Consider the following 144,179-nt stretch of genomic DNA (forward strand, 5'->3'; position numbering starts at 1 on the left):
CTAGACCCGTTTTCGCCCCGAATCCGCAACCAAAAGATTCCAAATTGTAAGTCCGCTTACCCTAGCCTATTCTAAACATATTGATTCATGTTTATAACTTAGAAATCGAACCTAGAAGCTGTTGAAAAGGAGTTTACGGCCTAAGCTCCTCCTTAGGCCGTAAACACCTAAAATGAGGCCAAAATGACCCCCAAAAGTCCCTAAAAGCTTGGAAATAAATAGGGGAATTAGCCTAGGAGTGTTTGCACATTTAAAACAATCATTTTGGGGCATAAAAGAGAGTTTACGGCCCAAGCACTTGCTTAGGCCGTAAACACCTCTAAACTATGTCAAAATGCCTCCAAAACACTCCCAAACCACCCTAGGGCTTAACACATAAATTAGGGGCTTATCCTCTTGGGTTTAGATCACTTAAACATTAAGAATTGGAGGACTAAAAGGAGTTTACAGCCCAAACATGTGTCAAGGCCGTAAACTCCCCAAACCAAGACAAAATGTTGCTTTTTGTCCCCCAAATGGCCTTAGACATTTACCATAAAATACTAGGATTGAAACAAGGGCTTAAACTCAAAGAATGGAGGGTGTATGAGAGTTCACAGCCAAGCCATAGAGCTTACGACCGTAAACTCTCAAAGGTTGGTCATTTCGACCATAAACTCTAAAGGAGACCCCTTTTGGAACCCCAAACACCCCTATAGCCTTGAATAAACTACTAGATATGATATAAGGGCTTGAAACTTCACAAAACTTAAGGGATGAGAGTTTACGGCCGTAAACTCCCTTAGGAGTTGTCCCTAGGCCGTAAACTCCATTGTAGTGCCCTTAAAAGACCCTAAACCCACTCATGCCTTTTGGAATTGGACCTAGAATAATTCCATGAACAAGTAGAAGCCTTAAAACACACTAGATACCCTCACCATGAGTTTACGGCCGTAAACTCATGGTGAGTAGTCCCTGGGCCGTAAACTAAGTCTTAAGGGTTTACTCTCGGAGAGTAAACTCCATTCCTAGGTCATACACACCCTTAAACGCTACTCGGGACACCCAAACACGTATCCAAAGTGTTTTCCGCTCCTTTGAGCGCGTATATCTGTTTAATTAGTATTAAATATACTAATTGTATGTGAACATATGTTATCATATGTTAAATAGGTCATTGTGTGTGTTCGAGTCCTTGCGTGACACGGAACGCCCAAACGACACCTTCGTCGGACCTACTTACACCAGGTGAGTTCATACCCCTGCATGAACCTTTTAAATGTTTTTACATGTTTTATAGGGGGGAATACAAGTTAAACATGCCTGTTATCATATCAATCACATGTGATTGATAACCCGCATGCACCAGATTTTACCACACTGTACACTGTTTTATCGAGTAGGACACTATAAAGGGCTTTCTAAAAGGTTTTCACTTGTTCAAGTTCTTACTTTTACTGCTTTATCAAAGTTCCATTTTCAAACTGATTTATGAAAGGTTCCAAAGATTTCTAAAGGTTTTCACACTTATTTTACCAAAGAATACAAAATGCGATTTTCCTGAGTATAAAGGTTTTTCCAAGGTTTTCGTATATACTTTTACTTGTTAGTTACTGCTGCTTCACTTTTACTTATTTTAAACTCCTACTCGATAACGCTTTCACTTCGCGATACGCTTATACCGGATTTTGTCTCTATATCGCTTATACTTGTAGCCTCTTATACTTGATAGACGCTCTTACTTCACTTATTGTCGTCTCTACTTCGTGATACACTTATACTTGGTACACTTATACTTCAGGATTCGATTATCCCACTCTGTACGCTTATACTTCACAAGTCGGTTATTCCACACTGTACACTTATACTTCACTGTATGATTCCACTTGATACACACTCAAGCGTAGTTAGATGTATGTCTGTGCTTGTATAGATGCATATAAATAATGATTGAAGGACTTAGGAAGGTTTGTCCGCCCTATTTCCTTTACTTTGTTGAGATGTGGTCTGGTGGGATCGGATGTCCATCCAAAGGTCGTTTGATTCATTAGTTATATATTATGTACACAAGCATAGACATATGGGTTACTTCAGTCAGTTCAGTTATGAGTCTCTACCTCTAGTTCAGCACTTACATTACAAACCCACTAGTTGGAAGTCTCTACCCACTATTTGGGATGCATATTTAGGACACGGCCTTCTCCGTCGTCTAGTTGGTAACCAGAGTCTCCTGTAGGGAGAGCGGACATTGTGTGTATAGATCTATACGGGATTGACAACCCCGCACCCAGACTGCTAGCTACAGTCCCGGCCTACCAAGCCAACGGGTGACAAATGTCACATTTTATAGACGCTTGTAGGGCGTCTAGAACTCTAGTCAGTATGGTTACGAGTATCCCGGGTTACCTTATAATTCATCGGCCTTAAGTTAACGGTATTTCGCCGGCAATTTACATTGTATGTTGGAAATTCACTTTCAGAGTCACACTGTTTTGACCTTACAAGACGTATCTTTCATTTGATACTGTCTGGGGTCTGTTATTCACTGTTTTAGACCTTACCAGTTGTACCTTTCATTTGGTACCTTCTGGGGTCTATGTCTCCACTTGTTGGACTGAACCAGGCGTGTCGTTCGTTCGATACTTTCCTGGAGTCTATGGTTCCTTGCCTTAGTCAGCAGTCCTCACTGCTGAGGCATATGATATTCCCTGATGTTGTTTGCTTTCCCCAATAATCAAATTCAGTATTTTGATAATGATAGCAACTTAGGGAAAACTACTTTTTACCACACAACACTGACCAGTCTTGGTAGAAGGCTGCTTTTATTAAAGAAAATATAGGATTTTCTGGAAAGGACTCTAATACACTGAAATCTCTTAAACTACTACTTTTATTAAATTTATTTGAATGAAAACGTCACTAAATGCTTATGAACTCACCAGCATTGTAAAATGTTGATACTCGCTTTTCAAATAACTTGTATTCTCAAGTTAGCATTAGACAGGTACACCTCGGAGCTGTTGATGAAGATAGCTTAGTGCCATGCTGTACTTACTTATATTTACTTGTATTACTTTGATACCTTGTAATGTAACCATGTAAAATTATTCTATTAATGCAATGTTTTGTTGTACTTTGATTACTATAATGCATGTGTTGTGATACTTGACATGACGTCATCCACCCCAGAACGTTTCCGCTGTTCCGATTTTGGGGTGTGACAGATTGGTATCAGAGCATTGTTTATAGTGAGCTAAGTATATCAATTCATAAAAGATATACAACCTATAAACACAAAGAGATAAAACACTCTGACCAAGAATTAAACTTTAAAATATAACCATATTTTACCAAAGTATAATAACATCCAGAATCTAAACACTCGAACAAAAGTATCACAAGAAGAACAACAATAAAAGTCTTCGGATGTTGAGCACTACAGTCAAACATGGGCAGTTATGTAATCGTAAGCTGGGATAAATGTAACCTGATCAACTACATTTATCCGAGATGCGATGAACGTGTGCTTGGGAGTGATAGTGGTGTACAACAGGTCTGAAACTTACCAACTCGGATTGCTAGAGCCAAACATAAAGTTAAAATACTATAGGAGTATTTTATAACGCTAAAAGATCCACACTAATCCCAGAATGAAACTCAGAAGATAAGAAACAAACAAGAATTAAAATACCATAGAAGTATTTTAGAAAACATAAACAACCGTGCGTGAATAACTAAAAAGATCCTTATTGATATACCTACAACTACAGAGGGTGTACTCCCAAGGTTATATATAATAATGATCCCATAGGCTAAGAATGTGTGGTTTCGCTCTACTTCCTTTTCCTTGTTGGGATGTGGATATAGAGTAGTATCACATATTCGAAGGCCTATCGGATCTAAGTTATATATGATTTGTATACCCTGTGTAATTGTAGCAAGACTCGATATGGATCATCCAGTGAAATGTTAATAATCCCTTAGGATTCTTTAGACATTTCCCTTCTCGCACGAACCCTATAGAAAACCCTACCCACTTCAGTGCTTGACAGAAGAGTTGATTCCGACCCCAAGGAAGTTCATTGAGAAGATTTCCAATTCGGAAATAAATGAACGGGGTTGAGACTATTGAATTCACCAAGTGCCTATATCTTTTTAGGGACAGTGGTGAGAGATTCGCCTAAACTTCCGAGATTCCAGTCATCCATCATGAAGTGGTGACACCCATAGTTGGAATTCAGAAGCAAGGCAGAGAAGAGATTCAATATGTCCATACGAGGAGAGAACCCTAGGTAACTACCAGAAGGAAACCAACGCCGATTCCAGTCAGAGATATGAGGCAGACCGAGGGAGCCAGTACATGGAACTCGGGAATTGTCTTTTCTCGTGTTCGTCACGCTAATACACCCTTAAAATAATACAATTTAGTGAGTTAGTGGTTACACTACTCACGCTATGTGTTAGGTAAATCGTCGTTTCCCGTTGCCAGATACACGATTAGGGCGGATCCCCGCATCGCTATTGAGAGAATTTTAGCCATCTGCCTTTGTGAGCCTCTCTCTCCGCAGTTTCGTTCCGAATTGTTCTCAAATCTCTCCAGTCCAGAGAGTGAAACCTTTTCCAGTATAAAGGTAACTTAGTAGGAACGACTCGCATCTTATGGCTTTTCCGATAATCATACACCCACTTCGATTACCAGGACTACATCATAAGGATGTAGGTCGACACTCAGACGACCAGTACCCAGGGCACGGGAAAAATTTATGCCTAATACGTTCAGGACAGAAATGTCCAGGGTTAACCATCGTCTCTCATTACCTTGTATTCCTTTCCGTGTAGGAAAACCATGCCACCGAAGAAGCGTAACCAATCCACAAGCAAGAAACCTGCTCTCCTATTCGATGAAGCTACGTTCCAAGTTGCAGTTTCAGCAGCCATAGCAGCTGTCATGGCTCACCTAAATGCTAACACCGCCAATGTTAGCAAGGGCCCAGTCGGGATTTCCAGTCCTGGCGATGGACAGCAGCAACCAACACTTCCATACTCAGCCACCCAAGAACCTCCACTGAACCCACTAAAGAGAAAACTCAAGATAGAGGAGGGAAGTACCTCGGCTCAAGGACCTTCCGAAGGGCAACGAGCGGAGGCAGTCTATACCCCTGTCAATCCTTCCCTCCCGACCTCAAGAAGACCATACCTAGGAGACCTTCCCCACTGCAGCAAGTGCAGCTACCATCATCACGGTGTCTGTCGAGAGCTCTATTGTGCTAGGTGCCACATGTTGGGGCATACTGCTCGCATTTGCAGAACCCTGGTTGAGTTCATTACATCAACCACCAATGTGGCGACCCGTATAGTTTGCCACCTATGTGGTAAAATGGGACACTTCAAGAAGGACTGCCCAACCGAAGAGAAAGACAAAGACACAGAAGGAGCCTGAAACTACTGCTTAGGGAGAAGCGGCAAGGAACTCGTTAGATTTTGGTACGTCTCTCGATCTCGGATAACTAAAATAAGAACAATAAAAGACTAATTCAAATGTAAATTCTTTCCAGTAAGGCGAAATTCGCAGCACTGTTATAAAGTTTAAAATTCATTAGGTAAAACTATAATGGCTAAACATATACGTTACGACCATGTATATTTAAGATGGATAGACCTAGAGTGAGCGAATGCCGCCTCATTTCCTGTTCCTCGTTTGGTTGTGGATTTAGGGCGGGGTCGCTCAGTCAACAGTCCTCCCCACCTTAAATATACATGACTAGTATATGTGAGGCGATTACAGAAATGCCTCGTGAGAATCCGTTCATGAAAAGGTACTCTATTCGGAAACACTTAGAACTCTCTATAGTTCCGCGTCGACTTTATCGATCCAAGTATCCGCGGTAGTGATACATAGGACGAAACCCGAGACGCCTAGAACTTGTGTGCTTGTTCGGCACATGACTCTATCGATCTTCACTTAATACCATGTCAGAGTGTGCCAACTTTGACGACTCTATTGATCATGGTTTGACTTTGTACAACCATGTGTATATCCTTAAGTGCTGTGTAAAAAGAACTTTCTCCATAGCCATGTCGGCAAATAAAGGTTCTCCCGAACCTAAACCTAACACAAATAATCAAACATAATGCGATCCGTCAATCGTCCCTCTTATCTCAAACCTTCCGAAGTACCCAAGAGAGGGTACCCCGCACTGTTGACCGACCCCTCGTAGTCAGATGGACACCGAAGTGAACGACACTACAGATACTCTAAGAAGCCGACCACCAACCGAAGCATACTCTGTAGATTCCCCCGGGAGACCCTTCGCACCTCGCACATCAGGTTCGTGAACCCAGAGAATAGAACTCATTAGGCTGACCACTATAACCAGGTATACTGCTGGCATACATCAAGTATTGGCGGTTAAGCCAAGCATGAGCTCTACCATGGACCTCTTCGCAAAACACTTCCACCCTATTCCATAACATAGGAGCCGGAGTCAAGAGAATCACCGCGGGTTGAGCCAGTAAAGAGTGATGAGACCCTATACTCACTAGAATTGACCTAGACCGAGGAAACTCGGAACCTTCGGAAGAGTAGTTGCAGTATATGCTCTTACTACTCAGGCACTTTGCCCACACTGTTATAGACAAGTAGTGCCTATCATCCTCCACCCTCTCGCATGGAGGAATTCGTCGTCGCCCGGTGAACGATAAAATACATTCTCCAAAGCGAACACTAGGATACCGAGAACCACAGGATAACCTTCGCAGCCAAGAATCCTTGATCAAAGTACAATAGTAGTTGCGTTGAGCCTCATGACCCAGATCCCGAAGAGATTATAGACTTGACACCAGCCCGGGTGTTAGTCTAAGGGTTATGCAGGAACATGCGCTTTCCGCACTAAAATAAACCAAAGTCTTAGAGGTTAATTGGACTATTAGGTGTTCCACGGATACTATCTCACGCAGAAATAGTAGAACCACCTCCTGAGATAGTCCAACACTCGTCTGGTGAAACCCTATCTCCCCGACCCTCAGGGTTTTCCGTGTCTCAAGATTTGTTGGTGTAGGTCCATTTTGCACAAGCTTGAGATAGACACTCTACAGCAAGCCGATAACCATAGTCACGCAACCCACTCAATGATCTAGAAAGTCTCCATCAGCCAGTTGACAGAAAACATGAAACCAAAGACCACTCGAGATTTCTAAGAACCAACCTGAAGGACTACACTACCAGTACGAGAGAGAACGTTAGGAACTTCGGAATGGCGATCACGCCAGTGATGATCTTGTCATAGAAGTACACTATGTTCTTAGTACTGAAAAGCTCTACCCATTCCGAGAGCTTAGGACCATTCGAGATCCTCATGGAGACATGGTCCAACCCTTTTTAGGCCGCTACTACCTTCGGATATACCATAGGATTCACACCCGATCGATCCACTTGTTAGACTTGATATGTGATCTCCCGACAACACTCTTCGTGCCTCACTCATCTTGATAGAATCCATTGAGAACCCTAACCTCGTAGATACACCAGTTGGAACCCACTAGCTACACTAGACGGAATCCACATCCTGTACGTGAAGGTCTGTTGGAATGACAAACACAGAACAGAGTTCACTTGGGAATGTGAGGACAACCATATAGAAAGTACTCTCTTACTCCTACTTGGCCATTCATACCTACTTCCTTGCCTAGACCTGAATTTCGGGACGAAATTCCCTCTAACGGAGGGATAATGTGACAACCCAAGTACTCTCTTACCCCTACTTGGCCATTCATACCTACTTCCTTTCCTAGACCTGAATTTCGGGACGAAATTCCCTCTAACGAGGGGATGATGTGACAACCCAAGTTGCTCCGTTACATTTCCCCGTTACCGTTAACGGAATATTCCAGTTATAAAAGTTCCGTTAATTAGAGGTCGTCAATTTAATAAACATCCCATTTGTTTACATTTAATATGCCTTTAAGTCGTGATAAAAGGAAATAAAAATGCAGGACACACATTTCCATTTATTTGGAAAATGTTAAGTTTTATTATTACGACCACTAAATCGGGTGCGACCAAAAGCCCCGTTTAACGGCAGTATTGGGTAGAATTCCACTGAGCCCCGACTCAAAACCCTATATAAGGGTAAGTGGACTCCATTTGGAGCTTTTCCACCCTCTCTCTCTATACTCTCTCTCTAGACCCGTTTTCGCCCCGAATCCGCAACCAAACTCTTCCAAATTGTAAGTCCGCTTACCCTAGCCTATTCTAAACATATTGATTCATGTTTATAGCTTAGAAATCAAACCTAGAAGCTCTTGAAAAGGAGTTTACGGCCTAAGCTCCTCCTTAGGCCGTAAACACCTAAAATGAGGCCAAAATGACCCCCAAAAGTCCCTAAAAGCTTGGAAATAAATAGGGGAATTAGCCTAGGAGTGTTTGCACATTTAAAACAATCATTTTGGGGCATAAAAGAGAGTTTACGGCCCAAGCACTTGCTTAGGCCGTAAACACCTCTAAACTATGTCAAAATGCCTCCAAAACACTCCCAAACCACCCTAGGGCTTAACACATAAATTAGGGGCTTATCCTCTTGGCTTTAGATCACTTAAACATTAAGAATTGGAGGATTAAAAGGAGTTTACGGCCCAGACATGTGTCAAGGCCGTAAACTCCCCAAACCAAGTCAAAATGTTGGTTTTTGTCCCCCAAATGGCCTTAGACATTTACCATAAAATACTAGTATTAAAACAAGGGCTTAAACTCAAAGAATGGAGGGTGTATGAGAGTTCACAGCCAAGCCATAGAGCTTACGGCCGTAAACTCTCTAAGGTTGGTCATTTCGACCATAAAGTCTAAAGGAGACCCCTTTTGGAACCCCAAACACCCCTATAGCCTTGAATAAATTACTAGAAGTGATATAAGGGCTTGAAACTTCACAAAACTTAAGGGATGAGAGTTAACGGTCGTAAACTCCCTTAGGAGTTGTCCCTAGGCCGTAAACTCCATTATAGTGCCCTTAAAAGACCCTAAACCCACTCATGCCTTTTGGAATTGGACCTAGAATAATTCCATGAACAAGTAGAAGCCTTAAAACACACTAGATACCCTCACCAAGAGTTTACGGCCGTAAACTCTTGGTGAGTAGTCCTTGGTCCGTAAACTAAGTGTTAAGGGTTTACTCTCGGAGAGTAAACTCCATTCCTAGGTCATACACACCCTTAAACGCTACCCGGGACACCCAAACACGTATCCAAAGTGTTTTCCACTCCTTTGAGCGCGTATATTTGTTTAATTAGTATTAAATATACTAATTGTATGTGAACATATGTTATCATATGTTAAATAGGTCATTGTGTGTGTTCGAGTCCTTGCGTGACACCGAACGCCCAAACGGCACCTTCGTCGGACCTACTTACACCAGGTGAGTTCATACCCCTGAATGAACCTTTTAATTGTTTTTACATGTTTTATAGGGGGGGGGGAATACAAGTTAAACATGCCAGTTATCATATCAATCACATGTGATTGATAACCCGCATGCACCAGATTTTACCACACTGTACACTGTTTTACCGAGTAGGACACTATAAATGGCTTTCTAAAAGGTTTTCACTTGTTCAAGTTCTTACTTTTACTGCTTTATCAAAGTTCCATTTTCAAACTGATTTATGAAAGGTTCCAAAGATTTCTAAAGGTTTTCACACTTATTTTACCAAAGAATACAAAATGCGATTTTCCTGAGTATAAAGGTTTTTCCAAGGTTTTCGTATATACTTTTACTTGTTAGTTACTGCTGCTTCACTTTTACTTATTTTAAACTCCTACTCGATAACGCTTTCACTTCGCGATACGCTTATACCGGATTTTGTCTCTATATCGCTTATACTTGTAGCCTCTTATACTTGATAGACGCTCTTACTTCACTTATTGTCGTCTCTACTTCGTGATACACTTATACTTGGTACACTTATACTTCAGGATTCGATTATCCCACTCTGTACGCTTATACTTCACAAGTCGGTTATTCCACACTGTACACTTTTACTTCACTGTATGATTCCACTTGATACACACTCAAGCGTAGTTAGATGTATGTATGTGCTTGTATAGATGCATATAAATAATGATTGAAGGACTTAGGAAGGTTTGTCCGCCCTATTTCCTTTACTTCGTTGAGATGTGGTCTGGTGGGATCGGATGTCCATCCGAAGGTCGTTTGATTCATTAGTTATATATTATGTACACAAGCATAGACATATGGGTTACTTCAGTCAGTTCAGTTATGAGTCTCTACCTCTAGTTCAGCACTTACATTACAAACCCACTAGTTGGAAGTCTCTACCCACTATTTGGGATGCATATTTAGGACATGGCCTTCTCCTTCGTCTAGTTGGTAACCAGAGTCTCCTGTAGGGAGAGCGGACATTGTGTGTATAGATCTATACGGGATTGACAACCCCGCACCCAGATTGCTAGCTACAGTCCCGGCCTACCAAGCCAACGGGTGACAAATGTCACATTTTATAGACGCTTATAGGGCGTCTAGAACTCTAGTCAGTATGGTTACGAGTATCCCGGGTTACCTTATAATTCATCGGCCTTAAGGTAACGGTATTTCGCCGGCAATTTACACTGTATGCTGGAAATTCACTTTCAGAGTCACACTGTTTTGACCTTACAAGACGTATCTTTCATTTGATACTGTCTGGGGTCTGTTATTCACTGTTTTAGACCATACCAGTTGTACCTTTCATTTGGTGCCGTTTGGGTCTATGTCTCCACTTGTTAGACTGAACCAGGCGTGTCGTTCGTTTGATACTTTCCTGGAGTCTATGGTTCCTTGCCTTAGTCAGCAATCCTCACTGCTGAGGCATATGATATTCCCTGATGTCATTTGCTTTCCCCAATAATCAAATTCAGTATTTTGATAATCATAGCAACTTAGGGAAAACTACTTTTTACCACACAACACTGACCAGTCTTGGTAGAAGGCTGCTTTTATTAAAGAAAATATAGGATTTTCTAGAAAGGACTCTAATACACTAAAATCTCTTAAACTACTACTTTTATTAAAGTTATTTGAATGAAAACGTCACTAAATGCTTATGAACTCACCAGCATTGTAAAATGCTGATACTCGCTTTTCAAATAACTTGTATTCTCAAGTTAGCATTAGACAGGTACACCTCGGAGCTGTTGATGAAGATAGCTTAGTGCCATGTCGTACTTACTTATATTTACTTGTATTACTTTGATACCTTGTAATGTAACCATGTAAAATTATTCTATTAATGCAATGTTTTGTCGTACTTTGATTACTATAATGCATGTGTTGTGATACTTGACATGACGTCATCCACCCCAGAACGTTTCCGCCGTTCCGGTTTTGGGGTGTGACAGTTTAGATCACTAAGGCTAAAAAGTAGTTTATCAAAAACTCACTTTTTACGACATTCAGCACCGTGCATGCCGGTTTTGTCGCGAAACTACGACAGGTCATAACTCCTCCGTTATAACTCGGATTTTGGTATTCTTTATATCCCCGAAATCCTTGTTTCGACCACTACAACTTTATGTAAAGATATAGGCTTATCTCACACTTTAATTTTGATGCCTATTTTTATTCTTAATTAATTAAACCCTAATAATTAAGCATAAAACACATAATTCACATAATATTCACATAATTCCTTTTCATTTCTTCAAAATGAGTTACAAAGGTTAACATACACTATCACCTCAATATAAATGCCTAGGCTAGAAACACGAGTGTTACAGTTGATGCAGCATTTGATGACTGAGGGCTGGTTTTGGGAAATCAGGGTGAGGAATCATTAGCAGGACTAGGGGATAGTCAGGATGTCCTCGATATAGTAGTTAGTAAAGTAGCCAGATGGTAGTAGAGTGATGTAAGTCTGCGGGGGTAGTCGTAGTATTCACTAGTAGCTAGATAGTAGTAGGGTGTTGTAAGTCTGCGGGGGTAGCCGTAGCATTCACTCGTAGCCAGATAGTAGTAGTTTCAGTGTTTCAGATAGTTTCAGTGTTATGGTCGGTATCAGTTTTTGAGTTGGGTTGCAAGTGCAGGCAGAATAGTTGGTTGATTGGGAAATGGAAAGTCTCTCACAGCAGGATCATATCATTTCAGTATAGGTGGACTATCAGGGAATCAGACTACCCCATGAAAGCAAGTTTCAGACGGAGTCAATGTGATCATGATGTAAGTTATTTGTTTCTTTTTCAAGTTTAGAAACCTATAGGGGCTGGTCTTCATGGTCATGAAAACGTTTGGTATGCTTTTGGAGGCGACCATATCGTTTAAGTGGGCAGGTGATGCTAAGTTGCTCACCGCAGAATCAGGTAATCTCAGAGCGGTTTCATAGTTCTAATTGAGTTTTGACCTTAGCAGAGAGGGATCGGTTTCTCGATTGGATTGTTTGAATTCTCGCACGGAGTGGAGATTTCAGTACTGGAGCATCACAGGTGGAATTATTTCGTGAGAAAGGGTTCGATGGTCGGCACTAGGAGTGGATGGAATTGCAGCTCAGTAGGGGATTGAATGATCTTGGAAAGGTTTGTTGCTTGTGGAAAGTTGCCTTGGAAAGGTTGGTGGTGATGCAGGGTAAAAGGGGTAAACCCCTTGTGTATCATCAGTAGGTGCACTATGAGTGCCGATGAGATTTTCCGGTTAGGTAAAAGTGGTGCACTGGAAGATGGTAATGATCAGGTTAGTTGGGATGAGACATTTTCAAGAATTTCAATCAGATAAGTTAAGTGCATAGCTAGTGGTAAGCAGTAAGTGGTTTGTGAAATAGTTAGCCATAGTGGACTTCGATCACGAAGTCTAGTTTAAGTGGGGGAGAGTTGTAACACCTAGAATCAGGAAGACCAAGAAAAGAAAGGTTAAGCTCTAAGTCAAGAGTCAACTCGTCGAGTCCAGGGAGGAACTCGACGAATCGGAGCGGGATCCGGGTCATTGAGTAAGTGACCGACACGGCGAGTCAGCGAGTGGACTCGGCGAGTCTGGTCTGGGCGAGAAAAACCCTAATCCCAGAGGTTGTGCCCTATATAAAGCACATTATAACCCACCCTCAGCCTCTTTACTCTCTTTTTGAGTTCTAGTGTGACATCCCCAAAATCTCGGCCAGAAAAGACCGATTTTCATTTATGCTTTTAAAATAAATTCAGAGTAAATCCTTTTGATTTGAAAGAGTTGCAAAATTCATTCCCAAAAACAAAACATGATAAAACAATGTTTACCAAAGCTTTTCATAAAAGAAATGTATTTTCATTATATAATCAAAACTCGGAGTGTCATGTTCCGATACAGACCAATAAGCATAAACGATAACATTACAAGTCATTCAACAAATATATACATATACAGACTTGTAAACAAAACAACTTGATGGTTCATCCATCTTATGCCCTCGCGCCACTTCCTGTAATACAAATAAAACTGAGTGGGTCATGCTTGGGAGCCTGGTGAGCATATAGGGTTTTCAACCCACAATAAATAATCATATTTAATTTTTCACCAACCAACAATAACCCAATTAACCATTCCCGTTATTCTCACTTTATGTCCCTAAGACAACTAACATAAGGGACCTATTCTAAGAATATTTCATCGGGGCGACAACACATGCTTCGGGGGTTCCTCAGCAATATAAGTCAAATAAGGCAACCATGAGGGGGATGGAGTACAGCGAATGAACACCCAAGTTCATTAACACCTACAGGTGGCGAACCTGCTAATGTTCCACAAGACTGTCTAGAAAAGTCTGTGGTCGTCATCTAAACTCCGCTCGATGACTGAATCAAACAACAACGAGGCCTCTCATCTGTTTATTACACACCAACTATCTACCCATGTTCTGCCCAACATATTAGTATATAAAAATATACATTTTTATACATGAATAAAAACTTGTATAGCATGCTTTGATCAATACATATTCCACATAACAGATGAGGCACACACACATAACACGTATTTCATAGAAAACAAATCAGATCTATGAGATAGAAGAGAGTGAATATACATTCACACATATAACACAAAATATACACATAACACATATTTCGTATAAAATACTTCATAATTATGCGTTAGAAGAATGTAACCGCACACTCACACCTATAAACAACAATATACTTAATACACTCGAACCATACTTGTATTATTATTGTGTTTATGAAAGGTAGTATACACTCACTTGATCAGAAGATGATCGGACAGCACTACGACTTGTAGAAGTAGTAATCCTCAGCAGATCTGGAAGATCTTCACAAAAATCGAACTTCTCGCGGGGAGAGCTTTGGCTCGGGAACCGCACTTCTCGGGATCTTCGGGATCTCAGGACTTGCTTTGGGGCTCGAGAATAACACCGGGGCTTCGAGGTATTTCTGGCACGCAAATCGATGCAAAACGGGAGAGAGAAGAGAGAAAAATAGCAAATGAGTCGGCTGCCTTCGGATCCTATTTATAGGAGGCTAGAGCCTCGGAGTATGCGGGGCGTACTGCAGTACGTGGGGCGTACTGGTCCGAAATCGTCACTGCTTACGTATCCGAAGTGCTCGAGTGCGAGTGTCGACATTCCTCGGTGTACGCGGGGCGTACTTCGGATGAGTCCGATGACTCCTCTTCGGATAATGCCGGATTTTCCAATTAAATTTAAATACAAATTATTTAATAAACTTCGGAAATTCATATCTTCTTCATACGAACTCCGTTTTTGACGTTCTTTATATCCACGCGAAGGTGAGACTACGCTCTACAACTTTCGTTTAGACTTCGTCGGCTAATTTTAACTTTATTTTTATTATTTATTTTTAATAGGCCGGGACAGAAAAACTTCGTTATAAATTCATAACTTCTTTGTTTGACGTCCGTTCTCGCCTAACTTTTTATCGCTTCGATACCAACAACGAGACCATCGATCCTCGTTTAGATTGCTTCGGCTAAAAACCCCTCGATCTCAAATGGAGTATAACAGGCTGCATACCGCTAAGCCGAAACTTCGATAAATCATAACTTCCTCATACGAAGTCAGATTTGGGTATTCTATATATATTCGGAAACCTCGTTTCAACTACTACAACATTAACCAAAGATATCAAGTTTATTTTACACTTAAATTTTGACGCTTATTTTTATTCTTAATTAATCAAACCACATAATTAAGCAATTAAGCACAAAACACATAATACTTAAATAATAAAAATCTTATTATTTCAAAACGGGTTACAAAGGTTAACTTAGACCATTACATTGCTAAAAATGGCAAGCCCGGAAACACAGGCGTTACAATTCTCTCCACCTTAGAATGATTCCGTCCCCGGAATCACACATCAACAAACAAATGCGGACAGTGACTCAACATGTCACTCTCCGTCTCCCAGGTGAGATTCGGCCCATTCGTGTGTTTCCATCGGACAAGCACTAACCCAACCATTTTGCGTCGCAACTTCTTAGTCTTTCGGTCAACAATTACCTCTGGTTCTTCAATCAACCTTTTGTTTTCATCAATTCTCAATTCAGAAATTGGAATTATATCGGAAACTTCTCCCGTGAACTTCCTCAAATAACACACATGAAAAGTGTTGTGAATTCCATTCAGTTCTTCGGGTAATTCGAGCTTGTAAGCTTGGTTCCCAACCCTCTGAAGAAGTTTAAACGGTCCAATAAACATTGGACTCAACTTTCCCCTTTTTCTAAATCTTATAAGTCCCTTCCACGGCGAGACTTTAAGCAAAACCGAATCTCCATCCTCAAAAGTCATCGGTCTTTGCTTTTTGTCAGCATAGCTCTTTTGACGATCCTGAGCTGCTAAAATTCTTTCCCTAATCATTTTCAACTTTTCAGCAGTTTGATGAACCATCTCCGGTCCCATAAATTGCTTTTCCCCAGCCTCAAGCCAACAAGACGGCGTACGACACTTATGTCCATACAAAGCTTGATAAGGTGCCATCTTAATGCTCGAGTGAAAACTATTATTATAGGAAAATTCTACCAAAGGTAAATGTTCATCCCAATTACCTAGGAATTCCAAGGTACATGCTCTCAGCATATCTTCAAGTGTTTGTATCGTTCTTTCACTCTGACCATCAGTCTGCGGATGGTAAGCTGTGCTTAAACATAACTTGGTACCCATTTCCTCTTGTAGACTTTTCCAAAACCTTGAGGTGAAACGGCTATCACGATCTGATACAATAGTTAGCAGAACACCATGAAGCCTCACAATTTCCTTTACATAAGAATTCGCAAGCTTTTCCATAGACCATTTCTCCTTGGCTGCTATGAAATGCGCACTCTTAGTGAATAATTCAACGACCACCCAAATCATGTCGTGACCATTCTTTGTTCTGGGCAGTTTAGTGACAAAATCCATAGCAATGTCTTTCCACTTACCCTTAGGCACAGGCAATGGTTCTAAACTCCCGTACGGTTTTTGATGTTATGTCTTGACTCTCGCACAAGTCACACACTCGGCCACATACTTTGCAACATCAAGCTTCATCGTCGGCCACCAGTAGTAGGGTTTTAGGTCCCTATACATTTTAGTGCTACCCGGATGAATCGAGTACATGGTCTTGTGAGCTTCTTCCATCAGAAGATGTCTGACTCCTCCTGTCTTAGGTATCCCAATCCAATCTTGGAACACCTTCAGTCCATGACTGTTTACGTCGAACACCAACGTTTTGCCCAAACGTTCCTCCTTTCAGTCATTCTTTTCAGAAGCTTCCTCTTAAGCTTTCTTTATACTTTCCACAATGGTCGAGACAACTTCAATTCTCAAAGCTTTTGGCATTTTCCTTTCAAGGTTGACTTTCCGACTGAGAGCATCAGCAACAACATTAGCTTTACCGGGGTGGTAAAGTATCTCGCAGTCGTAGTCTTTAAGTAATTCTAGCCAGCGTCGTTGCCTCATATTCAATTCCTTCAGGTTAAAGAGATATTGGAGACTCTTATGATCAGTGAAAAGTTTGCACTTCGTTCCATAGAGGTAATGCCTCCATATTTTCAGAGCGAAAACTACCGCCGCCAACTCCAAATCATGAGTTGGGTAATTCTTTTCATGCTCTTTCAGCTGTCGAGACGCATATGCTATCACCTTTTCTCTTTGGGTCAAAACACAACCCAATCCAACCCCAGACGCATCGCTATAAACAACGAAGTCTTCAACTCCATCGGGTAAAGAAAGTATCGGTGCCTCGCATAGCTTCTTCTTTAGCTTCTCGAATGCTTCTTTATGCTTATCACTCCAAGCATAAGTAGCTCCTTTGTGGGTCAAAGCTGTTAATGGAGTAGCGATCGAAGAAAAGCCTTGGATAAACCTGCGGTAATACCCGGCTAATCCTAAAAAGCTTCGAATCTCCGTGGGACTTTTCGGTTGTTCCCACTTCATCACAGCTTCAATCTTCGCTGGATCAACCATTATCCCTTCTTGGTTGACCACGTGACCCAAGAATTGGACTTCACGAATCCAAAAATCACATTTGGAAAACTTAGCATACAGCTTCTCCTTCTTCAAGATTTCTAACACTTCTCGCAAGTGTCTGCCATGCTCCTCCTGGCTTTTCGAGTAAATCAGAATGTCGTCTATGAACACTATCACAGATTTATCAAGGAACGGGTTACAAACCCTATTCATCAAATCCATGAACGCTGCTGGAGCATTGGCTAGTCTAAACGACATAACCAAGAACTCGTAGTGTCCATATCTAGTTCTGAATGCAGTCTTCTCGATATCTTGCTCTCTTACTTTTAGCTGATGATATCCTAACCTAAGATCGATCTTCGAGAAATAGCTCGAACCTTGCAATTGATCAAATAGGTCATCAATCCTCGGCAACGGATATCTATTCTTTATTGTTGCCTTGTTCAGCTCTCTGTAATCGATGCACATTCTCATACTTCCATCTTTCTTCTTCACAAATAACACCGGAGCTCCCCAGGGCGATGAACTAGGTGTAATGAAACCTTTGTCGAATAATTCCTGAAGTTGCATCATTAGCTCCTTCATCTCCGTCGGTGCTAATTGATAAGGTGCTTTTGCTATTGGCGTGGTTCCTGGTAACAAGTCAATTCTGAACTCTACTTGTCTATCAGGTGGTAATCCAGGAAGATCTTTGGGAAATACTTCTGGATACTCACACACCACTGAAATACTCTGCATCACCTTCTTTTCTTTCTTAGCATCAATCACGAATGCTAAATATGATGTACATCCCTTGGTCAAACACTTTCTGGCTTTCATTAGGGAAATGATTCCAGAATTCACTCTACGTTTGTCCCCATACACCATAAACGAATCTTTCCCAGGCGGGTTTACTTTAACTATCTTCTTCTTGCATAAAATTTCGGCATCATTGGCGCTAAGCCAATCCATTCCCAACACGATGTCGAAACCATTTAGTTCGATAGGCAATAATTCCTCGTGAAACTTATTCCCATTAAGGTCGATTAAGATGTTTTTCATACGATGGCTAACAGGTACAAACCTGCCACTAGCTACTTCGACTAATAAAGCATTATCTAGTCTATCAATAGGCAAAGGTAGCTTTCTACCAAACTCATGCGAAATAAAGGAGTAGTTGGCTCCAGAATCAAACAAAATTTGAGCAGGTAATTCGTTTACGAGAAAGGTACCTGAAGCGACATCAGCTTCATCTTTCGCAGCCTCAAGTGTCATCTGGAAGGCTCTCGCCTTCGGCTTTGGTAGAATGTTGGGCCTAGCTGCCTCCTTCTTCTTCAGACAGTCTTTCAAAATGTGCCCCTCTTCATTACAACCAAAACACATCCTTTTGTTGTTCGGACACTCATTGGCAAAATGTCCAACCTTTCCACACTTGTAGCAGGTTACAACCTCGCTACATTTCCCAAAGTGCTTTTTCTTACACTTATCACACCACTTCGCTTCGCCTCCCTTTCCTCCAAACTTTTTCGAATCAGATTTCGAAAATTTGCCTTTCTTACCGGAACCAGATGTTCCCTCAAACTTTCTTTTCTCACCAACCTCAACCTTGTCGGTGGTTCTCCCCTTAATCATGTTCTCAACAGACTTGGCAGCCCAGATAGCTACATCTAGAGTATGTGCCTGACGTACTGGCACCTTGTACTCCCATGGGAGTCCCTTCGCATACCGGTCCACCTTAGTCAGCTCGCCTGGGACGATACGTAAGGCAAACTCCATCTTATCGGTGAAGTTATTGGTGTATTCATCAACTGACATGCTGCCTTTCTTCAATGTCAGAAACTTGTTCTCTAGTTCCAACAGATTTTGAGCCGAGCAGAACTTGCGCTTGAACTGCGCCAAGAACTCTGCCCATGACAATTGCAGTGGCTCATTAGGGCTTAACGTCTTCCCTAGAGTGTTCCACCAACGAACGGCTCCACCTCGGAATTGACGCACTGCATAGATAGTCTGCAACTTGCCTCTATAGCCACAAGTCATGAAGGCTAACTCCATTTCGCAGATCCAATCCATAACTCCAATCGGATCCTCCTTTCCATTGAAGGTCGATGGTTTGCAAGTTAGAAAGTCCTTGTACTTGCATCCCATTCCATCATGGTTATCTTGCCTAACTATTGGTGGGTTGGCTTGACCAACAGACCCCTTGAAGTTTCCACCTTCCGAGTGCCCTTCATTTAATTCAGGCTCTTCCACACGAATCGACAGTTCTTCACGATTCTATTGAAGCAACCGTCTAGTTTCATCCATCTGACGATCCAACATTGTTTGAATCATCATTTGCACACCAGCCATGGTTATTGGCTCAGGTGCTGCTGCTACGACAGGTATTTGTTCAATCACTGGTGGTTGATTCCTGTTTTCGTCAGCATTTCCAACTCCACTTCTTGTTCTCACCATTTTGATCTACACACCGAATAAGGTGAAATTACATCCTCATTTACGATAGATATTCAAATCATCCTTATCACTCTGAAACGCTTACATGCTAGTTCTAATATCGTAGACGCACGGTTAGAATCCTACACACATAAGGTTTCGAGATCCGGTTGGCAACAGACCATAGATCCGACAAATAATATCATATATGGCAACATATAACATTTAGCACATAAAGCATTTTAGGCAACTTTCCTAAAATAAACTAGTGCTCGTGTCTAAAACATAACAGACACGCATCTCAAAATTTCACTTAGCATTCTAAGTTTAAGTCTAGAAATCCTACAAATTCCTAGTTTGCTTAAACTAATGCTCTGATACCAAGTGTGACATCCCCAAAATCTCGGCCAGAAAAGACAGATTTTCATTTATGCTTTTAAAATAATTTCAGAGTAAATCCTTTTGATTTGAAAGAGTTGCGGAATTCGTTCCCAAAAACAAAACATGATAAAACAATGTTTACCAGAGCATTTCATAAAAGAAATGTATTTTCATTATATAATCAAAACTCGGGGTGTCATGTTCCAATACAGACCAATAAGCATAAACGATAACATTACAAGTCATTCAACAAATATATACATATACAGACTTGTAAACAAAACAACTTGATGGTTCATCCAACTTATGCCCTCGCGCCACTTCCTGTAATATAAATAAAACTGAGCGGGTCAGGCTTGGGAGCCTAGTGAGCATATAGGGTTTTCAACCCACAATAAATAATCATATTTAATTTTTCACCAACCAACAATAACCCAATTACCCATTCCCGTTATTCTCACTTTATGTCCCTAAGACAACTAACATAAGGGACCTAGTCTAAGAATATTTCATCGGGGCGACAACACATGCTTCGGGGGTTCCTCAGCAATATAAGTCAAATAAGGCAACCATGAGGGGGATGGAGTACAGCGAATGAACACCCAAGTTCATTAACACCTACAGGTGGCGAACCTGCTAATGTTCCACAAGACTGTCTACAAAAGTCTGTGGTCGTCATCTAAACTCCGCTAGATGACTGAATCAAACAACAACGAGGCCTCTCATCTGTTTATTACACACCAACTATCTACCCATGTTCTACCCAACATATTAGTAGATAAAAATATACATTTTTATACATGAATAAAAACCTGTATACCATGCTTTGATCAATACATATTCCACATAATAGATGAGGCACGCACACATAACACGTATTTCATAGAAAACAAATCAGATCTATAAGATAGAAGAGAGTGAATATACATTCACACATATAACACAAAATATACACATAACACGTATTTCGTATAAAATACTTCATAATTATGTGTTAAAAGAAAGTAACCGCACACTGACACCTATAAACAACAATATACTTAATACACTCGAATCGTACTTGTATTATTATCGTGTTTATGAAATCAAACTTCTCGCGGGCAGAGCTTCGGCTCGGGAACCGCACTTCTCAGGATCTTTGGGATCTCGGGACTTGCTTCGGGGCTCGAGAATAATACCGGGGCTTCGGGGTATTTCTGGCATGCAAATTGATGCAAAACGGGAGAGAGAAGAGAGAAAAATAGCAAAGGAGTCGGCTGCCTTCGGATCCTATTTATAAGAGGCAGGAGCCTCGGAGTACGCGGAGCGTACTGGTCCGAAATCGTCACTGCTTACGTATCCGAAGTGCTCGAGTGCGAGTGTCGACATTCCTCGGTGTACGCGGGGCGTACACGAGTACGCAGGGCGTACTTCGGATGAGTCTGATGACTCCTCTTCGGATAATGCTGGATTTTCCAATTAAATTTAAATACAAATTATTTAATAAACTTCGGAAATTCATATCTTCTTCATACAAACTCCGTTTTTGACGTTCTTTATATCCACGCGAAGGTGAGACTACGCTCTACAACTTTCGTTTAGACTCCGTCGGCTAATTTTAAATTTATTTTTATTATTTATTTTTAGTAGGTCGGGACAGAAAAACTTCGTTATAAATTCATAACTTCTTCGTTTGACGTCCGTTCTCGCCTAACTTTTTATCGCTTCGATACCAACAACGAGACCTTCGATCCTCGTTTAGATTGCTTCGGCTAAAAACCCCTCGATCTCAAATCGAGTATAACAAGATGCATACCTTTAAGCCGAAACATCGATAAATCATAACTTCCTCATACGAAGTCAGATTTGGGCGTTCTATATATATTCGGAAACCTCGTTTCAACTACTACAACATTAACCAAAGATGTAAAGTTTATTTTACACTTAAATTTTGACGCTTATTTTTATTCTTAATTAATCAAACCACATAATTAAGCAATTAAGCACAAAACACATAATACTTAAATAATAAAAATCTTATTATTTCAAAACGGGTTACAAAGGTTAACCTAGACGATTACATTGCTAAAAATGGCAAGCCCGGAAACACAGGCGTTACATCTAGAAACCCTAGAATTGAGTGAGCCTTCATTATTTGAGAGAATAGAGCCTTGGAGGAGAGAATCGTGGAGAGGGGCTTGAAGATCAAGGGCTTTGCTGCAAAGGAATGGTGTAGATCCGGGATTTACTTCAGTTGGAGCTTTCATTTGAGGTAATACTCTGTTGCTTGGGCTTTTGTGCATCTAGATCTATCTTATGTTTGAGATTTGGGCATTTTGAGTATGGATGAGATCTATTTCGATTGTGGAGTAGATCTGAGGTTGCTACCTCAGATCAAGGTTGGTAATAATCCAGAAAGTCATAAAGTTTAGGCCAATAAGTTTTTGGTGAAGCCCCTTTGTTACAAACCATAGCCCTAGAGTGTTCTAAGCCTATAACTCCTTGGTTACATGTAAAGTTTGCCACTTTACGTGGGGGTTAGGCTCTAGAGGAATGGATTTATGGATTTGAGCCCCTGCATGGCTCGAAAAGCCACTGTATGGACTAAGAACTGAAGAGACTCGGCAAGTCACATGGGTGTACTCGGCGAGTTGTATGAACATCAGCATGGACGCGATGAGTTGGAAGAACAACTCGGCGAGTCTATTGAAGATTGCCTTGGACTCGGCGAGTCTGGTCGCAGAACCTCAAACCTTTTCTGGTTAAGCCTCGAAGCAGTGAGTCAGGGGGTGACTCTATGAGTTGAGCAGGATAGGACTCGGAGATCGTTAGACTCGGCGAGTCTTGGGGTGACTCGGCGAGTTGAGTCATGTTCTAAGAATTTTCGGAGTGCAAGGAATCGACGAGTCAACGGGCTGACTCGGTGAGTAGAGTCAGTCTGGAGGGTTGACTTTGACCAAGACTTTGGATTTGACCAGAGTTGACTTAGTTTGACTATTGAAGGGCAGTTTAGGACTAAGTGTTATATTTGGTATTAGTAGATCGGGGAGTTATTAGAGTAGTAGTTCGGGAGTTGTCAGATAGCAATCAGAAGGGTATCAGCAAGAACTTCAGTAGTGCAGGTGAGTTTCCTTCTAGTAGGAACAGGTCTAAGGCCACAATGCCGGCCTGTTTAGTTAGCAGTAGTTCCGGACCCCGATCCGATGCAATAGTTAGAGTGCTTGATGTCTTTGTGGTTCAAGCATGTTTCGTGGTATGTGTTCCGGACTCTGGTCCGATGTAGTATGTTGTATATATGTTATGCTAGTTGATATGTTTATGCTATGCTATGTTCAGTTAGCCCGAACCTCGGTCCAATGCAGGGGACAAGGTCCCAGTCAGTTCCGGACTTCGGTCTGATGCAGTTAGCCCGGACTTCGGTCCGATGCAGGGGACAAGGTCCCAGTCAGTTCCGAACTTCGGTCCGATGCAGTTAGCCCGGACTTCGGTCCGATGTAGGGGACAAGGTCCCAGTCAGTTCCGGACTTCGGTCCGATGTAGTTAGTTCGGACATCGGTCCGATGCAGGGAGCAAGGCCCCAGTTAGTCCGGACCTCGGTCTGCTGCAGTAGGAAAGGCCAAGTATGTGTTTTATATGTTATTGTATGGTATGTGGTAGTTTGGGGGAGCTCACTAAGCTTTGTGCTTACAGTTTCAATTTTTGGTTTCAGGTACTCAGTTTTCAAAGGAGGAGCTCGGGAAGATTACAGTGCACACACCATAGTTAGACAACCTGGGATGTTTACTCTGATGAAAAGAATAGGTTTCGAAATTAATACTCTGAATTTATGTTATGACCGGTGATATGTTTTTATAAATATGATTTTAGTAATATTTCAAAAGAAATTTTTAGTCGTGATTTTTGCGTCGTTACAGCTCCAAACTCAAACCACTACAATTCCCACATTACCATTTCCATCAAAACCCAAATTACCAAATTACCCCTAGAAGTCAAACTTGGTCAACCATGGTCAAAGTCAACAGTCAACAGTTAAGGTCAACAGTCCATGTTGACCCAACTCACTGAGTACAGATATTGACTCGTCGAGTTCCTCCAGAACTTAGTAAATCGCTAAAATACGAGTCAACTCACGAGTTGCCCAACAATTCGTCGAGTCCATGAAACGTCCAGAATATCGGGGAAAAACCCTAGCCACTCGTCGATTCACCTCATAACTCGTCGAGTTCATGCAGAATCTAGAAAGCAGGATAACCTTTCTCACCTCGACGAGTTGGCCATCCAACTCGTCGATTTCATGCAGTCCATTTCTCATTTATATGCTTTTTAAGCTAAGCTAAAGCTCCAAACTGTAGTTCTATCCTCCTAGGGCATAGTTACCACATAAAGTTGCAAACTTTAGTTGCATACAAGGTCTTACTAGGTTTAGGGCATGAGAAGGGCCATAGCTTGCTAAAGTCTAGAATTTTATGACTATAAGGGGAAATCGGGTGAAACACCCCAAAAATACTTTTTTTCATTTATTTTATTTAAGAAAACCATAGTATCATATGCAGGGTATAAAAAGTCATAGACCATGTATCTCAAAATATCATAACACATGTCACATATCAAATCTCATATCAAAATATTAGATTCTAACTCCCAGGCTGAGAAGTGTAGTGAGTGCCATGCGATGATCCCGAGCCCCTCTCAATGCTAATGCAAGTACCTAAAACCAAAACTAAAAATGTAAGCACAGAGCTTAGTGAGTTCCCCCAAATCTACCACATACCATGTAACACCCAAAGTTGGAAAGGCCAAGAAAGGAAAGGAAACCCTATGTTTAGGGGACGACTCGGCGAGTCCAAGGAGGAACTTGGCGAGTCCGAGCGGGATCCGGGTCGAGGAGTAAGTGACCGACTCGACGAGTCGGCCAAGGAGACTCAGCGAGTCTAGTCTGTGCGAAGAAAACCCTAAATCCGGGACTTTGGGCACTATTTAAGCTCCTTATTCTCTCCATTAGGGTTCCCTAGAGCCTTCCTCATTCAGAAAACGAACCCTAAGCCTCCATTGTTGTGCATTCAAGCTTCCAAGCCATTTTTGGGTGATTTGAAGGAAGAAGAAAGAGGGGAATCAGTGAAGCTTCAAGGATTGGCTTTAGATCTAGAGTTTGTTGAGCCTTTCTTAGGTATTGAAGGTATTAAGTCGTTTCCTTCCTTTAGATCTTCTATGGTTGTGAGATTTGGGGCTTTTTAAGCCATGATTAGTTGTCCATTTGAGTTAGAAGCCGGATCTGGAGTTGCTACTTCAGATCTAAGTAGATTTTGGTCTTGGGAAGCATAAAGTTTTAGCCCTTGAGTTGATTATGGAGCCTCTTTGCCTTAAACCCTAGTTTATGGTGTATTTTGCCTAGATCTCCTTCTCTACATGTAAAGTTTGCAACTTTACGTGAGGAAAGGGCTTGGGAAGGGTAGATCTACAGTTTGGAGTCCATGCATGACTCAAAAGTCCTCTGCATGTATATAGATCTGAATAGACTTGGCGAGTCCTTTGAGTGGACTCGGCGAGTAGCATGAAGATGAGGAGGAACTCGACGAGTGGGATGAACAGCTCGTCGAGTCAGATGAAGTTGGGCGGGAACTCAGAGAGTTGGATGAACAACTCGGCGAGTCTGTTGAAGGTTGTCTTGGACTCGGCGAGTCAGGTCGCGAAACCCCAAACCCTTTGAGTTGAGACTCAAATCAGTGAGTCAAATGGAGACTCGGTGAGTTGGACAGGTCAGGACTCGGTAATCGGTAGACTCGGCAAGTCATGGACTGACTCAACGAGTCGTGTCACGAATAGAAGGACTCTAAACATATGAACTCAGCGAGTCAATAGGGTGACTCGGCGAGTAGGGTTGACCTGGAAGGTTGACTTTGACCAGGACTTTGACTTTGTCCAGAGTTGACTTGGTTGTCTTTCGGGAGTCAGTTAGACTAAGTGTTGCATTGATGTTGATAGCTCAGGGAGCTAGTGGAGCAGGAGTTCAGTGAGTTGTTGGGTAGTAGCTAGTGGGATCATCAGCGAGTTCAGCCAGTGCAGGTGAGTTTTCCTTTGTGTGAATGGGTCTACGGCCACAATGCCGGCCCATGTAGTTATGAGTAGAAGACCCGGGGGTTAGCCCTAGGAACAGTATGCTAGTATGATATCCAGGACAAGGTCCAATGATAGCGGGCGGGTGCCTAAGGAATGGTTTATGTGATAGTTTATACTTGTTGTCTATGTGATACTTGTATGTTCCTGGTAGGGAGGTGAGTGTGGGCGAGATCCCATACCTCACCAATAGCAGAGTGTGGATGGTGTTCCACATCTCATTAGCAGCAGATCAGGGGCGAGGCCCAAGATAAGGAAAGAGTGAGGGAGGGTTGGGCCCGTATCTCACTATCAGTAGGAGCATGGACGGAGATCCCTAACTCATCAGTAGAGTTCGGTTGTTAGGACCGGAGGGTAGTCAGACACCCCAGATACGTCTGACAGTATGTGATGTTATATTTACAAGCTAGCATGATCTATTATATGAGTTAGAGGTAGTAGGAGGGGAGCAGTCCCCAAGTTCGGTTGTTAGGACCGAAAGGTAGTTCAGACACCCCAGATATGTCTGATAATCTGTTACGTTATGATATGTATATGTGATAGTAGTAGAGTTCGGTTGTTAGGACCGAAGGGTAGGTCAGACACCCCAGATATGTCTGATAATATGTTATGTTACGATATATGTGCTAGTAGCAGTAGGGGTGAAATAGTCCCCAAGGATTGGTTGTTAGGACCGATGGGTAGTCAGCACCCCAGAATGGCTTGATAAGGGTAGACAACACCCCAGAATGGCTTGACAAGGGTAGTCAGCACCCTAAAATGGCTTAACACGGGTAGGTCGGCACCCCAGAATGGCCGTACCGGGTAGGTCGGGCACCCCAGAATTGCCCGACAGTATGTATGATATGTGATTGCATGGTATGATGGGGGAACTCACTAAGCTTCATGCTTACGTATTTCAGTTTTGGTTTCAGGTACTTCCGGTAGCGGATGATGGAGCTCGGGATGATAGCATGGCACACACCATAGATTAGTCAGCCTAGGAATGTTTTACTCTGATAACGAACATCTGTTTTGGAAACTATTACTCTGATGATGTTTTGAATCGATGATTTTGCTTTAAATGATGTTTTATTAAAAGAAATTTTTTTTTCTTGAATTTTGGGACGTTACATACCACACACATATACCATGAAACAAGGAGATACGGACCCCACCCACACTCATGGGGAAACGGGCCCCACCCACACTCCGCTAACTAGGAGATACGGGCCCCGTCCATACTCTGCTATCTCTGAGGTATGGGCCCCGCCCACGCTTAGCTACTTCGAGATACGGGCCTCGCCCACACTCGGCTATCTCTGAGGTACGGGCCCTGCCCATGCTCAGCTACTTTGAGATACGGGCGCCGCCCACACTCGGCTACTATGAGATACAGGCCCCGCCCACAATCAGCTGCTAAATCAATCATACAAGTATCACACAGACAATATGTAAGCTAATCTACTATTCATATATCAAAATCTATTACAACTATGAGATACGGGCCCCGCCCACACTCAGCTACTATCATAACATACTGGGGGAGCCTTGGTGCCTTAGACCCGTTCCTACTAAAGTGAAACTCACCTCGTATGACGGACTGCTGACAACCTGAGTGAGGAATCCCTAACTGCTGCTCCGGTGACCCTCCGACTACAAATTCCAAAATACTTCTTAGTCAAAACTAATAACTCCTTATAGGGTAAATGACCAATTTACCCCTGGTCAAAGTCAATGTCCTGGTCATAGTTAAACTTCCAGGTTGACTCTACTCGCTGAGTCCATATAATGACTCCTCGAGTTCTGGATCCTCAATTCCTGATATCTCGCGACTCAACTCGTCGAGTCATTCTATGACTTGTCGAGTCCCTCATCCTCCAAGTCCCTTAATCATTGAGTCCTTGCTCTACCCAACTCACTGATTTTTCCCCCTCTAATTATTGATTTAACTGACTATCCGGGTATTTTTTGGGTACGCGACCAGACTCGCCGAGTCAGATGAAAGACTCGTCGAGTCCTTGCATGTCATCACTAAATAGATGTTCTTAATTGATTTTTGAGCATCCAATTCATATATCTGGACTTCTTGGACCAACATAACACGTAAAGTTGCCAACTTTACGTGCATGCATCCAAAAATGAAACTAAAACATCAAGCTAAACTAAAAAATGGAGAACTAAGGTTTGAAATAAGGCCATGAATGAATAAAGGTAGCTACCTTGAGCTCCTAGAGCCCAAGGGTGTCCGGATCTAAAGTCCATAACCTCAGAGGGACTCCAAACTCAAGATTAGTCTAGGAATGATCCAAAAAGGGACAAAACAAGCATAAATAAAGATCTAATAAGAGAATGATCAAGCTAAGGTCTTGATTACCAGAAAGGATGCCAAATGTGAGGTAGATTCCGGATCTACTTCTTCTTCCTTGAGTCTTCTACTTCCGCCTTCTTCCTCTAGCTTTTAAATGCAACAAGAATCACTCAAAATGTAAGAAATCACTCAAGATCATCAATGGAGGGTTAGGGTTTCGAGGAGAGTGCTCTGGAGGTGATGGAGGTCGAGATGGGGGACTATAAGGACGTTTAAATAGGGTACAAACCCTAAGGATTAGGATTTTATCCAGCCTGGCCGACTCGCCGAGTCAGGGATATCGACTCATCTAGTCGCCCCATAAAACTCTGTTCACAAACCCGCATCTACTCGACGAGTTAGGGCTACTGACTCATTGAGTAGCCCATAAGAAAAGGAAAAATACTATATTTAATCACATACCAGGAACGGGGCATTACAATTCTCCCCCACTTATCTTAGACTTCGTTCTCGAAGTCTGCTGATCCTTCAAACTACTCTAGGTAGTGCTCCTTCACCTCCTCCTCGAGCTCCCATGTCCACTCCGACCCCTTCCAGTGTTTCCACTGCACCTTCACTAACTCGACTCTCTTATTCCTTATCTCCTTCGTCTTGTGGTCTAAGATTGTGACTAGTCTCTCGATGTAATTCAGGCTTTCATCAACCTGAATATCCTCAAAGGGTACCATTGTTGAATCATCCACTAAGCACTTCCGCAACTGTGAGACATGGAAAGTGTTGTGGATCTGTCTGAGTTCCTTTGGAAAATCTAACTGGTAAGCAACCCGGCCTACCCGGGCTAAAACCCTAAATGGACCAATGAATCTGGGGCCCAGCTTGCCCCGCTTCCGGAATCTAATAACACCCTTCCAGGGTGACACCTTCAGGAGGACCATATCGCCCACCTAAAACTCCAAGTCTGAATGACGTTTGTCGGCGTAACTCTTCTGCCAACTCTGAGCAGTCTGGAGCTTGCTCTGGACCTATTGAATCTGCTCTGTGGTCTTGAGTACTACCTTCGTACTCCCCAAGACCCTCTGACTGACTTCACCCAAACAGATTGGGGTTCTACACCTCCTCCCGTAGAGCATCTCAAAGGGAGGGAGGTCTATGCTGGCATGGTAACTGTTGTTATATGAAAATTCCGCTAACGGAAGATACATATCCCAACTTCCACCAAAATCTAACACTCATGCACGAAGCACATCCTCGAGAGTCTGAATCTTCCTCTCGCTCTGACCATCCGTCTAAGGGTGGAAAGCGGTGCTGAAAAGGAGACGAGTACCCATCTCATCATGAAACTGCTTCCAAAATCTAGAAGTAAAACGAACATCTCTGTCGGACACTACCGATACGGGCACTCCATGATGTGCCATTACTTCCGGCACATAAATCTCAGCTAGCTTTTCGGCCGAGATGCTCTCCTGGATCGGTATGAAATGCACGCTCTTGGTCAATCGATCCACAATGACCCAAATTGAGTCTACCCCACGTGCAGTCCTGGGAAGCTTGGTAATGAAATCCATGGTGATATCCTCCCATTTCCACATGGGGATATCCAACGGCTGCATCTTTCCGTGAGGCCTCTAGTGCTCGCCTTGACCTTCCTGCAGGTCAAACACCTCTCTACATACCAGGCTACGTCCCACTTCATGCAGGGCCACCAGTAATCGGGTCGAAGATCTCTATACATCTTCGTCGCCCCTGGATGAATGAAGAACCGGGACTTGTGGGCCTCATCCATCAACACCTGCCGTACTCCACCCCAGTACGGTACCCAGACTCTCCCATGAAAGGTCAATAACCCTCGGCATTCATAATCAAAAGAAGCTAGTCGGCCCACGATCCTCTCACACTTATGTCGCTCCTCTTTTAGGCCCTCCACCGATGCCTCCTTAATCTGCTCCAGCAATGGAGTCACCACTGTCATCCTCAAACAAATATCGAGGATTGGGGCCGCCACCGCATTGCAGCTCAGTGCGTCTGACACTACATTGGCCTTGCTCGGGTGGTAAAGGATCTCACAGTTATAATCCTTCACCACATCTAGCCATCGTCGTTGCCTCATGTTCAGATTAAGCTGATCCATGAGGTACCTCAGACTCTTATGATCCGTGTAAATGGTACACCGGACCCCATAAAGGTAATGATGCCAAATCTTGAGGGTAAACACAACAGCACCCAACTCTAAATCATGCGTCAGATAGTTATCCTCGTGAGGCTTCAACTGCCTCGAAGCGTAAGTTATCACATGACCTCGTTGCATCAGCACTGCTTCCATACCCGTGATCGAAGCGTCACAATAGACTACAAAGTCATCTACTCCCTCTGGCAGAGTGAGAATCGGGGCCTCGCACAATCTCTGTCTGGGCGTCTCAAAAGCTGTCTGCTACTCAGGACCCCATCGAAAAACCATCGACTTCTTAGTCAGCCGAGTCAATGGAATTGCTATCTTGGAGAAGTCCTGAATGAATCTCCTGTAATACCCTACCAGACCCAAGAAACTCTGAATCTCATATTGAGACCTCGAAATCTCCTACTGCATCACGACCTCAATCTTGGCCGAATCTACTAAAATACCCTTCTGGTTGACGAGGTGCCCAAGAAACTGCACCTCGCGCAACCAGAACTCAAACATGGAGAACTTTGCAAAAAGTCTCTCCCTCCTCAATGTCTCTAGCACCTCTATCAGGTGCTCCACATGCTGCTCCTGAGTCTTGGAATAAACCAATATGTCATCAATGAATACTATTATAGACCAATCCAACATCAGTCTGCACACACGGTTCATGAGATCCATGAACGCGGCTGGAGCATTGGTGAGCCCAAAGGGCATCACCATGAACTCATAATGACCATAGCGGGTCCTAAAATCGGTATTTTGTACATCCTCATCTCTGACCCGCATCTGGGGATATCCAGACCATAGGTCGATCTTGAAGAACTAAGATGCTTCCTGAAGCTAATCAAACAAGTCATCTATCCTCGGGAGTGGTTAACGGTTCTTCACCATTACCTTATTTAGCTCCCGGTAATCTATGCACATCAGGTGCGGCCCATCCTTCATCTTCACAAATAGGATCGGTGCTCCATATGGTGAACTGCTCGGTCTGATAAAACCCTTGTCTAGCAGCTCCTGCAGCTGTGTAAACAACTCCTGCATCTCGGGAGGAGCCAACCGAAAGGGTGCCTTGGACATCGGAGCCGCACCCGGGACTAGATCAATCCGAAACTCAACCTGTCTCTCCGGAGGAATTCCAGGAAAATCCTCTGGGAAGACATTCGGGTACTCTTGTACTACTGGTACATCATCAATCGTTGTCTTACCCTTATCTCGGGTATCCATGACATAAGCAATGTACCATGTGCAACCCTGCTGAAAATAATTCCTCGCTCTCGCTACTGAGCAAAGGACCGGTCCGCGCTGTGGCCTCTCACCCTGAATCACTAACTCTCCCCCACTTGGAGTGTGAACCCTCACCAGTTGGCTCTCACAATCAATCACTGCCCCGTTGGGGCTCAGCCAATCCATACCCACAATAACCTTGTTCCCTCGCAAAGGAATAGGAACCAAATCCACAGAGAACTAATCGTCAAACAACCGTAATGTACATCCCCTATGAACTCTCGCGACTCTGACGGTCCTGTCGTCGGCTATCTCAATGTCGAGTGGGCAATCCAGCTCTCCTGGTGCTCTACTAAATCGCTTGCTAAGTGCGAGCGAAACGAATGATCGGGTAGCACCCGAATCAAATAGTACCATGGGTGATATGTCGTCCACTAAGAATGACCCTATAATCAAACACACAAACATAAGTGATAATCAAAAATAAATCAAAGATAAAGGAGAAGATACATACCCGTAACCACATCAAGAGCTGTTCGTACCTCCTTTGTTGTCAACTGGAAGGCCCTGCTCTTCGCCACCGGCACCTCTGCCCGACCCTGTCGGCCGTCTGTATTTCTCAATGTAGCAGGAGCGGGTGCCGACACCTACCCTGCTGCTGCTAATTTTGGACATTGGGACCTCGTATGGCCCTTCTGATTGCACTGAAAGCAAATTAGATCGGAAGGTGGTGTGGTAGAAACGGTAGAAGTAGCAGTACAATCCCTACTCACAGTCCCTGTTCGGCCACACTTAAAGCAGCCCGAACTCCCTGCCCTGCACGTCCCCTCGTGCGACCTGCCACACCTGCCGCAGCGGCCTCGACCATGTTGGCCTTTCCTTCTGGAATCTGTCTTGGGCCTTTTGCCCGAACCACCTGAACCAAACATTACCTCTGGTTTGCTCTTCTTCTCCATCTCTAAATCAATATCCCTCTCACGAGCCCTCGCTATCATGTCATCCGGCCTTTTATAGCTAGACCGACTCACAAACTGCCTGATATTGTCACAATCAGGAATTTTTGTGCCTTGTAACTACAATACTTAAGTCAAATTATGAATCCAAAAACATAAGAGCATGTATGATGCTTATTCTATGACAACAAAATTTCAATCAAATACACCAGACAAGCATTACAAATGGTCAACAAGCAATTGGAAACCCTAGAAGTTCTTGTTTAGGTCCATTTTGGACTAGGACTTCCTTATTGGGCCCAATGAACCAATGAGCTTCCAGTTAGACCATCTTGGGCTTGGAACACATAAATGGGCTCTAATTGGACCCACTCCCATTTATTTCAACATTTTGGGCCATATTAGGCCTAGAATGAAAGAAATTAATTATATGAACCATTTTGGGCCATATTTAACCTAATGTAGCCCTAATAGGTCATAAGAATCATATTTATGGTTATTTGGACCAAACACCACTTAACATAATCATGAAAAAGGCTTAAGCTTACAAGGCCCAAATTCTTTTCTCTTCCTCTCAAATTCTCGGCCCAAGCCCATGTAAAAAGGGAGAGTTGACTTTCATGGCCACCTCATGTTTACATGATGGTTTTCCATGCACCTTATCTCATATTTCCATGCACATATCACTTCAAGATCTATCTCTTCCTCTCTCTGGCTCTCGGCCGAGTTCAAGCACACACACACACACACACATTTCACTCACGCTTCTCTCAAAAAAACTCTCCCATACCTCCTCCATATTTTTGAGATTCAAGGACTTTGCAAGGAGGATTCTTCACAAAAATCATCATCTAGGTAAGTTGATGCTTGAATCCACACTCTAGACTCCTTGTTCTATACAAAAATCTCTTCTTAACTCATATGAAATCATGATCTTGCATCTTAGAACCACCTCAAATTCGAGATCTTCATCAAGGTGTTGCTAGGGCCGAAAATCACCTCACTTTCTTCATTTTCTTCTTCAAATCAAAACCACAACTCAAGGTGAGCTTCATACCCCCTATTTTTCGGTTTTTTTAAGTTTTGTGGGGGGAGAATACAAGAAAATGTGTAGATCTATGAGTATATGTATGCTTTGTGTGATTTCTATGCTTATATATATATATATATATATATATATATATATATATATATATATATGTTCTCATGAGATTGTGGTGTTGGTTCTAGTCAAAAAGAGCTTAAAAACCAAGATCTACAATGTGTTGAATGAAATAAGTATAACTTATGTTATTTCACACAAATCAATTCTAGAAAAATAACCAAGTTGGTTAATATGAACATCTATGGGCTTAAAACCCATTTTTGGGCTCAAAATGCTAAAAATATAAAACTAAAGGGCCCAAAATGACAAAATACAACTTATGAAGGTTGAGATGAGTCAAAACAGTTTCAAAAATGTATTTTCTGAAAATTTACTCTTTTGAAGGATTAAAATGTGAATTTTTAAACATAATGGGCCAAAAATGAACTTTTCGGCCCAATAAAGCCCAAATTGCGAGATTTTTAATTTAGAGGGGTTGAAACTGCACTTTTCTGTAAACCAGGGGACTACTAGTATACCAAGTCCATTTCAAGGGTTAAAAATACGTTTCAAATTTAAAAGGGTCCAAAGATGCAAAAAATTTCCATTTTGGGTCAAAATTGTTAAAATTGCGAAAATAGAGGTTTCAACCGAGAAAACTTCATTTTGAGGGACTAAAACTGTTTTTCAAGTAAATTTGAGCTGAAAAATACCTTTTCAACAAGTTTTGATACTAAAGTGTCAAGAAAAATAGTTTAAGGACTAAAATGGAAATTCTTTTATATAAAGGGTTAAAAGTGTAAATTTATCCAAGAAGGGGCTTCAAAAAGAAAAATTCTAATGTTTAAACAATAAATCCTTTATGTCAAAATACTAGTACCACGACCACCGACGAAATTTAATACACTTCAACACCAAAACCGTTACCAAACGAATTGATTCGGTCTCGAATCAATAACGAATCAAAAATCAATACACGACGATACTTCAATACACACACGGAAATTACGGGAAGTCAATACACATGTGGGAATTCACCAGACGTCGATACACCATCTTTGGGCCCGAAAGTTTCAAATCGTGCATGTTGGGCCTAGCTATCCCAATGACATGATCTTTAGGCCCGAAGGAAACGCGCTTACATGATATTGGGTCTTATACGACCTAATACCGTGTAAAAGGACTTTCAATAGCTCTTGTGTTGTTGGGCCCCAAGGGTCCTTTGGCACTGCTAGTAAAGTCGAGAAGTCAAATGCGAGTCAGGCCAAGGGCCTTGCGCATTCACGATAGCCTTGAACGACTCATGGAATTAACGGGGGCTTCGCACCCTCTTTTCTTCTTAGGTTGTGGGGCTATGGGAAGTCAGGGTGGTTGGATTAGGTGAGTAGTACAGATGACGCCCAAGGGATCGTTTGTATAGTTGTAAGCTAGTCATTTTCTTTAATGCGTGATTATAACAACTCACCACCCAGAACTAATCCGATGTCACCTGGAATCATCGAATACACACATTGCAATGGTATAATAATATATAAACGCGTAATTTAAAGTATTAGGAAAACATCGGGTTTTCCTAGTGATTTCAACACTTACACCTACGTGATGCATACCAAGTATAACTGATGGGTTTTGAGCATTCTAACACTTCGTAAGTGTACATGCAACCCTAATAACCTTGGATCTATGTTTGTCTAATTATCATGCAAAGTTGAATTTCCAAGGTTATATTCCTATCTAGCATACATGGGGAACAATTTTAACTTGAATGAAAGATAGAATAACTTACCTTGTTGTTGCTTATGTTCCTTGAAACCTTGTGAGCCTAGCACCCCAAGTGTGATGCCTCAAATGCTTCACACAACTCCAAATGCTCTTGGAAAGACCTTTGAGATAATACATACTTCTTCAAATCGGCCAAGCCCTCTAGTTTCTTATGTCTAACCGATTTTGGTCGAGAATGGGACTCTTATATAGTGTTGACACATCTAGGGTTACACCATGTAAACCCTAATGTGTCATGACTCTTCATTTCCATGACCCATGGGTTTGTAACTCCCATGGAGCATCCATGGAGCATCCTATGGGTAGAACCCAACTTGATAATCCATGGAGCCTCTTAGCCCACTATACAAGATATGAATGATTTACATAATCAACCCATATATTTAATTAGTTATCCTTTGATCACTTAATTAATTCAAAATTAATTCTTTGATCAAACTAATCAAATAATATTATTAATATATTAGAACTTATAATATATTAATAATCTCCAAGTGTTATTTCTCTCATTTAGTCTATCCAATTGCATGGTGCCATGCAACCCAAATGGACCATGCCGGGTCGGGTCAAGTACACACCCGAAATAGTTATGGACTTAGACACCTTATCCAACAGTCTCCCACTTGGATAAGTCTAATAACTATAACTCTAGTACTTTAGGAACCGACCGGAAATCGTAGCTCTTTCAAGGTCTCTCGAAACTGAGAAGATGATGGTATGCCATTTAAGATAAGGGATCATATAATCCTCCGTTCTAGATATCAGCCGGACAAATACATGGAACAATGTCTTACTTATTGTCCAGCAGTTTGTTTCTCGATTTCCGATTTGTTTGACAAAGAACTTAATTGAACACATCAACTTAGTTCTGACCGGGCCCGGTACATAGGTCAAAACAAAATCATCGAGGGGCCCAGATATCAGCTTCTAATCCAAGAAGGAACAGATAAACTTCGACTCATATGTTTGTTCTACCACTCATTGAATTACACAAAAAAGCACGTTTTATAACATCGAGTTACCAATGCGTTTTCGTACAATCAATGCATAACCAACTTGTAAGTAACAAATCATATCTCTAGGTTTGAAGACTTATATGATATTACCGTCTCACGATCACTCGAGATAGAATTCCATGAAGTGATTCCAGTGAGCGTGGGTTGAGTCCAATACTCAGAACTTATGAGCACTCATGATTGTTGTAGCCTTGTCCAACACCTTAGACCTCTACAACCCATCATGACAGTCTTGATTCATACCTACTTCCAACATATGACCGACTGTGGAGGTTTGAATAATATGTTATACCAAACAAAATTATTCTGGAAGTCAAAACATGCAAAAGAAATATAGTAAACGATCGACAAGAGATAGCAACACTTTACTCATAAATAAAACACCTTTTATTCATCATCTAATGTCAATTACACTTTACAAATTTCTGGGTTATCTAACTACTAAATCTAATATCATCCTTCAGCCCTATGCTCCGAGCATGCTGGAGATGCTAAACCCGAGTCAGTCCCTTCGTGAGGGGATCTGCTGGGTTCTCATCCGATGATACCCTCTTTGCCACGAGGAGTCCTTCTTCTATCCGATGTCTGATAAAATGGTATTTTCTGTCGATGTGTCTGGATCTCCCGTGATCCCTTGGTTCCTTGGCTAAGGCAACAGCACTTTCACTATCACAGAAAATCTCCATTGGCTTTTTGATAGCTGGTACAACTCCAAGGTCTCCAATGAAGTTCTTCAGCCATATCGCCTCCTTTGCCGCCTCGCTAGCTGCAATATACTCTGATTCACAAGTTGAATCAGCCACTGTCTCTTGCTTGGAACTCTTCCAAGAAATTGCTCCTCCATTTAGGGTAAAGATCCAACCCGATTGAGAGCGGAAATTATCCCTATTAGTCTGGAAGCTAGCATCACTATACCCTACAACTCTCAAGTCATCACTCCCACCGAGGGTAAGGACCCAGTCCTTAGTCCTCCGTAGGTACTTGAGGATATTCTTTACCGCAGTCCAGTGTGCCTTGCCAGGGTTCGCCTGATACCTGCTAACCATGCTCAGGGCAAAGGCTACATCGGGTCGAGTACACGTCATAGCATACATGATCGATCCTACAGCCGAAGCATAAGGTGTTCGAGACATTTCTGCTATCTCAGCCTCAGTGCTAGGGCTTTGTGTCTTACTCAATCTGGTGTTACTCTGGACGGGTAACTCTCCTTTCTTGGAATCCTGCATGCTGAATCTCTTCAGCACCTTATCCAAGTAGGTACTCTGACTAAGTCCAATTAGTCTTTTACTCCGATCTCTCAAGATCCTTATCCCTAGAATATAGGTAGCTTCTCCTAGGTCCTTCATAGAGAAACACTTCCCAAGCTAGGACTTAACTTCCTGCAGAGTTGGGATGTCATTTCCTATGAGTAGTATGTCATCCACATACAACACCAAAAAGCTAACTACACTCCCACTAGCCTTGACATACACGCAAGACTCATCTTCACTCCTAGAAAAGCCAAATTCCTTGACCTTTTCATCAAAGCAAAGATTCCATCTGCGAGGTGCTTGCTTCAATCCATAAATGGATTTCTCAAGCTTACACACTCTATTAGGGTACTCGTTGCTGACAAAACCCTCTGGCTGACTCATGTAAACATCTTCAGCCAACTTTCCATTAAGGAAAGCGGTTTTGACATCCATGTGCCATATTTCATAGTCATGAAATGCAGCTATGGCCAACAGAACCCGAATAGACTTAATCTTGGCTACTGGAGAAAAGGTCTCATCATAGTCCACTCCAGGAATTTGAGAGAAACCCTTTGCAACCAGTCTAGCCTTATATGTGTGTACATTACCATCCATGTCGGTCTTCTTCTTGAAGACCCATTTGCACCCTACTGTCTTACGACCTGGTACATTCTCAACCAAGTTCCAAACTTGATTGTCATACATGGACTGTATTTCACTGTCCATTGCCTCTTTCCACTTGTCTGACTCAGGGCCTACCTTGGCTTCCACGTAACTGTTAGGTTCATCCAGACCTATCAGTGTCTCATCACTGATAAGTGTATCTCCTTCTGCAGTAATATGGAATCCATAGTAATGCTCAAGAGCATTCCTAACCCTTGTGGAACGCCTCAGAGGTACAGACTTGTCAATTGGCTCAACAGGAGTTTCCTCCTCAAGTTGAGTGCTAGGGTTTGAAGTTCCTTCACCGCTTGACTCTTGAATTTCTTCAAGATCAACTTGCCTCCCACTGTTTCCTTGGCTTATGAACTCTCTTTCTCTAAAGAAAGCCCTCCTAGCTACAAAGACCACATTTTCACTAGGTCTGTAGAAGAGGTAACCAAAGGATTGTTGTGGGTAGCCGATGAAAATACACCTCTCACTTCGAGGTTCGAGCTTATCATGAGTCTCGCGTCTCACGAAAGTCTCACAACCCCAAATCTTGATGTGGTCTAGTTTAGGTACTTTACCAGTCCACATCTCGTGAGGAGTTTTGGCAACTTTCTTTGTAGGGACTAGATTAAGAATATGGGCGGCAGTCTCTAAGGCATACCCCCAGAATGAGATTGGTAGCGTAGCTCGACTCATCATGGAACGAACCATATCCAACAAGGTTCGATTACGCCTCTCAGCCACACCATTCAACTGTGGTGTCCTGGGAGGTGTCAATTGTGAGACAATCCCACATTCCCTAAGATAGTCGAGGAACTCTGAACTAAGATACTCACCTCCTCGATCGGACGAAGCATCTTAATATTCCTGCCCAATTGATTCTCGACTTCCTGTTTAAATTCCTTAAACCTTTTGAAAGTCTCTGACTTATGCTTGATCAAGTAGACATATCCATATCTACTATAATCATCAGTAAAAGTCAAATAATAACGATTAGCATCCCTTGTGGCATGTTTGAATGGTCCACACACATCCGTGTGTATAAGGTCCAACAAACCTTCACCCCTCTCACACGAACCTGTGAAGGGTGACTTTGTCATTTTTCCAAGTAAGCATGATTCGCAACTATCATCGGACTTTAGGTCAAATGACTCCAAGACTCCATCCTTTTGGAGTTGGCCTATGCGTTTCTTGCTTATATGTCCAAGACGACAATGCCATAATGATGCTTTATCCAAGTTATTATTATTAATAGAATCAATATACAAAACATTATTTCCTAAGTTATCTATAACAGATACAGCTTCATACACACCATCACAAGGTAATGCTTTAAAATAAAGAACATTATTAAAGAAATCATCAATCGAACCAACTTCATTATTAAACGAAAAGGTAAACCCTTGTTTGTACAAAGCATGAAAGGAAATAATATTTCTTGCCATTCCTGGCGAGTAACAACATTTATTCAAATCTAAATTAAACCCACTACTTAGCGATAAAGTATAAACTCCAATCTTGGTAACAGGTAAAGCTTTCCTATTCCCCATGATCAAGTTTATTCTTCCTTGTTCCACATTCTCACTTCTTCTTATTCCCTGCAAGTCACAACAAATATGAATACCACAACCGGTATCAAGGACCCAAGATTTAGAAAGGGGTGAGTTATTAGAAATGATAGTGTAAATACCTGCATCGTTGGGTTTAACTTTCCCATCCTTCACATCTTGCTGGTATTTTGGGCAGTTCCACTTCCAATGTGATTTTTCATGGCAATAGAAGCATTCAGCCTCTTTTGGGTCAGAAGAAGGAGTGATGAAACCTTTCTTGGTTGCACTTGAAGAAGAGCCATCAAGGGTCCAAGCCTTGGTACCCTTCGAAGATCTCTTCCTTTTCTTCCCTCGACTTTTCCCGATTGCCAAAACCGGAGTAGAGTTTGGAGTAGGAGTGTTAACAACCGACTTCCCCTTAAGACATGTTTCTGCGGTCTTGAGAAGTCCCTGAAGTTTGCTAAGTGTGACCTCTTCCTTATTCATGTGATATGTCATGCGGAATTGATCATAGCACGATGGTAAGGAGTGCAAAATGATATCTATTGCAAGATCCTCAGGGAAGTTCACATTAAGCTTCAGCAAACGATCCACATACCTTTGCATTTTCTGCATGTGGCTTGTGACGGATTCCCCGTCCTTCATCATGGCTGTTATCATGGAGCAGATGATTTCATACCTCTCTTGTCGTGCACTTTGATGGTAACTTTCCATCAAATCTTGATGCATTTCATAAGGGTAGAAATCCTCATAAGACTTTTGGAGTTCCACTGTCATCGTGGCCATCATGATGCATGCCACTTTCGTAGCATCCCTTTCATGTGCCTGAAAGTCAGCGATCTCCTGAGGAGTTGCAGTGGTCTCATCAATCTCTTTAAGCTCCTTGTCAAGGACATATTCTTTGTCCTCATAGCGGGTAATCATCCTGATGTTTCTGATCCACTCATTGAAGTTGGATCCATCAAAAGTGACTTTCCCACACAAGTTCATAAGGGTAAAGGAGCTATTAGGGTTAGAGCCAGAAGCAGCATTGTTTAAAGACATCTGAAAGAAGAGGACAAGATTAGTTTAGATATTAAGAGAGTCCTTAATAAAACACCCAAATGTAATATTAAGGCTAGGATCCAATCACAATATATTATAACTTGGAAGAGGTATGCCGTAATCCAAGCTATAACATATTTGAAAGGTAGGTGAATGACGATGCACCAATTTCCACCACGAAAAACGAAATATTAAATATTAGGTTTTTTGATTGGTTCTTAGAAATTCCTAGATTCTTTGAGATTCAATGAACTTTTCAAAGGCATGTTTCAATCTCGAGTGTGCCCTCCAAGTTTTGTGACTGGGATACCGAGGATCACAAAACGAGGTGTGAAGTAACCATGAAAATTACTTGGTACCCTTAAAAATTATCACTCAATCGATGTGCCGGTAAACCACACACGCTCCATCGATACTATAATAAACCTTAAGTCACCCTTTACCTACCTTGTAAAGTCCAAGTTAGTGTGCCAGTTAACCACACACGCTCCACCAACGACTTAAACAAAGTGTAAAGTGTAATTTCATGGATTAGCACCTTAGTCACATTTTTCCTAAAGTAACTAAGATTGGGAATTTAATAAAACATTTAGTTACTTTATAATATTCATCATACTTTTAATGAGAATTTATAAGTCCTTGTCTTACCCGTTCGGCTAACGACCCTCCACCGATCAAGCAAGCGGTGGGTGAGAGTGGACACCCATTAAGTTGCCATTTTATAGGCAACAACCTTATACCCACCTTATAGACCGGTTTCGTGAATGAGGCGTACTAGCGGTAAGACGACTTTGTTCTTATACATACATATATATATATATATATATATATATATATATATATATATATATATATATATATATATATATATATATATATATATATATATATAATTATTAAATCATAATAATATAAGTATAAGGGTTGAATTTTAATTTTTTTAAAATTCTAAGGGTTGGAACTAAAGTTTTAACTTGACTTTACTTGTTCCAAAACTTGAGGGCAAGTTTTGTAAACTTTCAAAACTTTTCATTTCTTGTAACTTATGAGTTTAATAGAGTAATAAAATGAAGACTCTTCATTTTTCTAACTCTTGTGTTCTTTTAATGGTTTTTAACTCAAGTGACTTTTGGTTTTCCATAACTTGAGGACAGGTTATGGATACCATTAAAACACATTATGATCAAGAATTAAACTACCACATAGGTTACAAATAATTCCTATGATCATCTAAACATCATAAGATCAAGAACATGAACATAAGCATTTTCATGAATCAAAACTACACTTAAAACTTTGTAATTTTGATAACTAGTTGTTGTAAATGAATTAGCAAGACATTACACCATCTAAAACAAGTTTTCAAGTACCAAAACAGTTTAGGGTAATGTTTCTAATCCATTTCCAGCAACTAAAGTCGAAAATATGCACTCTGTCGACCCTACTTGCCGAGTACATGAACCTACTCGCCGAGTAGGTTGAAGATACAAGTGAACTCGACGAGTCCCCCCATGGACTCGCCGAGTCCAGTAGTCAGACAGCAAGTTTTTCGACTTTCTTCAACTTTTTAGCACAAATAACAAACAAACAAGCCTAGGCTCTGATACCACTGATGGGTTTTGAGCATTCTACCACTTCCTAAGTGTACATGCAACCCTAATAACCTTGGATCTATGTTTGTCTAATTATCATGCAAAGTTGAATTTCCAAGGTTATATTCCTATCTAGCATACATGGGGAACAATTTTAACTTGAATGAAAGATAGAATAACTTACCTTGTTGTTGCTTATGTTCCTTGAAACCTTGTGAGCCTAGCACCCCAAGTGTGATGCCTCAAATGCTTCACACAACTCCAAATGCTCTTGGAAAGACCTTTGAGATAATACACACTTCTTCAAATCGGCCAAGCCCTCTAGTTTCTTATGTCTAACCGATTTTGGTGGAGAATGGGACTCTTATATAGTGTTGACACATCTAGGGTTACACCATGTAAACCCTAATGTGTCATGACTCTTCATTTCCATGACCCATAGGTTTGTAACTCCCATGGATCATCCATGGAGCATCCTATGGGTAGAACCCAACTTGATAATCCATGGAGCCTTTTAGCCCACTATACAAGATATGAATGATTTACATAATCAACCCATATATTTAATTAGTTATCCTTTGATCACTTAATTAATTCAAAATTAATACTTTGATCAAACTAATCAAATAATATTATTAATATATTAGAACTTATAATATATTAATAATCTCCAAGTGTTATTTCTCTCATTTAGTCTATCCAATTGCATGGTGCCATGCAACCCAAATGGACCATGCCGGGTCGGGTCAAGTACACTCCCGAAATAGTTATGGACTTAGACACCTTATCCAACAATAACAACTTTTCACACTTATAGAAATAAACAAGCATACTTACGGATCTTCACACTTTTTCTTACTTACAACAATCTTTTCAGAAAATATCGGATTTTCTGGTGGTTTTTCAAAATAATACAAAACATTATGTTTCAAACATTACTTATGAACTCACCAACATTTCATATGTTGACGTTTTTCAAAATACTTGTATTCTCAGGTAACAGGTAAATCGAAGGAAAAATGTACTCAGTGATGTCTTGTTGTTTGTTTAACTAGTATCGAACAATTTACTTTTTGGGAATGTAATGTTTTGAAACAATGTACTAAATGTAAACACTACCAGTTGTAATATTTCAATGCATGGTGATGAATGATGTTATGTTTCATGTATATTCACTGTGATGGTATTCAATTGAGTCACAACAGCCCTCGTACATTTCCGCCGTCTGGTTCGGGGGTGTGACAGGTTGGTATCAGAGCTTTGTTTATAGTGAACTAGCATATCTAGCCACCCATTGATAGGCAACTATAAACCAAAAGAGGGACTAACACAACTCTGAACAAAACAAGTAAAACACAACAATAAAACACCCTTGCTTGCATTAGGAATAAGAACATAACGCCGAACCAAACAAGATAACGCTAGTATCCCGGTTAATTCAGGACTGTTCTTAGTGGTATCAAGGAGTGGATGTAGCCTGATCAACTACATTCCCTCCAAGGTATAACTAACACATGTTCTGATGAGATCGCGATAGCTAGGGAACCTAAAAATAAACCCCTTTATCACCAAAAAGAGAAGAACGCCTGCATAGTCTATGCAATAGTTGTAGCATCCTAGGAATAATGTTAGCATATTTACACACTCTCGCAGACAGCATGGCTGGTTTTCATCACCCCAGAGATCCTTACTTCCCTAACTAGGGAAATAATGGATGGTTAGACGAGGAGCCTAAGGAAGAGCCTGAGGAAGACCCCGAAGAGGAGTCTGACGGGGAACCGGAGGCAGGAGTCGAGGGCGAGTCTGCCGAACCAGAAGAGGAACAGGAGGAGGAAGAAGATGAAGGAAACTTCGAGAAGGAACCCGATGGCAGTGAAGGGGGTGATTCGGACGCAGAGTCCGAGGTCATCAACCCCCTTACCCGATCAGGGTGCCTGCTTACCGGGTGGGCCCCACTGGTCCTACACCTCCCTGGGGTATTGATCTCTGGAGATGGAGCAGACAGCAGGGAAAGCGACCCCCGTACGGCATGTCACGCGAGTTCTTTGACCTACGGGACGGAGGACCGGCAGATTGAGCCCTTCCAGTCATGGTGAAACAGTTACGGAACACTGGCGACCTTGCTCAAAGCTCTGCCGACCAGGTACGCTAGTTGTGGACTAGGGTCGAGCGTGCAGAACAGGAGACACGTGACGTTCTTCGAGAGTTCCACATGAGGCAAGTGAGGTGGGAGTCTCGACTCCAGGACGCAGAACGACAGGTGGCTCGTCTTTAGGGAGCATCCACATCCTCGGCACCACCCCCGAGCACAACTCATCGCGGCTAGAGATAGACTTATCTTACCAGGTCATTAGGAACTATTCTATGTACCCCGACTCTATGTTTAAGTGACTACACTACTCATAGAGTCGTTATGTTGTTGAACTAGTGTCACTCATGTATGCTCTTACGAGCAAAATTTTCATGTATCAAATGCGGATAATGTTAGTAAACTTTTACGTGCTTTGTTATGATATTACAAATTGCTATGTGTTGCGAATCTATGATTGTATGCTAAATGATAGAAGTACTTAAGATCGTACCATACACCTAGTCAGTAGGATCACAACCACACAGAAGCCACGTACACTCAACATCTTTCCGTTTCATGACAGAAAGATGCCTCACCGACCTACTCGCGGAAACCCTGGACCAACCTCACCCGAAGTTGACTCAACCGCATTCCAGGCAGCGGTCTCTGCTGCGGTCACTGCAGCGATGGCATAAATTCATCAAGGGAATAATGGAGGAGTCAACGGGCAAGGGGCCGGGAGTTCAAACAACGGAATGAATCAAGGACCAACCAAAACATGTACCTACAAGGACTTCACAAACACCAAACCACGAACCTTTAACGGCACTGGAGGGGTGATCACTCTGAAACAATGGATCGAGAAGGTGGAATCGGTATTTGAGATATGCGACTGTCCGGAGGAAATGAAGGTGAAGTTTGCAGCATGCACTTTCGTTGATCAAGCGCTCACTTGGTGGAACGGACACGTGGAAGCCATGACACTCCCTGTAGCCAACTCCATGCCGTGGTCAGAAATGAAAGAAATGTTGATGGTTGAATACTGCCCACGAGGTGAGATTCAGAAAATGGAGCAAGAGCTATGGAACCTCACTGTGCGGAATGCGGATATCGATGCTTACATATCAAGATTTAGTGAACTATTTCTGCTATGCCCGAGTATGATCACCTCGGAAGGAAAGAAGATCGAGCGATTCATCTGGGGACTAACCTCTCTGATCCAAGGAAATGTCATAGCTGCAAATCCCAAAACTTTCGACAGTGCTAAAAGATTGGCGAAGAAGTTGTATGACCACAACAATAAAAAGGGGGAGAAGCCAACGGAGACTGAGGCCAAGAAGGAAAGTGATGGCAAGAAAGGGAAGAACAACAAAAGGAAGGGGCATCAAGGCTCCGAGACTTCTAAGAAGCAGCAGATAGTGGCGGTTAATGCTGCCACCGCGCAAGTCCCAGCTACACCACATGCTCCAGCCTCAGCTGCTCCAAATGCTCCTATACCTTATTCCGGTAATCTTCCCAAGTGCACCAAGTGCGGTTTCCATCATAATGGAGAATGCAAGGAGTTGCAGTGCACCAGTTACAATCGGAAGGGACACATGGCGAGGTACTGCAGGACTTACCCTCCGCAGAATCGACCACAGGGAAGCAACAACAACAACAACCGCAACAACAACAACATCAATGCTAGGGGCAACAACGCTGGTCCTAGCCACACCTACTATGGGTGCGGAAGGACTGGGCATTTTCGTCGCGATTGCCCTAACAACAACAATCCCGGAAATGGAGGAACGAGAAGGGTGCTGGCCATGGGTCAGGGGGAGGCAATTCAGGATCCTGCAGTTGCTACCGGTACGTTTCCCCTAAACCACACTTATGCATGCATCCTATTTGATACCGGAGCGGAGCGAAGCTTTGTGAGCAATAAGTTTAAACACTATCTAGAACAACGACCCCAGAAGCTCAATGAAACCTTTACGGTGTAAATGGCCAATGGGAAAACAGAATCCACGGGGGAAATCTACATCGGATGTACCCTAAACCTGAACCAACACGTCTTTCGAATAGACTTAATGCCTGTGTCCATTAGGAGTTTCGATGTGATTATTGGCATGGACTAGTTAAGCCTCTACCATGCTGAAATTATGTCTCACGAAAAGGTCGTTCGTCTTCGCCTTCCCAATCACGAAACCTTAGTCATTTACGGAGACAAACCTAGCACGAACCTTCGCCTCATCTCATGCATCCAGGCACAAAAACATCTACGAAAGAAAGGTTTGACATTTCTGGCTCACATAGTAGATAAAACCAAGGAAGAGACTAACATTCAAGATATTCCAGTAGCACGTGAATTTACAGACGTATTTCCTGAAGATCTTCCTGGAGTACCCCCTGAGAGGCAAGTTGAATTCCGAATTGACCTCGTCCCAGGAGCAACCCCTCTCGCTAAATCGCCCTACCGGCTAGCTCCTGCTGAAATGCAGGAATTGTCAAGTCAACTCAGTGAACTCCTGGACAAGGGATTCATCCGACCTAGTTACTCGCCATGGGGAGCTCCGGTCCTGTTTGTCAAAAAGAAGGATGGATCTTTTAGGATGTGCATCGATTACAGAGAGTTAAATAAACTCACTGTCAAAAATCGCTATCCACTCCCACGAATCGACGATCTATTTGATCAGCTCCAAGGAGCTAGTTACTTCTCTAAGATAGATCTACGGTCCGGATACCATCAACTCAAAGTCCAGGAAGAGGATATTCCTAAAACCGCTTTCCGAACTCGTTACGGACATTATGAATTTGTCGTAATGCCCTTCGGTTTAACAAATGCCCCTGCCGCATTTATGGATCTGATGAACCGAATCTGTCGACCATTCCTCAACAACTTTTTCATTGTCTTCATTGATGACATTCTCGTCTATTCCCGAAGCAAGGAAGAGCATGGTCAACATCTCCGAAAAATTATAGAAACTCTGCGATCAGAAAAGTTGTACGCAAAACTCTCCAAGTGTGAGTTCTGGCTCCGTAGTGTGAACTTCCTAGGTCATGTTGTTAGTCAAGAAGGAATTCATGTGGATCCTTCCAAGGTCAAAGCCGTCGAAGGATGGGCCGTCCCGAAAACACCCAGGGAAATTCGTCAATTCTTAGGTCTAGCAGGCTACTATAGGAGGTTCATTCAAAACTTCTCTAAGATCGCCAAGCCACTTACCTCACTTACACAAAAGGGCGTACCATTCAAATGGACGGACAAACAAGAGGTTGCATTCCGAACCCAGAAGCAAGCCCTCTGTAGTACCCCGGTACTATCTCTACCGGAGGGAACGGAAGATTTCGTGGTCTACTGTGACGCGTCGAATCAGGGCTTAAGTTGCGTTCTCATGCAGCGTGGAAGGGTGATAGTAGACCGATTGACGAAATCTGCTCATTTCTTGCCAATAAAAGAATCCTATAAGATGGAGAGACTGACACATTTATACATTCAAGAAATCGTGAGACTTCATGGAATACCAACGTCCATTATCTCAGATAGAGACAGTAGGTTCACTTCACGTTTTTGGCAATCACTCCAGAAAGCACTCGGAACCCATCTCGACATGAGCACCGCTTATCACCCACAAACGGACGGTCAAAGCGAACGAACCATTTAAACGCTCGAAGACATACTTCACGCATGTGTGATAGACTTTGGGAAGTCTTGGGATACCCACTTACCTTTAGTCGTATTCTCGTATAACAACAGTTGCCATTCGAGCATCAAGGTCGCTCCTTTCGAAGCACTATACGGGCGTAAGTGTAGATCACCGTTATGTTGGGCTGAGGTGGGCCACACCCAGCTCGCAAAAGCACTCACATCGGACAAGACGCTGACGGGACCGAAGATCATTCGTGAGACCACGGAAAAGATCATTCAAATCAGAGCTCGATTACAAGCATCGCGCGACCGACAAAAGAGCTACGCCGATAAACGGCAAAAGCCCCTAGAGTTTCAGGTCGGGGATCAAGTACTGTTAAAAGTCTCACCTTGGAAAGGAGTCATACGTTTCGAAAAACGGGGAAAACTAAACCCACGATACATTGGACCTTTCGAGATCGTCGCCTGACTAGGCCCAGTGGCATATAAACTGCAACTACCCGCAGAGCTAAACAGTGTACACCCCGTGTTCCATGTCTCTAATCTAAAGAAGTGTCTATCGGATGAGACACTCATCATTCCCCTTGAAGAGATTGAAATCAACGAGAACCTCCTGTTCGTTGAGGAACCGGTCGAAATTATGGACAGGGAAGTGAAGCGTACTGAGCAAAGTCGCATCCCGATCGTGAAAGTACGGTGGAACGCGAAGCGTAGGCCAGAATTCACGTGGGAACGCGAAGATCAAATGAAGCAAAAGTACCCTCACCTATTCTAGCATTCTCAAATCTAGCTTTCAAAAGAATTTCGGGACGAAATTCCCACTAACGGGGGGATGATATCACAATCAGGAATTTTTGTGCCTTGTAACTACAATACTTAAGTCAAATTATGAATCCAAAAACATAAGAGCATGTGTGATGCTTATTCTATGACAACAAAATTTCAATTAAATACACCATACAAGCATTACAAATGGTCAACAAGAAATTGGAAACCCTAGGAGTTCTTGTTTAGGTCCATTTTGGACTAGGACTTCCTTATTGGGCCCAATGAACCAATGAGCTTCCAATTTGACCATCTTGGGCTTGGAACGTATAAATGGGCTCTAATTGGACCCACTCCCATTTATTTCAACATTTTGGGCCATATTGGGCCTAGAATAAAATAAATTAATTATATGAACCATTTTGGGCCATATTTAACCTAATGTAGCCCAAATACGTCATAAGAATCATATTTATGGTTATTTGGACCAAACACCACTTAACATAATCATGAAAAAGGCTTAAGCTTACAAGGCCCAAATTCTTTTCTCTTTCTCTCAAATTCTCGGCCCAAGCCCATGTAAAAAGGGAGAGTTGACTTTCATGGCCACCTCATGTTTACATGATGGTTTTCCATGCACCTTATCTCATATTTCCATGCACATATCACTTCAAGATCTATCTCTTCCTCTCTCTCTGGCTCTCGGCCGAGTTCAAGCACACACACACATACACATTTCACTCACGCTTCTCTCAAGAAAACTCTCCCATACCTCCTCCATATTTTTGAGATTCAAGGACTTTGCAAGGAGGATTCTTCACAAAAATCATCATCTAGGTAAGTTGATGCTTGAATCCACACTCTAGACTCCTTGTTCTATACAAAAATCTCTTCTTAACTCATATGAAATCAAGATATTGCATCTTAGAACCACCTCAAATTCGAGATCTTCATCAAGGTGTTGCTAGGGCCGAAAATCACCTCACTTTCTTCATTTTCTTCTTCAAATCAAAACCACAACTCAAGGTGAGCTTCATACCCCCTATTTTTCGGTTTTTTTAAGTTTTGTGGGGGGAGAATACAAGAAAATGTGTAGATCTATGAGTATATGTATGCTTTGTGTGATTTCTATGCTTATATATATATATATATATATATATATATATATATATATATATATATATATATATATATATATATGTTCTCATGAGATTGTGGTGTTGGTTCTAGTCAAAAAGAGCTTAAAAACCGAGATCTACAATGTGTTGAATGAAATAAGTATAACTTATGTTATTTCACACAAATCAATTCTAGAAAAATAACCAAGTTGGCTAATATGAACATCTATGGGCTTAAAACCCATTTTTGGGCTCAAAATGCTAAAAATATAAAACTAAAGGGCCCAAAACGACAAAATACAAATTCTGAAGGTTGAGATGAGTCAAAACAGTTTCAAAAATGTATTTTCTGAAAATTTACTCTTTTGAAGGATTAAAATGTGAATTTTTAAACATAATGGGCCAAAAATGAACTTTTTGGCCCAATAAAGCCCAAATTGCGAGATTTTTAATTTAGAGGGGCTGAAACTGCACTTTTCTGTAAACCAGGGGACTACTAGTGTACCAAGTCCATTTCAAGGGTTAAAAATACTTTTCAAATTTAAAAGGGTCCAAAGATGCAAAAAATTTCCATTTTGGGTCAAAATTGTTAAAATTGCGAAAATAGAGGTTTCAACCGAGAAAACTTCATTTTGAGGGACTAAAACTGTTTTTCAAGTAAATTTGAGCTGAAAAATACCTTTTCAACAAGTTTTGATACTAAAGTGTCAAGAAAAATAGTTTAAGGACTAAAATGGAAATTCTTTTATATAAAGGGTTAAAAGTGTAAATTTATCCAAGAAGGGGCTTCAAAAAGAAAAATTCTAATGTTTAAACAATAAATCCTTTATGTGAAAATACTAGTACCACGACCACCGACGAAATTTAATACACCTTCAACACCAAAACTGTTACCAAACGAATTGATTCGGTCTCGAATCAATAACGAATCAAAAATCAATACACGACGATACTTCAATACACACACGGAAATTACGGGAAGTCAATACACACGTGGGAATTCACCAGACGTCGATACACCATCTTTGGGCCCGAAAGTTTCAAATCGTGCTTGTTGGGCCTAGCTAGCCCAATGACATGATCTTTAGGCCCGAAGGAAACGCACATACATGATATTGGGTCTTATACGACCTAATACCGTGTAAAAGGACTTTCAATAGCTCTTGTGTTGTTGGGCCCCAAGGGTCCTTTGGCACTTCTAGTAAAGTCGAGAAGTCAAATGCGAGTCGGGCCAAGGGCCTTGCGCATTCACGATAGCCTTGAACGACTCATGGAATTAACGGGGGCTTCACACCCTCTTCTCTTCTTAGGTTGTGGGGCTATGGGAAGTCAGGGTGGTTGGATTAGGTGAGTAGTACAGACGACGCCCAAGGGATCGTTTGTATAGTTGTAAGCTAGTCATTTTCTTTAATGCGTGATTATAACAACTCACCACCCAGAACTAATCCGATGTCACCTGGAATCATCGAATACACACGTTGCAATGGTATAATAATATATAAACGCGTAATTTAAAGTATTAGGAAAACATCGGGTTTTCCTAGTGATTTCAACACTTACACCTACGTGATGCATACCAAGTATAACAACTTTTGACACTTATAGAAATAAACAAGCATACTTACGGATCTTCACACTTTTTCTTACTTACAACAATCTTTTCAGAAAATATCGGATTTTTTGGTGGTTTTTCAAAATAATACAAAACATTATGTTTCAAACATTACTTATGAACTCACCAACATTTCATATATTGACGTTTTTCAAAATACTTGTATTCTCAGGTAATAGGTAAATCGAAGGAAAAATGTACTCAGTGATGTCTTGTTGTTTGTTTAACTAGTATCGAACAATTTACTTTTTGGGAATGTAATGTTTTGAAACAAAATACTAAATGTAAACACTACCAGTTGTAATATTTCAATGCATGGGGATGAATGATGTTATGTTTCGTGTATATTCACTGTGATGGTATTCAATTGAGTCACAACAGCCCTCGGACATTTTCGCCGTCTGGTTCGGGGGTGTGACAGATGTCACCCCTAAACATCTCATGGTAGCGGGCCTTCTTCATCTCCTCGTCTGCCGCGTACTGAGGAACGAGAAGAGCCCTCTCCCTAAACTTGGCGGTAATCTCCACCACTGTCTTTGTCATCTGCTGGAGTTTCTAGAACTCCTTAGCAAGTTGTTGCACCTCAATAATAGGTGCAAACTCAGCCCTGAATGAGGTCGTGAAATCAGTCCAGGTCATAGCATCAAGAGCTGCATCATCCCCAATGATATGTACGACCTCCTCCCACCAATCATGTGCCCTGCCCTTCAGAAGGCAGGATGCAAGTCGGACCTTGTCCCCCTCAGGACATCTGCTGGTATGGAAAGTGTTGGCCACATCTGCCAACCATCTGGTACTCGCAATGGACTCCGGATCCCCATTATAATCTGGAGCTCCACAAGCCCGGAACTCCCAAAAGGTCAAGGTACACGACCCTATCATAGTCACCATCTCAATGCGGAACACACTCATCCTCTCATCCAAAAGCTCAAGAATTCCCTCCTTGACCGTGCCAAAGATCATAGGGTCTGGTCTAGTATGTTGTGCGTGATCTCTACGGAGATAAACTCCTTGGTCTGCTCATCTAGCTGCTCAAGTCCAGAACCTGAGCCTGATCCCCCACCGGCACCTGAACTGCCGACTGTTGGTCTATAGCGTAAAACCACCATTCTGAAACACACAGCATAACAATATCAGATTGCTGAACATAATTCGAGGGATATCATACACTACAAGTTTCCTGGTCTTATCTCAGCCTTCCTTGATTCGAGTACGGATCCTCTGCCTTCAGTAGTACAGGCCCATACTACCTTCCACATCTATCCGTACTCTCCTCAGAACTGCCTTGACTCCACCAAGTTCCTTCTATTACTACTACTGATCTCATACTAATCTCATCCTAGGCTTACCCTAGGGAAATCACCATCCACTCTCCGCCATCAGCTGCATAAAGAAGTCCTTGTTACCTTTTCCTAACTAATTTGTGAATACTATTACATATCACTAAAGTTAAATAATTCTTCGAATAAGAGATCATGCCTTACCACGGTTGGACTCAAACCAGAGTTGTGCACTAGATCTAGATCTAACCTTCTATAATTATTTAACCCTTGCAATATGTAATGTAACATATTCATTCACTAGTTAGTAAAAGATCACTAAAACTCCTAGAAGCACAAAGAAAGCAGTGTATCGAGTACACATAATCAAGCATATACTACTCTGGCCATCATACAGGCAAATCTATACTAGCATGCAGTTCTCGTAGAGCTGAAACACATATAGCAGGCACATAAGGTATCCTTCCTAGATCCTTAGTCCTAATCTAGCATGTTGTTCTAATAAAGATGATAACCATATCATAATATAAACTTGTGTGGTAGGTTGTGAGTACTTACTTGAGCTCGACTGATTGCATGCGCCATCCTTTTCTCTTTTTCAAAGTTATTTCCTCTTTCCAAAAATACTTTTCTTTTTCTCACATTCTTTTATATAAAAAAATATGATTTTCTTTTGAAAATTTTCATACCAATTCCTTAGTTTGAGTTCAGACACACCCGAGAGTGTGCCCGAATCCCTCAAACCAAGGCTCTGATACCAAGCTGAAACACCCCAAAAATACAACCCAAAATTTTCATTTATTTTATTTAAGAAAGCCATAATATCATATGCAGGGTATAAAAAGTCATAGACCATGTATCTCAAAATATCATAACATGTGTCACATATCAAATCTCATATCAAAATATCAGAGTCTAACTCCCAGGTTGAGAACTGTGGTGTGTGCCATGCGATCATCCCGAGCCCCTCCCAATGCTAATGGAAGTACCTGAAACCAAAACTGAAACTGTAAGCACAAAGCTTAGTGAGTTCCCTGCAATCTACCACATACCATACACATATAACATGCAACTAGGAGATACACGCCCCGCCCACACTCCACTATCTCTGAGGTACGGGCCCCGCCCACGCTCATCTACTTCGAGATACTGGCCCGCCCACACTTGCCTATCTTTGAGGTACGGGCCCCGCCCACACTCAGCTACTGTGAGATACAGGCCCCGCCTACACTCAATTGCTAAGTCAATCATACAAGTATCACACAGACAATATGTAAGCTAATCTACTATTCATATATCATAATCTATTACAACTATGAGACATGGGCCCCGCCCACACTCAGCTACTATCATAACATACTACGGGCCGGCCTTGGTGCCTTAGACCCGTTCCTACTGAAGGGAAACTCACCTCGTATGACAAACTACTGACAACCTGAATGAGGAATCCCTGACTGCTGCTCCGGTGACCCTCCGGCTACAAATTCCATAATACTTCTTAGTCAAAACTGATAACTCTTCATAGGGTAAATGACCAATTTACCCCCTGGTCAAAAGTCAAAGTCCTGGTCAGAGTCAAACTTCCAGGTTGACTCTACTCGCCGAGTCCATATAATGACTCATCGAGTTCTGGATCCTCAATTCCTGATATCTCGCGACTTGACTCGCTGAGTCATTCTATGACTCGCCAAGTCCCTCATCCTCCGAGTCCCTTAATCACTGAGTCCTTGCTCTGCCCAACTCACTGAGTTTTCCCCCTCTAATTATTGATTTAACTCACTATCCGGGTATTTTTTTGGGTACGCGACCAGAATCGCCGAGTCAGATGAACGACTCGTCGAGTCCTTGCATGTCATCACTAAATAGATGTTCTTAATCGATTTTTGAGCATCCAATTCATATATATGGACTTCTTGGACCAACATAACACGTAAAGTTGCCAAGTTTACGTGCATGTATCCAAAAATGAAACTAAAACATCAAGCTAAACTAAAAAAATGGAGAACTAAGGTTTGAAATAAGGCCATGAATGAATAAAGGTAGCTACCTTGAGCTCCTAGAGCCCAAGGGTGTCCGGATCTGAAGTCCATAACCTTAGAGGGACTCCAAACTCAAGATTAGTCTAGGAATGATCCAAAAAGGGACAAAACAAGCATAAATGAAGATCTAATAAGAGAATGATCAAGCTAAGGTCTTGATTACCAGAAAGGATGCCAAATGGGAGGTAGATTCCGGATCTACTTCTTCCTTGAGTCTTCTACTTCCACCTTCTTCCTCTAGCTTCTAAATGCAACAAGAATCACTCAAAATGTAAGAAATCACTCAAGATCATCAATGGAGGGTTAGGGTTTTGAGGAGATTGCTCTACAGGTGATGGAGGTCGAGATGGGGGACCATAAGGACGTTTAAATAGGGTACAAACCCTAAGGATTAGGGTTTTTGTAACATCCGGAATTTTAGGTATTATATTTAGTCTTTTTATTTTGAGTTTTATGGAAGAACTCGGCGAGTTGGTGCGTAGACTCGCTGAGTAGAGACGCGATTACTCACCCGGATTAATGACCGGACTCGACGAGTCGCATTGGTGGACTCGACGAGTCTGCGCTGTTTAATGAAACCCTAAATTTTCGGGTTTGGGGCCTATTTAAAGGGCCTTATGGCCGTCATTTGTTCTCACCAGTCCCCAGAGCGAAACCCTAGTGAGCTTGAGCGTTTGGAGTGAGAGAAGGAGCCATTGTTGACCTTGGAGGTGTTATCTAGAAAGGGAAAGGAAGCTATAGCCAAGGGAAACAAGAGGATCAACTTCCTGAAGATCTGAGGTCTAGAACATCACGTTTGAGGTACTATTTTCGAAACATTTTCTGTTAAGGTGATGTTCATGTTGATTTAGGGCTTAATGAGCCCCTTTGTGGCTAGATCTAGTGCTTCCTTGGTCCCTTAAGCGAGTTAGGTTCTGGATCTGGACCCTTGGAGGTCCATAGTGTCCCTTTGTCCAAGCTTTTTATGAATCCAAGGAGGTTTTGGTTTGGGATCTTGGTGCTTGAGGTCAAAACACCATTTATGAGCCATTAGGTGTGTTATGAGCGCCAAGACATGAACTTTACGTGATAAATAAGCTTGGAAGGACTGGATCTATGAGTTAGTGGAGCATATCTGACCTCATAAGGTCATTTGGGGTTGTGCATGGAATGCACTCGCCGAGTCTATTTCCAGACTCGACGAGTTGATGCGGGTTGTTCAGTGATTTCGAATCAGGGGTTGGGTAACCGAGTCGGGTGAGTGACTCGGTGAGTCGGAAGGGACTCAGAGGAATTGGGTCCCCGTAGAGACTCGGCGAGTCCATGCCAGACTCAGTGAGTTGAGTTGACCGTTGACCATTGACCAGAGTTGACCGGTGTTGACTTGATAGGGTTAGTCAACATTAGTTGAGAAAGTGTTAATTAGAGATGTATTGTGTTATAGGAGGACTATAGCTCGGGAGATCGAGCACTAATGATTTCAGAGATTTACGAGTTACTGAGATACGCAAGGTGAGTCCTCTCACTATACCTTACCTTGAGTAGGTAATCAGAGTTATGTGACAGAGTAATTGTATGCTACATGTATGTTATGTGTTGTACTGCATTATTTCTATGTGATTTATGTTTTGCTTGTTTATAGAGTTAGAACCGGAAGGTTCACAGAGTTATAACCAGAGGGTTCACAGAGTAGGGTCCACGGACCCACAGAGTTATAGCATCGAGTGGCTAATATGTGCTATGTGTGGTATTTTGGGGAACTCACTAAGCTTTGTGCTTATAGTGTTTGGTGTTATTTGTTTCAGGTACTAGCGAGGATCGCGGGAAGGCGCCGGCCTGATCAGTACACACACGGAATTTTTATGTTATGAGATCTTGGGATTTTTATATGCTACTAATTCGAGTTTCAAACAATGATGTTTTTATGAATATTGAATGAATTGTGTTTTGTATAAAATGCGAAAAATTGTTTTGAAATTTACGGTGTTACAATTTGGTATCAGATCCTTGGTTTGAGGGATTCGAGTACACCTTCAGGCGTATTTGAACTCAAACTGAGGATTTGAGAAATATTTTCAAAAAGAGTAAAAGATTTTTGGAAAACGCAGAGCAGAGTCGTGTGTACCATCAGTCCGCGTCCGAACGGTGATTTCCCAAGATACCCTTATATTATATGTTATGATATTGATATGATGTATTCTCATGCTAGAGTGGGCTAGGTACTCCTATTAGGACTAGAGTGGCCTGATTTGTGATGCCTTAGCCTAGGGAGAGGTGAGTTGCTATGAGATGTTTGAGAGTAAGTAGGTAGCAGCGAGGAGCTTATGAGAGATCTGTTAGAGAGTGTATCATGCATAATAGAGTACTTGGAACTTGGGATCCGAAGAGGAGGACTTGGGGTGTATACTGAAACGGTGCGGACAGTAGTATTGGGCCCGTACTACTGGAAGCACCTGGGCGGTGTACAGTCCAAGTAAAAATCTTTGGGATGCCAAGGATCAAGGAGGGATGAGTTATCGAGTGCGTGTATGCTCGAGAGAGTTTCTAATATATCGTATGTTGTTTTCCAGAGGTGGATCATGGTGAGGACACGTCTTATGCCAGAGAGCAGTGGGGCTAGTGATGAGGAGATCCGCCGGATCATCCATGAGGAGGTGGCTGCGGCCATCAGGGCAGAGATACCAGAGATGTTCGAGTCTATTAAGACCATGTTGATTGAGACTTTCGACGAGCGTTATGCTGCTCTTTCTGAGGCTGCTGTTGCAGCTGCCACCGCAGCTGTTGCTGCTGCGAGGCCGCAGGGTGGTGATGCGTTGCTGTTCCGAGAGTTCAGCAACACAAAACCGCCGGAGTTTGACGGGACCTAGGACCCGATGGCGGCTATGAGATAGATTTCATACATAGAGGGGTGTTTCTTTACTTGCTCATCTCCTGAGCATTTGAGAGTCCGGTTCGCGCTGAACCAGCTTCGCTTGGGAGCGAAGGACTGGTGGAAGTTTGTGACGGCGCACTATACGCCTGCTGAGTTTGCGGCAGTGACCTGGGAGAGGTTCACTGCCATGTTCCAAGATGAGTACGTTCCCCAGGTGGAGAGGGAGCATTTGGCCCAGGAGTTTCTGACCCTCAAGCAGGGTAATGAGTCTGTTACGGTGATTACCAGGATGTTTCATGAGAGGGCGATGTTCTGCCCTGAGCACGTGTCTACTGAGCAGGCACTTATGAGCCGATATTTGAGTATCTTGAGGAGAGACATTCGGGACTTCGTGGCAAACTCCTCGTACCGGACATTTGCCGAGCTTCAGGCAAATGCCCGGAAGAGGGAGATCAAGCTAGAGACTCATGCTAGGGAGGAGGCGGAGTCTCAGGGGAGGGATCGGCGACCAGCACAGTCCCAGCCGGTAGCCAAGCGGGCGAAGCCCGCTGATCCTAAATCAGGGAGCCAGAAGGGCCGCACTTGTGGAAAGTGCGGAAAGGGTCATGATGGAGTTTGTAGAGCTGGATCTTGCTACAAGTGTGGCAAGGAGGGGCATATGGCCAAGGACAGCCCCAAGGGGTTTGCAGTGTGTTTTCACTGCAACCAGATCGGACACCGGAAGGCAGAGTGTCCGCAGTTGCGGGGATCAGCTCAGGGAGCACCTCAGGGATCTGCCCCTGCCGCCATCAGAGCTACCGAGACTCGGCCAGTGAAGGCCGAGGCGCCGAGGGCACGAGGGAGAGCCTTTTAGTTGACCGCGGAGGAGGTCCGCACAGCGCCCGATGTCGTGGCTGGTATGTATTTTTTCGTGTATTTATTTTGATGTTGAGATATTATGCTTATATTATGTTATGCGTAGGTACTTTTCTTGTGAATTCTGTACCTGCCTTGGTGTTATTTGACTCGGGTGCGAGTCGGTATTTTGTATCTTTGGCTTTTAGTCAGCATATCAGTATTAGTCGTGAGGCGTTGAGTCGGCCTCTGAGAGTTTCCATAGCTAACGAGAGGGTGTTATATGCCACGGAGGTGATCCGTGGGTGCGTATTCAAGATTTTCGGTGTTGAGTTCCCGATTGATTTGGTTCCTATTATGATGGGTGATGTCTGTGTCATTGTGGGCATGGACTGGTTGAGCAGATTCGGTGCGGTTATTGACTGCGAGCGGCAGCTGGTGACCATACGAGACCCTAGTGGGGGAGTTCTTGCGGTGTACGGCGAGGGTACACGTTCTGGGTCAGCGTTTTGTTCGGCCGCTAGGGTGAGGCAGTGTCTACAGCAGGGCTGTAAGGGCTTTGTGGCGTATGTGATGGATATGCGGGTTGATTCAAAGAGGCCAAGGTCAGTTGAGGAGGTTCCGATAGTGTGAGAGTTCCCGGATGTATTTCCAGAGGAGTTGCCGGGTGTGCCTCCCGTGAGGCAAGTGGAGTTCAGTATCGATTTGGTTCCAGGGGCCGCACCTATCGCCAAGGTGCCTTATCGCCTTGCACCTCCATAGATGCAAGAGTTATCCTTGCAGCTTCGGGAGCTGCTGGGAAAGGGATTTATTTGGCCGAGTAGCTCGCCGTGGGGAGCTCCTATCCTTTTTGTTAAGAAGAAGGATGGTTCACACCGGATGTGCATTGATTATCGGGAGTTGAACAAGCTGACGGTCAAGAATCGTTACCCGTTGCCGAGGATCGACGATTTGTTCGACCATTTGCAAGGAGCATCTTGGTTCTCCAAGATCGATTTGAGGTCTGGATATCATCAGGTGAGGGTGTGAGATGAGGACATCCAGAAGACAGCATTCAGGACGCGTTATGGGCATTACGAGTTTGTGGTGATGCCTTTCGGGCTCACCAATGCCCTGGCAGTGTTCATGGATCTCATGAACCGAGTGTGCAGGCCGATGTTGGATCGGTCGGTGATTGTATTCATCGACGACATTTTGGTATATTTGACATCTAGAGAGCAACATGAGGAGCAGTTGAGGGAGATCCTCGGAGTTCTGAGATCGGAGAGGCTTTATGCCAAATTCTCCAAGTGTGATTTCTGGTTGCGAGAGGTCCAATTCCTAGGGTATCTCATTAACCAGAAAGGGATATTGGTCGACCCGGCCAAAGTTGAGGCAGTGATGAGTTGGGAGGTTCCGAGGTTACCCTCCAAGATTAGGAATTTCTTAGGGTTGGCAGGTTATTATCGGAGATTTATCAGGGATTTCTCTAAGATCGTAGTGCCACTCACCAGGTTGACCTGGAAGGGTGTCGCTTTTTCATGGGGCCCCGAGCAGCAGGCCTCCTTTGAGACGATTCGCCAAAGGTTATGCGAAGCCCCGGTGTTAGCCCTCCCGGAGGGGATTGAGGACTTTGTGGTATACTGTGATGCGTCGATCATGGGGTTGGGAGCGGTGCTGATGCAGAGAGGACATGTGATAGCATACGCATCAAGGCAGCTGAAGCCTCATGAGACGAGGTATCCCACCCATGATCTAGAGTTGGGGGCAGTGGTGTTCGCCCTCAAAATTTGGCGTCACTATCTGTATGGGGTTCTGTGTACGATATACACAGTCCATAAGAGCCTGAAGTATTTGATGGATCAGCCTAACCTAAATATGCGGCAGAGGAGGTGGTTGGATGTGGTTGATATGGGCATATTTAGTTATAAAATTCATGCATTATCTTAATACTTTATGTTGTTTTTGTCTCATTTAATGAACAAAAGGTGATTAATTAGTTTAAATATTTCATTTTCAGAAACAAAGACATGCTCGAAAGGAAAATGAAGCGGAATTGGCGATTAGACGCTTAGATCTTGCATTTTGAAGAAAGAAGGACGTTGCTGGACAACTTGACCCCTCGTCAGTGTTTTAGCCATATCTCATGAACCGTAACTCCGATTGACAAGATTCAAAACGTTCTGAAAACTAGACACAATTTCGGACGACTTTCGTGTTTTGAGAAAATGCTGATTCCAAACGTATTCGGCGAGTAGTCCATCAACTCGCCGAGTTGTTCAGAAGTTTCGTGATTCTCGACGCGCTGACTTGTCGTGCACGGGTTTTAAGTGACGGACTCGCCGAGTAGGTCACTGGAATTGCCGAGTAGCCTCTGTTTTGTGAAAATCTATATAAAGGGACTTTCAGATCGATACCCTAGGATATAGAGGTGAACCCTTGGAGGCCAATTGTCGACTAATGGTGCTGCTGGAGCGTAGGAAGCAAGGGAATCAACCCTACATTCAATTTTAAGGATAATCAAGTCAAAATCAAGTTTACTCTTAACTAATCTCTTGTTTGAACTATGTTTTTACCAATTGATTTCGTTTTTGTGCTTGTTTCTGCTGTGATCATGAGCTAAAACTCATAACTTCTGTTTAGGTAGATAAATTTGTGAACATGGATTGATTATTTGATTAGGATTAATTTTAATTGGTGATTATGTTTTATTAAGTTTGTTAAAGAACCTTATGTGTTAACAATAACTATTCTTCTGTTAATAAATCAGTAATTAAGTTGTATGAACATCTCTTAGTTGCTAATTTCATATGATTTACGTGACCACATAGTTGTATGTCTAGGAATAACGAATGTGAAACTAGAATTAACTTGAAGATAGGTAAGTTAATGTATGAGCTTGTGTGATACACCATCAACAAGAGGTTAATTGAATCACCAATTTGATTAGCTAATTACAAGTCTTATTTAACCTGAATCAATAACTAGGAAATCCGTTAATTTAGACAACTGGCCACTGCTTGAGTTAATTTGTTTCCTAAAGATTAGTAATAGCGAACGTGACACTAATCATCTTAGTCGGTAGCCAATGAAGAATTAATCTGATACATTGAAATCATCCATGGGAACAAATGATTCGAACCTAAACAGAAGGCCTTTTTAATCATTGAATTTAGTTGATCTTTGTATTCTTAGCTATTAGTTGCTTAGTTTGCGTGTTAGTAAGTATTTAAGTTTCTAGTCTTGCAAAACTAGAGAAAACCCATTTTCTATTACTTGTTTTATTTAGGTAATATTAGCATTTATTTTAATTGTTTACCATTCCCTGTGTTCGATACCCTACTTGCTTGAACTATATTACTAATCGATAGGTACACTGCTTTTCGTGTGTTTATTTTGTGTCTAAGTTAGTAGGATTAAAACTAGTTGATTTCACACACATCAAGTTTTTGGCGCCGTTGTCGGGGAACGGTTCACATAGTTAATTTTATTTGCTAATTGTTATCATTTTTATTTTATTGATTTTTTTATATAGTTTAATTTTAATTTTTATTATTTTTATTTATTATGTATTTTCCAAATCTCGATGCTTTTGATGCTTTTCTGGAGGAAGTAGTGCAGGAAATTGAGCAAGAAGATGAGGAGTATGACTCAGATGAAGATTTGAAGAAATTTGATAGATGGTTAGATAACATCTTGTCTAACGATCAACAAGAGCAATTTGAGTCACAAGAGCTAAAGTTACAACATGAAGAATTTAATCCAGAAAAAGATTTGGAGGAGCTGGAAAGGATGCTGGCAGAAGGGTCAGATGAAGAACAAGAACAAGTTGAATTGCAGGAACCAAGCTGTGGTTTGACCATTACCACAACATGGCCCCCTGTATTTCCGGTTTGTGTTTCGAAGCATGGGGTGACAATTCCAACTTTGGAGAAAGTTCTAAATCACGATCCATTTTTGATTAGTATCCAACCGGTCACAACCCTTGTCGGAATTCTTGGGTTTTATATATTCAAGCTCGTTTGGCCAATTATAGAAGCAAAGAGCCAAATTTTACAAATTGGTCCACCAAAGAAAATATTAAATGAAATGGATGGATGGGCATCGAATTTATTAGAATTTTATTAAGTTGAGAGTCCAGCTAAAGACTCGCACAAAAAGAAGCGCTTGCGGGAGGCAACCCGTCATTAGAGTTTGCTTTTCTTTTTCTTTTAAACTTCTAGTATTTAGGGATAATTTAGGAATTTTTATTTTGATGTTTGTTTTCCTTTTTATTACGTGGTTTTGTCTTTGATCTTTGCAGAAGCTAGGGTGATATTAGAGCAAATTCTTAAAGCGTGAGGTAATTAAAGTGAGGGGTCGAGTCATATGCGAGAAGATTAGAAGATTTGAGTGATTTTATAAGTCCAATGGTTTTAATGGTTAAAAAGGAGTTCCGTCATTGAAGAATATAAGGAGGTGTATTACCTTAATACCCTCTTTGACCTCAAAAACAGACCCAAGGCAGAAAGAAGAATTTGCACGATCAGAGCCGAAAACTCGTCGAGTGCACTTGTATAACTCAACGAGTTCCAGCGAAAATTCACGATTTCTGCCCATATGACGATTCAACTCGACGAGTCTCCACATAAAACTCGACGAGTTGCTGATTCTTTTATCTTTGAATCGACGATTTGATTCAATTCAAGGCGGCAATTGGCTATATTTTTGAAGACCATTTCTAGGCGATTCCAAGATGCTTTTTCCCACATATTTAGAGTTATCAACCACACGAGATTTGACGCCCAAGGCGTGGATGAGTTGTTCATATGCATAAAGTCAGCTGAAGATGGAGCTAAATTGAAGAAGATCAGCCTCGTCACTACTATCCCAGGGGAGTTTGTTCCAAATCTCTTTTTACTTTTATGTTATTTAATTGTTTTAATATGCAATGGGGACATTGCATAAATTAAGTGTGGGGCAGAAGGTTGGTTACATTAGTTAAAATTTTAGTAAAATTTTGAAAATTTTGCACTAAAATTGCTAGGGCTAATTTAGAAAGTTTTGGTAAAACAATTAGGGACCATGCTAGTATTATATTTGATGATTGCATGAAAACCCAAATGTTTACTTGAGCCTATATATGTTCTAGTGCATTTGTGGCTTCCTTATTCTAGTGAAATCATGGGACAAAAACACGACCTCGCTTAGTTTGAAGGATGCAATATGTTTAGCATCGTGTACCAGAAATGTATCTAGGAAAATTATTATCGCTAACCAATAAAGGTTGAAGTTGAGCGCCCCTGCTTAAGCATGTAGGGTTTTGAGTGAAAAAAAGTGAGTTACATGTTAAAAAAAAGAGAATTACAAGAAAAAGTTTGAAGAATTTTTGGAGCATCAAAGTTAAAGTATGAAGTTCAAAGATCAAAAATTCTGAAGAAATTCAAAAGTTGAAGATACCCAAAAATTAAAGATCAAATGTCAAGGAAATGAAGAATTCAAAAAAGCTCCAATGTGGTATCATAAATTGTAATTGTCTAGATTATGTATGCTTGGGTTGCTCAACCAAAAATACCTTGAGGTTAAGAGGTTTTCTGAGGATGGATTCGGATGGATGCATAAAATGAGCATTGTTCGGAAAAAGTGGGCGAATGTTTATGAGGATTGTGAGTATTTGGAGTATGGGGGGTTATTAGGAAAATTTTAGACACAAATGCATGCGTTGAGGTCTTGGCATAATGGTTGGGTTCGATTGGGATTGTCTTATGTAATATTAGTGTACTAAAATTTAGTTTTGCTTGGGGGCAAGCAAAAGTCAAGTGTGGGGTATTTTGATATGGGCATATTTAGTTATAAAATTCATGCATTATCTTAATACTTTATGTTGTTTTTGTCTCGTTTAATGAACAAAAGGTGCTTAATTAGTTTAAATATTTCATTTTCAGAAACAAAGACATGCTCAAAAGGAAAATGAAGCGGAATTGGCGATTGGACGCTTGGATCTTGGATTTTGAAGAAAGAAGGACGTTGCTGGACAGCTTGACCCCTCGTCAGTGTTTTGGCCATATTTCATGAACCATAACTCCGATTGACGAGATTCAAAATGTTCTGAAAACTAGACACAATTTTGGACGACTTTCGTGTTTTGAGAAAATGCTGATTCCAAACGTACTCGGCGAGTAGGCCATCAACTCGCCGAGTTGGTCAGAAGTTTCGCGATTCTAGACGCGCTGACTTGCCGTGCACGGGTTTTAAGTGACGGACTCGCCGAGTAGCCTCTGTTTTGTGAAAATCTATATAAAGGGACTTTCAGATCGATACCCTAGGATATAGAGGTGAACCCTTGGAGGCCAATTGTCGACTAATGGTGCTGCCCGAGCGTAGGAAGCAAGGGAATCAACCCTACATTCAATTTTAAGGAGAATCAAGTCAAAATCAAGTTTACTCTTAACTAATCTCTTGTTTGAACTATGTTTTTACCAATTGATTTCGTTTTTGTGCTTGTTTCTGCTGTAATCATGAGCTAAAACTCATAACTTCTGTTTAGGTAGATGAATTTGTGAACATGGATTGATTATTTGATTAGGATTAATTTTAATTGGTGATTATGTTTTATTAAGCTTGTTAAAGAACCTTATGTGTTAACAATAACTATTCTTATGTTAATAAATCAGTAATTAAGTTGTATGAACATCTCTTAGTTGCTAATTTCATATGATTTACGTGACCACATAGTTGTATGTCTTGGAATAACGAATGTGAAACTAGAATTAACTTGAAGATAGGTAAGTTAATGTGTGAGCTTGTGTGATACACCATCAACAAGAGGTTAATTGAATCACCAATTTGATTAGCTAATTACAAGTCTTATTTAACATGAATCAATAACTAAGAAATCCGTTAATTTAGACAACTGGCCACTGCTTGAGTTAATTTTTTTCCTAAGGATTAGTAATAGCGAATGTGACACTAATCATCTTAGTCGGTAGCCAATGAAGAATTAATCCGATACATTGAAATCATCCATGGGAACAAATGATTCGAACCTAAACAGAAGGCCTTTTTAATCATTGAATTTAGTTGATCTCTGTATTCTTAGCTATTAGTTGCTTAGTTTGCGTGTTAGTAAGTATTTAAGTTTCTAGTCTTGCAAAACTAGAGAAAACTCATTTTCTATTACTTGTTTCATTTAGATAATATTAGCATTTATTTTAATTGTTTACCGTTCCCTGTGTTCGATACCCTACTTGCTTGAACTATATTACTAATCGATCGGTACACTACCTTTCGTGTGTTTATTTTGTGTCTATGTTACTAGGATTAAAACTAGTTGATTTCACACACATCAGTGGTCAAGGATTATGATTGTGAGATTCTGTATCATCTGGGCAAGGCTAATGTGCAAGCCGACGCCCTGAGTCGCAGGGCGGAGAGTGCCCCATTGCGAGATGTATGTTTGCGATTGACCATGATGGCTCCGGTGTTGGACGCCATTCGTGGAGCACAGGCTGAGGTCGTGAGATCGGAGAACCAGAAGAGAGAACGAGTTGTTGGGTTGGTATCGGAGTTCGTTACCGATGGTCGGGGGCTTATGACATTTCAGGGGCATATTTGGGTACCGTTTGTGGGAGGTACGCGTACCATTTTGATGGAAGAGGCTCATCGGTCGAAATTCTCGATCCATCCTGGGGCCACTAAGATGTATTTGGACTTAAGGAGAGAGTATTGGTGGCCCTGTATGAAGAGGGATGTTGCGTGGTTTGTTGAGAGGTGCTTAATCTGCCGAAGGGTTAAGGCCGAGCACCAGAGACCGCATGGTAAGTTGCAGCCGTTGGAGGTTCCCGAATGGAAGTGGGAACAAATTACCATCGATTTTATCACCAAATTGCCAAGGACTGCTGGGAGTCGATGCAATTTGGGTGATTGTGGACAGGTTGACAAAGAGCGCCCACTTCCTTGCTATCAGTGAGAGTTCTTCCGCAGAGAAATTAGCAGAGATGTACGTGAGGGAAGTGGTATCACGGCATGGAGTGCCGATCTCGATTGTTTCAGACCAAGATCTGCGTTTCACTTCCAAATTTTGGAAGAAGTTTCACGAGGAGTTGGGTATTAGGCTGCATTTTAGCACCGCATATCACCCCCAGACTGACGGGCAGAGTGAGCGGACGATTCAGACGCTCGAGGACATGCTCCGAGCATGTGTGTTGGACTTTGGGGGGGAGTTGGGACACGTATTTGCCCTTGGCAGAGTTTTCCTACAACAACAACCATCATTCGAGCATTGGTATGCCACCCTTTGAGCTGTTGTATGGGAGGAGGTTCGGACCCCCATTTGCTGGGGAGAGGTCGGGCAGCATGTTATGAGTAGCACATAGATTGTGCTTCAGAAGACAGAGCAGATACAGCGGGTCAGGCAGAGATTGTTGACCGCTCAAAGCCACCAGAAGAGTTATGCGGATAGACATCGACCCGAGCTCGAGTTCCAGGTCGGTGATTATGTTCTCCTGAAGGTATCTCCTTGGAAAGGAGTGATCCGATTCAGGAAGAAGGGCAAGCTAGGGCCCCGGTATATTGGGCCGTTCAGAGTGATCGCGAGGGTGGGCAGGGTAGCGTATCGCTTGGAGCTACCTGTGGAATTGGAGTGGATTCATAATACCTTCCATGTGTCTCAGTTGACGAAGTGTATAGCCGACGACTCGGCGGTAGTGCCGTTAGAGGACATTCAGGTGGATGCGAGCCTGAACTATGCGGAGAGACCAGTTGCGATTGTGGATCGGAAGATCAAGTTTCTGAGGAACAAGGAGGTGCCTCTGGTACAGGTTCAGTGGCAACATCGGAAGGGATTCGAGTTGAACTGGGAGCCAGAGCGTGAGATGCGGGAGCAGCATCCGGAGCTATTTCAAGAATAAGACTTCGAGGGCGAAGTCAGATTCAAGTGGGGGAGAATTGTAACATCCGGAATTTCAGGTATTATATTTATTCTTTTTATTTTGAGTTTTGTGGAAGAACTCGGCGAGTTGGTGCGTAGACTCGTCAAGTAGAGACGCGATTTCTCACCCGGATTAATGACCGGACTCGACGAGTCGCATTGGTGGACTCGGCGAGTCTGCGCTGTTTAATGAAACCCGAATTTCTCAGGTTTGAGGCCTATTTAAAGGGCCTTATGGCCGTCATTTGTGCTCACCAGTCCACAGAGCAAAACCCTGGTGAACTTGAGCGTTTGGAGTGAGAGAAGGAGCCATTATTGACCTTGGAGGTGTTATCTAGCAAGGGAAAGGAATCTATAGCCAAGGGGAAACAAGAGGATCAACTTCCTGAAGATCTGAGGTCCAGAACATCACGTTTGAGGTACTATTTTCGAACCATTTTTCTGTTAAGGTGATGTTCATGTCGATTTAGGGCTTATTGAGCCCTTTTGTGGCTAGATCTAGTGCTTCCTTGGTCCCTTAAGCGAGTTAGGTTCTAGATCTGGACCCTTGGAGGTCCATAGTGTCCCTTTGTCCAAGCTTTTTATGAATCCATGGAGGTTTTGGTTTGGGATCTTGGTGCTTGAGGTCAAAACACCATTTATGAGTCATTAGGTGTGTTATGAGCGCCAAGACATGAACTTTACGTGATAAATAAGCTTGGAAGGACTGGATCTATGAGTTAGTGGAGCATATCTGACCTCATAAGGTCGTTTGGGGTTGTGCATGGAATGCACTCGCCGAGTCTATTTCCAGACTCGACGAGTTGATGCGGGTTGTTTAGTGATTTCGAATCAAGGGTTGAGTAACCGAGTCGGGTGAGTGACTCGGTGAGTCGGAAGGGACTCAGAGGAATCGGGTCCCCGTAGAGACTCGGCGAGTCCACGCCAGACTTGGCGAGTTGAGTTGACCGTTGACCATTGACCAGAGTTGACCGGTGTTGACTTGATAGGGTTAGTCAACCTTAGTTGGGAAAGTGTTAATTAGAGATGTATTGTGTTATAGGAGGACTATAGCTCGGGAGATCGAGCACTAGTGATTTCAGGGATTTACGAGTTACTGAGATACGCAAGGTGAGTCCTCTCACTATACCTTACCTTGAGTAGGTAATCAGAGTTATGTGACAGAGTAATTGTATGCTATATGTATGTTATGTGTTGTACTGCATTATTTCTATGTGATTTATGTTTTGCATGTTTATAGAGTTAGAACCTGAAGGTTCACAGAGTTATAACCAGAGGGTTCACAGAGTAGGGTCCACGGACCCACAGAGTTATAGCCTTGAGTGGCTAATATGTGCTATGTGTGGTATTTTAGGGAACTCACTAAGCTTTGTGCTTACAGTGTTTGGTGTTATTTGTTTCAGGTACTAGTGAGGATCGCGGGAAGGCGCCGGCTTGATCAGTACACACAAGTGATTTTTATGTTATGAGATCTTGGGATTTCTATATGCTACTAATTCGAGTTTCAAACAATGATGTTTTTATGAATATTGAATGAATTGTGTTTTGTATAAAATGCGAAAAATTGTTTTGAAATTTACGGTGTTACAGTTTTATCCATCCTGGCTGACTCGCCGAGTCGGGGATATCGACTCGTCGAGTAGCCCCATAAAACTCCGTGCACAAACCCACATCTACTCGACGAGTTAGGGCTACTGACTCGTCGAGTAGCCCATAAGAAAAGGAAAAATACTATATTTAATCACATACCAGGAACGAGACATTACATCAGGATGTTACACTCATATTAATACCATTATATACAATGATTGTAAATAATTTATGGCAGTCAAAAGTTATCATTCCATACAAGCAATTCACTAAAAGGATTCCCTTAAAATTTCATTAACCACCAAACTTTGTTAGGTTTAGATGTGGTAACCCATAAATCAACATAAATCCAAACAAAACATAATGAGCTATTGCCAACATTATAAAACTAAAGTTACAATTTAATAATAAAAAAATTATCTATGTTTGCGGACAAATAATATTCATGAATACCATTTTTTTCTGGAATACACTAACATGTTCCATTGATACAAAATGAAACCTTAATATACCCAATCTAATGATCATAGTTAGATATTAACTAGGGGTGAGCAAAAACCGAACCGACTAAAGAAAAACCGGTAAAACCGTAATAAACCGCAACCGAAAAACTGAAACCGATGCAAAACCCAATGGTGCAGATTTAATTTTTGCAAAAACCGAAGGTCAACGGTGCGGTGCGGTTTTTATCCAAAAAACCGGTCCACAAAAACCGAACCGCATCGCAAGCATATATATTAATAAATCAATTAATATATATTATATACATGTTATTTAAAATACTTATAAACGATAATATATTTATTATATGTTTACTTTGTTTTTGTGTAAGACTATATGGAGTGCAAAACAAATTTTCTATTGTTAACCAAACGTACTAATCGATATGTGTAATAAGATTGTAACAAATTAAGACAAAGTTAACCAACCTTCGATTATTAATTAGTTTGTGAGAGTAGTCACCTGTTCTTACGCTTTTAAAAAACCGTACCAATAAACATAAAAAACTGCATCAAAGTTTAGAAATGGTTTAAAACTGAAACCGCACCGATACAAACCGAAACCGCATTTAAAAACCGTAAAACCGAACCGTTGCAAAACTGCACTCAACAGTTTTAAGAATGCAAAAACCACACCATACGGTTTGCGGTTCGGTTTGGCCTTAAAACCGCACCAAACCGTACCATGCTCACCCTAATATTAACAACCGAACATATTCTAATGACAGGTTTGGTTCATCATTAACAAAGCACTCGTTGTAATATTTCCACGAATATGTGGCCTTATGACCATTTATGAAATAATTATTTAATATTTACTACATTTATGCATTATGATAGTAATTATGCCAATATGACATAATAGGTATCCCATCTTTCTTAAGTGTTACTTAATGGAAGTATGATAGTAACTATGTCAATATGACATAGTAGGTACCCCATCTTTCTTAAGTGTCACTTAATGGAAGTAATTGAAAGTATATATGGGTAATTAGATTTCCTTTTAGATGTTCTCTAAGATACACAATACAGTAACGTGATTTCTCCCTCACCTGCCAGAGAAATAAATCCCCAAGAACACCAATTAAACGTTTGTGTAAATCTCCAGCAAAATGGAACATCATAACGGGAATCATGCCTTCATCTCCTACACCAAACATCATAATTGACATTTCAAGTACACATTCTTTTCTCTTATGTTTATGTTGAAATCTGTGTTCAAATTGATAAGAAAGATTGTGGGATAAATTGATTCCTGGAAATAATTAACATGTGGTATCAGAACATTGGTACTCTTGATCAATTTAAATCAATTATGATCACATAACACATTAACGTTGATTCCCATTTTCTTCTGTTTTCTTAAAGAAGACGTGTGCATGAAACTGAAATTGTTGAAGTTTTTCTTGATTGTTGTATGAAATCGAAACTGAAATCAATTAAGTGTCTTAATACTGTAAGTGGGAATTCACAAAATTTCGATTTCAAACCTTTAATTCGATCAATATGTAGATTCAAATACTTTTTATTTTTTTATAGCAAGTTCCTTCTAACATATAAAAAAAGATTTTCTTTGATTTTTCACTAAACACGAGTTTGTCTTCATTTCCTTATTAACGTATAATATCAAAAAAGAATTCATTAAACTTATCCAATTAATTTCTCATTGATGTATTCTTTCATCACGATTCAATCCAGATCACGATGTTATTTTTTTATTCTTAAACGAGTCTCTTTAATCTTCTTAGGTTTATCTTCTACTCTAGGTAAAGTTCCGCGTGATTTTGATTTGGAGATATAGTACACATGTCAAATTTGTTTTCTGCTTGTTTTTTTAGACGCGTAAAAAATGAGGCGCCATGTACCATTCATTTACGCCCTACTGGTTTGACGTCATATTGGCCCAATTATCATTTGTTTTAGGCTCACAAGTTATGGCCCAAATTCACTGTATAATTAAAATTGGCCTAATAGATATACATGTCTATCATAGTGAATAAAATAAAATTGAACTGTTAGTAAACGCAAACCAATATATGATTGTTTTATAAATGCCAATAATAAGATCAACATTTATGGGTTTGTATGCTATTTTATTTATTTATTTATTTATTTATTATTCACGTATTTGACAAATTTAGCCTTATGGCCCTTATCTATGTGTTATCTTACCCGGTAATCTATATTCTATAGTCCTTCATCTTTTGGTATGTGCGATCGAGAATTTAAGATCAACAGTCTTCAAGTATATAGAAATCGTTAATCAAACGGTGAGTGGTTTGTGCACTTTCTTTTTATTTATCGTTTAGAATTAGGTTTTCAAGTTTGTAATGAGCAACTTTTATAACATTTTGCTTTCTTATTTTCGTTTGGGAATTTGTGGAAAAATGTATTTACTAAAAAAACATAGTATATCACTATATTGTTATTTCATGGTGATGATGTGGATTTACTTTTCAAACCTAAAATGGACTATTGTTTCCATTTGTTTCCGAATAGTTTGTCTGTGCAAATAAGCACACAAATAAAGGAAATTCCTACAAATGAAGCCTGGTTAAAAATATTATTTTTAACCCGATCATGATGCAAACCACTTACAAACAAAAGTTCAATGTCATTATTATTTATTTATTTATTTATTTGAGATGCTAAAATGCAAGGACACCAGCTTTTAGTAATAGCATTTTACTTTAAATATCAATGTACAATTTTATTGTCTTTTTACATTTCTAAAATAGTAATGTACTTTCTCCTTCTGATTTTTTTTTTCACAAAAAGGAAAAAAAGTATATACTGCAAGAAGAAATGAACACAGGATGTTATTAAGTGAAGTATCTTGTTTTTTCTTGCGTTAATCATAATCATGACATTCATTGAAATTTTATTTGTTTAATATCTAGAGTTTCCAATTGCATACACACTTTATGTGTTTCTTGCAGTTCCCGAAAAAGAACTTGAAGAAATAATTGTTTCTTTTCAATGAAATGTGATGTCAGACATGCTTTGGGTGTATTACTAGGACAATTTTATTGTTTGTTAAGAATGTTATATATTTCTCACATTTATTCCTACTTGAAAGTTGAAACTATTATGTACTTACACCTACGGTAGCGAAGTGAAGTTTCAAACTCGTTGTTTTCTACTGAACAACTGATAGGAAGGTTAGAAATGGTTTAAAAATGCAAGAGTAATGTACAAAGAGGAAGGAAGCTACCCATAAATCCAAGGGCATAAAGGGCCTCCTCATAACTAAATTCAATGTACGTTTCATTCTGAAATCTTTGTACATGTTATGGAAGTATTCAAAACATTATAATAACCTTTCGTTTTTGAGAACATCACACACAAGGTGTCCCATGGTTCCTTTTGCTTTTCATGCCTTAACTTTTCACTTTTGTTGTCTTCAGCTTCTCAACACCATTCACAACCACCAACAAGTCATTAGGTTGCCCATGATTTGTAATTAGGGAGGGCTAATGAAGATCATCCATTCTGGTACAGGTTTGTTAACTTGGGTCAAGTATCACTCTCGCACACAAGACACTCGCATAAATTTGCAATACAAAAACTCATGTACACATCATTACTTGTTAACGACAACATAAAAGAAATCTACCATATAGGCTTACATGAGGACCAAAAGAAACATAATAATTACCACTACACCAAGGTATAAATAAATAAACTGAAATACTCTAAAATCAAGGATAAATGCATATGAAGGTGTTGCAATTCAATACGGTTCTTACAACCAATGGTAAAATTCACAACAGGTCTCATATTCTAAGATTATATAAACTGTAATGTCTTCTAATTGCCATTGTTATTATATAGATTTGTAACCATAAGCCCTAATAAGTTGATGATTTTGATACAATAAAATAAAGTTTATGCAACAAGATGCATCAAACATGCGTTAACTTTTCCCACAACATCATGAGTTTTTTATCAAAGAAAAAACATACAAAGCATACAACCTCATTCACTAATGTCATTTCCACTTGTCACATTCATGACTTAAGCAAATCTCAAGCCCCTTTGCCATTATATTACATACATTATTATATTCCATGTTGCTAGCATCTTCACACAAGTCTACAATCAAAGACAAAGGTATGATAGGCATAGACAAAATAATAATAATAATAATAATAATAATAATAATAATAATAATAATAATAATAATAAAGTAAATTACATTTTTGGTCCTGGCTTTCTCAATTTTAGTACCAAAAAGTTCTTTTCAAAATTGTTCCAAGCAAAACGGCTATATTTCCAATAGTTGCTTATACTAAGGGACCAAAAATGTAATTTAGTGTTTTTATAAACACAAAATATATTATGAATACTTGCACCTTAAATTCCATTTAGGGTGATGACAACTTTCCGTGCAGTAGGTGCATCACGATGCTCACACAGCCATATCCCCTTCACAAAATGCATTCACATCATTTTATCAAATAATGACCACCAATATTATTATATCAAGAAATCATTAATTATTTTTTCACCCAAGAGTTTACTATTGACCTGCCAAGTTCCCATGTTAAGCTGTCCATCTGTAATTGGTATCCTGACAATTTATAAGTGTCAGTGGAAGTGGAACTGATGAACGCATAAGAAAAAAAAACTAATATATAATATCCATCCTTACGTGAGAGCACACCCAAACATTGATGACTTAATGTGTGCTGGCATATCATCTGGACCTGCATTGCATATAAACAAACTCCATGTCAGCAAAACCAAGAAACATGCACATCACATGATTCATGAATCATGAATATAGAAACGTAACCTTCAATGGTATGTTTCCATGGTGCAGATCTTCCCTGAAACAAAACAACACTCAGTGTCAGTGTCAGTCTTAGTATCATAAGAAAAGAAAAACAACAAACCTACCTCTGGGACAACTCTGTTGAGAAAAGTTTCCGTGTCAGCCCTGACATCTGAGTCGTAGTTTTCATTGATGGTCAATGATGCACTCGTGTGCTGCACTGTTTTCAAGGATGGATGCATGCATTATTATTATTATTAAAAAAGCATATGTTTGTTTAATGATGATCTGTTGTTTGTTTTTTAGTTCGCTAACTTACAAAAGAGATTTGCAAGACCACATTTAAATCCAGACAAATCTTCTCCAATTTCCTTCAAGATCTGGTACAACCCATGAGTAAATATGTATCAATTATCTTCACAAAATGAGAGACCAAAGAGAATGTGATACTTTTGATAACTGATATTGTTTGCTTTAAAAGAACTCAAACGAATATTAGTGATTTTTAGGGCAGCTATATAAATATTACAAGACTGGGTGAAAACCAAATGAAAAATCTTTTTGACACATCAACATTCTTCTAATCATTGGAGCCACATGTCATAGTCAATTGACAGAATAGTTAGCCCTTAATAATATGACATTAGATCATGAGCAAGACTTCACTAAGGGCATCCACAATCCATTAAACTCTAAGGAGTTCAACGGATTGCCACATCAACATTTCAGTTTTTATTCAACTATACTCTTTATCATCCACACTCCATTAAACCACTCAATGATCATCCAACTCTCCTATTCAACTCCTCTCCATGTCATCACTCACACTCCATTAAACTTCTATTCAATCTTAGTCATCATCTATTCAACTCTTATTAACCCCCATTGTGGATGCTCTAAGTACAGATGACAGATTTCTCATCGTGACAAATTGGACAAGACTCAAGAGTCGTGGATAAAATATGAATCTTCTCCATTTTTTGTCTCTCATAAAAAAGATCCTTTCCCTAATTTCCATAGAACCCTAATTCTATGGAAATGAACTGGAGCAACGCCATTGCAAAATCTCAATCAGATGTTATTCATTGGGATTTCAGTTTCTCCTTTCGATTATACTATCCAGAATAGTACCAAATAGAGCAGCATATAGGAGCCCGTAGACATAATTAAATTACACTGAGATGTTACTGTTGTACGCATAATCGGTACACATATATATATATATATATATATATATATATATATATATATATATATATATATATATATATATATATATATATATATATATATGTGAATAAAATAAAAGCATAGCTTAGTAAAGAGTATTTGCCTTGGGAGTTATAAGATGACAACCACGTTTCTGAGGAGGGAGGGTTATTGTCTTCTGAGCCCATTTCGGAGCCGCCATGACCGAAGGATCGCCGAAGGTTCTCGGCGTCGAAGTATAGAGAGCTTTCACCGGAAACGAAGATTTCGCCGACCTTTTGACCCCACCGAATGGAGCTGCGGCTGTTGCTGACGAGAATGACACGGACGATTGCATTTCCACCGATTGCCCTTATTTTTGAACCGAACACACTCGCTAGTTAGCGAAAAAGTGAATCTGGGCTTGTGCGGCGTAACAGTGATACACGCAGCTTCATTTAAATTTTGACCACGAAATAAGGCATGAAGCCCAAAAAGTTTCCTGAGCCATTATTTTGTATGGTTTATGCTCCGCGATTTTTCCTAGTCGATTATTCTTTAATTCAGAATTGTGTTTATCGTTGAATATATATATATATATATATATATATATATATATATATATATATATATATATATATATATATATATATATATATATATATATATATATATATATATATATATATATATATATATATATATATATATATATATATATATATATTTTCATGAACGTACTCTCTCTATTAATGGGAACTAACGGAAAAACTCGGGCTTCGCCACATGTCTTTTTTGTGAAAAAAAATATAAAAGTTTTGACTGTAAAAACCAAAAGTGTCAAAATGGTTAAAGAATTAAAGGGGTTAGAATTAGCAAGTTTTTAGAAAAGAAACCAAAATTGTCATTTCCTTAAAGTTTTGTGGCAAAACTTTAAATATTAAAAGGTTCCTAAAAAATGTAAAAATTTTGATTCCAATGACCAAAAGTGTCAAAATTATGAAAAAAATGTAAAATTTTTTATTGTAAAAACTAAAAATGTCAAAATAACTAAAGAATTAAAGGGGTTGGAATTTTAGATTAGCATGGGCTTAGACATACATCGTGTGTCTATATATATATATATATATATATATATATATATATATATATATATATATATATATATATATATATATATATATATATATATATATATATATATATATATATATATATATATATATAATAAACCATTTTAGTGAGATATATGTCTATATTGAATGGGAGTTTATAGTCATATATCATAAAAGGAGATTGTAATATGGAAAGCAATTTAAGTTTGATGTTTTTAATAAATAATGAATAATGTATGTCAAAACATTAATATCCAATAACATTAATTACAATTTAATACATAACGAAGGAGATGAAGCATATAGTTGACGGTGGGGCATAACACCCACTAGCCCCTTATTGGCTCCGCCCATGCTCAAGTATTCCATCGGGAGGAAGGTTTTCAATGTCTAAACCGGATCAAAACTCAATAAACAAATATTTAGAAAGCCCATTAATGAAGATCTTACTCAGAGTTGGATGGCATGTGATGAACTTGAACATAGCCCAAAGCCACTTTGTCAAGAACAAAGTGTATGTCGATCTCGATATGTTTTATGAGTTAATGGTGGAGCGTGTTAGCAGAAGGGTAGCCAACACCCATATTTTCATAATATACAATCATAGTTTTGGTCGGTGAAAAATGTAGTTCTCGAAGAAGGTTTCAAAGCTAACAGATCTCCACCACAACATTTGGCCCCCTTTAATACTTCACATTGACATTGGATCGAGATATAACATTTTTGTCACTGAAAGTTTGGTACCAAGAAACAAACGGCAACCCTAAATGGATCAAAACCAACAAACGCGAAAGGCTTTAAGTTGTAGTTCATGGTCGAGAGTGTCATGGATGTAATATAGAATGCATTTAAAGTGTTGAAATCTGATTTCTTACGGTTATACTTGAATACACATATTTGAGGAATTATGCATGGCATATCATGATGGTTAAAAGTAAGGTACTTGAGAGTTCAACTCTCACTTGGGATGAAAAGTATAAGTTTAGGAGTAGAGTAGTGGTTGCGTGTGTAACTCGTTCTACAAAACTTGAGAGCACATATTAGGCTACTATAAAAAGTTATATTCATCCGTCTAGATGTCCAAGGTATCGAGCTTACATAGGTATCTGACAGATGCGTGACGTACTTTGTAGTTAAGCATACGTGTAAGCTTGAGGATCTTGATGACATATTCTTACTAATAAACACGTCATTTATGTTTTATGTGAATTATATACCAAGAAAATAGTCAAGCTTCTCATGATCTGTCATTAAGAAATCTTAACGGGTTCTAGAAACAGTATATGAAGAAGATACATATAGAATATAAAAATTTATGGATTTAATGGAAATACATATACATATATCTTTTTAGAGATTGATCGTGTCGTTAAAGTTTATCATTGACTTATATACATAATATATATATATATATATATATATATATATAGAAAGAGAGAGAGAGGCAGAGAGAGAGAGATAAAGAGAGAGTAAGTGTGTGTATGTGTGTGTGATGTGTGAATGTGTTTATATATATATATATATATTAATTGCTCAAGTTTTAATTTATAAAATTGATTTAATCGCAACCGGACTAATACACGCACTAGGCAGTGAACATAATCATGCAATAGTATAGCTATAGTAAGGCCATGTGTCGAACACTTGGGGAACGATAGTGAATTAGAATTAGAATTTTTATTATAGGTTAAACTAAACATGCAAAAACAATAAAAAGGGGGTTTTGATTTTTAAATTCCAGTGGACATAAAAGAATCATTAAAACTGTCAAGATAATTAATTGGAAACAAATCACTTCGGGTAATTTGGTTTAGATAAAATCACATCTCAAAATCATAAATAATTACTAAACGGGCAATTAACATTTATTCATTATACACTAATTCCTAATATGACTAGTTTCTAGGTTTAGACAACTAATCATTTGGGTTTTAAGACTTTTAATTGCAATGATCAGGTGAACTAATTATCTTAAAAATTAGTGCTCAATTCGTATTATGAGAGACTTGAATTATTAGCATCAAAGATCATGAAGTTACTACACATAAATGGTCATCATATATATTCTTACACATTAAAATTGCAAACTTTCCTATTTGAGCATAGGTTTTGATCAAACACTAGTCATACAAATTTTATGAATCTAAAATTAATATAATTCAAGCAAACTTAGATAGATTGATTGTCTAATATGTGAATTACTCAGCAATAAATAGTAATGCAAGCTACTTTAACGCATAAAGATCTCTTATAAAGCGAACATAATAAATTAAATAAGAATAAATAATCTAAATAACAAATTAATTTATAATCTCAATGGTTCATCTAGTCTAACACAAAGTAATAGAATTTTGAAGCCGTAAATCAGAAAGTAAAACATATGAAAGTTGTAATGAAATGCTAATCTCGGTTGGAACTACAATCCGAATGATTTTCGGCATGATTCAGCTCTCTAATCCTCTAAATCTCTGCTCCATATCAACTTAACGGCCCTCCAGCATCCTTCAAGACCCTCAAAACGATAGCAATAGATGTTACTTCTTCAACCAAGGTGGGTTACAAATCTGAATCCCCCTTTAGTGTAACATCCTAAAATTCAAGGTCAAAAATTTCATTTTTAATTAGGTTATTACACAAAACCAAAGTGTGAATAATCAAAATATAATATTATGAAACCATATCAGAGAATAATCCCAAGGATCTCGTATGCGGAAAACATAGTATGATGCACTGTGACCAAGCCGACTCCTTTCCTTTGAAACAAAGTACCTGAAACCAAAACTGTAAACCGTAAGCACAAAGCTTAGTGAGTTCCCCCATCATACCACATACCACATAACACAATCGGTATCTCTCAACCAGTAACTGTCATCGGTATCTTTCAACCGGTAACTGGGGACTATTTCACCCCTACCACTATCACATAATAATATGTCATAAACATACTAATCATGTACTAACATCATAAACATGCTGATCACATACTAACATAGCATAAGCATACTGATCACATACTAACATATCATATTCATACTAATCACATACTAACATATCATAAACATACAGATAAGCATTGCATGGGTTTTGTATACCCCTTCGGTATCTTTCAACTGGTAACTGCCATCGGTATCTTTCAACCGGTATCTCCCATCGGTATCTTTCAACTGGTATCCGCCATCGGTATCTTTCAACCGGTAATCGGGGACTATTTCACCCCTACCACTATCATATAATATCAGGATACAATCATACAGTCAGGCATTTCTGGGGTACTGACCTACCCTTCGATCCTAACGACCGAGTCAAGGAAGAACTATTCCCTGCTACTACCACTAACACACATAGCATATCACATAAGAATATCTCATAAGCATGTCACATAAGCATACCAAGATAATTATCATAAAGACAATTATCTACCAATTACCCATGTTGGTGGGCCGGCATTGTGGCCTTAGACCCACCCCTACTGGAAGGTAACTCACCTCACACTGCTGAAGTCCCGTAGACACAATCCCACACTATTGAAGTCCCGCAGAATTCAACCCCAGCTGCTGGATGACAGATTCCCAAACTGTCAACACCAAAATAACACCCAATTAATAATTAGGTCACAACACATATCCATTAATTCATACTTGGTTAATTACTACATTACCCCAAGTTTGGCTTTATTCAAGCCCAAGGTCCAATCCATAGGCCCAAAGTCCAACTAGGAATCAAGGCCCATCTATGGCCCAATTTTCCAAATTGGGCCCTAGCCCCTTACATGGGCCTTACCCTAGGCCCATTAAATTATTCTAGTCTAATTGCTCGATCTTGGATGGCCCATTAATAACCCAATCATCAAGGCCCAATAGAAAGGCTCAACAATAAGCCCAAGTGAAACTAGGGTTTCTCATAAAATGATGGTGAGGGTTAAGTTTCCTACTTAACCCATTAAGGGTTTCATCCACTAAGGACTTAATCCATCAAGTCCAATATTGCTTAGATTAATAATATCTCAAGTTATTAAATAATTCCCGTGTGTCCCGATTAATTTCCCCAAAATTCGGGTTTTGATTGCATTAGGGTTTTCCAACCTAAATATTAGCCCATTTATTAATTTCTTGGAATTTTAGGTTATTTAGGGCTTTATTGGGCCTATCAAGCCCACTAGAATGTCATCAAGCCCCTTAGGGTTTTATTGGGTCAATTAGAGTCCATTAGACTCATTAGGGTTTTCACTAAGCCCATTTGGCTTCATTGGGCCCATTAGGCTAACCAGACCCATTAGGGTTTCAAGCATCCCCAATCGAGTCAACTCACAAGACAAGCACACCGCCACCCGACACGGCGGCCGGTGGCGGCAGTCACCACCTCACGGTGGTGGTTAGGGTTCCTTTTTCATTATTCCAATTTATGATTACATTTTACAACTCTAATCCCAAAATAAACACACTAAACAAACTAATCACACACACAGGAAACACATGGCAGCACCCACCACTTTACGGTGATGGTAGTGGCGGTCCTAGGCTTTCCAGCTTGACAAACACACATATAATCCTAGACTGCATACAACACTCCAGCCACCCGCCTGGTGGCTCAAGGCGGCGACAGCAGCGGTAGAAACAAGAAGGCGGCGATGACATCCACCACCTCACGGTGGTGGCGGTTCTCTTGATTCCCAGCCAAGAAAACCCAAGCACACACTTCGCTATCACGATCTGAAGAGCGATACTTTCCCCACTCGGCCACTACAGTTGGCAAGCGACGATCGGAAACCCAAAAACGGCGACCAACGTCCACCATCGGTTCCCGTCGATGTACACGACGTCAGGTCGCAGAAAGGACAAAGAAAAAGGTGTAGGTGGTGGCAGCGGACCTTACCGTGAGCTCCTTTCCACTCACGACTCGCGTAGACGAATGTAACCACTTCACGGTCTCGGCTGATCGGAAAACAGATGAAAAAGAATGGTGGCGGCGGTTGTAGCTTCGTTGCTTCCGGTGAGGTTATGAGGCAGTCGATCGGTTCTTCAGCGTGTCTCGGGTTCGTCGGCCCTCATCAGGGATACATCTCCGGTGGTCACAGGTGATGGGTTTGAGCCATAAGAACTTTCCTATGTGCACATACAAACCCTAAAGCTTGGATCTAGGTTTCTCTAATTGAACATGCAATATATCCAAGACTTTCATGGCTAGATCTAATGTAAACAAACAATCAATACATGTAAGAACAGATCTAGAAGAATACCTTGAGTTATTTGTTTGAAAACTTCTTCTTCTTGGAGCTTAGAGTCACAAATGTCACTCCTCTAATGGCTTACAAACACCTACTAGCAAGAAGATGATTTGAGAGAGAGAGAGAGAGAGGAGGAGGGTGAGAAATTGGCCCTAGGGCTCCTTGCCTTGCATGAATGCCGATTTCCTTCACCCTATGCATCTATTTATACTATGAGCTCCTAGGGTTTCACCTTAAACCCTAATTGAATAACTTAGCCTCAAAGCAATCCAATAATCCCTCTAGATAATCCCTTGGACGATTTCTAGGTGATCCATATCCTTAAAATCGTCCAACCCTATATCCATAAGGATTCTTAGCCCAAAATACAACTATCACACATTTGACAGTTTATGCCCCTTTGTACAATTAATCTCTTTAAGTCACCAAATTAATTCCTAATTAATTTATGACTTATATTAATCAAATAATATTATTATTCCTTTAACATATTATTCTTATAATACATTAATAATAATATTATCTCTTCTCTCTATATAAATCATCTTGTCTAAGTTGCTAAGGTGAAGGCAACCCAAAAGAACCATGCACAATCGGGTCAAGTACTTACCAAATATAGTTACAGCCTTAGACACTAATCCAACAGTCTCCCACTTGGATAAGTCTAGTAACTATAAGTGCAAACCCAATCCGATTAGCAATCGTAGCTCTCAAAGACGTTGTCAACTCTGATCTTATCAGTATCATGTCCTTTAGATAAGGGATCGTACAGTCCTCTGTTAAGATATTGTGCAGACAATTTTATGGAACTAATTGTCCAGCAGTTGGTTTCTCGATCTCAGATTTATTTGACATAGAACTTAATTGAACACATCAATTCAGTCCTGACCGGGCCCGACACATAAGTCAAATCAAATCATCGAGCGGCCATGATATCGCTTTTACCCTCTTAGGATAAAAGTAACAGATAAACTTCGACTTATATGCATTTACTTATTCACTAATCAACTATACACAACAATGCGTTTTATAACATCAATTTACTGATGCGGTTTCACATTATCAATGCACAACCAATTAGTAAACAACAAATCATATATCTTGGTTTTAAGACCATATGATATTATCGTCTTGCGATCACCTTTTTGTCACATTCCATAAGGTGATTCTAGCAAGCACGAGTTTATTCCAATGCTCAAAACTTATTCATAAGCACTCATGAACGTTGTAGCAAACTTTTGCTATGTCTAACACCATTTAGACAATCTACACACCAATTCATGACAATCTTCATTCATATCTACTTCCAACATATGAACGATTGTGGACTATTCGAATAACTCGATTATTCTTAATAAACTTAATTATTCTGGAAGTCAAAACATGCAAAGTGAAACAATAGTTAAACAATCAACATAAGATAGCAACTTTCTTATAAATAATACTCCTTTATTTAATCATCAAATGTCAATTACATTTATCTATTACATGTTTCTAAAATTATCTAATCTAAACTAATATCATCCTTCAGCCCAATGCTCCTAGCGTGCTGCAAATGCTTAACCCTACTCAGTCCCTTCGTAAGTGGATCTGCTGGGTTATCTTCTGATGATATCCTCTTAACCACGAGGTGTCCTTCTTCTACTCGATGTCTAATAAAGTGATACTTTCTGTCTATATGTCGAGATCTACCATGATCCCTTGGTTCCTTGGTCAAGGCAACTGCTCCTTCATTATAACATAAAATTTCCATAGCCTCCTTTATGGCAGACACAACTCCAAGGTCACCAATGAAGTTCTTCAACCATATCGCCTTCTTCGATGCTTCGCTCGCTGCAATGTACTCTGATTCGCACGTTGAATCAGCTACAGTTTCCTGCTTGGAACTTTTCCAAGTTACCGTTCCACCATTTAGAGTAAAGACCCACCCCGACTGTAAACTGTAGTTGTCTCTGTCGGTTTGGAAACTGGCATCACTATACCCTCGCACTTTTAAGTCATCACTCCCTCCGAGGAATAAGAACCATTCCTTGGTCCTCCAAAGGTACTTAAGTATATTCTTCACCGCAATCCAACGAGCTTTGCTCGGGTTCCCTTGATATCTACTGACCATGCTCAAAGCAAAGGCCACATCAAGGCGAGTACAAGTCATAACATACATGATCGAGCCAACTGCGGAAGCGTAAGGTACTCGGCTCGTCTCTGCTATCTCGGCTTCGGTACTCGAACTTTGAGTCTTACTCAATTTGGCATTACTTTGTATCGGTAGTTCTCCCTTCTTCGAGTTTTCCATACTAAAACGTTTTAGTACTTTATCTAAGTAAGTATTCTGACTAAGTCCTATTAGTCTCTTACTTCGTTCTCTCACTATCCTTATTCCCAAAATATAAGAAGCCTCTCCGAGGTCCTTCATAGCGAAGCACTTCCCGAGCTAGCACTTAACTTCCTGCAGAGTCGGGATGTTGTTTCCTATGAGCAGTATGTCATCGACATACAAAACGAGGAAGCTAACTATACTCCCATTGGCCTTGACATATACACATGACTCATCTTCGCTTCGTACAAATCCAAACTCTTTGCCTTTCTCATCAAAGCAAATATTCCATCTACGAAATGCTTGCTTAAGCCCATAAATGGACTTCTCAAGCTTACACACTCTATTAGGATGCTTCGCATCAACAAAACCCTCTGGCTGAGCCATGTAAACATCCTCAACCAACTTCCCATTAAGGAAAGCGGTCTTGACATCCATTTGCCATATCTCATAGTCATGAAATGCAGCAATGGCTAGCATCACCCTAATAGACTTAATTTTCGCAACTGGTGAGAAGGTCTCATCATAGTCAACTCTGGGAGTTTGAGTAAATCCCTTCGCCACCAATCGTGCCTTATAAGTGTGTACATTCCCATCCACATCAGTCTTCTTCTTGAAGATCCATTTGCACCCGACCGTCTTACGTCCGGGCATGTTGTCAACCAAATTCCAAACTTGGTTTTCATACATGGACTGAATCTCGCTGTCCATCGCCTCTTTCCATTTCTCAGACTCTGGGCCTGCCATGGCTTCCTTATAGCTATTAGGTTCATCCAGATTTATTAGTGTACCATCACTAATATACGTGTCTCCTTCGGTAGTAATATGAAAACCATAAAACTGAGGTTGAACTCTAACTCTTTCGGAACGCCTAAGAGGTAAGGACTCGTCAATTGGTTCAACCGGAGTTTCCTCCTCGGGTTGAGCGCCAACGGTAGAGGTTCCTTCATCACTCGATTCTTGAATTTCTTCAAGATCGATTTGCCTCCCACTGTCTCCTTGGCTTATGAGTTCTCTTTCCCGGAAAACCCCTCTCCTCGCAACGAAGACAACATTGTCACTCGGTCTATAGAAGAGATATCCAAAGGATCTTTGCGGGTAGCCGATGAAAATACAACACTCACTACGAGGTTCGAGCTTGTCGTGAGTTTCTCGTCTTACGAAAACCTCACAACCCCAAACCTTGATATGTGCCAATAAGGGAGCTTTCCCTGTCCACACCTCGTGAGGTGTTTTGGCAACCTTCTTTGTAGGGACTCGGTTAAGGATATGGGTGGCAATCTCTAAGGCATACCCCCAAAATGAGATAGGTAGTGAAGCACGACTCATCATAGAACGAACCATGTCCAACAAGGTTCGATTACGCCTTTCTGCCACACCATTCAACTGTGGTGTCCTAGGTGGCATCAATTGTGAAACTATTCTGCATTCCTTAAGATAGTCATGGAATTCAAGACTTAGGTACTCTCCTCCTCGATCGGATCGAAGCATCTTGATTTTCCTGCCCAATTGATTCTCCACTTCATGCTTGAACTCTTTGAACTTTTCAAATGTTTCTGACTTGTGCTTGATTAAGTAAATATACCCATATCTATTATAATCATCGGTGAAAGTCACATAGAAGCGGTTTCCATCCTTTGTGGTGGATCTAAAGGGTCCACATACATCGGTATGTATGAGATCCAATAAACCCTCACCCCTTTCACACGTACCAGTGAAGGGTGACTTGGTCATCTTTCCAAGCAAACAAGATTCGCACGTGTCATCTTCCCTAAGGTCAAATGACTCCAACACTCCATCCTTTTGGATTTGGGCTATGTGTTTCTTGTTGACATGTCCAAGACGACAATGCCACAAAGATGCTTTATCCATACTAATGGAAGAATCCATACACAACACATCATTTCCTAGGTTATCTACAACCATAACAGTTTCATAAATTCCATTACAAGGCATTGCTTCAAAGTATAAAACACCATTTAGATAAGCATAAATAGAACCATTCATATTATTAAACGAATATCTAAATCCTTGTCTAAATAAAACATGAAATGAAATGATGTTTCTTGCCATATCTGGCGAGTAGCAACAATTATTTAAATCTAAACCTAATCCATTACTAAGCACTAAAGAATACACTTTAATCTTGGTGACAGGCGACGATCTTCTGTTTCCCATGATTAGATTTATTCTTCCATGCTCCACATCCCTATTTCTTCTTAGCCCCTGCAAATAAGAACAAATGTGGTAACCACATCCTGTATCAAGAACCCAAGAAATAGCATGCGATGAATCATTAGATTTAATTGTGTATATACCTGCATAAGATGGCTTGATCTTTCCATCCTTGATGGCTTGCAGATATTCCGGGCAGCTTCTTTCCAATGCCCTATTTTATGGCAATGATGACACTCTGCCTCCTTCGGGTTAGGGTTGGGCTTAGCAGGATCAACCTTGGTCCCACTAGAAGAGGAACCATCTTGGGACTTTCCCTTGCGGTGGCTCTTTGAAGGAGCCTTCCTCTTCTTGCCCCTTCCCTGCCCTATTGCCAAAACAGGAGCAACGGTTGGTGCGAGAGTTGGTGTAACAGACATCTCCTTGAGGTTGCTCTCAGCAGTTCTTAGGAGTCCTTGGAGTTTGCTTAGGGTGAAATCTTCCTTGTTCATGTGGTAGGTCATCCTAAATTGATTGTAGCATGAGGGCAAGGAGTGAAGAACAATGTCGATAGCCAAATCCTCCCCAAAGTTAACATTTAACTTGCGAAGACGATCAACATATCTTTGCATCTTTTGCAAGTGCACGGTTAACGATTCTCCACTTCCCATCTTGGTGGTGATCATGTTGGTGATGATCTCATTGCGCTCTTGCCTCGCGCTTTGGTGGTACCTCTGCATTAAGTCTTGATGCATTTCATAGGGATACATGTCCTCATAGGACTTTTGGAATTCTTGGTTCATAGTGGCTATCATGATGCAATGGACTTTCGTGTGTCTTAAAGACAGCCATCTCTTCGGGAGTAGCGATTCCTGGGTTGACCTTCTCGAGCTTTTCGTCGAGGACATACTCTTTGTCCTCGTACCGTGCAATGGTGCGAATGTATCGTATATATTCACTAAAGTTCGTTCCATCGAAGGTCACCTTTTGGCAAAGACTCATTAACGTGAATGAGTTAGCAGCAACGTTGTTCGTGTTTGACATCTACAAATTGAAAGGACAAAGTTGATTATAATTGAATCCCTAATTAAACACCCAAAATGAAAAATTAGGGCTAGGACCCAACAACATTATTCACATATTAGAAAAGGGATGCCGTCATCCAGCCCACAAATAATTTGGAGGTAAGTGAATGACGATTCACTAATTCTTCACCATGAAAAACATAACCTTAAGTTTTAAATGCATTGAGAATTCCTAGATTTTCCTTGAGATTAATTGAATTTTTCAATGGCATGTTTAAATCTCGATATGCCCCTCTCGTTTGTGACTGGGATGCCGAGGATCACAAAGTGGGTGTGAATAACCATGCAAATCTACATGGTGCCTTCATTGTTACAATCACCTATTCGATGTGTCGGTAAACCACACATGCTCCATCGAACTATGATAAACAATGAATCACCCTTTGCCACCTTTGCTTAGAACCAATTAGTGTGCCGGTAAACCATACACGCTCCACTAACTTCTTAGCAAGGGTGCAAAGTGTAATTTCTTGGAATTGCATCAATTCACTTTTGCCTAAAGTAACTAGGATTGGGAATTTTTGAAAAACATGTAGTTACTTTATACTTTAACATTATACTTTTAATGAGGAGTGAGAGTTGCCCTATTCTACCCGTTCGGCTAACGGCCCTCCACCAGTCAAGCAAGCAGTGGGTGTGAGTGTACACCCATTAAGCGCCAATTTATAGGCCGCAACCTTATACCCACTGTGACAACCCGAAATTTCCATTTTGTACGAACATTATCAATACAATAGAAGGTAGACCAGTTACAGTGAATTTCAAACTTTTCCGAATAAGTTTGTGTATATTAGGGTTTACGTTTAAGGAGATATCAGGAGAGTGGATGCACTTGGGTTAGTGAAACTCGAGTATTTCAAAACTTAATAATATTAGAGTTCATTTCCGGAATAAAAATATTTTCTGCCAAAAATATCTCAGGACTATAAATAGATTTCTGAACCAAATTCATTCATTATTCACATTTCCAACTAGAGAAAAGCCATTTTCTCTCTCACGGATCTTCGGGTTTTCGCCCCAAATCGTGAGTACACTTCTCTAGTTGTCTTATAATGCTTATTATATGCTTAATAACATAGATTACATGACAAATCTGTGAGACTCGGGAGTTTACCGCCCAAGAACGTTCTTGGAGAGTAAACTCCAAAATGAGGCTTAAATGCTACCTAGTCCCATTTCCTTGACAAGTAACTAACTTAGGCTTGTATGTATGTATATTTGAGGCTAGAAAACAATCAAAAACACCAAGCTTAGGGTGTTCACGGCCCAAGAACTTCTTGGACCGTGAACTCCAAATTCAAGGGCCAAAAGGTGCCCTAATTGCTCCTAAAGCCTTGGACATTAACCCCCATTTAATCCTAGCTAATTTGTGGACTTTAAAACATCAAAGACACCTTCAAAAGGGAGTTTACGGCCCTATTATTTTGCTTGGGCCATGAACATGAAGCAAGGGCACCAAAGTGTGCCTAGGACCTTCATTAGCTTAAAACAAATGCCTAGAAACTATCCTACTTGTGCTTGGAGCTTGAAAACACAAAAACACCCATCCCATGAGAGTTTACGGCCGTAAACTCTAAGGGAATTGGCCTTGGGGCCGTAAACTCCTCAAGGGAGTGTTTCTATGCCCTAAACTACCCAAAGAACTAAGCCACCAAGAAAGACTTATTCTAGAAATCAAATAACATTTCAAAACACCAAGTACCACCAAGTTGGGAGTTCACGGCCGTAAACTCAAGGGTTTACAACCGTAAACTCCTTGTGTGGAGTTTATTGAGTGGTAAACACATATATAAGGCCCTTGGAAACTTTAAACCCCCTTTAGCCTTGTCCTACAACAACCTAGAAGCAACCCTTAGGACTTATAACACTTATACAAAGTGTTTACATGTTCTAGAGTGTCCCAACTTATTTCATTAGTTATTATTTGGCTAATTAGTTATATATATTCTCATTATATGATAACTAGGCTCGTGCGTGTGAACAAGCCTCCGTTTGCCACCTAGTACAGTATTCGGCACTTCAACCCAATCTACTCACCGCAAGTGAGTTCATACCCCTTTAATTAACCTTTGAAATACTTTTAAATGTTTTAAATGCTTTTATGGGGGGGAATACAAGTTAAATACTTATATTTATTACATCAATCACATGTGATTAATAACTATAAAACCAATTATTTTATCACTGTTCAAACTGTTTATCAAACTACTTTACTTCAAAATGTTTTACAAACTCTTTTCTTACCAAATACTTTTATTTAAACTTTGTTATACTTCTTATAAATTGCATGCCCATATATTTATAGATATATAAGAAATGTTTAAAGGGCTTAGGAAGGCCATCCGCCCTATTTCCTTTTCCTCGATTTGGATGTGGTCTGGTGGGATGTCGGGTAGCCGTCCGAGGGTCGTTTCAATATTAATTATATATCATATATGCATATATAGACATAAAAGTACTCCCATATTCATGTGTATTAGTTACATCATTAGTAAGTTACCATCGGGGTAACACAGGATCATACTACTACAATTTCTAGATCAATGAGTCAATTCATTCATGAGTCAATACTTATTACTATGAGTACATATACAACTATACTAGAAAGAGAACATATACAACTATACTAGGAAGAGAACATATACAACGATACTAGAACAAGTAACATTACATTACATATACACGAATACGTTAACAATTGTGATCCACTGTATCGGAGCATGCCTTAAATGTCATGGCCCGAGTTGTAGCCAGAATTCTCTTGGAGGGAGAGTGTGAGTTTGCGTATAGATCTATACTGGATTGACTATCCTACACCTTACTGCTAGCTACAGCCGGACCTGCAGGTCTGCGGGTGCCAAACGTCATTCCGTTTTACGACCATTCGTATGTCGTTGTTACCAGTCAATAGTATGGTGCAATTAATCACATGATACCTTAATATAATTCCGGTTTAAGGTAGTTACTACAGCAGTAGTTCCTATAATACAACACTACAGTACTACAATAATTTACCCATTACATATATTTAGTGATTAATTCACTTAAACATTAATGTACAAACTATATTTTGTTAAATGATAGTTACACTTGGGAAATTACACACTTTTACAACAAACAATCATACAAAACAGTTAAGCCTTGGTAGAAGGCCACTTTAATAGAAAATATAGGTTTTTCTGAGAGATTCAAACTTTTACAAACACTTACAAACATTTACATACATTTTACAAACTTACACTTGAGACATGTTCAAACGTTTTGATAACAAACACCGACACTAAAATACTTATGAACTCACCAGCTTAATGCTGATAAACTCTTTCAAAATAACTTGTATTCTCAGGTCATCAGTAGACAGGTACCGAGGCCAGCTTTTGAGAAGATCGGGCGCATCCAAGACCCATCTTATTATTTTGATTTACATTATTTTTGGTGTCTATAACTGTACAGAACACGCTTGTATTAAAATTATATATTTAATGCAATGGATGATGTTGTTTGCTTATTTACTTTTACTGTGTTGTGATACTTTACATGACGTCCTCCGCACCAGAACGTTTCCGCCATTCTTGGTTTTGGGGTGTGACAGATTGGTATCAGAGCATTGTTTATAGTGAACCAAGTATATCAACCCATAAAAGATATACTAAACTATAAACCCATTAGTGATTAAAGCACTCTGACCAAGAGTCTATACTTTAAATATTAAAATATTTAATTAAGTATACTAGTCTGCATTCATACTAAAATCAGTGTCACAATGACAAGAACAAAAGTATTACGATTGTTAAGTATCACAAGTGAGCTCGGGGATGTATGGTCAGTCCTGGGAATGGCATAGCCTAATCAACTATGCTGGTCCGAGGAGTGATTAGCATATGCCCTAGAATGGTTGTGATATGTTAACAAGTCTAAAAACTTACCAACAATACCACAAGAAGATCAGTAGAACCTAAACTTAAAATACTATAGGTGTAGTTTGTACTACTAGCTATATATATATATATATATATATATATATATATATATATATATATATATATATATATATATACTATATTCTTATACCTCTCTTCTCGCGTAGATTTCAATGGCTGGATTCCATCACGGCGACCCGTACTTTCCAAATGATGGCAATGCAGGGTGGATCGAAGAAGAGCCCGAAGATGAGCATCCAATCCCTTTGGATGATCACCTCGCGGAAGGCTTTTCTGATGGATCCGACTCCGAGCCTGAAGTCAACAACCTACCGCTAGTAGGTCAAGCCCCGAACAACAACCCCCGACCAGCTTTTCCAGGTCCTACACCCTTGTGGGCAACCAAATTGAATTGCTGGAGTGACGAACAGGGTCAACCCTTACCTTACTTTGGGGACCGAAGCTTTTACAACGTCAGCGAAGGTGAATCTGCTGACCGAGCTCTGCCCGTCATTATCCGCAGAATAGCTCGTAATGTTAAGCAAGGTCGAGCAGCCATCGACCGGGTCATGGAGATTGATGCCAACTCTAGTGTCAATATAGTGCGCATCCGCCGTCTTGAAGAAGACATGGAACGGACCCGGAGAACCAATGATACCCTGCAGCAATAGCTAGCTGCCTCCCGAGCTGAAGTCTTGGAACTTCGAGCCCGTCAGAGGGCTCAGGAGCGACACCTTCAAGGGGTGTTTCGTCAGATGGCAGATCTCAGGGTTCGCCCGAGGATTTCCCATCGCCGTTAGAAGATGTCTAGTACATCTCTATCTTTTGGTTAAGGAATAGCCTTTAACATCTGTGCTCTAAGTAGCACTTGTCTGTAAAATATTCCTAACTTTCAGTACTCTAATTAGGAATCTAAGAACTGTCAAACGTTTCTGTATAGTATGATGTAAGACCTACTGTTAGGTCGATTTTCCCTGAACTTATTACATCGGTAATACCAGTATTATTGACGTCTATCTAATCTGTGGGAAAAATCTGTACACTTGTGTTTTCCTACTAATATTCTTTGTTGTGATCTCAAACACTCATTCAAACTGTCGGGCTATGGTTAGTTAGTCCATGTGTCACTCTCACCTTACTTACAAATTGATTCTTACCACTTTGCTTATCTTTATAAACTTATAGCTGAAAGATGCCTCCTCGCAAATCTCCCCGGAATAACCCTGCACCTCCACCGCCTCCTCCGCCTCCGATCATCGATACTGCAGCCCTGAATGCTGCCGTAGCTGCAGCAGTGGCAACTGCCATGGCTCAGTATCACTCTTCTGATGCCAGCAGAGGTGGAACCCCTATTGAATCAATTCCGGTTGAAATCCCTGTGCGCTCGAGAGAGTGGTCCTACAAGGATTTCACCAACCGCAAGTCAAAGTCTTTCCATGGCACCGGCGGAGTCATTGCCCTCTCACAATGGTTCGAGAAGACTGAATCAGTCTTCGAAATCTGTTCATGCCCTGCTGCGAGCAAAGTCAAATATGTCGCATGCACCTTTGAAGGAAAGGCCCTGACGTGGTGGAACGGCCACGTTAAAGCGCTGACTCTCGTAGTAGCGAATGATATGGGCTGGGAAACCATGAAGGACCTCATGATTGAGGAATACTGCCCGAGGGGCGAAATCCAGAAATTGGAACAGGAACTTTGGAGCCTGACCATGAAGGGCACCAACGTGGTCGCTTATACTGCCAGATTCAGCGAACTGGTGGCCCTCTGTCCCAATATGGTTCCCACCGAATGGAAAAAGATCGAGAGGTACATATGGGGGCTAGTGCCTCTGTATCAGGGGAATGTCCTATCATCAAACCCCGCTACCTTCGACAGTGCCAAGCGACTGGCACAGCGACTCATTGACCATGGAGTCAAAACCCCTGCAACAACAACCACCCTAGCCATCCCGGAACCCTCCAAACCCGCTGACACTAAGCGGAAGCTCTGGGACGAAAAGAAGAAGAAACAACGAGCTGCCAAAAAGCAGCAAATTGTGGCAGTGCATGCTGCGATAACCCCTGCTGCTGCTACTGCTCCGGTAAGGCAGTATGCTGGAAGTTTGCCTAAGTGCAACAAATGCAACTTCCACCACAACGGCCCCTGCCGTGAAATGCAGTGCTCTAACAGCAGCAGGAAATGACACACCGTCCGTTTCTGTAAATCCCCGGCGAGGCCGATCACCCAAGTCCCCCGCTCTGGCGCGAGCCCGACCTGATATGGATGTGGCGAAGCAGGCCACTATAAGAGGGAGTGCCCCAAAGTGAAGAATGTTGGAGGAGCAGGGAGGGTACTAGCAATAGGCCATGGGGAAGCGGTTGCTGACCCGACAGTGGTGACTGGTACGTTCCTCCTCGATAACTCCTATGCATGCATTCTATTCGATAGTGGAGTGGAGCGAAGCTTCGTGAACCATAAATTTGCTCGCATACTTAAGCAACAACCACGCACACTTAAGGAACAATTCACAGTAGAAATGGCTAATGGAAAAACTGAAAGTACGAATAACATATACTTAGGTTGTACCCTAACTCTAGATAACCATTCATTCCCAATCGACCTTATGTTGGTCTCAATAAAAAGCTTCGACGTTATCATCGGCATGGATTGGTTAAGTCTTCATCGCGCCTACATCATGTGCTACGAGAAAGCAGTCCGTCTAAACCTTTCTTCTAACAAAACTCTTATCGTCTACGGCGACATACCCGATGCGAGTCTTCGTATTATATCAAGTATTTAAGCACAGAAGTATCTACATAAAGAATACCGTGCATTCCTTGCTCACGTCGTCGATACGAGCCTCAAGACGAAAGAACTAAAGAACATCCCAATAGTAAGCGACTTCCCCGACATTTTCCCAGAAGAGCTACCTGGATTACCTCCGCAACGACAGGTTGAGTTCAGAATCGACTTAGTCCTAGGAGCTACCCTAGTAGCCAAGTCGCCCTACCGATTAGCACCAGCAGAGATGCAGGAACTATCCGGTCAACTTAACGAACTGTTCAGCAAGGGCTTTATACGACCAAGTTTCTCACCTTGGGGAGCACCGGTCTTGTTCGTTAAGAAGAAAGAAAGATCATTCTGTATGTGTATCGACTACAGAGAACTCAACAAACTGACGGTCAAGAATCGTTACCCTCTGCCTCGCATAGACGATCTATTTGGCCAACTCCAAGGGGCGAACTACTTTTCCAAAATTCTTCTACTCGATGTCTAATAAAGTGATACTTTCTGTCGATATGTCGAGATCTACCATGATCCCTTGGTTCCTTGGTCAAGGCAACCGCTGCTTCATTATCATAGAAAATTTCCATAGGCTCCTTTATGGTAGGCACAACTCCAAGGTCACCAATGAAGTTCTTCAACCATATCGCCTCCTTCGATGCTTCGCTCGCTGCAATGTACTCTGATTCGTATGTTGAATCAACTACACTTTCCTTTTTGGAACTTTTCCAAGTTACCGCTCCACCATTTAGAGTAAAGACGCAGCCCGACTACGAACGGTAGTTGTCTCTGTCGGTTTGGAAACTGGCATCACTATACCCTCGCACTTTTAAGTCATCACTCCCTCCGAGGAATAAGAACCATTCCTTGGTCCTCCAAAGGTACTTAAGTATATTCTTCACCGCAATCCAACGAGCTTTGCCCGGGTTCCCTTGATATCTACTGACCATGCTCAAAGCAAAGGCCACATCAGGGCGAGTACAAGTCATAACATACATGATCGAGCCAACTGCGGAAGCGTAAGGTACTCGGCTCGTCTCTGCCATCTCGGCTTCGGTACTCGAACTTTGAGTCTTACTCAATTTGGCATTACTCTGTATCGGTAGTTCTCCTTTCTTCGAGTTTTCCATACTAAAACGTTTTAGTACTTTATCTAAGTAAGTATTCTGACTAAGTCCTATTAGTCTCTTACTTCGTTCTCTCACTATCCTTATTCCCAAAATATAAGAAGCCTCTCCGAGGTCCTTCATAGCGAAGCACTTCCCAAGCCAGGACTTAACTTCCTGCAGAGTTGGGATGTTGTTTCCTATGAGCAGTATGTCATCGACATACAAAACAAGGAAGCTAACTATACTCCCATTGGCCTTGACATATACACATGACTCATCTTCGCTTCGTACAAATCCAAACTCTTTTCCTTTCTCATAAAAGCAAATATTCCATCTACGAAATGCTTGCTTAAGCCTATAAATGGACTTCTCAAGCTTGCACACTCTATTGGGATGTTTCGCATCAACAAAACCCTATGGCTGAGCCATGTAAACATCCTCAACCAACTTCCCATTAAGGAAAGCGGTCTTGACATCCATTTGCCATATCTCATAGTCATGAAATGCAGCAATGGCTAGCATCACCCTAATAGACTTAATTTTCGCAACTGGTGAGAAGGTCTCATCATAGTCAACTCCGGGAGTTTGAGTAAATCCCTTCGCCACCAATCGTGCCTTATAAGTGTGTACATTCCCATCCACATCAGTCTTCTTCTTGAAGATCCATTTGCACCCGACCGTCTTATGTCCGGGCATGGTGTCAACCAAATTCCAAACTTGGTTTTCATACATGGACTGAATCTCGCTGTCCATCGCCTCTTTCCATTTCTCAGACTCTGGGCCTGCCATGGCTTCCTTATAGCTATTAGGTTCATCTAGATTTATTAGTGTACCATCACTAATATACGTGTCTCCTTCGGTAGTAATATGAAAACCATAAAACTGAGGTTGAACTCTAACTCTTTCGGAATGCCTAAGAGGTAAGGACTCGTCAATTGGTTCAACCTGAGTTTCCTCCTCGGGTTGAGCGCCAACGGTAGAGGTTCCTTCATCACTCGATTCTTGAATTTCTTCAAGATCGATTTGCCTCCCACTGTCTCCTTGGCTTATGAGTTCTCTTTCCCGGAAAACCCCTCTCCTCGCAACGAAGACAACATTGTCACTCGGTCTATAGAAGAGATATCCAAAGGATCTTTGGGGGTAGCCGATGAAAATACAACGCTCACTACGAGGTTCGAGCTTGTCGTGAGTTTCTCGTCTTACAAAAACCTCACAACCCCAAACCTTGATATGTGCCAATGAGGGAGCTTTCCCTGTCCACACCTCGTCAGGTGTTTTGGCAACCTTCTTTGTAGGGACTCGGTTAAGGATATGGGCGGCAGTATCTAAGGCATACCCCCAAAATGAGATAGGTATTGAAGCACGACTCATCATCGAACGAACCATGTCCAACAAGGTTCGATTACGCCTTTCTGCCACACCATTCAACTGTGGTGTCCTAGGTGGCGTCAATTGCGAAACTATTCTGCATTCCTTGAGATAGTCATGGAATTCAAGACTTAGGTACTCTACTCCTCGATCGGATCGAAGCATCTTGATTTTCCTGCCCAATTGATTCTCCACTTCATGCTTGAACTCTTTGAACTTTTCAAATGTTTCTGACTTGTGCTTGATTAAGTAAATATACCCATATCTATTATAATCATCAGTGAAAGTCACATAGAAGCGGTTTCCATCCTTTGTGGTGGATCTAAAGTGTCCACATACATCGGTATGTATGAGATCCAATAAACCCTCACCCCTCTCACACGTACCAGTGAAGGGTAACTTGGTGATCTTTCCAAGCAAACAAGATTCACACGTGTCATCTTCCCTAAGGTTGAATGACTCCAACACTCCATCCTTTAGGATTTGGGCTATGCGTTTCTTGTTGACATGTCCAAGATGACAATGCCACAAAGATGCTTTATCCATACTATTGGAAGAATCCATACACAACCCATCATTTCCTAGGTTATCTACAACCACAAAAGTTTCATAAATTCCATTACAAGGCATTGCTTCAAAGTATAAACCACCATTTAGATAAGCATAAATAGAACCATTCATATTATTAAATGAATATCTAGATCCTTGTCTAAATAAACCATGAAATGAAATGATGTTTCTTGCCATATCTGGCGAGCAGCAACAATTATTTAAATCTAAACCTAATCCATTACTTTCGTTGCATCACGTTCGTGTGTCTTAAAGACAGCCATCTCTTCGGGAGTAGCGATTTCTGGTATGACCTTCTCGAGCTTTTCATCGAGGACAGACTCTTTGTCCTCGTACCGTGCAATGGTGCGAATGTATCGTATCTATTCGCTAAAGTTCGTTCCATCGAAGGTCACCTTTTGGCAAAGACTCATTAACGTGAATGAGTTAGCAGCAACGTTGTTCGCGTTTGACATCTATAAATAGAAAGGACAAAGCTGATTAGAATTGAATCCCTAATTAAACACCCAAAATGAAAAATTAGGGCTAGGACCCAGCAACATTATTCACATATTAGAAAAGGGATGCCGTCATCCAACCCGCAAATAATTTGGAGGTAAGTGAATGACGATTCACTAATTCTTCACCATGAAAAACATAACCTTAAGTTTTAAATGCATTGAGAATTCCTAGATTTTCCTTGAGATTCATTGAACTTTTCAATGGCATGTTTAAATATCGATATGCCCCTCTCGTTTGTGACTGGGATGCCGAGGATCACAAAGTGGGTGTGAATAACCATGCAAATCTACATGGTGCCTTCATTGTTACAATCACCTATTCGATGTGTCGGTAAACCACACATGCTCCATCGAACTATGATAAACAATGAATCACCCTTTGCCACCTTTGCTTAGAACCAATTAGTGTGCCGGTAAACCATACACGCTCCACTAACTTCTTAGCAAGGGTGCAAAGTGTAATTTCTTGGAATTGCATCAATTCACTTTTGCCTAAAGTAACTAGGATTGGGAATTTTTGAAAAACATGTAGTTACTTTATACTTTAACATTATACTTTTAATGAGGAATGAGAGTTGCCCTATCCTACCCGTTCGGCTAACGACCCTCCACCAGTCAAGCAAGTGGTGGGTGTGAGTGTACTCCCATTAAGCGCCATTTTATAGGCCGCAACCTTATATCCACCTTATAGACCGGCTTCGTGAATGAGGCCTACTAACAGTAAGACTAGAATTTTAATTATACCCGTATATTTATTAAGCCTTTAATAATATAATAGTATAGGGTTGAATTTTAAACTTGTAAAACTCTATGGGTTGAAATTTAAATTCTTCTAAATTAAGCTTTTAATCACAAAATTCAAATTTCAAAACTTTCGGGATAAATTTTGAACTTTTCAAAACTAAAAGGATCAAATCACAAATAATTCAAATTAAACAATTAATTTCATAATTATCTATATTTGACCTAATCTTATTTTAATCATTAGATAATTACCAAACAATCTTAAATAGTCCATATTTATCATATAAATAATCAATATCCAAAAGATTTGAAATTATCTATTGTTATGTCAAGGATAATCATTAAATTAGGTTAAAATTCGGATTTTTACATAATGAAATGATTTAGGTATCAATCCAAGACAAAACAGCAACAAAATCCCGAATTATCCTCTATATGACGCTCGGACTCGCTGAGTCAGCTCTGGACTCGCCGAGTCCAGACATTGACTCGCCGAGTTGGATCGGGCAGAAGGCAAGAAAGACGACTTTCAACAAGCAAAACAGTTAAGCATCACATTCAATTGAAACCAATCAAGGCTCTGATACCACTGATGGGTTTGAGCCATAAAAACTTTCCTATGTGCACATACAAACCCTAAAGCTTGGGTCTAGGTTTCTCTAATTGAACATGCAATATATCCAAGACTTTCATGGCTAGATCTAATGTAAACAAACAATCAAAACATGTAAGAACAGATCTAGAAGAATACCTTGAGTTATTTGCTTGAAAACTTCTTCTTCTTGGAGCTTAGAGTCACAAATGTCGCTTCTCTAATGGCTTACAAACACCAACTAGCTAGAAGATGATTTGAGAGAGAGAGAGAGAGGAGGGTGAGAAATTGGCCCTAGGGTTCCTTGCCTTGCATGAATGCCGATTTCCCTCACCCTATGCATCTATTTATACTACGAGCTCCTAGGATTTCACCTTAAACCCTAATTGGATAACTTAGCCTCAAAGCAATCCAATAATCCCTCTAGATAATCCCTTGGACGATTTCTAGGTGATCCATATCCCTAAAATCGTCCAACCCTATATCCATAAGGATTCTTAGCCCAAAATACAACTGTCACGCATTTGACAGTTTATGCCCCTTTGTACAATTAATCTCTTTAAGTCACCAAATTAATTCCTTTAACATATTATTCTTATAATACATTAATAATAATAATATCTCTTCTCTCTATATAAATCATCTTGTCAAGTTGCTAAGGTGAAGGAAACCCAAAAGGACCATGCACAATCGGGTCAAGTACTTACCAAATATAGTTACAACCTTAGACACTAATCCAACAACAGCAGTGTCACGTCAGCTAGAAGGTGGCAGTCGAAGGTTGAAGGTGAAGAGGGTGGCGGCTAGAACCGAGCATGGCGGCTGAAGAATTAGGTTTAGGGTTTTTGGTGTTACATACGGTTAATAAGAATATATACATATATGGCTATCGGGGCAATGGGGAAGGGAGCCGGGTTCAAGTCCGGATCCAAACAAATTTACACACATTTTACATATCAGCCCCCTCCCCATGACATCTTTTCAAATTAAAGCCCATATTTTCCCTTTCAACCCAATCCATGGAAGTCCTTTGCAAATTAAGTCCCATAAATGATCAAAAAGCCCCTAATATCTTAATTATGACACAATCAGCCCTTCCACCTCATTTCCTTTTAAATTAAATCCAAATAATTACCACGGAGACCCTGTCTTTATAAATAATTATAAACCGAGTCCAAAAAAAAATTATACTTTTAACCCTCGACTTCCAAATTATGCCAATTAACTCCTCGAAACCAACACCATGCATATAATTATTGATTTTAGGGCTACTATATATCCATCAATTTATTTATTTATTTAATAAATAAATGGGGTTTTACAACTCTCCCTACTTAAAGTAGATTTCGTCCTCGAAATCTTTCCTTACACAACCAACCATTTCTAGTAACATGGGCACCATCCTAGGCACACCCTAGCCCTCCTAGGGTAGCCGTGACCAATCTTAGCAAAAGCCCAAAATCCGTAGGTGAACGACTTCCTCGTAACAAGATAGCATCTACTCGGTCTGCAATCTGTTGTCTTGAGATGGTCCGAATCCCTGACAGACCGCTTATACTGAATCATTGTAACGTCCGAAAATTCAAGACTAAAAATTTCTTTTAATAAAACATTACTTTAAGCAAATTCATCATTTCAAAACATAAACAGAGTATTAGTTTCCAAAATACATGTTCGTTATCAGAGTAACATTCCCAGGCTGTCTAAACTATGGTGTGTGCCATGCGATCACCCCGAGCTCTTCCCTCCGCTACCGGAAGTACCTGAAACCAAAACTGAAAACCGTAAGCACGAAGCTTAGTGAGTTCCCCACCCTACCACATACCATGCATAACCACATACTGCACATACTCGGCCACGCCCGCTATCCTAGGCCTCGCCCCCTACCTCGAGCCTCGCCCGCTACAACGGCCCCGCTGCTCCAGGCCCCGCCTGGCTTCGAGCCCCGCTCGGATACAGATCTGTTTCAATTTGGCCTCGCCTGTCACAGGGCCTCGCCCACTAACATATAATAGAACATAAACATATCACATCACATCACATAATCTAAACACATACTAACGGATCTTGTCCTAAGGCCTCGCTTATCTTTGGGCCCCGCCCTTGTCCTGCTACTGATGAGTCATGGAACCCCGTCCATACTCCTGCTGATAGTGAGGTACGGGCCCAACCCATCCTCACTCCTTCCCTAACTTGGGCCTCGCCCCTGCTCTGCTGCTACTGAGATGTGGAACACCATCCACACTCTGCTATTGGTGAGATACGGGACCTCGCCCACACTCACCTCCCTACCAGGCACATACAAGTATCACACAGACAACAAGTATAAACTATCACATAAACCATTCCTTGGGCACCCGCCATCTATCATTGGACCTTGTCCTGAATATCATACTAGCATACTGTGCCTAGGGCTAACCCCGGGTCTTCTACTCATAACTACATGGGCCGACATTGTGGCCATAGACCCATTCATACAAAGGGAAACTCACCTGCATTGGCTGAACTGGCTGATGAACCCACTAGTTGCTGCCCGAGCTACCAATGTCAATGCAACACTGATTCTAACTGACCCCCGAAAGAAAACCAAGTCAACTCTGGTCAAAGTCAAAGTCCTGGTCAAAGTCAACCTTCCAGGTCAACCCTACTCGCCGAGTCACCCTATTGACTCGCCGAGTTCATATGTTCAGAGTCCTTCTCTTTGCGACTCGACTTGCCGAGTCAGTCCATGACTCGCCGAGTCTACCGATTTCCGAGTCCTGACCTGTCCAATTCACCAAGTCTCCATTCGACTCACTGATTCGAGTCTCAACTCGAAGGGTTTGGGGTTTTGCAACCTGACTCGCCGAGTCCAAGACAACCTTCAATAGACTCGCCGAGTTGTTCATCCAACTCGTCGAGTTCCTGCCCAACTTCATCTGACTCGACGAGTTATTCATCCCACTTATCGAGTTCCTCCTCGTCTTCATGCTACTCGCCGAGTCCACTCAAAGGACTCATCGAGTCCATTCAGATCTCCAAACATGTAGAGGACTTTTGTGTCACGCAGGGACTCCAAACCATAGATCCATACTTCCAAAACTCAATCCCTACGTAAAGTTGCAAACTTTACGTATAAATAAAGAGATCTAGGTTCAAAACATACTAGGGTTTGGTTTAAGGACAAAAGGGCTTCACCAACTACTCATCTTCTGATGCTTTATGACATACTGGACCATCCCACACTATATCTGAAGTGGCAACAACATATCTAAGCCCCTAACTCGAATTGGGTCTCAATCAACCATAAAGCCCCAAATCTCATAACAAAATAGATCTAGATGCAAAGAAGGGAAAATGGCAGCTTAATACCTCCAAGATGAACACAAACTGAAGTAGATCTCGAATATACACCTCTCCTTTGAAGCAACCCTCTTGATCTTCAAGTTCCTTTCCAAAATTTCCTTCCTCCAAAGCTATTTCTCTCAAATGATGGAAGCTCACACGAGATCTAGGGTTTACAGGTTCTCTAGGATGATATGGAGGCTGAAGGAGGGACATAACACCCTTTATATAGGATACAACTCCCGAAATTAGGGTTTTCCTCGCACAGACCAGACTCGCCGAGTCTCCTTGGCCGACTCGCCGAGTCGGTCACTTACTCCTCGACCCAGATCCCGCTCGGACTCGTCGAGTTCCTCCTTGGACTCGCCGAGTCTCCCCTTGAAATTAGGGTTTTTTTCTTTCCTTTCTTGGCCTTCAAAACTTTGGGTGTTACAACTCTCACCCACTTAAACTAAACTTCATCCTCGAAGTTTGCTATGGCCCACCGCCTGCGATCTGCCTCCAATAACTCACCAATTAATCCAACTCCAGCTGCCTACCTTCGATGGCCTCCCGCTCGGTCATTCCGGCTAACACAAATCCTTGCGAATAATAGACTCGGGTCACCCTGACCCTGAACATCCTGGAAACACAACTTACTTACCGACAATCATTCTATTACTCACCGAGTACTGCAATGAACCTATAGGGGTTCACCCCTTCTTTCCTTGCACAATTCCTTGCCTTCCTAAGGCAAAGCTCCATAACCAACTATTTCTTCTGTCACTGTGAATGCCCTATCCTTCATCAACTCCATCACCCCCGCTAATCCCAGTACGGGTCATCACCGTCAGTAACCACTGACACTCTTCCCTGCCAAAACTTGGTGCCATGCACCCCTCGATTCAACTAAATGAATCCCACCATACACTGCTTACCCGCAGTACTACTGACTGAAAATTCTGCTATTCCTTGTCTGCCTTCCGGATGAACTGAGACCACCCTGGTCCCTACCAACCTATCAATGCCTGGATTACCGGCTCCCACCGGTAGCTAGTCCCAACACCACCACTAGTCGCTCCCAGCGACTTCCGAAGAAACTTCGACCACCTATAACTGCTCAATCTATTCTGCTATTCAGGCACTACAAACCTGGGATCCCCGATCCCCTAGCTTGACACTAAGGTCCCTACCAGGTCCCACCTACGCTGCTAAAACTCACGGGCCTCGCCCATGGGTCCCACCCGCCTTTATCCTTCTAGTCTTACTAGTCTAATCACTCTCGCTCGGGTCTCTCCCACGGGTCTCACCCAACCATACTACTGAGCAACCCTGCTCTCAGGTCTCATCTACACTGCTAATCTCATACGGGCCTCGCCCACGGGTCTCACCCAACTATATCCTGGAGCGGCCTCCCCCAAGGTCTCACCTCTCTAGGGCTATACAGGCAAACTCCCTATCATTCTCATCCACTACCCATTCCTGATCCCTATCTGATCACTAGGAGATAAGGGCCTCGCCCCAACTCCGCTAACGAAGCTACTAAGGAATGCTACGGCTTACCCGTAGTCTTACATCACCATCCATTGCTGACTGCTAGTGAATGCTACGGCTGCCCCGTAGTCTTACATCACTTTCTACCACTGACTGCTACTACGAGGGCGCCCATGTGCCATTAGGTCTCAAGATCCTCATTCCGACTCCTTCGAGTCCTACGGGCAATCCACAAACTGAATTCCCAACCACGTAAATCATTACCATCACACACACTAGCTGATGGGGAGTTTCTCAAACTCCCAAACCTGAAATCCTCGATCCATCAAGCGTTGAACCACTTCTTTTCCTTCTCGAAGGATTCTCCCCCACTTCGATCCTGCATACCCCTTGTTGCTCAATACTCAAAAGAAAACCTTGCCACCATTCCATAATCAATCTGCTGAGGAACCCAAGCTTACCATAGCTAGGGATCTAACCAATCCATTTCTAACACTATACAACTCTGATCTAGCGAGACATACCAAGTCCCTCCCAAGCATGCTACAGTTATTGCATCCTATGCAACCTTCTCCAATAGGGCACATCCCCTCACTACCATTCGGATATCCAAGGTATGCAGATGGCATATAACTCGATCACAATAAACCGCTCCAAAAATAAAATACTCATACCGATAATGATGCAGAACCATAACAAGATAATCATGCACAAATAAAATAACTGAAAACGGAAATTGCATACATGCAACGTCCGGTGCTGATCGCGCCTCTAAGGTAGTCATATGAAGAGCTCTGCCTCCTATCGCAGGCGCCTCTGCACGGCCCTGACGGCCGTCTATGATCCTTAAAGTTGCAAGGGCAGGTGCCATCACCCGTCCTGCTGAAAACAAACTGGGGAACTGGGCCTTCTTGTGGCCCCGCTGATTGCAGTGAAAACATAACAAGTCTGATCCCTGCGTGATGGTAACAGTACAATCCCTGCTGAAATGACCAGTTCGATTGCACTTGAAACAGCCAGACTCACCACCGCTACCATTCCTACACGCGCCCCCGTGCGCCCTGCCACACTTCCCGCACCGGCTGCGGTCCTGATAATCCCTCGACCTCGAATCCGATCCCTTGGGCCTTTTGCCCGAACCTGCAGCTACCTGAACCTCATCCGGCTTCTTCTTCCGGATCTGCTCCAAATCGATTTCCCTCTCTCTAGCCCGAGAAATCATATCTTCCAGCGTCTTACAGCTGGATTTGCTCACGAACTCCCTGATGTCATCCCTCAACATCTCATGGTATCGGGCCTTCTTCATCTCCTCATCCGTGACATACTGCGGTACAAGAAGATCCCTCTCCTGGAACTTGGCGGTGATCTCCGCCATAGTCTCGGTGGTCTGCGTCAAATCCTGAAACTCTCGTGCCAATTGCTGCACCTCAATAATCGGCAAAAACTCCGCCCTGAACCTGGCCGAGAAATCGCTCCAGGTCATTGCGTCCAACGTGGCATCATCCCCCAAAGCATTACCAATCTCCTCCCACCAATCCCTCTCTCTGTCCTTCAGAAGACAGGAAGCGAGTCCGACCTTGTCCCCCTCGGGGCACCGGCTCGTACGGAATGTGTTGGCAACATCAGCCAACCATCTGCTGCTAGCGATGGGGTCCTTAGCCCCATGATAATCTGGTGTTCCGCAAGCCCTGAACTCCTGAAATGTCAAGGTACGCGCTCCCATCAAATCCATCATCTCATCACGGAAGGCTCCCAGCCTCTCATCCAAAATCTCCAATATACCCTCCTTGACCGTGCCAAAGATCACAGGAGTCTGATTCAAAATACTGCGCATAACCTCGGTGGATATCAACTCCCTCATTCGCTCCTCGAGCTGCTCGGCCCCTGAACCCGAGCCTGATCCCTCTCCGGCGCCTGATCCGCCCACTGGTCTCTCTCGCAATGTCACCATGCTGAAAGTATACCACAACCACTATCAGAATACTCATCACTGATGCGAGACCAAACACACCCTACCAGGTTCCCGGTCTTGTCTCGGCCCTTCCCGAATCAAGTACGGATCCTCTGCTTTCAGTAGTACGAGCCCATACTACCTTCCACATCTATCCGTACTTTCCTCAAGAACTGCCTTGACTCCACCAGGTCCCTTTCTACTACTTCTGCTCCCAGCACTACCTCATCCTAGGCTGACCCTAGGGAAACCTCTGACTCAACTCAAACCAGTCCTCAGTTGCTGAAGGCCTCCTCGCAATGCCAATTAGCCATCACCTAGATACCATCACATGTGACGAGGCTCAGATAATCCTTCAAGTAAAAGACTCGTCCCTACAACGGTTAGACTCAAATGAGAGCTGCGCAATAGGGCCAAATCCAACACTTTGAGATTATTCAACCCTGATCACATGTGACGTGTCATATCCACCTAATGGCTAACTTCCATCACTCAGAATCCCATAATGCACAAAGCAAGCAACATTCAGACAAGGGAAAATCTAACCACAACATACTCAAGCAATCATATCCACATAGCAAGAAACTGAACTAGCATGCAACACAAACTCATAGACCCACACAAACTCATAAACTCAGGCATAACCTAAACAGGCCATCCAACTACTGTCTAATCAACACCTATCATGCAGCTCAAAACACATATAATAGGCACATAAGGCATCATCCCTAGATCCTTAGTCCTAATCTAGCATGCTGTTCTATCAACTGATAATCATAACATAAACTTGTATGGGTATTTTGGGGTACTTACTTGAGCTCCGTTGATTGCATGCACCACACCCTTTTTCTCTTTTCAAAGTTCTTTTCTTTCTGAATTATTTTTGCTTTTCTAAAACTGGTTTCTTTCCCAAAACTCTCTTTTTACAAAACTGTCTTTTTATTTTGAAAACTTCTATACCAATTCCTCGGTTTGAGTTCAGACACACCCGAGAGCATGTCCGAATCCCTCAAACCAAGGCTCTGATACCAACTTGTAACGTCCCAAAATTCAAGACTAAAAATTTCTTTTAATAAAACATTACTTTAAGCAAATTCATCATTTCAAAACATAAACAGAGTATTAGTTTCCAAAATACATGTTCGTTATCAGAGTAACATTCCCAGGCTGTCTAAACTATGGTGTGTGCCATGCGATCACCCCGAGCTCTTCCCTCCGCTACCGGAAGTACCTGAAACCAAAACTGAAAACCGTAAGCACGAAGCTTAGTGAGTTCCCCACCCTAACACATACCATGCATAACCACATACTGCACATACTGGGCCACGCCCGCTATCCTGGGCATCGCTCCTACCTCGGGCATCGCCCGCTACAACGGCCCCGCCGCTCCAGGCCCCGCCTGGCTTCAAGCCCCGCTCGGATACAGATCTGTTTCACTTAGGCCTCGCCTGTCACAGGGCCTCGCCCACTAACATATAATAGCACGTAAACATATCACATCACATCACATAATCTAAACACATACTAACGGATCTTGTCCTAAGGCCTCTCCTATCTCTGGGCCCTGCCCTTGTCCTGCTACTGATGAGTCATGGAACCCCGTCCATACTCCTGCTGATAGTGAGGTACGGTCCCAACCCACCCTCACTCCTTCCCTAACTTGGGCCTCGCCCCTGCTCTGCTGCTACTGAGATGTGGAACACCATACACACTCTGCTATTGGTGAGATACGGGACCTCGCCCACACTCACCTCCCTACCAGGCACATACAAGTATCACACAGACAACAAGTATAAACTATCACATAAACCATTCCTTGGGCACCCGCCCTCTATCATTAGACCTCGTCCTGAATATCATACTAGCATACTGTGCCTAGGGCTAACCCCCGGGTCTTCTACTCATAACTACATGGGCCGACATTGTGGCCATAGACCCATTCATACAAAGGGAAACTCACCTGCACTGGCTGATGAACCCACTAGCTGCTGCCCGGCAACTCTCTGAACTCCTGCTCCACTCGCTCCCCGAGCTACCAATGTCAAAGCAACACTGAGTCTAACTGACCCCCGAAAGACAACTAAGTCAACTCTGGTCAAAGTCAAAGTCCTGGTCAAAGTCAACCTTCCTGGTCAACCCTACTCGCCGAGTTCATATGTTCAGAGTCTTTCTCTTTGCGACTCGACTCGCTGAGTCAGTCCATGACTCGCCGAGTCTACCGATTTCAGAGTCCTGACCTGTCCAACTCACCGAGTCTCCATTCGACTCACTGATTCGAGTCTCAACTCGTAGGGTTTGGGGTTTTGCGACTTGAATCGCTGAGTCCAAGACAACCTTCAATAAACTCGCCGAGTTGTTCATCCAACTCGCCGAGTTCCTGCCTAACTTCATCTGACCCGACGAGCTGTTCATCCCACTCGTCGAGTTCCTCCTCGTCTTCATGCTACTCGCCGAGTCCACTCAAAGGACTCGTCGAGTCCATTCAGATCTCTAAACATGCAGAGGACTTTTGTGTCATGCAGGGACTCCAAACCATAGATCCATACTTCCAAAACTCAATCCCTACGTAAACTTGCAAACTTTACGTATAACTAAAGAGATCTAGGTTCAAAACATACTAGGGTTTGGTTTAAGGACAAAAGGGCTTCACCAACTACTCATCTTCTGATGCTTTATGACATATTGGACCATCCCAACACTAGATCTGAAGTGGCAACAACATATCTAAGCCCCTAACTCAAATTGGGTCTCAATCAACCATAAAGCCCCAAATCTCATAACAAAAGTAGATCTAGATGCAAAGAAGGGAAAATGGCAGCTTAATACCTCCAAGATGAACACAAACTGAAGTAGATCTCGGATATACACCTCTCCTTTGAAGCAACCTTCTTGATCTTCAAGTTCCTTTCCAAAATTTCCTTCCTCCAAAGCTATTTCTCTCAAATGATGGAAGCTCACACGAGATCTAGGGTTTACAGGTTCTCTAGGATGATATAGAGGCTGAGGGAGGGACATAACACCCTTTATATAGGATACAACTCCCGGAGTTAGGGTTTTCCTCGCACAGACCAGACTCGCCGAGTCTCCTTGGCCGACTCGCCGAGTCGGTCACTTACTCCTCGACCCGGATCCCGCTCGGACTCGTCGAGTTCCTCCTTGGACTCGCCGAGTCTCCCCATGAAATTAGGGTTTTTTTCTTTCCTCTTGGCCTTCAAAACTTTTGGTGTTACAATCATTATCGTTGAACCCAATCCGTTTATCCCTCAACAGGCTATTCAACTTCTGATAGCTTGAGGTTCCCACTCTAAAACATGGTCACAGATTCAATTATCCTTGCAGACCACTACTGCTTGGCCAAGGCTCAAATACTCCCACTGTGAGTGACTTGTCACTCCCCAAATCATCTACCTGTTCCGTCCATACTCGCAACCTGAAACACAAATGCTAACACTGCCCAATGTTGAAACTGCTTAAACACTGAACTACCTGAAGCGGTATGTTGCAACATAGTTGCTTTCCAAAATCTATCGAGACCTTCCTGGTCTCAATTCATCTGTCAGTCATCTGAATTTACCGGGTTCCAGCCAGGTTACTGAGCTAAAAGGGCTCTCACATAGTCGTCTCACACGACTTCTGAACGAAATCCTTCTCAGGAACTAGTTGCCACTAGTTATCATGTCACTGAGCCTCTAATATTAAATGATTGGGTCCATGCGTCAAATCCCAATGTCACCAAACCCAAGGCTAAAAGTGATGGCTCTACGACCAACGGTAGCCTTATATCATACATGAACCTAAGCAATCCATTGCTTCCCTGATCTCATAACTGTAGTGACGTTCCGACTGTCGTATCATTTTCTCAACCAGATCTAATCCAATTGGGTAATCCCAAAATCCAATCCGTGGATTTCCATACCCTCACTATTGCACCCGACCTGATGGGTTGTAACAACCCGGATTTCCAGGTATCTTTTATGCATATATTTTTGGTGTTTTGTGAGGGGACTCGGCGAGTTGGAGCTCAAACTCGCCGAGTAGGATCGCAGTTCTGGACGCGGGTTCGCGCCTGGACTCGGCGAGTCCGCGCTGTTTAATGAAACCCTAATTTCTCGGGTTTGGGACCTATTTAAAGGGCCTTAAGGCCGTCATTTGTGCTCACCAGTCCGCTGAGTGAAACCCTAGCGAGCTTGAGTGTTTGGAGTAAATCAAGGAGCCATTATTGACCTTGGAGGTGTTAACTAGCAAGGGAAAGGAAGCAATAGCCAAGGGGAAACAAGAGGAGCCACTTCTTGAAGATTTGAGGTCCAGAACATCACATTTGAGGTACTATCTTCGAGCCATTCTTTGTTATGTTGATGTTTATGTTGATTTAGGGCTTATTGAGCCCTTTCGTGGCTAGATCTAGTGCTTCCTTGGTCCCTTAAGCGAGTTAGGTTCTGGATCTGGACCCTTGGAGGTCCAGAGTGTCCCTTTGTCCAAGCTTTTTATGAATCCATGGAGGTTTTGGATTGGAGTCTTTGTGCTTGAGGTCAAAACACCATTTATGAGTCATGGGGTGTGTTATGAGCACCAAGATATGAACTTTACGTGATGAATGAGCTTAGGAGGGCCAGATCTATGAGTTGTTAGAGCGGATCTGACCTCAGAAGCAAGTTTGAGTTGATGCATGGCATGGACTCGCCGAGTCCAAAGAACAAACTCGGCGAGTAGCATGAAGATTGCCCTTAACCACTCAACGAGTGGTCTTGCCGAGTTATGGGTTAACTCAGTGAGTCAGGGAGAGTTAGAGAGGGTTGACAGGTGGTCTGAGTCGAACTGGAACTCGCCGAGTTGTTCTTGAGACTCGACGAGTTGAGTCGTGGTAGCCCCGCGATTCATGCCAGGTGGAACTCGTCGAGTCAGGGGAGTACTCGACGTGTCAAAAAGGGAATCCTAGAGAGTTGGTGAAAGCGCTTTGACTCGTCGAGTCGCCCTAGTGCACTCGCCGAGTCCGGTCAAAGTTGACCGTTGACCGTTGACCATTGACTGTTGACTGTTGACCAGAGTTGACCAGTGTTGACTTGATAGGGGTAGTCAACCTTATTGGTAAAAGTTTTAATTAGAGACATATGATGTTATAGGAGGATTATAGCTCGGAGGATCGAGCACGAGTGATTTCCAGGATTCGCGAGTTATCGAGATACACGAGGTGAGTCTTCTCACTATACTTTACCTTGAGTAGGTAATCAGAGTTATGTGACAGAGTATTTGTATGCTATATGTATGTGATGTGTTGTACTGCATTATTTCTATGTGATTTATGCTGTGCATGTTTATAGAGTTGGAACCGAAAGGTTCACAGAGTTAGAACCCGAGGGTTCACAGAGTTTGGGTGCACGGACCCATAGAGTTATAGCCTCGAGTGGCTAATATGTGTTATGTGTGGTATTTTGGGGAACTCACTAAGCTTTGTGCTTACAGTATTAGTGTTGTTGTTTCAGGTACTAGCGATGACCGTGGGAAGGCCCCGGCTTAATCTGTACACACGCATGGGATTTTTGATATATATATATATATGATCTTGGGATTTTGTATGATGTGAATTGGGATTTTAAACTTAATGTTTTATGAAAATTAAATGAGAAATGTTTTTATAATTTGTGAAAAATTATTTTGAAATTCACGGTGTTACAAGTTGGTATCATAGCCTTGGTTTGAGGGATTCGAGTACACCTTCGGGCGTATTTGAACTCAAACTGAGGATTTGAGAATTATTTTCAAAAAGAGTAAAAGATTTTTGAAAAATGCAGAGTAGAGTTGTGTGTACGATCAGTCAGCCCCCGAACGGTGATTTCCCAAAATACCTTTATGTTATGTGATATTGATGTTGATATGATGTATTCGCATGCTAGAGTAGGCTAGGTATTCCTGTTAGGACTAGAGTGGCCTGATTTGCGATGGCTTAGCCTAGGAAGAGGTGAGCTGCTATGAGATGCTAGAGAGTGAGTAGGTAGAAGCGAGGGGCTTATGAGAGATCTATTAGAGAGTGGTCTATGCATGATAGAGTACTTGGAATTTGGGATCCGAAGAGGAGGACTTGGGGTGTATTCTGATACGGTGCGGACAATAGTATTGGGCCCGTACTACTGAAAGCACCGGAGCGGTGTACAGCCCAAGTAAGAATCTTTGGAATACCAAGAATCAAGGAGGAAAGAGTTGACGAGTGTGAGTATGCTCGAATGGGTTCTAATTTATCGTATGTTGTATTTCAGAGGTAGATCATGGTGAGGACACGTTTGATGCCTGAGAGCAGTGGTACCAGTGATGAGGAGATCCGCCGGATCATCCATGAGGAGGTGGCTGCGGCTATCAGGGCAGAGATACCGGAGATGTTTGGGTCTATTAAGACCACGCTGATTGAGACCTTTGACGAGCGTTATGGCGCTCTTTCTGAGGCTGCTGTTGCAGCGGCTACCGCAGCTATTGCTGCCGCGAGGCCGCAAGGTGGTGATGCGTTGCTGTTCCGGGAGTTCAGCAACACAAAACCACCAGAGTTTGATGGGACCTAGGATCTGGTGGCAAGTATGAGGTGGATTTCTGATATAGAGGGGTGTTTCTTCACTTGCTCATCTCCTGAGCATTTGAAGGTTCGGTTCGCGCTGAACCAGCTGCGCTTGGGAGCGAAGGACTGGTGGAAGTTTGTAACGGCGCATTTTACGCCTGCTGAGCTTGCGGCAGTGACCTGGGAGAGGTTCACTGCCATGTTCCGAGATGAGTACGTTCCCCAGGTGGAGAGGGAGTGTTTGGCCCAGGAGTTTCTGACCCTCAAGCAGGGTACTGAGTCAGTTACAGCGATCACTAGGATGTTCCATGAGAGGGCGATGTTCTGCCCTGAGCACGTGTCCACTGAGCCGACACGTATGAGCCAATATTTGAGTATTCTGAGGCGAGATATTTGGGAGTTCGCGGCGAACTCCTCATACCGGACATTTGCTGAGCTTCAGGCAAATGCCCGGAAGAGGGAGATTGAGCTAGAGACTCAGGCCAGGGAGGAGGCGGAGTCTCAGGGGAGGGATCGGCGACCGGCACATTCTTAGCCGGCAGCCAAGCGGGCGAAGCCCGCTGATCCCAAACCACGGAGCCAGAAGGGCCGCACTTGTGGGAAGTGTGGCAAGGGTCATGATGGAGTCTACAGAGCGGGATCTTGCTACAAGTGTGGCAAGGAGGGGCATATGGCCAAGGACTGCCCCAAGGGGTTTGCGGTGTGTTTTCACTGCAACCAGACCAGACACTGGAAGGCGGAGTGTCCGCAGTTGCGGGGATCAGCTCAGGGAGCACCTCAGGGATCCGCCCCTGCCGCCATCAGAGCTACAGAGAGTCGGCCAGTGAAGGCCGAGGCGCCGAGGGCACGAGGGAGAGATTTTCAGCTGACCGCGGAGGAGGTCCGCGCAGCGCCCGATGTCGTGGCTGGTATGTATTCTTTCATGTATTTATGTTGATGTTGAGATATTATGCTTATGTTATGTTATGCGTAGGTACTTTTCTTGTGAATTCTGTACCTGCCTTGGTGTTATTTGACTCGGGTGCGAGTCGGTCTTTTGTATCTTTGGCTTTTTGTCAGCATATCAGTATTAGTCGTGAGGCGTTGAGTCGGCCTCTGAGAGTTTCCATATCTGATGAGAGGGTGATATATGCCACGGAGGTTCTACGAGGTTGCGTAGTCGAGATTTTCGGTGTTGAGTTCCCGATTGATCTGGTTCCTATTACGATGGGTGATGTCTGTGTCATTGTGGGCATAGACTGGTTGAGCAGATTCGGTGCGGTTATCGACTGCGAGCGTCAGCTGGTGACCATACGAGACCCTAGTGGGGGAGTTCTTTCGGTGTACGGCGAGGGTACACGTTCAAGATCAGCGTTTTGTTCGGCCGCTAGGGCAAGGCAGTGTCTACAGCAGGGCTGTAAGGGTTTTGTGGTGTATGTGATGGATACGCGGGTGGTTTCCAAGAGGCCGAGTTCAGTTGAGAAGGTTCCGGTGGTGCATGAGTTCCCAGATGTATTTCCCGAGGAGTTGCCGGGAGTGCCTCCTGTGAGGCAAGTTGAGTTTAGTATCGATTTGGTTCCGGGGGCCGCGCCTATCGCTAAGGTGCCTTATCGCCTTGCACCTCCAGAGATGCAAGAGTTATCCTCATAGCTTCAGGAGCTGTTGGGGAAGGGGTTTATTCGGCCGAGCAGCTCTCCGTGGGGAGCGCCTATCCTGTTCGTCAAGAAGAAGGATGGTTCACACCGGATGTGCATTGATTACCGGGAGTTGAACAAGCTGACGGTCAAGAACCGTTACCCGTTGCCGAGGATCGACGATTTGTTCGATCAGTTGCAGGAGCGTCTTGGTTCTCCAAGATCGATTGGAGGTCTGGATATCATCAGGTGAGGGTGCGGGATGAGGACATCCAGAAGACAGCGTTTAGGACGCGTTATGGGCATTACGAGTTTGTGGTGAGGCCTTTCGGGCTCACCAATGCCCCGGCAGTATTCATTGATCTCATGAACCGAGTGTGTAGGCCGATGCTGGATCGGTCGGTGATTGTATTTATCGATGATATTCTGGTATATTTGAGATCTAGAGAGCAGCATGAGGAGCATTTGAGAGAGGTTCTCGGAGTTCTGAGATCGGAGAGGCTTTATGCCAAATTCTCCAAGTGTGATTTCTGGTTGTGGGAGGTCCAGTTCTTAGGACATCTCGTTAACCAGGAAGGGATATTGGTCGATCTGGCCAAGGTTGAGCGGTGATGAGTTGGGAGGTGCCGAAGTCACCCTCCGAGATCAGGAGTTTCCTAGGATTGGCAGGGTATTATCGGAGGTTTATCATGGATTTCTCTAAGATCGTAGTGCCACTCAGCAGATTGACCCGGAAGGGTGTTGCTTTCTCATGGGGCCCCGAGCAGCAGGCCTCCTTTGAGACACTTCGCTAAAGGTTGTGCGAAGCCCCGGTGTTAGCTCTCCCGGAAAGGATGGAGGACTTTGTGGTATATTGTGATGCATCGATTTTGGGGCTGGGAGCGGTGCTGATGCAGAGAGGGCATGTGATAGCATATGCATCGAGGCAGCTGAAGCCTCATGAGACGAGATATCCCACCCATGATCTAGAGTTGGGGGCAGTGGTGTTCGCCCTCAAGATTTGGTGTCACTACTTGTATGGGGTTCGGTGTACGATATACACGGACCATAAGAGTTTGAGGTACTTGATGGATCAGCCCAACCTAAATATGCGCCAGAGAAGGTGGTTGGATGTGGTCAAGGATTATGATTGTGAGATCCTGTACCACCCAGGTAAAGCTAATGTTTTAGCTGATGCGTTGAGCCGCAGGGCGGAGAGCACTCCACTGCGGGATGTATGTTTGAGATTGACTGTGATAGCTCCGGTATTGGACGCCATTCGTGGGGCACAGGCCGAGGCTGTGCAACCTAAGATGCAAAAGAGGGAACGGGTTGTTGGTTTGGTTTCAGAGTTTGTTACCGATGGTCGGGGGCTTATGACTTTTCAGGGGCGTATTTGGGTGCCGTTTGTGGGAGGAACGCGTACCATTTTGATGGAGGAGGCTCATCGGTTGAAATTTTCGATCCATCCGGGGGCCACTAAGATGTATTTGGATTTGAGAAAGGAGTATTGGTGGCCCTGTACGAAGAGGGATGTTGCGTGGTTTGTTGAGAGGTGCTTGACCTGCCGTAGGGTTAAGGCCGAGCACCAGAGGCCGCATGGCAAGTTGCAGCCATTGGAGGTTCCCGAGTGGAAGTCGGAACAGATCACTATGGATTTCATCACCAAATTGTCGAGGACCGCCAGAGTAGTTGATGCAATTTGGGTGATTCAGGTTGATGAAGAGCGCTCACTTCCTTGTCATCAGTGAGAGTTCTTCAGCAGAGAAATTGGCGGAGGTGTATGTGACGGAAGTGGTATCTCGGCATGGGGTGCCGATCTCGATTGTTTCAGACCGTGATGTGCGCTTCACTTCCAGATTCTGGAAGAAGTTTCATGAGGAGTTGGGTACTAGACTGCATTTTAGTACCGCATATCATCCCCAGACAGACGGTCATAGTGAGCGGACGATTCAGACGCTTGAGGACATGCTCCGAGAATGTGTGTTGGATTTCGGGGGTAGCTAGGATGCGTATTTACCCTTGGCAGAGTTTTCCTACAACAACAGCCATCATTCGAGCATTGGTATGCCGCCCTTTGAGCTGTTGTATAGGAGGAGGTGTCGGACCCCCATTTGTTGGGGAGAGGTTGGGCAGAGGGTGATGGGCAGTACAAAGATCGTACTTCAGACGACAGAGCAGATTCAGCAGGTCAGACAGAGGTTGTTGACCGCTCAGAGCCGACAGAAGAGTTATGCAGACAGGCGCCGGTCCAAGCTTGAGTTTCAGGTCGGCGATTTTGTTCTCCTGAAGGTCTCTCCTTGGAAAGGAGTGATTCGATTCAGGAAGAGGGGCAAGTTAGGGCCCCGATATATTGGTCCTTTCCGTGTGATCGCGAGGGTAGGCCGGGTAGCCTATCGTTTGGATTTGCCAGCAGAGTTGGGGCAGATTCACGACACTTTTCATGTGTCGCAGCTGAGGAAGTGTATAGCCGATGAGTCGGCAGTGGTTCCATTAGAGGATATACAGGTGGATGCGAGCCTGAATTATGCCGAGAGACCAGTGGCCATCAGAGATCGGAAAATCAAGGTTCTGAGGAACAAGGAGGTACCCCTAGTGTTGGTTCAGTGGCAACATCGGAAGGGATCAGAGATGACCTGGGAGCCGGAGCGTGAGATGCGTGAGCAGCATCCAGAGCTATTTTCAGAGCGAGACTTCGAGGGCGAAGTCTAGTTCTAGTGGGGGAGAGTTGTAACAGCCCGGATTTCCAAGTATCTTTTATGCATATATTTTTGGTGTTTTGTGAGGGGACTCGGCGAGTTGGAGCTCAAACTCGCCGAGTAGGATCGCGGTTCTGGACGCGGGTTCGCGCCTGGACTCGGCAAGTCCAAGGAATGGACTCGGCGAGTCCGCGCTGTTTAATGAAACCCTAATTTCTCGGGTTTGGGACCTATTTAAAGGGCCTTAAGGCCGTCATTTGTGCTCACTAGTCCCCTGAGTGAAACCCTAGCGAGCTTGAGTGTTTGGAGTAAATCAAGGAGCCATTATTGACCTTGGAGGTGTTAACTAGCAAGGGAAAGGAAGCAACAGCCAAGGGGAAACAAGAGGAGCCACTTCCTGAAGATTTGAGGTCTAGAACATCACATTTGAGGTACTATCTTCGAGCCATTCTCTGTTATGTTGATGTTTATGTTGATTTAGGGCTTATTGAGCCCTTTTGTGGCTAGATCTAGTGCTTCCTTGGTCCCTTAAGTGAGTTAGGTTCTAGATCTGGACCCTTGGAGGTCCAGAGTGTCCCTTTGTCCAAGCTTTTTATGAATCCATGGAGGTTTTGGATTGGAGTCTTTGTGCTTGAGGTCAAAACACCATTTATGAGTCATGGGGTGTGTTATGAGCACCAAGATATGAACTTTACATGATGAATGAGCTTAGGAGGGCCAGATCTATGAGTTGTTAGAGCGGATCTGACCTCAGAAGCAAGTTTGAGTTGATGCATGGCATGGACTCGCCGAGTCCAAAGAACAAACTCGGCGAGTAGCATGAAGATTGCCCTTAACCACTCAACGAGTGGTCTTGCCGAGTTATGGGTTAACTCAGTGAGTCAGGGAGAGTTAGAGAGGGTTGACAGGTGGTCTGAGTCGAACTGGAACTCGCCGAGTTGTTCTTGAGACTCGACGAGTTGAGTCGTGGTAGCCCCGCGATTCATGCCAGGTGGAACTCGTCGAGTCAGGGGAGTACTCGACGTGTCAAAAAGGGAATCCTAGAGAGTTGGTGAAAACGCTTAGACTCGCCGAGTCGCCCTAGTGCACTCCCTGAGTCCGGTCAAAGTTGACCGTTGACCGTTGACCAGTGTTGACTTGATAGGGGTAGTCAACCTTAGTGGTAAAAGTGTTAATTAGAGACATATGATGTTATAAGAGGATTATAGCTCGGAGGATCGAGCACGAGTGATTTCCAGGATTCGCGAGTTATCGAGATACACAAGGTGAGTCTTCTCACTATACTTTACCTTGAGTAGGTAATCAGAGTTATGTGACAGAGTATTTGTATGCTATATGTATGTGATGTGTTGTACTGCATTATTTCTATGTGATTTATGTTGTGCATGTTTATAGAGTTGGAACCGGAAGGTTCACAGAGTTAGAACCCGAGGGTTCACAGAGTTTGGGTGCACGGACCCATAGAGTTATAGCCTCGAGTGGCTAATATGTGTTATGTGTGGTATTTTGGGGAACTCACTAAGCTTTGTGCTTACAGTATTAGTGTTGTTGTTTCAGGTACTAGCGATGACCGTGGGAAGGCCCCGGCTTAATCTGTACACACGCATGGGATTTTTGATATATATATATGATCTTGGGATTTTGTATGATGTGAATTGGGATTTTAAACTTAATGTTTTATGAAAATTAAATGAGAAGTGTTTTTATAATTTGTGAAAAATTATTTTGAAATTCACGGTGTTACATGGGTACTACTATTCCTTTTGCATTCCAACAACATGCTCATGCCATCTACCATCCTAGTGAATGCTACGGCTACACCTTCAGCCTCATGACACTCTATCACTATTTGACCGCTAGTGATTGGTATGGCTACCCCCGCAGTCTTATAACACTTCCCATGCTAACTGACCACTAGTGAATGCTACTGATACCCCCCGCAGTCTTACCACACTTTCCATGCTAACTGACCACTAGTGAATGCTACGGCTACCCTCGTAGTCTTACAACACTTTTCGTACTAACTGACCACTAGTGAATGCTACGGCTACCCCCGTAGTCTTACAACACTTTCCAAACCGGGTCGGACACACACTCGACCTAACACACCACTGAACTTGAGTCCTAACCGGGACTCTAACCTAGTTCCCGAAACCTGCTATCACGTGACCCCACTGTATCAGTATCGTACCCATGCACGTGATCAAACCATCACAGTAAACCACAAAATCATCTACACCCTCTGGCAGGGTGAGAATCGATGCCTTGCACAACCGCTGTCTGAGAGTCTCGAAGGCTGCCTACTACTCAGGCCCTTAGCGAAGGGCCACCAATTTCTTGGTCATTCGGTCCAAAGGAACCGCAATCTCAGACAAGTCCTGTATAAATCTCTGGTAATAACCTGCTAGACCTAGGGAACACCAAATATCAGATGGAGACCTCGGAATCTCCCACTGCATCATGGCCTCTATCTTGGCCGGATTGACTAGAATACCCTTCTGGTTGACAAGGTGCCCAAGAGATTGCACCTCGCGCAACCAGAACGTGCATTTGGAGAACTTTAAAAAAGTCTCTCCCCCACTTAGATTCGACTAACTCTTCATGGCACGTGGAAATTGAAGGATCCCTAGTCCTTCTTTCTTTCCAATAATCCATTGATGATAATCTGAGCTTACCAATGCTGATGATCAATTACCGGTCAAACCTTAAGATTACCCATCCTCTGAAATCTTGAAGAGTACTCTTGAAATTTGGTCCAGTCTGACACCTCAATCCATCTTCTATGTGAAAATACCATTCTCTTGAACATCCGATGACCAACCACTTATAAATCTAACACCCGTAACTGACACTACCCTCTTCAGGTTACCAGTTTTGTCCTAGAAACGGTAGTGCCTTGAACTCCAAAGTTCATCCCTAGACAATTGTTGACCACAACTGAATAATGATAGAACCCCTGAATGCTGACTTCACTGGAGAACTATCACTCCAACCTTGACCGAAGGTCTTCCAAACAATACTCCTGCACAGATCTCGACAAAGATCCGGAATGATAACGGTACATACGGAACCCACTCCGTAAGGTACATCCCTCTGTGGGTTCATTAAGGGCCTCTCGGCATGCAGGATGGCATATAGGATCCTTGATAACCCAGACACCAACATAAAACCGACCTGAAATTTGACTTATCCAACTCGCTCACAATTCCAAAGCGATACGCATTCCCAACATCCATCTAGCAGCAGAAGAAGATGATATACCCGCAATATCTGGAGGAATACTGATCAACCTCAACTGTCATGATCAACCCTACCACACCTATAGCAACCTAAACCCTTGGAGTGACAAAATCCCTCATGCACTTTCTCGTACGGGTTGCACTGACTTCAGACCTGCTGGCCTTTCACCCGACGATCATAAGTCATGGGTCTCTTCCCGGGACCCTCTACTATACACAACTAGAACGACCCTCTCTTCTTAGGGCTCTAAATCGATCTCGCATCTGAAACCTCTTGGAATTCATATCCTTCAAGGACTGACATCCTGTCACGCTCACCAGCTCACTTGCCATGCAACAACTGAAACATCCTATGCCCCCAAACCGGGTCACTAACTCTTTGCTGAAGCTTCTCAGATTCTTCAAAACTCTCACCGATTCGAGTATGGATCCTATGCTTTCAGTAGTACGGGCCTAATACTACCTTCCATACCTATCCATACTTTCCTCAGCAATGCTTTTGAATCCTCCAATTCATGCACTTCCCCAAACTAGTACACCCAAGTCTCACTGAACCTCACTATTAACCCACTGAAACATCTCCTAGGCTGTCCTAGGTTCCCAAACTCACCCGGTCCTCAGCTGCTGAAAGATTCCCAGTAATGTCAACTAGCTATTTCATGAATATAGCTAGCTCACATTACTAAGAGTCCCACAAAGCACAGAGCAAGCAACATTCAGACAATGGAAAATCTAACCATCATATACCAATCAAACCATTCTATCCTTTACTCAGGAGTCTGTACATGCAATTCAAAGATTCATACAATCTGTAAGTCCTTAATTTGCCTGTGTATCAACCAGATCCGTTTGATGCTGCGGAATCCCAATCAAACGGATGATGTCAGATCAAATAGAAGAGAAGGAGAAGAAGAATCATATGAATCTTGTTTGAATTGATTAGAATGAAGTTCCCTTACAAGATTCACACATAACACACACTTGTTCTTTTCTCTACCGTACACTCTCTGTTGTTCATCAATCCGTTCCTCACACCCTAACACCTATATTTATACAAGGGGAACGTGGGCTTGGTGGACATGGGCCGTAAATGGTTTTACGGCCGTAAACTCAACCGTAAACCCCACCTGGCCGTAAACTAGACTATAAGCTCATAAAATATTACATAAAAATATAATTGCCCAGAAAAGAAAAGTATAAACCATATTTTGACCCAACAATCTCCCCCTTGGTTTATAGCTTTCTTTTCTTATTTAACCCAACAAGCTCCCCCTAAAAAGCAGCTGGCTTTTCTTGTCAATCTTCAATGGGAGCTTGGCTTCAGCGTTTATCTTCGATGACTTCACAGCTTCAAGATGAAATTGATGAATCTTCAATAAATGAATTCATCTTGAGCAGTTGGGCTTTTCTTCAGAATTTGACATTGAATGCCCATTGGGTGAGGAGGCTTGACATACTGATTCTTGAAAGATAGAGCTTTCAGCTTGAGAATCTTCAGAGAGAACATCAGAGAGAACAAATCTTCTAGATCACTTCAGCAGGTTCATAGATAGCAGCAGACTGATTGAGGAAGCTTCAATGCAATCCGTCACATAATCTTTAATTTCTGCTTCACCTTGTTTCTGGGGTTGAAGGATTGAATGTTGAAAGAATAATCTTCATTTCTTGCTCCTTCGAATGAGAATTCTTCAATGCTCACGGACGAAGCCTTGGCTCAGAAATCTTCGACACAAACTCCATGAGTCTTATCTATACCTGAAATCACTTTTCAAGACAAAACAAAACTAAAAGAAAACTTAGCACACAAATTAAAACAATAACAAAACAAAAACAACACTATTTTTGAATTTTTATTTTTTATTTTTTTATTTATTTTTATTTTTTTATTTTTGTTTGTGTTTTTAATTCTCCCCCCTTAAATTTAAATTAGAAGAACACTATGAACAAACTTAACAAAAACAAAAATAATAGCTAACTTTAAGAGTGATTTGGGATCAAAGTTTTTAGACAGCCTTTATCCGTTTATCAGTACCTCTCCGTTCATGAATAGATCTGGTCAATCACCGGTATTGTGGTCCACTTAAACACGAGAGATTGTGAAAAAATTAGGACATACTATAATTGACAAGACAATGTGATCTTACATTCTTAGATAATATTTCTTAAGGACCATTTAGCTGACGACGACCAAAGATATTGTTGTCTACCTAAATTGAGCAACGAGATCTACAGACAAACTGTATGTGTTCAATTTTAATTGTACTAGAACGTGTTTCCCGCTTCCAGGCATGCTCCAGCCATCAAGGACTTCCAGAATACTCCTTACACCGGGTGAGCAGACAATTATTAAGAGAGAAGATAGATTTAGAATGCATATGATGTACATCCAGGTCGGATCTCTTCCAATCACGCAAAGGATGAAACATATGACTAACTGAGGTTTTTAGAGCGATTGAGAAGAGAATGGTGCATATACTGTGTACCAGGTCGGATTATGAGTCACACAAAGGAGACAGTATATGGTTAACAGATAGAAAGAATTGCATAGATGGAAGATGCAGAGAGATAGAGTTGCATATGTTACAGTCCAGGTCGGATCTCTCGATCATGCAGAGGAGGCAACATATGACTAACAGATAGAAAGAAAGAAAATAACCTTCTACATACCTAATTTATCGGAATTCCCCAGTTACCCCATCCAACTGAAATTAAGGACAGAATCCCCACATCGAAGAAAAGTGAATCCACAGTTCCAGATACAGGTTCATTAGTGTGACCGGTAGATTCTCATGTATATCTCCCTGCTCAACCTATCCGAGCGTCGTATTGTCAGGCTAAACGGATCTAACTAGGTCAAGATTTTTCAAGTCTCTAGATTCCTTAAGTTCATCTATGCCTAGTCAAGTCCATTTTAATTTCTCGTGCCTACCAGCGCATCGAACACACAGCCTAGACAATTCAAATTCAGTCCCTTACACAGATTCAGATTGCCTGTTATCACATGATTATATCACTCCCCAAAACATATCCCTCAAGCACATTTCATTAACACCATATTTTTTTCTTTTTGATTTTTTGATTTTGTAATGTTTTTGGATTTTTTAAAATTTTCTAATTTTTGTTTTGTTTTTATTTCTCCCCCTAAATTTTTGCATATGAGAGAAACGAAAGTAAATGCGCAAATTTAAACTATCCTAAAACAAAAATTAGTCTTTAAAGCGAATCAGCTTAAGAAAAACTCAAGAATATAGAGAAGAAAATTCAAACCGTAAGTCACCGATTGAATCTGCATTCAGAAGGTCTGAGAACAGCGCGCGTAATCTCAGAACAAATCCAAAAATTCTTTACATCGTTAAGCACTAACTCCATGAGTGATCCCTTCCTTTCTTCCCTTCCCACAAAGGACACATACTCTCAAATAATGTTCTGAGTGTTGTACAGTTGAGAGATGCCTCCTATCATGTGCCTGGAACAGCCATTACCAACAAACCGAAGTCTGATGATGTGCCTCCATAGCTGCTCCGACACAGAGCAGGATAAGTTGGTCTTTGGAACCCAGTCCATTTTGAAACTGGGTTGGCCTTTGTCATCAACGTACGATACTCTCTCCCATGACATATCCTGCTTATCACAAACAGAAGACGATGAACTGTTAGAGTCATTAGAAGATTTGGGAGTTTTCACCTTTGGTACCCATCTATATTCGGGTTTAACCCATTTCTTGTTCGATCCGATGGATGCCTCAGCACTTGATTTCGAACTTGAAGCCGTCCGCCTAGATGACTTTGACCTAACCGGTCTTGGCTTCACAGGAGCACCTCTTGAACTAGACTTCTGGGCCGACATTCCCTTCCCGCCCTTGGGATTTTGATGCTTGGCCTTAGGAGTTGGATGCTTGGCCTTGGGAGTTGCATTCTTGTCCTTCATGGCATTCCAGTCGGCATTGTCTGAACATGACCTTGAGGGGTTTCTTTTGAAAAATCTCCCTCTTGGCGCGTTTTGCCAGCCTTGTACATAGTAGGGAACGTATGGGCGATTAGGAAAATTTCTGGCAATGTGTCCAGGTGTTCTACAGTGAAAACAAGTCATTTTCTTCACTGTGAAGTTGTTTCTTCCTGCCCCTGGTGGCGTGTCCTTACCTCGTTTCTTGTTGATCCCACATGCACACTTGCAACAAGAACTCTGTTGCGCTGGCATTGGAGGCCTGTATTTCTCAACGGTAGGTTTGTTAGGTGTAACAGAATTCGAAGCAACAGATTTTGAGTTCAAGGTGTCATTGGTTTGTTCGGTAGTGCTCTCCTTGTTCTCATCTTCTGCTACTTTACCTACACATGAAGTAAAAACATTAGTATTTTCAATATTAATAACTCCTCCCGACATAAATACAACTCGTTTGCCTTGAAGATGTGCCTCCCTGGCAATTTCTTCCTGTGTCATAGGGATGGATGTGTTGTTATGATTGAAAGGTGGAGGAACACTATCATACCCTAGACCCTTGTTTTGATTATCTTTAAATTTTAATTGGGTTTCAAATAAGGACTCGACTGTCTGACTTGACGCAGTATAATTTTTGAAACTGACATCTGTTTTTCCACACTTAATTTTCAATGTGTCAAGCTCTTCAGTTACAGCAGCAAGTTGTCTCTTAACATAGTCATAATTTTCACACTTGTTGCTATACTCTTCCTGAAGCTTCCTAAAGTCTTTGGTTTTTGCTTCTAATTCAGCCTTCAGGGATTTCTGTCCTTTCCTGAGTTGATATCCTTCATATCTCAGGTCCTCAACTTCTCTTTTTAATAAATCAATTTGTTCCCAAAGAAATTTAATCGTAGTTTCACAAACTAGAGTACATGTAACTTCAGTGACCGGAATGTTTTCAGAACTCATTGTTTTTCTACACTTCAAACCATCAAGTTCTTCAATTACATCGGCAATACTAAGATGATTGAGATCTTTTGTATTCTTGATGATAGCCACATTCACATCCCACGATTTCGGAAGTGAATTTAGCAGCTTTTTGTTTATCTCAAACTGAGACAAGAAGATCCCAATTATATTCATCTCAGTAGTAAGTGTAGTAAATCGCTGCAACTGAGTTTCGAGGGTTTCTCCAGGAATATAATTGAAAATATTGAAATTTTGTCTTAACATATCCTAATGACTCTCTTTCATGTTTTCAACTCCCTCGTAGACCTTTAAATCAATTAAAAAGCACAACTAGAAGCTAAGATAAAACTTAAACGTCAAATTTAAAAATGCCCTTTTTCTCAAAAGTCAACCTTAAAAGTCAAATATAAAAAGTCAAACTTGAAAAAATCAAACTTAAAAGTCAAACTGAAAAGCTAGGTTTGAAAATTTAAAAGTCAAACGAGAAAGTCAAAGTTTAAAATCAAAGGTCAAACCTGAAAGTCAGTCAAAATTTTAAAATAAAAAGTCAAAAAATAAAAGTCAAAAAATAATTTTTTTTATTATCTTTTATTATATTATTATTATTATTATTATTATTAATTTAAGTTTTTTTTTTTATTTTGGATGAAAAAGGAATTTAAAATTAAAAGGAATTGAATATTGGGTTAAAAGTGTCAAAATAGCAAAACTTGCTGCGAGAAAGACGGGTTATGTTTTAAAATTCGGAGGAATGACACAAAGAGCTTGCTAGCTGAGATGGTAAGGCGCTATGTTTGTGAGCTGGAGGTCACGGGTTCGATCCCCAGCACCTCTAAAGCGCATCTTATTTTGATGCGAGGCGAGAAGCTATACGAGGACGAGGCCGTAAACCACCGAGGACCGCAAACCGAAGCCGATCGTAAACTCCGAGGCCGTAAGCTCGGACCGTGAACTTCGGGCAGCAAACTCCGGACCATGAACCTCGGGCCGCAAACTCCGGACCGTGAACCTCGGGCCGTGAACTCCAAAACCCTAGCCGCCAGCCGCAAACTCGCTACACCCTCGCAGATTTCGACCAAAAACACCAATTTTTCGACTTTTAAGCTCCAAAACTCGATCAAAAACCCTTTTTTATGAAAAACACGAAGAACAACCCCCCCCCCCCCTTATTTTTCAGAGATCTATCCAAAAACGCAAGAATATTTTGAAAATAAGATCAAATTATGCTCCAAATCTGACAAAATTGACTGATACAACCAAGCTCTGATACCAATTGTAAGTCCCTAATTTGCCTGTGTATCAATCAGATCCATTTGATGGTGCAGAATCCCAATCAAACGGATGATGTCAGATCAGATAGAAGAGAAGGAGAAGAAGAATAATATGAATCTTGTTTGAATTGATTAGAATGAAGTTTCGGATACAAAAGATTCACACACACAAAACTTCTCTCCAGTTTCTCTCTTGGCCGTACACTCCTTGTGTTTCATCAATCCGTTCCTCACACCCTAACAGCTATATTTATACAAGGGGAACATGGGCTTGGTGGACATGGGCCGTAAATGGGTTTATGGCCGTAAACCTGTTTACGACCGTAAACCCCACCTGGCCGTAAACTAGACTGTAAGCTCATAAAATATTACATAAAAATATAATTGCCCAGAAAAGCAAAGTATAAACCATATTTTGACCCAACACAATCAGGCATAACCTAAATAGGCTATCCTATCACTGACTTATCAGCACTAGCAAGCAAGTCTACAAGCACATACAGTAGGCATATAAGGAATCCTCCTAGATCCTTAGCCCTAATCTAGCATGCAATTCTCGTAATCATATCATATCATAACATGTATGGGTATCTTGGGGAAAACTTACTTGAGCTCGGCTGATTGCATGCATCACACACCTTGTTCTTTTCAAAGTTCTCTTCCCTTTTAAAACTTCTTTTTATAAAATGATTTTTATTTTTGAAAAATTTCATACCAAGTCCTTATTTTGAGTTCAGACACACCCGGGAGTGTGCCCGAATCCCTCAAACCAAGGCTTTGATACCAACTTGTAACATCCCAAAATTCAAGGCCAAAAATTTCATTTTTAATTAGGTTATTACACAAAACCAAAGTGTGAATAATTAAAATATATTATTATGAAACCATATCAGAGAATAGTCCCAAGAATCTTGTGTGCGGAAAACATAGTGTGATGCGCTGTGACCAAGCCGACTCCTTTCCTTTGAAACACAGTACCCGAAACCAAAACTGTAAACCATAAGCACAAAGCTTAGTGAGTTCCCCTATCATACCACATACCACATAACACCATCGGTATCTCTCAACCAGTAACTGCCATCGGTATCTTTCAACCGGTAACCGTGGACTATTTCACTCCTACCACTATCACATAATAATATGTCATAAACATAATGATCATGTACTAACATCATAAACATGCTGATCACATACTAACATATCATAAGCATACTGATCACATACTAACATATCATAAACATACTAAGCACATACTAACATATCATAAACATACAGATAAGCATTGCATGGGTTCTGTATACCCCTTTGGTATCTTTCAACCGGTAACTACCATCGGTATCTTTCAACCGGTATCTGCCATCGGTATCTTTCAACCGGTATCCTCCATCGGTATCTTTCAACCGGTAACAGGGGACTATTTCACCCCTACCACTATCATATAATATCAGGATATAATCATACAGTCAGGAATTTCTGGGGTACTGACCTACCCTTCGATCCTAACGACCGAGTCAGGGAAGAACTATTGCCTGCTACTACCACTAACACACATAGCATATCACATAAGAGTATCTCATAAGCATGTCACATAAGCATACCAAGATAATTATCACAAAGACAATTATCTACCAACTACCCCTGTTGGTGGGCCGGCATTGTGGCCTTAGACCCACCCCTACTGGAAGGTAACTCACCCCACACTGCTGAAGTCTCGTAGACACAATCCCACACTGCTGAAGTCCCGCAGACTTCAACCCCAGCTGCTGGATGACAGATTCCCAAACTGTCAACACCAAAATAACACCCAATTAATAATTGGGTCACAACACATATCCATTAATTCATACTTGTTTAATTACTACATTACCCCAAGTTTGACTTTATTCAAGCCCAAGGTCCAATCCGTAGGCCCAAAGTCCAACTAGGAATCAAGGCGCAACATATGGCCCATCTATGGCCTAATTTTCCAAATTAAGCCCAAGCCCCTTACATAGGCCTTACCCTAGGCCCATTAAATTATTCTAGTCCAATTGCTCGATCTTGGACGGCCCATTAATAACCCAATCATCAAGGCCCAATAGAAAGGCCCAATATTAAGCCCAAGTGAAACTAGGGTTTCTCATAAAATGATGGCGAGGGTTAAGTTTCCTACTTAACCCATTAAGGGTTTCATCCACTAAGGACTTAATCCATCAACTCCAATATTGCTTAGATTAATCTTTGCCAATGATTATTATTTAATATCTCAAGTTATTAAATAATTCCCGTGTGTCCCGATTAATTTCCCCAAAATTCGGGTTTTGATTGCATTAGGGTTTTCCAACCTAAATATTAGCCCATTTATTAATTTGTTGGACTTTTAGGTTATTTAGGGCTTTATTGGGCCTATCAAGCCCACTAGAATGTCATCAAGCCCCTTAGGGCTTTATTGGGTCAATTAGAGTCCATTAGACTCATTAGGGTTTTCACTAAGCCCATTTGGCTTCATTAGGCCCATTAGGCTAACCAGGCCCATTAGGGTTTCAAGCATCCCCAATCGAGTCAACTCACAAGACAAGCACACCGCCACCCGACACGGCGGCCGGTGGCGGCAGCCACCACCTCACGGTGGTGGTTAGGGTTCCTTTTTTATTATTCAATTTTTTATGATTACATTTTGCAACTCTAATCCCAAAATAAACACACTAAACAAACTAATCACACACACACACACAGGCGGCACCCACCACCTCACGGTGGTGGCAGTGGTGGTCTTAGGCTTTCCGGCTTGACAAACAAACACATAATCCTAGACTGCATACAACACTCCAGCCACCCGCCTGGTGGCTCAAGGCGGCGACAGCGGCGGTAGAAACAGGAAGGCGGCAATGACAACCACCACCTCATGGTGGTGGCGGTTCTCTTGATTGCCAACCGAGAAAACCCAAGCACACACTTCGAAATCACGATCTGAAGAGCGATACTTTCCCCACGGCGACCAACACCCACCATCGGTTCCCGTCGACGTACACGATGTCTGGTCGCAGAAAGGAAGAAGAAGAAGGTGTAGGTGGCGGCAGCGGACCTTACCGTGAGCTCTTTTCCACTCACGACTCGCATAGACAAATGTAACCACTTCACGGTCTCGGCTGATCGGAAAACAGATGAAAAAGAGTGGTGGCGGCGGTTGTAGCTTCGTTGCTTCCGGTGAGGTTAAGAGCCAGTCGATCGGTTCTTCAGCGTGTCTCGGGTTCGTCGGCCCTCATCAGGGATACATCTCCGGTGGTCACAGCAGCGTCATGGCAGCTAGAAGGTGGCAGTTGAAGGTTGAAGGTGGAGAGGGTGGCGGCTAGAACCGAGCATGGATTAGGTTTAGGGTTTTTGGTGTTGCATGCGGTTAATAAGAATATATACATATATGGCTATCGGGGCAATGGGGAAGGGAGTCGGGTTCAAGTCCGGCTCCAAACAAATTTACACACATTTTACATATCAGCCCCCTCCCCATGACATCTTTTCAAATTAAATCCCATATTTTCCCTTTCAACCCAATCCATGGAAGTCCCTTTCAAATTAAGTCCCATAAATGACCAAACAGCCCCTAAGATCTTAATTATGACATAATCAGCCCTTCCACCTTATTTCCTTTTAAATTAAATCCGAATAATTACCACGGAGACCCTGTCTTTATAAATAATTATAAACCGAGTCCAAAAAAAATTCTACTTTTAACCCTCGACTTCCAAATTATGCCAATTACTCCTCGAAACCAACACCCTGCATATAATTATTGATTTTAGGGCTACTATACATCCATCAATTTATTTATTTATTTAATACATAAACGGGGTTTTACATTTAGGTTAACGATAAATGACTATTTATAGCAATTTCAGCCGACACCCTACGTCCAGCGTAATTTATGCTACATTGAGCGTTGGTCATTAAATGCGCGTATTCTACGGGGGAACCTAGCTACATCGAGCATAGGATACCTTGCTACGCTGAACGTATGAGCTTATTTCAACATTAATCCTTATCTTCACATTCTAGCTTTGTTTTCCATGTCATTTGCTTCCCTTTTGCTCTAGCAACATATTATATCTGTAAAATATTAATTCAAAGTTTTATAAGTACATTTTCTTCCAAATAATATCAAAACATAGCATAAAATAATAAGATAACACCCATAATATGTGGATGAAATAGGCGTTATTATATATATATATATATATATATATATATATATATATATAGAGAGAGAGAGAGAGAGAGAGAGCTAAGTTCTTTGAAAACTTAAAGATTTGTGATAACTCAAGAACTCCTAATCCGTTAATCATTTTTAAAAAACAAAACCACTATTAGGCTCCTAAAGTCGCGTCCAAGAGAGATCTATGATCCAAAAAAAGATTTGATGAAGTTTTTTTTGAAATGTGCATATATGCACATTTATGTTTTCTATGTTTTTTTTGACGTTTTCAAGTTGCAATTCTCTCAGTCGTTGGTATTAGAGTCTCATTGTTGTGTTGGTTTTAAAAACATTAAATGTATATACATGCACATATACGAACATTCAAATGTGCATATATGCACATTTCAAAAAAATATCGTCAAATCTTCTTTTTAAGCATGAATCTCTCTTAGACGCATGGATCTCTCTTAGACGCAGCTCTAGGAGTCCAATGGTGGTCTTGGTTTTAAAAAAATGATAAGTGTATTAGGAGCTATTGAGTTCTTGCATTAACTTAACCACACACACATGCACGCACACACATACACACACACACACACACACACATATATATATATATATATATATATATATACACACACACACACACATAGACACACACTAGTCATCTACCTACGCAATACGACGAGCAACAAATAGTTTGTTTTGCAATTAATTTCTTTTCTAGACGAAAACCATCTAGACCATATATGTAATGAAAAAATCGAGATGAAAACCAGGAATTTAGGAAACCACATGGACCATTTATATAATTTTGTCTAAAACTTATTAATATTTTCAATAACAACTTTGTAAACTTTTAATTATCATATTGTAATAAATAAAAGGAGACAAACTCAAAACAACTTACATGTAATTACTAATGTTGGATATACATTATTAATCACACAACACTTATTTATACACCACATTTGAGGTATAGTCTTCGACATCATTGAATTTTTTTAGGAATCACTAATACATTTGTATTGCCACGTAATGTCCCTCTGGACAATGCAACATACATTTGTTCATGGGAGAATACCGATTATGGTAGATATATACCTAAATTCGGAATTGTTTTTCCTTGAGCTTTATTGATTGTCATAGCAAAACATAGTCGAATATGAATTTTTTTTTCTCATCAACTTGAATGTGAACATGTCATCTTCAAACGAACATAGATGAATATTTAGCAAAAATACCCTCTTGGTAGCATGTTGACCCACATCTAATTCTGCATTAAAGGCATTATGCTGAAAACTTTCGCATATCAATCTGGTTCCATTACAGAATCCATTTTATGTGTCGATATCTTATAACAGTATTACTTTGAATTTAACTTTTAAGCGAAGGTAGTGAGGAGGTAAATGTTGGGTTTTGAGCATAACAACAATCCTATGGTGTACATGAAACCCTAATTGATTTGGATCTAGGTTTTTCTAATTTGAACATACAACTATGAATACCAAAGCAATAACCCTATGACTAGCATACATATTTCGAAAATCACATATGATTAGGGTTAGAATCTTTACCTCTCTTGTTATGTAGCAATAACAAGTTTAGTCCTTCTTGATCTTGACTTCTGAAAGCCTAGTGCCCCAAGTGTTGCACCTCTAATGAGTCACAAACACCCAATGCAAGGAGGATGACTTAGGAGAGAAGGATTTCGGCTAGGGTTTCTTTCTTGAATGCTTAGGTTGAAAATGTTGGATTAATGTCTAAGTCCATAACTATAATTGGTAAGACTTGACCCGACCCGGCATGGTCCATTTGGGTTGCATACCATCATGCACTTGGGTAGACTATAATGAGAGAAATAAGACACTTATGGTTATTAATATATTATAAGTTCTAGTATATTAATAATAAGAATAATAAGATTATTTAATTAGTATTGATCAAGAATTAATCTAGGATTAATTAAGTGATCAAAAGAAGACTAATTAAATATATGGGTTGATTGTGTAAATCATCCATACTTGTATAGTGGGCTAAGGCTCCATGGATAATCAAGTTGGGCTAAAACCCATAGGATGGTCCATGGATGCTCCATGGTGTATTTGTACCCATGGATCATGGAAATGAAAGGCCATGTCAATTAGGGTTTACATGGTGTAACCCTAACTATATAAGCTTCTTATTCTTGACCAAAATCGGCCACTAGTGTGTGAAGTGAAAGGGCTAGCCGATTTCATGAGTTGTAGAATTCTCTCAAGCTATTCTAAGTGTTTTGGTGATTGTGATTCCATTTGAGGCTTCCACACTATTGGGGCTAGGCACTCAAGCTTCATGAAGACTTTCTACATCAAAGAGGTATGTATTCTATCTTGTTACATTCATTGTTTTTGTATTCTAGATTAGGATAATACCTTGGAAGTTCTTATTTGCATGTATAATAGAGAAAACATAGATCCAAGGTATTTAGGGTTGCATGTACACTTAGGAGTGTTAGAATGCTCAAAACCCAACAGAAAATTCCTTGGTATGGGGTTCTATATATAGTTGTGGCTATTAGGGTTTTCAGGTGGAAACCTTAATACCTAACTTAGGCAACAAGCAGCCCATGAACTCCTTCCTTAGATCCCATGGACGAAATCTATAAGCTTCACTATAGGATTTCATCCACTCAACTATATGGAGTTCATCAGCCCATTTATGCAACTATCAATGATTTGCATAACAGCCCCCCCCCCCCCCCCCCCAATTATTAATCAGTTCCTTTTAATCCCAAAATTAATACTTGATTAATTTATGATTAATTACTAATTAATAATATGATTTCCAAATAATATATTAATCTTGTAATATATTAATAAAACCATTTTGAGTACAAATTTATTATTCACATAATAAATTCTACTCTGTCTCCTCTTGCCATCCTATCAAGTTGCATAAGTGAAGGCAACCCAAAAGGACCATGCTCATAATCAAATCAAGTACATACCAAAAGTAGTTATGGGCTTAGATACCTAATCCAACAGTCTCCCACTTGGATAAGTCTAATAACTATTATTGCAAGTACAACTTTAGAATCTAATTACCAATCGTAGCTTTCCAAAGCCACTGTTGAACTCTGATCTTATCAGTAACCCATCCTTTAGATAAGGGATCATATATTCCTCCATTATCAAGATATCATATAGACACGAGACATGAATTATAATCATTCTCTCTGTCTATGTGTTGTTTCCCGATTTCCGATTTATGACGACTGACAATAGACTTCGTTTGAACACATCATCTTAGTCCAGGCTTGGCCAAGCGCTTAGGGTGTCATCACAAAATCATCGAGGGGCCCACATATATCGCTTTTATCCAACTTTGGGTAAAAGGAACGGATAAAATTCGACTCATATGCTTGCACTATTTACTCATCAAATCACACACAACAATACATTTTATAACATGAAGTTACTAATGTGTTTACATATTATCAATGTGAAACCGACTCGCAAACAACAACTCTCTTTCCATTTCAAGAATATAAGATATTATTGTCTCACAATCATTCATGATAAAATCCATGAAGTGATTCACATGAGTGTGGGTTTAATCCAATACTCAAATCTTATTTCAAGAGCACTCATGAACACTGCAACAAACTTTTTCTGTGTCTAAACGCTTAGACAATCTACAGTCAGATTCATGACAGTCTTACCTCATTACCTACTTCGAAAGTATGACTGACTGTGGATGTTTGAATAACCTAGTTATTCGGGAAGTCAAAACATACGATGTGAAACACAAGAATAATCGAATCCAATATGGTCTCAAAACTTTTGAGTATAAATAAAACACTTATTATTTAATCGTCATATTAATTACACATTATTCATTGTATAATGTTTCGGATAATCAACTTAATACTTGAATTATAACAATAGTTATCCCATGCTCCAAGCATGCACATTATGTTTACCTATAATCCTTACTTTGTGAAATAGATCAATTGAAAATATTTCCAATGACACTCATTTCAGTATTCCCAATCCTTATCATAAGTATAAGAATATCAAATTCTTGCCATTATTAGAATGTATTAGATTCTAACATTTTATGCAATGATCATTTTGTAATGTCATAGGACCAAAGTCACAACGACTTTGCTAATGAAATTACAAAGTAATCTATTGGAGATTGTTACAAGACAACTCCATAAATATGTAGTCTCACATTCAAAGTACATTCCTTTGAACATCCTTCTTGCATAAGAGTTTCTAACCTACACATAGATATCTAATATCCAACTCCCATTATGGAAACATTTCTATATTTTCCATATGACAATGCGTTCTAAATAGAATCCCATCTATTCATAATAATGTCAATATGTTCCATTCTCTACTATACTTCCAACTACCCACAAGCGATAAATCCTCAACGAACCATAGATCATCCATGAAAGTTGTTTAACTAACTTTAGTCATATCCGGTTCTATAAGTTATTTCCTCTTAATGCCCTTGTCATTTTGAATAGACAAAAAGGTCGACTATTACAACATATGCAATCGATCCTATACCTGAAGCGCATGAGATACGATTCATAACGTATTACAAAAAGACATGATACTTTACCAGTCTCTTGCTATAATATTTCCTTTATATAGAATTCTCAATGTTGAAACATTTCAACACGATATTCATATATATGTTCATTGACTAAATTTGATTAAAATTGCTCGATCTAAGCTTTTAGATTTGAAATGAAGTATAAGTTCCTCTCCCTTAATTATAACAAAACAACTTTTCAACCTCTTACAACTTTGTGAATTGAAACTTTTGTTTTCTATAATTAATATTGCTAACTCGCAACACTTACCATAATCATGCTCCCACTAACATGATAATTTAACCTTACCAACATAACACTTATGCTCCCAGTAGCTTTGACATGTATTCAGAAATTAGCTGTACTTCTAGAAATCAATACTTATTGATTTCTAAAGTTCATATTTAGAGTACTAGATGCTTCAATAAGACTTTATCTAGGCTTCTCAAACCCATACATCTTTCATTAGAAAAGCTCATATCTGTGTCTAAACTATTTCAGAACTCATAGCAGTAAGTCCTGAATGTTCAAACTAATTGCCAAATCTCACAATTCAAACTATGAAGCAGGATGTCGTAATCATAATTGAATTTGATAATGCAATTTACACAATTGCTATCTCCTTAAAATCTTCTTAGTGAAAGCGTTTCCTCACAATCATTTTCATGAAGCGGAGAGAAACCTTGTCACTTAGATTTTATGGTGTATATGTTCCTATCCATGTGAATTTATCATAACCATAATCACAAGACAAGGTTAGTGACAAATCCAAAATCATATGGATTGAACTTGTTCAATCTTAATTTTCTTGCCATCTAGTAGCACAAGGGCCTACGAGTGCTTCCAGGTTCTTTAGCAACTCACCTATACAGATCAATGTACTTTCATTGATCAAGGTGCATTGTCTTATGCAGTCAATTGAGAACTCATAGAACTCACATGCATAGTTAACTTATTTAGAATGGGCATAGAAATAAGAATATGCCAATACGATAGGTTACAAACCTCAAGTCGTGTGCTAGTGATTAATAATTGGTTTATTCTTAATTAGTTCTTGAAACTTTTTCAAGATCTTTAAGAATCCCATTGGCCTCTTGACATATAAGATTCTTTTGTCAAGAAACATTCCTTGACAAAAAAATATTCAAGAGTTAGTGTGGGTTCTTATCAAGACAAACACTCCATACAATTGGTCTTTGTTGATCTTTGTCTTATCCAAGACATCACAACTTACTAATTTCAAATATGAAAGAGTAAGAAACATTTATACTCTACATTTGATGAGTGTTATAAACCTTCTTAAGATTATGTCACTCAAGTTACAATCTTGGAGTATGATTCTAAGACTCGATTTTGGAACGAAGTATGATTCACCTTTTGATTTAACCATTTCAACAATTTCCGGTTCCTCTTCTTAGCCATATAAATGCACCAAGATGTACTTAGAGGATCAATTATGATATGGTTTCACAATCACTAAGATAATCATAAAACATTATACTTAAGTACTCTCCTTTTGTAACATCCTGATATCCAGGTACAGCTATTAAACCCTTCCATTTTGTCAAGTTGTCAAAATTGATCCCTTGAGAGAGTTCTTGAAGCAAATGAGTACGCTGGGCGTACTGGGGGTACGTTGCGCGTACTCATGCGCTTAATTTGGATGCGGACTCGCCTGGGTATGCTGGGCGTACCCAGGGTTACGCTGGGCGTAATGGGTCCAGATGCAAACCCGAAATGTTTGGCTTGTGCACTATTTAAAGGATGCTAACACTCATTTCTCAGCCTCCATATCAAAGAGTGAAATCCTAAGAGAGAGCCGTCCATAGCTTGAGTGTGTGTGTTTGGAGCTAAAAGTGTTTTGGTGTGTTAGTGAAGAAGAAGGAGAAGAGCTTGTGGAGGCTAGGGCTCGAAGTGCAAGGTTGGATATGAGATCTTCAGAGGAAAGAGCTTCATCTAGAGGTATAAAGTTCAAAACTTTCCTCTTTATTTGGCTTGATGTTGCATGGACCATTTCTAGGGTTAAAAGTCCCAAAGGTGGAGACTTTATGAGTGTAATGTGTTCCATGGAACTAGATTTGTCCCATTTCAGTGGTATTTGTGTTATAGATCCATAAAGTTTCCATCTTGGTCGTTGATATGAGGTCATGCTTGAGTTATGAGCTCTCTAGAGTTGGGAAATGGAATATTATGGGTGATAGTGACTTGTCCAGCCATGCAAAGGCTTAAAGTCACCAACTTTATGGATTAGGAGGCTTAGAAATGGTCAAATCTAGAATTTGGACGTGGGTCTAAACTGTTTAAGACTCCAAAAGCTTAGAGTCTGAAACTGGGAGTTACGCGGGGCGTAATCTCAGTACGTGCGGCGTAAGGGGTCGCGCACCCCGTTTTTGTGAAGACATCAGGTACACCCAGCGTACATGTTTGGTACGCGCAGCGTAACCCGGAGAGTTGAGTTTTGTTGACTTTTAGGGTTTGGTCAAGTTTAGGGTTTTCAAGCCATGAGAGGGGTAAAATGGTATTTTATCCTTCTAAGAGTACTAAGAGAGGGAAAAGTCTAGCCATGAGAGATGTATTGATTTAAGGTGTTTATTTCATATGATTAGGCAGAGGGTAGACCAGATTTTACAGAGTTCGAGATTACCGAGTTACCCGAGGTGAGTCTTCTCACTATACTTTACCTAGAGTGGTAATTAGAGTTATGTGATAGAGTATTTGTATGTTTTTGCATGATGAGATTTCTATGTGCTTTATGCTATGTAAGTTACAAAGTTTACAGAGTTTGGACCATAAGATCCACAGAGTTAGGGCCAAAGGGCCCATCAGAATTATGGTTCTGGAAGGTCCCATTGAGACTCATTGACTAGAGAGTCAAACAAAGTTATAGCCTCGAGTGGCTAATATGTGTTTGAATGTGGTATTTTGGAGAACTCACTAAGCATTTATGCTTACAGTGTTATGTTATGTGTTTCAGGTACCAGTGAGGATCGCAGGAAGGCTCCGGCTTGATCAGTACACACTTGAGGAGCTTTTACATATTTGATCTTGGGATGTGATGTTATGAATTGATTATGTGATACATTGATATTTTTATAACAATTATCAATGAAAGTTTTTTTTTAAATGCGAAAAATTATTTAAAAATTTTGGGTGTTACAAGTTGGTATCAGAGCCTTGGTTTGAGGGATTCGGGTACACCTTCGGGCGTATCTGAACTCAAACTGAGGATTTGAGAGGTTTTCAAAATAAAATTCACAAAATTTTCTCAAGAGTAAAAGGTTTTTGAAAGAGCAGAGCATAGCAGTGTGTACGATCAGCCAAAGCTTGAACGATGATTTCCCAAAATACCCTTACATTATGAGTTATGCGATATGTTATGATATGATATGCATGCTATAATAGGCTAGGTATTCTTATTAGGGCTAGAGTGTCCTGATTTGTGATGCCTTAGCCTAGGGATTTTGCTGCTAAGAGATGCTTGAGAGTGAATAGATGGCAGCGAGGCGCTTATGAGAGATCTGCTAGAGGGTAGACTGTGTATCGAGAGAGTAGAGTACTTGGGACTTGGGATCCTAGGAGGAGGACTTGGGATGAATACTGATGTGGTGTGGATGGTAGTATTGGGCCCGTACTACTGAAGACACCGGAGCAGTGCACAGCCCAAGTAAGAATCCTTGGGGTACCAGGGAACGAGTAGGGTCAAGTTATCAAGTCCGTGTATGTTTGAGCGAGTCTCTGATATGTTTTATGTTGTATTTCAGAGACATCATGGTTGAGACACGCCACAGACTGGGGACCAGCAGGGTGAGCGAAGAGGAGCTCCGCCAGATGATTCACGAGGAGGTGGCTGCGGCCATCCGTGCAGAGATTCCAGAGATGTTTGGGTCTATCAAGACCACTCTGATTGAGACTTTCGATGAGAGATACACGGAGGTTACTGAGGCTGCAACCGTTGTAGCTACCGCAGCTGTTGCTGCTGCCAGACCTCAGGGTGGCGATTCGTTGTTGTTCCGGGAGTTCAGCAACACGAAGCCACCAGAGTTTGATGGGACGTAGGATCCGATTTCTGCGATGAGATGGGTTTCTGATATTGAGGGACGCTTCTATACGTGTTCATGTCCAGAGCATCTGAGGGTCCGGTTCGCGCTGAACCAACTTCGCTTGGGAGCGAAGGACTGGTGGAAGTTTGTGACGGTGCACTTTTTGCCTGCTGAGCTTGCCGCGGTGACCTGGGAGAGGTTCACCGCTATGTTTCATGATGAGTACGTTACCCCGGTGGAGGGGGAACGTTTGGCCCAGGAGATTCTGACCCTCAAACAGGGTACTTAATCTGTTACTGTGATCACCAGGATGTTCCATGAGAGGGCGATGTTCTGCCCTGAGCACGTGTCTACCGAGCAGGCACGTATGGGTCAGTATTTGAGTATTCTGAGGAGGTACATATGAGAGTTCGTGGCGAACTCTTCATACCGAACATTTTCCGAGCTTTAGGCAAATGCTCGGAAGAGGGAGATAGAGCTGGAGACTCAGGTTAGGGAGGAGGCGGAGTCTCAGGAGGGGGGATCGGGGACCGACTCAGTCCCAGTCGGCAGCCAAGCGGGCCAAGCCCACCGATTTGAGATCAGGGAACCAGAAGGGTCGTACTTGTGGCAAGTGCGGAAAGGGTCATGAGGGAGTGTGTAGAGCAGGGTCTTGCTACAAGTGTGGCAAGGAGGGGCATATGGCTAAGGATTGCCCCAAGGGATTTGCAATCTGTTTTCACTGCAACCAGACCGGACACCAGAAGGCCAAGTGTCCGCAGCTGCAAGGATCTACCACTGCTACTGTTCGAGCTACAGAGAGTCGTCCGGTGAAGGCCGAGGCACCGAAGGCACGAGGGAGAGCTTTTCAGTTGACCGCGGAGGAGGTCCGTGCGGCGCCCGATGTTTGTGGCTGGTATGTATTCTTTCACGTAATTACTATGATGTTTATTATATGGTGTTTATATTATGTTATGCGTACGTACTTTCCTTGTGTGTTCTGTGCCTGCTTTGGTGTTATTTGACTCGGGTGCGAGTCGGTCTTTTGTATTGTTAGCCTTTAGTCAGCACATCAATATCCATCGAGAGGCATTGAGTCGACCTTTGCGAGTTTCCATAGCTGACGAGAGAGCAGTGTATGCCACGGATGTGATTCGAGGATGTGTACTCGAGATCTTCGGCGTTGAGTTTCCGATTGATTTGGTCCCGATTGCTATGGGAGATGTCTGTGTCATTGTGGGCATGGACTGGTTGAGTAGATTTAGAGCGGTTATCGACTGCGAGCGACAGCTGGTGACCATACAAGACCCTAGTGTGGGAGTTCTTACGGTTTGTGGCGAGGGTAACTATTCTGGTTCAACATTTTGTTTAGCCGCAAGAGCGAGGCAGAGTCTACAGCAGGGCTGTAGTGGGTTTATGGCTTATGTGGTGGATACGAGCGTAGGTGCAGAGAGATCGAGGTCGGTTGATGAGGTCCCGATAGTGCGTGAGTTTCTGGATGTTTTCCCCGAGGAGTCGCCGGGTGTACCTCCTGGGAGGCAGGTGGAGTTCCGTATCGATTTGGTTCCGGGGGCAGCACCTATCGCCAAGGTGCCATATCACCTTGCACCTCCAGAGATGCAGGAGTTATCCTCGCAGCTTCAGGAGCTGCTGGGAAAGGGGTTTATACGGCCGAGTAGCTCGCCGTGGGGAGCACCGATCCTTTTTGTCAAGAAAAAGGATGGTTCACACCGGATGTACATTGATTACCGGGAGTTGAACAAGCTGACGGTCAAGAACCGTTACCCCTTACCGAGGATCGACAATTTTTTCGATCAGTTGCAGGGAGCGTCTTGGTTCTCCAAGATTGATTTGAGGTCTGGATATCATCAGATGAGGGTGTGTGATGAGGATATCTAGAAGACAACATTCAGGACTCGTTATGGGCATTACGAGTTCGTGGTGATGCCTTTTGGGCTCACCAATGCACCAGAGGCATTCATGGACCTCATGAACAGGGTGTGCAGGCCGATGTTGGATCGTTTGGTAATCATTTTCATTGATGATATATTAGTGTATTCGAGATCTAGAGAGCAGCATGATGAGCATTTGAGGGAGATCCTTGGGGTTCTGAGATCAGAGAGGCTTTACGCCAAATTCTCCAAGTGAGGTTTCTGGTTACGAGAGGTCCAGTTTCTAGGACACCTCGTCAACCAGAATAGGATATTGGTCGATCCAGCCAAGATCGAGGCGGTGATGAGTTGGGAGGTGCCGAGATCCCCCTCGGAGATCAGGAGTTTTCTGGATCTGGCTGGCTATTATCTGAGATTTATCAATGATTTCTCCAAGATTGCGATTCCTCTCACCAAGTTGATCCGGAAGGGTGTAGCATTCAATTGGGGTCCAGAGTAGCAGAACTCTTTTGAGACACTTCGCCAGAAATTGTGCGAAGCCCTAGTGTTGGCCCTTCCGACAGGAATGGAGGACTTTGTGGTATATTGTGACACATCGATATCGGGATTGGGTGCGATGCTGATGCAGAGAGGGCATGTGATAGCATACGCTTCGAGGCAGCTGAAGCCTCATGAGACAAGGTATCCCACCCACGATCTGGAGTTGGAGGCAGTAGTGTTCGCCCTCAAGATCTGGCATCACTATTTGTATGGGGTTTGGTGTACTATATACACAGACCACAAGAGCTTGAAGTATTTGATGGATCAGCCCAATCTAAATATATGCGCCAGAGGAGATGGTTGGACGTGGTAAAGGATTATGAGTGTGAGATCCTGTACCACCTGGGCAAGGCTAACATGGTAGCCGATGCCTTGAGTCGTAGGCAGAGGGTGCCCCATTACAAGATGTTTGTTTGAGGTTGACAGCGATGACCCCGGTGTTGGACACCATTCGGGAGGCCCAGGTAGAGCCCATGAGACCGGAAAACCACAAGCGAGAGCGGGTGATCGGATAGATATTTGAGTTCATTGCTGATAGTTGGGGGCTTATGACCTTCCAGGGCCGGATTTGGGTGCCATTTGAGGACGGGGCACGAGCCATTTTGATGGAGGAGGCGCACAAGTCGAAGTTTTCGATCCATCCTAGGGCCACTAAGATGTATTTGGACCTGAAAAGAGACTATTGGGGGCCCTGTACGAAGAGGGACGTGGCGTGGTTTGTAGAGAGGTGCTTGACCTGTTGCAGGGTTAAGGCCGAGCACCAGTGTCCACATGGCAAGTTGCAGCCACTTGAGGTTCCCTAGTGGAAGTCGGAACAAATTTCCATGGATTTTATCACCAAATTGCCGAGGACTGCGAGAGGTGTCGATGCAATTTGGGTGATCGTCGACCGACTGACGAAGAGTGCTCATTTTCTTGCTATCAGTGAGAGCTCTTCCACAGAAAGGCTGGCAGAGGTGTATGTGAGGGAAGTGGTATCGCGGCATGGTGTACCGATCTCAATTGTGTCAGATCAAGATGTGCGTTTCACTTCAAGGTTCTGGAAGAAGTTCCATGAGGAGTTGGGTACTAGCCTACATTTCAGTATTGCTTACCACCCACAGACGGACGGACAGAGTGAGTGGACGATTCAGACGCTCGAGGACATGCTTCGGGCATGTGTGTTGGAATTCGGAGGGAGTTAGGACATGTATCTACCTTTGGCTGAGTTTTCTTATAATAACAACCACCATTCGAGTATCGGTATGCCTCCCTTTGAGTTATTGTATGGGCAGAGGTGTCAGACTCCCATCTGTTGGGGAGAGGTCGGGCAATGAGTGTTGCGTAGCACTGAGTTAGTACTTCAGACGACAGAGCAGATACAGTAGGTCAGACAGAGATTGTTGACAGCTCAGAGTCGCCAGAAGAGTTACGTGGATAGGCGATGATCCGAGCTCGAGATTTAGGTCGGAGATTTTGTACTTCTAAAAGTGTCTCCTTGGAAAGGAGTGATCCGATTCAGGAAAAGGGTCAAGTTGGGGCCCCGGTACATTGGACCGTTCAGGGTGATCGCGAGGGTGGGCAAGGTAGCATATCGATTGGAGCTACCTGCGGAGTTGAGCCAGATTCATGATACCTTCCACGTGTCTCAGCTGAGGAAGTGTATAGCCGACAAGTCGGCGGTAGTGCCGTTAGAGGATATCCAGGTGGACTCGGGGCTGAATTATGTTGAGAGACCGATTGTGATCTCGGACCGGAATGTCAAGGTTCTGAGGAACAAGGAGGTGCCTTTGGTTCAGGTCCAGTGGCAACATTGGAAGGGGTCTGAGCTAACTTGGGAGACGGAGTCAGAGATGCGGGAGCAACATCCGGAGTTGTTTTCGGCATGACACTTCGAGGGCGATGTCTGGTTCTAGTGGGGGAGAATCGTAACATCCCGAAATCCAGGTAAAGCTATTAAACCCTTACATTTTGTCAAGTTGTCAAAATTGGTCCCTTGAGAGAGTTCTTGTAGCAAATGAGTATGCTGGGCGTACTGGGGGGTACGTTGTGCGTACTCATGCGCTTAATTTGGACATGGACTCGCCTGGGTATGTTGGGCGTACCCAGGGGTACGCTGGGCGTAATGGGTCCAGATACAAACCCTAAATGTTTGGCTTGTGCACTATTTAAAGGATGCTAACGCTCATTTCTCAGCCTCCATATCAGAGAGTGAAACCCTAAGAGAGAGCCTTCCATCATCCATAGCTTGAGTGTGTGTGTTTTGAGCTAAAAGTGTTTTGGTGTGTTAGTGAAGAAGAAGGAGAAGAGCTTGTGGAGGCTAGGGCTTGAAATGCATGGTTGGATCTGAGATCTTCAGAGAAAAGAGCTTCATCTAGAGGTATAAAGTTCAAAACTTTCCTCTTTATTTGGTTTGATGTTGCATGGACCATTTCTAGGGTTAAAAGTCCCAAAGGTGGAGACTTTATGAGTGTAATGTGCTCCATGGACCTAGATCTGTCCCATTTCAGTGGTATTTGTGTTATAGATCCATAAAGTTTC

At 41.8% G+C, this 144,179-nt stretch overlaps 1 protein-coding gene across 4 annotated transcripts; it reads right to left on the minus strand.

The window, feature by feature from the left end:
- Positions 1 to 73,847: 73,847 nt before the first annotated feature.
- LOC111878958 (UPF0047 protein C4A8.02c) lies at positions 73,848 to 76,479 on the minus strand. 4 transcript variants are annotated; one of them, XR_008230077.1, is made up of 8 exons: positions 76,154 to 76,479; positions 75,140 to 75,200; positions 74,946 to 75,040; positions 74,842 to 74,875; positions 74,698 to 74,752; positions 74,555 to 74,616; positions 74,399 to 74,471; positions 73,848 to 74,138 (listed from the first exon to the last, which is right to left on the minus strand). XR_008230077.1 is itself a non-coding variant. In XM_023875445.2 (8 exons), the coding sequence occupies exons 1-7, from the start codon at positions 76,364 to 76,366 to the stop codon at positions 74,400 to 74,402; spliced, it is 573 nt and encodes a 190-aa protein (XP_023731213.1). In that variant the 5' UTR covers positions 76,367 to 76,478; the 3' UTR covers positions 73,848 to 74,138; positions 74,397 to 74,399. The 4 variants fall into 4 exon arrangements, 2 of the variants coding, with proteins under 2 accessions (XP_023731213.1, XP_042754901.1); XR_006187815.2 differs by having other exon boundaries at positions 74,393 to 74,471; XM_023875445.2 differs by having other exon boundaries at positions 74,397 to 74,471; positions 74,574 to 74,616; positions 76,154 to 76,478.
- Positions 76,480 to 144,179: the final 67,700 nt, after the last annotated feature.

This window comes from Lactuca sativa, chromosome 2 (assembly GCF_002870075.4).
Source record: "Lactuca sativa cultivar Salinas chromosome 2, Lsat_Salinas_v11, whole genome shotgun sequence".
Lineage (NCBI taxonomy): Eukaryota > Viridiplantae > Streptophyta > Magnoliopsida > Asterales > Asteraceae > Lactuca > Lactuca sativa.

Excerpts from the sequence above, each read along its gene's own strand:
- LOC111878958 (XM_023875445.2), bottom strand. The coding sequence starts at position 76,366 with ATGCAATCGTCCGTGTCATTCTCGTCAGCAACAGCCGCAGCTCCATTC. Across the intron at positions 74,617-74,697 it reads ATGTTTGGGTGTGCTCTCAC|GATACCAATTACAGATGGAC; the intron begins GTAAGGATGGAT and ends ATAAATTGTCAG. Across the intron at positions 74,472-74,573 it reads TTAACATGGGAACTTGGCAG|GGGATATGGCTGTGTGAGCA; the intron begins GTCAATAGTAAA and ends CATTTTGTGAAG.